The sequence below is a fragment of the Ixodes scapularis genome, unplaced genomic scaffold (genome assembly GCF_016920785.2).
Source record: "Ixodes scapularis isolate PalLabHiFi unplaced genomic scaffold, ASM1692078v2 PGA_scaffold0__279_contigs__length_252992795, whole genome shotgun sequence".
Lineage (NCBI taxonomy): Eukaryota > Metazoa > Arthropoda > Arachnida > Ixodida > Ixodidae > Ixodes > Ixodes scapularis.
Window position 1 is genome coordinate 109,455,567 of NW_024609835.1, and position 144,179 is coordinate 109,599,745.

Here is a 144,179-nt window from a genome sequence, read left to right on the forward strand (position 1 = left end):
AAAGCATTTTCTTTTTTTTAGTTGTGCAAGAACTATGAAGCCCTAAATTATGAAGCTTCATATTTCAAACGGACCGATCACTTATCCTTTTACCCCAGCGTGTTCTTTCTGTATTAACATTTCATTTGCCCACCAAGCATGTAGACACCTAATTCGACATAAATTGGTATGGTTAAGAATTATTTGCCCAGTATTTCTCGAATATTTTTTTGTTCGTTGAGAATTAGACGCTACCCAAAGACATCGGTCACGAATGCAAATGACAGACTTCCCAATGTGCGCTACCACGGGGGTATTTTGCCGCTACTTTATATGGCACTTAAAGTATGCCAATATTGTAACACTACATACGAGAGGCAGTGCATACTAACATGTTCATTACTTTATATGCGCTCATAAATCTGACACTCGTCAACTTTAAAATTCCAGTTTTATGGCCCCTCATTTCGGACACCGATTTTCCACATCTAAAATGAGGCCGCAATTTAGATTACGGTTTATTTGTCTAAATATGACTAAAGCTTCTAGGTTAGAAAAGGTGACGGGCCTAGATTAACAGCCGTAGTCGCCCTTTTGCCATCCACCATATTGAAGATAACAATTGTCAGTTAACCTTTATCACTAAAATTCTATAACGCATTGAATGCATTATTGAAGAGCGATTGTTTACATTTGTTTAGAAGACACTAAAGTGTTGTTTCGCGGAGTGAAGAAGAACGTAGTATTTACTCGTTTCCATAGCCTCTTCTTTAACATCACCTGTACTGCAAGGAATACTCATGTAACTCTGGTAGTATGGTGCTGGGCAATTGATCGATTAACTTACCGATTAATCGATTAATGTTTTAATCGCACCTAATTTGTTAACCGTGTAGTCGGTAAAACTGTGACGAACAAAAGTAGGTACAAATTAAACACTTTCACCACTCAGGCCTGGACGGGTGTGTCTAGTCTACATGAAAGGCAAATGTTAGGTAAAACTTCAATTCAAAGTAAACAGCAAGAGCGAGATTTATAACTCGAAACAAGTCGAAATGGTTAGACACACCCCAGTCACTTCAACGCCGTGTGAATGTTAGTTTGGCGCCGTGGAGACTACTGCGAACACTCAAAGGAAGTAACTCCTGTTGCAGAATATCAACGAATTACTTTCTCGCATGCAGCTGTGAAGTAACAATCTGTTAGTGCGAATGCATTTCCTTTTAACTGTTCTCAAATATACATCGAGGTTGATTCATCATCGAACGTTTCTATACGGCGCCTTTTTCACATATTCAGCAGATGCAAAAAAAAAAAAAAAGACATAAAAAAAAAACTTTTGCGTCGAAATGAACGAACCGAATAATCGATAAATTAATCAATTAAAGGGTGGCGATAAATGGGGTTAAAATGCTTAATCAACGCCCCGCACTACCGGCCGTAGTAGAGTGTTTTATCCGGTGCGCGTTCAAAGTCGCCCAGCTGGTGCGTCGGAGTTGGAGAAAATTGGGCTGCGGACCGAGTGGTTCTGGATTTGATTTCTTTTGGGGGATGAGTGTTATTGGCTTAATTTCGAAAAGTTGCGTTTGTGATTTTTCTTTTTTATGTCGCCAACCAAACCGGTCGTGTTGGCATGCCTTGCCATGTAATATGCACTAACGGACGAGCTTGAAAAAAAAAAAAAAAAAAAAGCACTATCAAGATTTTAGTCTGTTTTGTCCAGGATTTCCAGAAAATGTTTTGTCCTCTCAGAAAAATACCACAAAACGTGTGTTCTGAAAAAAAAAAAAAAAAAAAAAAAAAAGACATCTGCCGTAGAGGCTGAACATCTAAGCGAAACGTCGGCTGTCCTTTTCGGAGTTTCTTGGATACCTTCCACCAAATTCCGTTTCATTCCTGTTCTTGCTTGAACCCAATTAGGATCTTATATTGCTTTTCACGTGCATATATTTTTTTTATTTATTTACAGAAAAAAAAACTGCTTCGCCGTGAGGCATTATTGCAGGGGGTGGGTTTCATACAAACACTTTTGTTTTAGAACACAATGTAAGGTATGTAAGATATCCACGGCATTATATCCACCAGAATCGAGATTTGACATTTGTGTTGACATCTTCCAATTTATTGAAAACCTGTTTTTGAGCGTCGTGAGAGGTTTTGCCGTATCCGCCGAAGTCCCCGTGACCGAAACCTCCGAATCCACCGTATCCAAAAAAATCAGCCGTAGAGCAACTGTGGTGCAGACCGAAGCCTCTGTAACCTTCGTGTTAAAAGATGCCTCCAAACCCGTGCCCGGAGCCTACGATTACAAAACTGTGACCTTCGTAGCCACCGTAGCCACCGTAGCCGCCAAATCCGCATAGTGCACTCGCAATGAAGGCAGAGAGAACAACCAGGGAAAGAAAAGTGACTTTTAGAGGAATGTGAACACACGACTGCTGCCGAGTGCTTGGGGGAGGGGGGGGGGGGGGGGTTATTGGCCTAAAAAGTGACCCCGCCCTATAATGGAATTCATCTGAACAAGGAAAGGATTGTCGAACAAAGACAAAAAGGGGGGTAGGGGGGAGGGTACAAAGTGCAACCGAAAAATAAATAGTGTTTTATTATTTTTTTTACTGCAAAATAAACTACGCATCGCTGAACGCTTACCGCCGAATTCAGAAACCTCACTCAAACTACACTCAAACTGAAGGGCCCCTCCAGTTCCTCGAGGAAGGCGCGAGGGCCGGCGCTGGCCAATCGCGACGGCGGATCCGTCCTCGCGATTAGCCAGCGCCGGCCCTCGCGCCTTCCTCGAGGAAGTGGAGGGGCCCTTCAGTTTGAGTGTAGTTTGAGTGAGGTTTCTGAATTCGGCGGTTAGTCTCCGTCCAGGGAGATCGGTGGCCAAGTGGGCTAGCGCACTCCAGCTCGGGGCACATGGAGCGAAAGCTCGCGCTGCGGAACCCATGGATCCTGGGTTCGATCTCTACCCCTGCCCGCTTCGATGTGGTTGAGCGTCGTACCGGCGTGCGGTCGTCTATCACCCTGCGTGGCTAGCGGTTGTACTGCACTGGCTAAATTGCTCATCTACAGCTGAGAGACAAGTTGTCCGTTGAGGCGGACTAAGTTTAGGCTGCATAAACATACCGTCAAACCAATTTTTTCAGACTCCATCAGAATGTAGCGCTAGCGGTCCGAACCGGATGCCAAAGTTTCAGAACTTTTCGTTATCATAGTCAGAAGTTATAAGAGATTCTCTGTAAGTTTCAATGTGAAAAACCTGACGCCAGTCGTCGCCTTGTATTCGTAGGCTTCGCCGGCTGCCATTTTTTCATTGAAAACCGATAAAATTCGGTTATAATATCCGAGTTTGACAGTGGCAAGCTCTGAAACTTTGGCACCATGCCCGTACCGCTAGCGCTACATTCAGGCAAAAACTTGGCGGTGTTTTTTTGTGTTTTTTTTTTTTGGAGGGGGGGAGGCTGGGGGAGCGATTGTGGATAACCGAAAGGAAGAACGCATGTATGCGTGACTACTAACTAACATTGTCACACGTACCGTACTGCTTTTCTTTTTTTTTTTTTTTTAAGGAGCAATTGTAAATTTGTTTTTCTAGGTAGTTAAAAGCTTTATCTCTGAAGAATTTCTGCAACGCGAGTTCGTGTAACTGAGATTTAAGAATGAAAAATGAAACAGGTAATGTTTAAACAATTAATTGTGGTGTGTGTATGTTTATACAAACGGAAGTTAGTGACCAGCCCCAATGGGCGTCGGGTGTCTCAGCTGTAGATGAGAAATTTAGCCAGTGCAGTACAACCGCTAGCCTGGGGGGGTTCTTTAACGTGCATCACGCAGTAGTGATACACGACCGCACGCCGGTACGATGCACATCCACAGATATGTTTGAAAGATTGAAAAACACAAGAAGGACGGATAGGCAAAACTGATCCCGAGAGTACTTGCGACGTTGGAAAACGGCTCTGTTGATTTGTTCCTCGGTGTATTTTGCCTATAATTAATTAATGTCTTTAATAAATAATATTTACTTTCAAAATCATCCAAAACTTTTTTTCATGCGCAAGTAAAGAGAGCGTACAGAAGAAAATGAAGAAATAAGGACAAGAAAGGGCGTCACGTCAATGATATATCAAACATTGGCCAACGTTCCAACTTCCGACAGAGAATGATAGATATTATTACGATTATAATTTTACGATTATATATAAATAAATAAATATATATAGATATATATATATATATATATATATATATATATACCATAAAAAGGCATTAATCTTTTTTTTTTGTCTTATCATACGGATCGATAACAATCGATCCCGTAAAAAGGGCGGCTTCAAACGAGATATTATAGACCAGGGGTGGCCAAGCTGCGGCTCTTCGCGTGTTAAAGTGCGGCTCGCGGCTCCCTCACCTTCACCGTAGTCTCCTTAGCTTAGGAATGAACGGAGTATTAGCCCCGAGAAGTTCGCGTGGCGCCCCCTTACGGCAAACCGGGGTGACGTCACGGCGAGAATTTTTCCCCGACTCGCCCCGCTCGCCCTGTGGAGGCTGTGACGACGCTAGCTGCCGGCGCGCTCCTTTCTATTATTTTTTTTTTTTTTTTTGTGGCGTGTTTTTTGTAGGAAATGTAAATTTTTATATGTGCCTTTATTGAGGTATGGCCTGTAGCTACAGGCGATCGAATTTCAACCCACATTTTAAGCATGGTTGACAGGGCAGGCAACGCATGAATCGGAGCTGGTATGTGAAAATAAAGAAATACGGCCACAATTGCAGGAGCATCACTATATATTTACATCTCGCACAATAAATGCTGCTGATGGTCTGAATGAATTGGCAGGTTATGTATACTATTTTTTTGTATCTTTGTTTTTAAACAAGATCGCCGAAGCAGAAAAGCTGCATACTGCTCGTGCAACATGCTAAATACAGCCTGGGCCATGGGAAGCGAATCACAAGTAAGACAGCCCAAGTGCAGAGGCAAAGTAAAAAAAAAAAAAAAGGAACATTTATTATATACATTGCTCGCATTTGACCTTTCCCTATTGGAAAAACGTACAAGAAACTAACCTGTTGCTTGTACAGTTCTGGTATGACACCACCATAATTTCTTTGTGTTATGCATGCAGCTAGTTTGGTTTGGCGTTCTGCATAACTGGAGATACCGGCACCGCTATGGCTCCGGGTCTGTCTATACTGGCAGCCACTTTGCTTGCCGATATGATTCGGTGTGGCTGGTATGCTTTTGCGTCCGATGACGTAGGCGACTGCCGTCTTTCCAACAAAACGCTTATACCACAGGACCACCGGTATAACCAAATCATAGATGCAGAAAGACGACCGCCATCTTCCAACAAAAACGTCCATCGTTCACCACCGCTATCGTTACATACACCATACATGTCGAAAAAGAACAGAAACCACGTTTACACGAATGCGACTTAGTCGCATTGAATCCAGTTGCCGCATTCAATATGCGGTCACGTAAACGGCATAATGCTAGATTCGGATAGTATATCAATGGACTACTCGGGTGGTATCTGTGGACTTGTTTATATCAACCCTCAAGTAATGTATAATAAACGTAAGCGAAGGTGTATAGCTCGTTATTAGTTCCTTAAGCCCTAAAATTGAGATTTTACTTAAATTGAATTGTCCTGAAGCTAAAATACCAAAATGTCGCCCTTCACAGGTTCCACATTTTCTGCTACTAGTGCTGCATCTACCACTGGACAGACGTTCGAATGCTTGCTTTTATTCCTGTTTTCCTCTGTTGTCAGAGAGTCCGGCTGTAGGGGGTTTGGAGGCTGAGGAATCTTTTGGGGACCTGCATCAGTGTCTATTTTATTTGGAAATGACAATTGAAACTAAATGGTGTATTTTCTGAATACCCAAGGCTGGAATAAAGAAAGAATGTCAGGAAAAAGTATAAACATTCCAAATTAAAGTCCTATTGCTGTGCCTATTTTGGGCAGGCAGCTGGAGGCAATTCGGCCGTTTTTCCTGCTGCCATACAAACTAATTTCGAGTAATTGTGCATCTTCTAAAAAATATGCCTGCATACGTGTATGAACAATCTAATTAATTAACGAAGGAGCTACATTTATGTAAAACAACCCTGTTTCACGTGCACTTCAAATGCCTTCAGACCCAGTGCCTTTAAAACACCTGCAAACCAGCGCATGCAGATTGGCACGCGCAGAGTCAAGGTCGCGAGCTAATTTGCCGACCACCCAAAGGCCCTTGATATAAACGCCATTTGAAATGCCTGCAGAGCGGGATGTAATATTCTCCCCAACCATCGACATGCAAGGACCCGAATTCCAACGTCTGAAACACTTACGACACCGCTTCACCGACCCCTCGCAACATCTTCTTGTGTCGTGTGGACGGACGGGGAGGTTCATCGGCGGAATTGCCTCCGTCGATAGCTTTCGGGATTTGTAACCCAATTTTAAAGGTAAAAGGGACAAACAGGCTTATAAAATGTACGGAAGCACGTCAATACCGGCCTAACTCAACGTCTTGTACACCGGGTATACGAAGTCCAGCTCCTCGAAGAGCTTGCGGCATACAACGCCAAACCAGGAAACCGATGCTGGGACGCGAGCCGATGCGAGATCGCGGAGCGGAGTCATCCCCCTGACGTCACGGTACACCTCACCCAATCAGGGCGCAGCGACCGCAGCGACGCTTGTGTTCGCTCTCGGGGCTAATAGTCGGGTACAAACGCTATCATCGCACAGTGATACAATTTCGGTTTCGCCCACAAATAAAAAAATGCATAATGCAGCATAAATATTTGGAAAACGTTTTTCTTCTCGACATACATTTTGAAACATGCCTGTCCTAACCAGGTAGAAGCAAAATATGCTTTTCCCTAGATTCAGTGTTCTTTTTACTTAAATCAATTTTGCATAAACAAGTCTTGGAAAAAATCCAGTCGAAATCATTAAGGTTATTCCCAAGTTTACATTTTCTTCTCCAGCTAATTTAGATTTAATTTGATCCGGTCGTTGTGCCATCGCGCAAATGGAACCTATGTAGGCGATAACTAAACAAGAAAGTTGACCTGAACATATAAGCCGATAGAGCAGTCCATATAAACCTTCCCACAATACACAAATGTCCTTGCTAAATCTCGTATTAGACTATTGCAGTCTTACCACATATACTAGCTGCAGCCTTATCCAAAACACTTTACTGCAGGGTAGTAGTTATATCGGAAATTGTTTGTTTTCCCTTCGTTTATACTTGATGTTTGTGTCGAACGCGCTGCGCTGGAGTGCTTTCCTCTTAGAACGCAGCTGCGCTGTGGCAAAGCAAGATACGCAAAATTGCAATGCCCACTCCGCGGTTTAGTGCGTAGTGAGCACACTCAACAAAGCTACCTAACCCACCAGAACAGACCACGAGCACAAGAAATATGCGACTTCCGAGCACCGTCTGCGTTTGATAGAGATCAAAGAGTAGTCGAGTTATAGGCGATGATCTAAAGCAGTGGTTCTCAAAAGGGGGGTCCGCGAAGGCACTCAGGGGTCCGCGTTCATCAGTGAAGCCCGGCAATAAAAGTTTTTTTTTTCCAGGTCGAGAGGAAATTTTTCAGTTTTTGGGCGAGTTTCCTCATATGCATGTCAGTAAGAAAGGTCTACTTTACACTATACTTCGTTTCAGCTTCGGTCTGAGCGCGGCCGATGTTATGAGCCGAAGGGCCAATCAGAGAGCGCAAAAAGCGCAGCGTCATGGCGTGCTCTCTGCTCTTGATAGGACTATCCGGCGGAGAAGATACCGGCTGGTCCTATCAACTGCAGAGAGCACGCCATGACGTTTGGCTTTCTGCGCTGTTTGATTGGCCCTTCTGCTCGTAACATCGGCCGCGCTCGGACCGAAGCTGAAACGAAGTATAGCCCTTACTTAAATCCATTTATTCAATTATTATATTTACCCGCCTATACCTCCCCTCCCGAACGAGGTCCTCCATCATTTTGGCGATCCACAAGGGGTCCGCGAAACATCGATGGTGGAGAACCACTGATCTGAAGTCCTGGAATTTCGGACAAGCGGCGCAGAATCAGGTTCTGCCGCGCCCTACCTCCTATATCCTGTTACCGCCAAGGTTGCAAGGCTGATCTGTTCGCAAAGTTGCTTCATTTACGTCGCAGAGACGAAGACGCTATATGCCGGCTATAGACCGTTTTACTGAAAGAGGGCGAGAGAGAAAAGGGGAAAGGGCTACCGGCGGTTTCCCCCTTTCTGATTGTGTAGAAAGAGTGAAAGTCCCGGATGAGAGGCTTGGCCGGTGTTGGGTGTCTGCTGTGCCCTAACTTCGTTCGCGCTTTCTTTTCTGTTTTGAACTCGCAAACCTAATTAGAGCCACGGGCTTCGATGGCAACAGTTTCCCGGTCATCGGGACACCATTGCTCGGCCATAGGGTGCAGGAATAACGACAGAAAGCGTCGAATACTGTCCGAGGACCTATGTAGCTTGCAATGAATCCGGCAAGGCGAGAGCGGCTGCAATGTCTTTAAGCTCCATCGCTTTCCACATGACCCCGGTCTTGGTGGCAGTGGATTGCGTTCGTAAACCGAAAAGACATTTCCTCAACACCATCTTCTCGACTGTGCTCGGAACGGCTTGTGAATGGAGCCCGCACCGAACGCTGCGCCGCCGATGAACATGGGGTACGCTCGCAAGGTGCGTGCCAGTTTTCTCGAGATAATTGCTGTTTCAGCTTGTAAAATTTTGTAACTGAATTTATCTTAATATTGATAATTTGCAGTGGTGACTGACTCGATATCATCATTTACAACACTTAGTTGAAGGCTTATTTCCGCCGCCGGGTGAGGCTAGAAATTGTTGAAAAGGTACTTCTATCGGGTTTCCTGAATAACGATCCCCTGTGCGATACCAGAGAGCCGGCAAAAGCGCTCCTTGGAGTGCCGCTGGTGGGTTGTTTCCGTTGATTGGGCGCTTTGAAACGCTGGATAGTTGCTCCAGGGTACGACTAGTGTGTTGCGATCTGCGTCTTCGAGCCCAGTGTGTACGTTTCTTTGTTCGAGTCATGGCATCCGCCAGTGCGGCAACGGGGGGAACAGCGGCAGCGAACGTGTCAGTGATAGAAATTGGAGGTTAGTACTCAAAATATTGCATCAAATAGTAAAATAGTTCGTGGCTGCTTTAACACTTTCTGCGGTTTGATATAAGCACATCTAGAACGTCTTCGTCGTTCATCCACAATGAAATATGAGAACACGGACACGCAAGATAAAAGCAGCGCAGCAAAACGATATGTAGCAGCTCCGGGTCTTTACAAAAATTAATTGAGGTTCCCGTTTCATGTATCACTTATTCATTACTAAAAACGGCGGCGTTGAAATGGGCCTATTGCAAGCAAAAATTTATGAATGGTTCATCATTTCCAGTCACGCGGAAAGCGGTGGAGCTTCAAAACATTGCAGCCGCACGTGCCTTGCCGAATTCCATGCAAGCTACAAGGTCCTTAGGCGGTATTCGACGCTTTCTGTCATTATTTGTGCACCCTATGACCGAGCAATGGTGTCCCAATGACCGGGGGACTGTTGCCATCAAAGCCCGTGGCTTTAAGTTTGCGAGTTCAAAACAGAAAAGAAAGCGGGAAAGAAGTTGGGGCACAGCAGACACCCAACACCGGCCAAGCCTCTCATCCGGGACTATCACTCTTTCTACACAATCAGAAAGGGGGAAAGCGACGGTAGCCCTTTCCCTTTTCTCTCTCGCTCTCAAAATGGCGCTACCCACGATAAAACGGTCTATTGAAACAGGCACCGCGAAGCATGCTGCAGGGTGGCGCAGCTCGATCGCTCCGGCCCATGGGCATTTTTGGGTCGGTTGTACGAAAATGTACTAGGAATTTTCCCTTCAAAACTACCGTCCACCTCTGTGCTGTCAATTTGTCTTTTCCTGACCACCCCGTATCACTTTTACGCTTTTTAATTATAGGGAGTTTTCGTAAACCGTTTTTCCACCCCCGCTACGCTCACCGGAACGAAGACTCCATTACTGCGCATGCGCGGCGCTAGCTTTGCCTGCAGAGTCCCGGATCTCGTAGCGAAACAGCACAAACAATCTACGAAAACTCCCTATTATTGAAATTGCGAAGAACGGGTACGTGCACGCCCCATTTACGGCAACCGCATTACTATCAATTTTGCCATACTTCTCGCTTTATGATTTCTAAGCCACACAAATACTGCAGTATGCTTTTGCAGACTCTGTTAGTGTGTATTATAAACCTTAAATTCAGTTTGAAGAACATTAAAGATGGCCTTTTTTTAACGAGTTTCAAAATAATGCATATTTAATTAAAATGCCCATGTGTGAGCAATGCTTGTAAATTTCTCCCGCTAATTACGACAGTGATGCACTAAATAAAGGGCAACACACTGGCAAAGTTTGAAGACGTTAGCTTTTTATAGATACGGAGAAAGCAAATCTTTAACCCAGAGCGTCATTGCGCAATGTGCCGTGTTTACGATTTTTTTTTCTCTCAAAATAACGACCCTAATATTTTATGACGAATACTTTGACAATACTTCTTATGCCTAATTTGTCAGTGAATATTGCTAGACCCGCAGCCAGAAGTTTTTTAGGGGAAGCCGCCCGAAATGTCAACATAGCGCGATGCAAAACGCGCACGTGACCGAGATGAGACGGTGCTTACAATTTGTTTTCGCAAATTCCTTTTTCTAGAAATCAAGGATTGGTTTTATTCTTCGGGGCATGGAATTAGCAAAATATTCTTTCATCAAAATTAAAAATGGTCACCAGACATAGTTGTTCGATTGTATCTGAAAACACCCTGCTAACAAACCTAAACCCAACCTATTAAGGGGGGGACACTGGCTAGAGGTCGAAGTTCTGTACTCAAGCGATTGGAATAAAATTTGGAGATTTAACTTCAGCGTAGGTGTACTGTGCAAACTTTCAGATCTCTAGGACTAATTCACATAGCTCCACAAGTTGACGCGTCACTCTTCAGGAAGTTATATCCCCAAAATGAGATGCTATCTGTCCTATGTATATTTTTGAAAAGTTTTCCTTAATGAGGACTTCAGCTTAAAACAATATAAACTAGGTAGCCTGATTCCCCAGTAATTTCAGTTCAGAAACATGGTGATTGTGGTATCAGGATACTTCCACCTTCAAACAAGATTCCTTCATATGAAATTTCCAGCAATAAGTGGAACTGCGAAAAATGCACTGAAACATTGAACTCCTTTACTTCGTTACTGCCTCACAATATGTCGAAAATTTTTTATATCAACGGTAACTATTATGCATATGCTTATCAAATTTAGTGTAAGGGTGTACAATTCCTAAAACCAAAAACCTCAAAATTAAAAAATGAATTTAAAAAATTCGAAATTTAGGCTTATGCTTTCTTGGGAAAGCATGCCTATGAGCACAGAAAGTCAGCCACTTGTGGCAAAAAACCTCTTTGGGTTCATCGCCGAAAAAATCCAGAGATGCAGCAAAAAAAGTCTTTTTTTAACACTTGGGTAAAGGTAGCGCTGCTACCTCATAAGTAAAATGCATGCTTCTACAGGAGAACCGAAAGAAAAGGCAACCACAGCAAGAACTCCAATTGATTTATTAGAAAAAACGAGGAAAGAATGTTAGCTGCAAATCAATCCGAATAGTGAATATTTAAAAAGGCTAAGGTTTGTTTAGAAGAACAAAACAGAGATAAGAGAGTCTAAGCTTCGGGCTGTGCCAGCTCCTCCTCGTCCTCGAACTCGCCCTCGTCGTCGGCAGTGGCCTCCTGATACTGCTGGTATTCGGAGACCAGGTCATTCATGTTCGACTCTGCCTCTGTGAACTCCATCTCGTCCATGCCCTCCCCGGTGTACCAGTGCAGGAAGGCCTTGCGACGGAACATGGCTGCAAGGTGGAACACAAGGTGTGACCCTCGTTAAGGCATCGCATCTGAGAGGTACTGTTCCAAACACTGTGCTTAGTCTGGCCTCGTTTCTAGACTAAGTTCAACATTCTCATACACAGCGCACCCCGGTAAATGCCCACTTTCTTAGCACTGAAAGCACCGTACGTAAATTATCGTAAGCACACCGTCACTAAAAAAATCCGTTCTTGTCAATTGGCGACCTCGAAGAAATGAATTCTTGTATGTCCACACACATAGATATTAAACTTTTAAACCAGAAAATACAGTACACCTGGCACAATGTTGTTCACATATGAACTGAGCAAGACGTCTCCAACTTGGACATTTACGGTATACAGTGGAATCCACTTATAACTATCACATATAATGATGAGCTGCTTATAACCATCAGTTTATAGTTTCTAGACTAGAACCGATCAGTTTCTGGTCGAAATACAACGATAATCGGTTATAACGATTGCAGATTCGGGTTCTTATTATCTTTACAAGTGGATTGCACTTATGCCCCTGTTAGACATCCCCTGTCACTGACATTTGACTCAGCAAGAATTAACTGGAGTTGCATGGCAGAGCCAACTATCCCTGAGCCGCTACAACAGTTAAACTGAACCGAGCTTGCCTGTTTTAGGTGACCTAACAGAGTTCCCCAACTAAGTTCACGATGCATCCATGAGGTCATGGCTGCATTGCCAAAGAGGACCAGCATTAACAATGTACTTAGGACCACAGGAAGGTAACTAGACAAGTGTAGCGGCAAATATTTTAAGAGGTGCAGTGTTTAGGGTAGGAGCTGACATTATAACAATCCAAGCAAATCGCGGAAGCCAATGCCAAGCAATGCAGGACAACCGCGGGCACGGCCATCGGTAATGTAATGATGATGCGGCTTCTGCTACGTTTGCATTAGAAGCGTTTTGATTTGTTTCTTTGCTCAGAAAGAAAGGCATGCTATACCTCGTTTCAAAGATGCACAATAAAAAGTGTGTCCTTAATTAGTTTGCTTCACTATTTAGAGAGATCCCATGGAACTAGATTTGGTTCAGTTTCAACTGGGATCTGTAGAGTCGAATCGCATCTTGGGGTCGATAACTGCCATTGTTCTAATAGTTAAAATGGCACGTAATGACTGTGCATATGTTTAGACAGCTGGAATTTGGTCACCCTCAAAAGGAGTCTGGTGTCTCAGCTGTGGATGAGAAATCTAGTCAGTGCAGTATGATTGCTAGCCCGGGGGTCCTCAATGTGCATCACGCAGTGGTGATACACAACGGCACGCAGGTATGACGCTCATTCAGATCAAAATGGGCAGTGATGACATGTCAGGTATTAGGCTAATTTATTGAGGTGTCCAAGCTAGGTGTTTGTTACAGAACAAGTCCTACCCCAAGACACGTCTGTCATGAAGTCAACTGCCTTCCGAGATTCTCTATATCTGGCGTGTTCTAGTCTGCTTAAAGAAGCTGTGCAACGATTTTAGCGTTGAAAGAATTGGCATCTTCTGCTTTTGATATTGTTCACCTTGTCACAAATGACAGAAAACACACCTCCTTTCATCGAAATGTTGAGATTCCGCCGCGTAATAGCGAGGCAAAACTTTGAATATTCCCCGCCCTGCAGCCGCGAGCGGCGGCCATGAGAAACACACGGCATGACGTCGATGGGGAATCTTGTAGAAAGATTGCAAGTTGTGCGAATACCTGCTCGATAAAAGGCAACTTTTCTATAAATCATGTCGTTCCAACATATATATAAATGCGTCAAAAACCTGGTATCATCGACAAAACTTTTATTATATGGAGCTTTAGTGGCGCCATCTATCCTAGGTCCACAAAACCGTCAGCTCTCTCTGCTACCGCGAACAGCTGCCAGAAGCCGGAGGGGGAGGGGGACAGGGTCGGATGGGTATGGCCGGACCCGGATGAGACTTTCCTCCTTTCACCATATTGTTTGCGCAGCGCCCGCCAGCACGTGGTCACACGGTCGCGAGCGGACAAGTTCTTGCTGCTCACTGATGGCTCTAAAGAGAGAACTTTTCCGGAACCCCGTGCCCACCCCCTCAACGTCACTGCACACGTGACCCGGAAGACGACGTACGAGTTGAGGGGCAGCAAAAACCTGGATCTTTTTCATTTTTTTAAATAAAAACTAGGGTATCCCGGCAAAATCTGTTTTGTAGTTCACTTCAGAAGTGTCGAGCATCAACTTTCACAATAATTGAAGCAAAGCCCTGAAATTGTTGCACAGCTCCTTTAAGGACTGCCATGTAACTGAGCAGTAGACATGTGCGAGAAGTAGCTTTTGAGCTTCAAGCAGATAGTGGTTTCGGCCGATATTTAAAAATCAAATACTGAATAGTTTCTCCAAACCTTTCACTACTGTGCACAGTGCTTAAACGAAAATTCAGCTGAACTCGTGAAGACTGTTCCCAACCTTTCACTTGTCCACTTCTAGGTCGAGTTAATTTTAGTATAGCAATATTTATATATATATTAACTTTGGCCTGTAAAGAACAAAATTGTTGCAGCTATCCTAATAGAGGGAGTTTATAAATATGTGTGTTAAATGCAAGTATTCTTTTCTATAACTCAAATTTGACAAAAGGAAGAAAACCAAAAGCATGAATGATGAGTGTGGGTCGTTAGGCATTGCTGCCTTACTCTTCCATGACCGTGGCAGGTTAGCCTTGTTGGGTGCTCCTCTCACAAAGCACAAGTGCAGTGGCGAAACAATACCCATGTAGCCCACAAGCATTGCTTTCCCGCAGTGCACAGGTGCTCAATAGGGCCAACTCGCAGCGATCAACACATCGACAAGTATGAATCTCGCAGCTCATCTCTAATCAAATATTGAATACAGTGTAGACCGCATATAACCTATGTCGCGGGAGTCTCGAAAATCCGCACTATAAGCGGTACCGCGCGCTATAACCAAAACATCATTTTTTCAGGCCAAAATACATGCCATGAGACAACTTACCTTTGAAAAAGAATTTATTTTATGTTAGATGAAAAATGAAGCTTAGTTTGAAGAGTCTTTATTTCACCAAACTAGTACACTTCTCTCTCAAGTGTGTCACAAATTTTGAAAATGAGCGACTTTCGCCTGGCGCAGCCTTTTAACGGCGTCGCGGGTTGCGGACGGACGTTGCGAGAGTTCAGGATTGCTAACCCTAATCACTTTTCTCCAGCGATAAAAACGCGTGAAAATTCGCATCCTTTATACGGTACGTGCCAGTAATACCTTCAACTTGAGCGCAGGCATGAAATGCTCCAAATAAGAAATCTGGGCGATGTTCGAAAACACTAATGCTTAGAAATCACCACTGTAGTCGAAGTAAACAAACACGACGACACGGACGTTTCTGCCGTCTTGAGAGTGCCGCCACGACATCGCCGCACGAGTAGGTGGATTTTCCCTTCTAGTACGTGCTGGGTTATTCGCTCACACGACAAAAATTCACAGTCAGGGATAGCACTTTTACGCGGAACGATGAGCTTCCACCACGCCGTTTACGTCGACGATTACAACCGACGCCATGTTTGCAGATAGAAGCAGCCGGCCCGCGACCGGCATGCAACGCGCGCGAACACCTCCTCGACCTGCGATTGGTCTGTCGTTGCGGTTGTTTTCCAACGCAACGGAGGGACGCAACCACGTGAACGACACGTGCGTGCGTCCCTCCGTCGCTATGGTAACTGAAGCCTCTCTTTCGCTTCCCCCCACTTCTTCGAGCAACCTCCTTGCCCCGCGTCTTGCCCCGCGAGTGCCGCTTGCGGCTGACGCCGTTATCTAGTGTCTCACAGGGAAGCGTGCTCGCTGTGTAGGTTGGCCTGCGCGGTCGGCGGGCCGTTTCAAAAACCGCACTATCACCGGTATTTCCCTTCACGCGCCTGCATTTTAAGCGGTATGTAATTACACGAGTTCTATGGGAGGCGAACCAGTGGTTTAAAAAAGCCGTGTTATACCCGGTCCTGCACTATAAGCGGTTACGTTGTAAGTGATCTATACTGTAGTATATTGTTTGAAACTATTCGGAATATTTGCACATGCTGCTGAGCAGTATGCTTCATTGTTTATAACCACAGTTTATATATTAATTCGAAATGTATCGTTGAAAAGCTGTTAGAAAACTAGTAAAGGACATATGAAACACCAAACGGATCATACAACAGAGTTAGCATGGACTAGAATAGTAAACTGAAAGGACATGGTTCTTTTGTGGAACTAGCATTTAGCTATCGGTTATTGCCAAATGGCTTGCAGTTTGTCGCAAACCCCAAGAACAATTTAAGATGGTTGACTGCAGGTGGGAACTTCTAAGCAGACGGGATGCTACGAAACCCATGTTCAACTAAGCAAGATGGTCTGCACCTGCTCACTACCTCTATACTTTGTTAGTACAAGTTCCCCACAATAAAATAGGCTTTCTTCCATGGTTTCACACAGCCTACCTCCTTTCAATCACAACTATGGATATTTCATACTCTTGCAGCAAGTATGCAAGCAATATTTTCGTTTGGGAGGCATAGATAATAGGTAACTGTTTTGTGTGGCAAGTCTGTAGGACGTGCAGTGACCACAGGAAATTCTTGCAATTTGCCCGCAATAAGCCTTCGTCAGATTGCAGGCACCTCGGCTGGATTCGAACCCACCACCTGGGGATCCGTAGGCCAGTGCTTTGCCTCCGAGCCACCGAGATGGCTTTCCGACTGCTAGAACTGCCATCTCTAACCACACCATACCACCATATTTACTTGCACGCGTAGGGGACCAGATTCGGTTTGCTTGGCATTCTTTTAGATATCGTAGTATCCTTTAAGAACTGTCCTACAGGTAAAAACGCAAAAAACAAAAAAACAATTGTGCGCAAGACCCACCGGTGAACTGCTCCGAGATTCTCTTGAAAAGTTCCTGGATGGCGGTGCTGTTCCCAATGAAGGTGGCAGACATCTTGAGGCCCCGGGGAGGGATGTCGCACACGGCCGTCTTCACATTGTTAGGAATCCATTCCACAAAGTAGCTGGAGTTCTTGTTCTGTACGTTCAGCATCTGCTCGTCCACCTCCCGCATGCTCATGCGGCCCCTGAAGATGGCGGCCACTGTCAGGTAGCGGCCGTGGCGGGGGTCGCAGGCGGCCATCATGTTCTTGGCATCGAACATCTGCTGGGTCAGCTCCGGCACGGTCAGGGCCCTGTACTGCTGGCTGCCCCGGGACGTGAGGGGGGCAAAGCCGGGCATGAAGAAGTGGAGACGCGGGAAAGGCACCATGTTCACGGCAAGCTTGCGCAAGTCTGCGTTCAGCTGGCCGGGAAACCTGCAAATACGGGATGGGGCAGGGATTACAAATACGGGAATAAATTGACTTCCCCTTGAAATGAAGCACAACTATTGCCCTTGAGGAGACTGGTTGCCGCCAAAAAAGTCCACCTGGTCCTGGATAAGATCCCGGGACCTCTTTCAAGACTAGCAGAGCTCTCTACCAAGCTAACCGGGAGCTAGCAGTCGGTAATAGAGCCAACAGATGTTAACAGTTCCCGCTAGTCTCGATCAGACATTGAAGATTGATATACGGGTTCAAACACCGGCATTTACTAATATACGCAGTGTTATGACTAAACGTGATGATCTAAGTGCTTTCATTTGTGACAATAACTCTAGCACTGCCATTCTAACGGAATCCTAGCTGAAACCCGAGATAAACGACAGCGAAATTTTTCCTGATGAACTGCAGTTTGACGTTTATCGATGCGATAGGATTTCGAAACGAGGAGGGGGAGTGCTCATCGCGATAAAAAAATGTGTCTCCTTATTTTGTGTTCGAGCTTGTCCTGACCTAGAGACTGTGTTCGTCTGCATTACATCGGCATTTTGGCAAACCATAATCGGCGCATGTTATCGGGCGCCAAGTCGGGATAGTGATTATTGTGACAATCTGCACTCTGTTTTGCTTAACATTCAGGGCCTTTACCCGAAAGCGCAATTCCTAATCTTTGGCGACTTCAACTTTCCAGACCTAGACTGGGTTAATTATACCACAAGCGGGTCGAATGATGCTAAAAAATTTCTCGATAACTGCTTGAACTTCAACCTCATCCAAGTTGTTAATCAGCCCACTCGTGGTGATAACATTCTTGATCCTGTCCTTACTAGCTCTCCGGAACTTATAGAAAATGTTGACTCTGTTCTAGGTTTAAGTGACCACAATATCTTGCTCATTAAGTTATCAATTCCCGTCCTCACGAGGAACCCCACAATCAAAACAATCCGCGACTTCAACAAAGCTGATTACGTGGCAATAAATCAGCACTTATCTTCCTTTTATCAAACATACGCCGAAAACTTTTTTTCAAGGTCTGTTGAAGAAAACTGGTTACTTTTTAAAAATAAAATAAACAGTCTCACTGAGCAGTTCGTTCCCACTGTCACTGTGCGGAGCGACAGGAATAACCCCTGGTATAACAAAACACTGCGTTCATTGAACAATAAAAAGAAACGTTTGTATAAAAGAGCGAAACGGCTGAACGTTAACTCTGTTTGGAATGAATACTTTGCGTGCCTCAAAACTTATACAAAAAGTATTAGATCGTCAAAACAGAAATTCTTCTCTTTAGATTTACCAAGAATTTTGCACTCTAATCCCCAGAAGTTTTGGAAAATATTTTCGCCTAGAGGCACTCATTCGATTCATCTTCAGGACGAAAATGGAGTCGCTGTATCTGAGCTTCATTGCGCTACTGTATTAAATAATTATTTCTCCTCTGTGTTCACCTATGAAAATACCACTGATATTCCATGTTTACCCTTGTCCGACTTTGTACCTATGACTTCCATTGACATTTCAGCCGATGGAATACTTCACCTCATAGAAAGATTATAACTAGCGTCTTCTTGTGGTCCCGATAATATAAAGCCGAAAATTCTGAGCAATATTGAAGTTACATCTAGTGAGTGTCTTAAATTGATCTTTTTTCAGTCACTGGAGCTAGGTTGCTTACCCTTGGGACTGGAAGCTGGGCAAGGTCGTTCCAGTCTTTAAAAGCGGCGATCGTAAGCTGCCCTCGAACTACCGTCCCATTTTATTAACCTGCATTGCGTCCAAACTTCTTGAGCATGTAATATTTTCTCACGTTATTTCCCACCTAGAAGAAAATAACTTTTTTTATAATCGCCAGCATGGTTTTCGGAGGGGCTTCTCGTGCGAAACGCAACTTGTAGAGTTCACTCATGAACTTTTCACTACTAATACTGACTCATTAAGCGAAACAGATGCCTTGTTCCTCGATTTCTCGAAGGCGTTCGACAGGGTTCCTCATCATCGCCTAATCGATAAACTTTCTTGTCTTGGCATTGACCCTCTTGTTGTCTCCTGGATACGCAACTTTTTTTTTTCTCGTACCCAGTTCACTGTTGCTAACAACCATAAATCAAACTGCAGTCGCATCACTTCTGGGGTTCCTCAGGGATCCGTGCTTGGACCTTTACTGTTTCTAATATTTATTAACGATTTACCAATAGCCCAAGGGTGGCCAAACTGCGACTTGCCAGTAAGCATAGGCTTTTTCAATCCCAGCTTAATCAGAAAAGATGTATTATAAATAAAAATTGTGCCTTTTGGTGACCTTGTGTCACCATGCACACATCGAACTAACACGATAAGTGACACAAGGGTCAGTGGCATGAGCCACCACTTTTTCCTTTATGACTAAATTATTTTTATAAAGTGCCACACCCTTTTTATTCTGACTAGCTGAAATGGCTCTATACACAAACTCATCTCTGTTATGTCACGCCGCGGTGGTGGCGCGTCGGACGCACTTCCGGTCCGGGGCTGTGCCCATTGTAGACGTGTATTCCCGCGTTGTTTTGAAAGGAACCAGACAAAAACCTGCCTTCTCGTCAAAATGCTGCGACTGGGGCTGTACCAAAAGTGCCGAGAAAGATTTGAAGGTCAGTTTTCATGAGCTCTGTTCGTCCGAGAACGTGGATATGTGCAGTGAAAAGGACAACCAGACGCCGTCGGACCCCGATTGCTTGGGGGGGAAGCATTTTGGGTTGAATTCACGGATACTTCTGGTCATCCAATTTATTTGTTTTGTTCCAAAATGAGCGCTGGAAGTTCAAACGGCCGCCTGATCGTTCGAACTATCGTCTGCTCTTCCAAACGTTTCTGCTTGTCGTCTGCTCTTTCAGAGGACACCGGCCCTTAGACCAAACGTGGGCCCAGTACTTGCGATAAGAAGTAAGTGCAGGCCTCAAAAGTTTGAAGTTTGAAGGTTGGTAAACAGACTGGACGTAAACAGTAGATACAAGGAGATGTTGATCATTGTTACCAGTGGCCATCACCGACTTGTTATGCCTGATTCACTTGGTTAGATTCTGCTTGCGATTTGCAGTATCGACGTCGACATCTCAGCTACGGTTCACGCTTTTGCAGCCCGAGCGACGTCGTGACTGAAAATTGTGAGCGAATCTCATCATGTGAATCAGGCTTTAGCGTACCTTCTGCGGCGTCCACGCAGAATGAATCGCCGCATGTCAGATGATTCACGCGAAGTTTTGCGGTGTAACGAGCCTCAGTAATTTCGCTGACACCGCTCAAGTAGTCAGACATCGTTAGGAGGACGTAGAATCAACAATTCCAACGCCAAAAAGAGCGCAAGGACTCACACCGACACCGACAACATCGCATTTCAATGGTTTGCTTATGGGCGACGGCGAGCTTTTTGCCCACACCCCCATCGCACAAGCGCGGCGCCGGTGGTGTTCGCTAGGGGCGCTCCGGTTTGTTTGTAAACATGAGTTGGTGTATATTATAGCTCTTTGCGCATGTCCGTCTGGCCATCCCTGCTATAGCCCTTCGTAACAAACAGGAAGATAACATCTGGCACATGTGTAAAGTTCATCTTTTATCTCTCGGGTTCCCAATCCCTTCACCCCCAAGGAACGCCCCACGTCCCGTTACGGATAGCCGAGGAACCAGCTTCGGCACCGATGCAAAGAGCAGTCGAGAAGCCTACTGACCTTGTAAATAATAATGCACATATTAGGGAACGTTTGGCTCATACTTATGATTCAATGGGTTGTCCAGATCCGCTAAAGTAGCGCTTAAACACAGTTTGGGAACCCATCTTCTATCTGCCATTATTTGCCCAAGCTTTGCACCTTAGATATTGAAGGAAAAGGTGCTCATAGTTACTGTCTGGCTCATCTGTCTTGACCTTCGTTACCACATTAAAAAAAACAAGCGTAACTTGCGACCTCACCTGAGGCAGGTGGTGACACCAGACATGGTGGCAGAGACCAGATGGTTCAGGTCGCCGTAGGTCGGGGTCGTGAGCTTCAGGGTGCGGAAGCAGATGTCGTACAGAGCCTCGTTGTCGATGCAAAATGTCTCGTCAGTGTTCTCGACCAGCTGGTGGACGGACAGGGTGGCATTGTAGGGCTCCACCACGGTGTCTGAAACCTGTGCAAAGGGAAAACAAAAAATGAGTCACATTTTGAATTCTATTAAAAACACCCCATTCTTTGTAACCACACTTCAAGCGTCATGAGTATCACAAAAAGTAAGCTATTTCATGCCCGCATTACCTAAAAAGACACCTTTGAACTTTCATTAGAACCACGCTCTTCTGCGGCAGTGGGAGAGGAGAGGAGGAGAGTAAAAGTAGAAGGGACACATTAAGTTAAGTCACGAAAGGACCCTCACGTGTGCTCCTCGGCTCGCAGAGCCAGCATTGTCGGTACTTGATGCGACAGCTCGTAGCTAAGCTAGTTGATTCACACTTACGAATGATGTCAGCTGGATATAGGAAGATACACCCAGAGAGAAAAAGGAAAAAAATAGAACACATTGCTGGACAAGCGACCATTTATTGAGGATCATCCACACCATTTGTTTCCTATTTCGGAACTAATGCGCATGAAAGAGGTTTCTTTAATATATGGTTGCTAGTCCAGCGGTGTGCTGGTTCCAGGCACCTCAGTGAATTAGAGGAGCATACGTGAAGCGGAGATGAAACGAAGCAAGAATTGCAAGTTGATTGTTCTGCAAAAGGCGCAATTTGAAACTAACCTGGTCATTCACATTTAGTGTTGTTTTGAGGACAAATGATATTTAGATTCTCCAGGAAAGACAACGCCGTAAAGAAGCGTTATCTTATCTTTTCTTTTAACAGTTTCAACTTCCCTTTCACGCCCAAAGCTTTACTTGGAATAGTAGAGACCTACAAACCCTAATATGGGTTTAAAGCACACAAAAGAACAAGAAATCTGGTCTGAAGAATAAAAAAATTATTTTTCGTAAGCATTCTCGTGAAATGTTGCTCGTGAGCAACATTGGGCAGTTCCGGCACTGCTTTATGTCGAACAAACGAAAGCAGTTACGACACTGGAGAAGGCCCAGGTGCATATAGAATTTCGCACAGGAGAGAAAGGTATGACCGAATTTGTAACATCTGAGCCAATCTTCTCCGATTTCCGAGGCCAGCGGTGCACGCCGTCATACCTCACATTAACTGTTGGCTTCGGTATTAAAGGACGAGTGACCCATTTCAAAGGTGCACTTTGACCCTCCACTGCTAAGCAGACATATCCTCGCCCTTGCGACAGAGGGCACTATATTTATTGAGGCACACATGGCACGGATAAAATAAATCATTCTTGAGTTGTTGCTCCCAGGCAGCGCTGGGCATCAAGGGGTTAAGGGCTGGGATCCTAGGGTAGGTGGCGCAAGCTGCTGCCCGTAACAAAGGGTGCAGCCATTAACATCCATTCATCCAACCATCACCGAGGAAAACGCGACACAGCGCCACGGAAACCGTGCCGAAATGCGTAACACACTTCAGGGAAATCTGTTAAAAAGAATAATACATTGAGAAGAAAGAAATATAGACTGATTGCGAGCTTGACATTCTACTGCCGTGCCAATTAGTGTGTAGACTCAAAGATAGCTCGCTTTATCTCTACCATGGTGGTATCTATGAACAGTTAAAACTCCGGCATGAGTGTTTGATATTCGGGTCAGAAGAGTTTATAGAAAGGAATGGAAAGAAAAGTTTATGGAAAGGAAGGAATGACATGCTACAATTAAACAATAGTATTAATTAAAAAACTGCAACGTCCACCACAAATCTAGACAAATCGCGCATTTTATAGCAAATATGGTACTTACAGAATTGAGTAAGATACAAGCTAAAGACACAAAAGAGTACAAACCGTGGTGTCTACCATAATTATGTTTCTAAAATTACACTAAGTGAGTTTCTGCCACTATACTTCGTTTCAGCTTCGGTCCGAGCGTGGCCGATGTTATGAGCCAAAAAGGGCCAATCAAACAGCGCAAAAAGCGTAGCGTCATGGTGTGCTCTCTGCGCTTGAAAGGACTAGCCGGCGGAGGAGCGCGCACAGACAGACGGTGAATACCGGCTGGTCCTATCAACTGCGGAGAGCACGCCATGACGCTGTGCCTCTTTCGCCGTTTGATTGGCCCTTCGGCTCATAACATCGGCCGCGCTCGGACCGAAGCTGAAACGAAGCATAGCTCGGAGTTGTGGTGGAGGTTTCCACTAACACAACATATTCACGCGTAAGGACCATTTTTTTTTTTTTTTTTTTGGAATTAGTTTTACGCAAGTCAATTAAAAAAAAAATAAAAAGGATGTACTATTTTTAGATGATTAGAGGCCTGTATTCCAGGCCTCTAATTGTCGCCCGTGGACCCCACGAAGCTCAAGTCAGCCTCTTCAAGGATATGCTCCCACACGAGTTCTATGGAACAAGACTGGGAGTGTCCTATTGTCTGATGTCGCAATCCCGATGGCTGGTCGATTAAATGCTGGTGAAAAGGCGCGCAGATGCATGGGCCGCTGTTTTCATGGCATTCTGTCTTGTGTATTCATTAGTTTCCTTCAGCTACCTGACAGCAAATGACCTGTAGCAGAAGAAGAGTCTCCTGCCTACACCTCCACTGCTGTGCCACCACCAGGATTGTGGCAGGATGCAAACCAGACGAACGTATTCTATAGTCAGTTACAGGTTAAGAAGGTAGCGGCAAATGCCCCTCAAAGGGAATCAGATATCGCTCCGCCACCTCCGCGTCCAATAGCGTCCCACCGTTTCCGTGACGTCGCGGCCAACACGCGAGGAGGGTCTTGCCTTTCTGTACATATTTGCTTTATCTTTTGACTTCGACTTAGCATTGTGGAAGCCACGAGAGGGAGATTAGAGTTCTCCCCCACCGACGGAAACAAATACGACTTTCGGGGATTAGCTTCCCCCCCGATGAATACAAAGGCTGCTTTCAGGGGCTCGGTTCCCTCTCCGATGAATACAAAGGTCGCTTTCTTAAAAAGTGGGATCGGAGACAAGTGGGAATCCATTGAAGCGGAACAAGGAGCGTTTCCAGTGAACTCTTCTTTCAACTGCGGAGAGATTTGAAACGGGCGCATCACACTTGTGGGAGGAGCTTCTCCTACCTTCTTGACTTGTAACCGACTATAGGCACTGTTAGCGTTGACGCCCCTCCCCCAGAGGTGCAGCACTCCTTTACCTTGGGCGAGGGCACCACGCTGAAGGTGTTCATGATGCGGTCGGGGTACTCCTCTCGGATCTTGGAGATGAGCAGGGTGCCCATGCCGGAGCCCGTGCCCCCTCCCAGCGAGTGGGTCAGCTGGAAGCCCTGCAGGCAGTCACAGCCCTCCGCCTCCTTGCGTACCACATCCAGCACAGAGTCCACCAGCTCTGCCCCTTCAGTGTAGTGGCCCTTGGCCCAGTTGTTGCCCGCACCACTCTGGCCTGCACCGCGGGGGCAAAAGGCAAATTCTAAGGTAATGCTTAGACAGCGTAAGGTTGGGTCTGCCTCTGGGGTATGGCAACACTGGTTTACGCTGTAGATGAAAAATTCGGCCAATGCACTGCAATGGCTAGCCTAGGGTCTTTGTACTGATACGCAACTGTACACTGATGCAATGCTCATTCAGACCAAGACGGACAATGGTGGAGATTGAATCCAGGATTCTGCAGCGCAAGCTCTATGTGCTTGCCACGTGCTTACACATTCCGCCACTGCACATCTATCCAATCACAAAGGGATCACGTGCAAGGGACACACTTCGCAGGTGAGCATAGAACCATGGATGGTCCACAGAGTACCAGCACTCCCAAGCTTCACCTCAGAACAGCGTTGTGGAGCTGCAATCGACGGCTTCGTAATGAGTCCTATGGATCTTAACCGGGGTGGGCAGAACTTTTGTGCAGGTTTGTCGAAGTTTTTTTGTGGACCAGATTATGGGAAACTTGATATATAAAGTCGTGGCACAAACACCACAGTTTTCGTAAGACTGGCTATATTATGGCAACCAAGTCTGTCTGCACCTTGCACAGAGGATTATTGCAATGTGACATTGTGCTCCGATTGAAGGATTGCATGGGCTATTGCTGGTAGGTTGTGGCGCTACTGTGCGGCAGCGAGTAAACAAATGCGGCAGCACCTGCTAGTCGTAGCAATGGTTTCCTTGCCTTTTCTACAGTTATTGGGAAGCCAGCGCTTCTTTACAAACGAGGACCCTACCTTTTGAGAATGTGGAAAGGAAAAACTCTGAAGGGTGCACAGTTTTTGTCAACTAACAAGTGGCAGGGGCATCAAGACTAATTAAAATTTGCCATATTTGCGTTTTTTGCGCTGTTTCTACATTATGATGGAGAAGATGTTGACTTGCTCAAGAGAATCAGTCAAAACTTTTTCGCAACTCCTTTCTTATGCACAAATAGATGGGTCTTGGTTGACCCACTTTCATAATGCACCAGCTGTTTCAAGCTTTCACATAAACATCACTCATACAGTCTCCTCTTGCCTCCCGGCTTCAAGATGGCCCACATCAGCCGATCAGAAAATGCAATTGGCAATTAGTTCCTACCACTTTAAGTGGATGCTATTGGATAGGATACTGTGGGAACATTCAGTGTTTCTAAGTAAACACATTGTTTCTAAGTAAACAATTTGAAGGCTGAGAGCAGGGGTGGAACTCATGAAATGTATTTGGGAGCAGCCACGGGAGCAGCTGAAACCGCTGTTTTGGAGCAGGTTGGGAGCAGCTAAAACTCCATTCTGGAGCAGGCTAAGAGCAGCCCAGATCAGTTTGCATTGCACTTCAGCTTGTGTTTTAGACGAGCACGGGAGTAATTTCAAATGTGCTTAGCAGCACAGATGAACATGAGTGGTTGGGGACCTATGTAGATGGGATAACAGTGTAACAGATGCGAAAACTTGAAACTTTGGGAGCCTTAATGAGAACCAAAAAGCAAGTACCATATGTTTCTGAAGATGGTGTCCTTGATATTTTCTGAGTGACTTTCAGTTGCTCGAAATGCAAACCAGCACTGCTTATCGCACAACTCAGACGTGCTGGACATAGTAATTATATGTGCGAAACTCTTGGCGTGCCTAAGCAGCGGACGTGCAGTTGCGCGGAGCAACAGGGCAACGAATTTCGAGTTTATCCTATTGTGCAACTCAATATCGAAGCAGCAGACTACGATTAACGGAGTTATCGTATTCAAAGCGATTAGCAGGAGCAAGGTTAAAGTGCGCCAAGCAGATCTACCGCTCGCGTGAGAGCTGCTGGCCGGCAAGGATTCGGATCGGACAGCGTTTCAGTTCAATCAAATCATGACTTATCTTGCAAGAATGCGGTTTTAACTTCCAACGATGAAGCACTAGAAGGAATCTTTCGCTGATGTGTTTTCAACTGGCTGATGTCCAGAACCCGGGCCGCAGACCCTCAGGCTATCCGACGCTTAACGACTCTGTCTCACCTCGGCAGACTTGCTTAACCGCTTATGGTTGAAGAATAACAATCCAGTCGCAGGCGAGTTTTTTCGCGTGCTTCCGACTCGGGATGCACAGGGAGAATAAAGAGAAGAAAGGATTGCAAGTCCGACCAAGCTAAACGCGCTCATTGTTGCCAATTGAGTCGATACATAATCCGAAACCAAAACAAAATACAATTCTTTTTTTTTTTTTTTTGGCGCACATTGTGCGATTTGGTGCATAATGGCGCAAGGTATTAGCTGTGGCGCAATTTCCGCAAAATGGCGCAGGATGGCGCAGACAAATGCGTCTGGCGCAAAATGGCGCAAATGGCGCAGCCGTTCCACCCCTGTGAGAGGGACTCTAAAATACTACAGCTTTCTATAACACTTCAGAGGAAGCGAAGAGTATGCGTGCACAGCTCCGATTGGCGCTCAAAATGTGCGAGCGCCCAGGCACCTATACCCTTGATTGCAGAAACACAGAAAATTGTCTGCGAGTATAGCCGATGCAGCATGTCGCACAGCTATCCGTATTGCTGTGCGTCAGTCCTAACCGAGCACTAGTATAAATATGAATTTGTACTGGAAAATTCGCTAATATTTATGATCACCTGATCATCTATAGGCATGCTTGGCTACAGTTATGTGGGTCCCAAGTCACGCGAGTGTCAATGGGTCCTTGTGAATGCCACTTGTGTCTGGCATTCACAAGGGAAACTGAAGCGGTTTTGTATTTGAGGAAACTCATCTAGATCATCTTTCATTTAGCCTCCAAAAACTCAAATATTGAATTATTATTATTTTTTTTTTTTGCATGGAGGTTGCAAAACGTTATTTTCAAAGTACCCTTGCAGGACCTCCCACCCAGAGCGCGACGTCATAAAAAGAGTCTTCGGAATCTCCGCTCTGGCATCTTCAACGCCTATCAAAGGCAGAAAAAAACGTTACGACTAGTACCAGTGCGGGGGAATATACCTGGCAAGCTTGCAATTGCATGCGCAGCCCTGGAACGACACTCGCTTGGCAGCCGAAAAATACTCTTACGACAAAACGACCGGTCTGAGGTTTATTTCAGTTTTCTCACATTTAGTTACATCTTCGGAGAAAACTAATGTGATATTCAGATTCACGGGATATAACTATGTTAGAATCAACCTCCGTCTCATTTCTTGAAAGAAGTGTTTCAGCTTCCTTTAAAGGGAAGCTACGGAGCTTCTTGAAAAAAATGAGTTAGAAGTGAATTCTAGTGTATTTTTACCTCGTGAACCCGAATACCAAAACCATTTTCCGCGCAAGTATTGTTAAACGCGAGAAAAACGCGAAAGACAGTCGCTGTCCGTGACGTCATCGACGGATCTTTTGGCTTGCCAAGGCTAGGGAGGCGGGGCTTCAGCCCTATTTTCAAATTGCTCTTATGGCTCTCCGGCGCATCGCATTGAAATACAATTGTGATATTTGTTATTCTAAAGGCAAGATGAACGCAATTCAAACGTTTTTTCTCAAATGTAGAAGTGCCCCATCTTCCCTTTAAAGGGAGTCAAAGACAGTGCAGTGTTAAAGTCTGCCGTTTGTAGCAGTTATGAAATGCTCATAAAAGGGATTGAAATCAAACCCTTCTCTCACATATGTTAAAGGCAGGACATGCTAGCGCGACCTAGCTAAAGTACCGAAAACCTCCAGTCTCACAGTTTGCTGATGTGTGCCGCCATACCACTAAAGAAACTAAAATTAAAATTTGGGGGTTGCACATGCCAAAACAAGCACGCCCCAGCAGGGAACTGAGGATTAATTCTGACTACCTGAGGACCTTTTTACCTGCAACCAAAAGCTTATTTATTGTGCCTTCTATGCAACGAGCCACTGTACAACTGCGGGCACCTTGGCCGGGATTTAAATCAGCCACCCGGGTATCTGCAGGCCAGCCATGGTGGCCACCATACCACAATAGCTGCTCTGTGGAAGCAATGAGCTCACCGAAAACAAAGTTGTCCGGTCGGAAGAGCTGTCCAAAGGGTCCCGAGCGTACAGAGTCCATGGTGCCAGGCTCCAGGTCCACTAAGATGGCTCGTGGGACATACTTGCATCCTAAAAAGGAAATCACTACATCAGCATTCTCTGGCAATGAACCATAACTTAAAGGTTAAACTGCAGCTTATTTCCCACACCTGAGTAGCCACAGTAGCTACCAGTTTAAGTTTAGAATGTTACATTTGAGAACCAACTGCCACTACACGGAAAGGGAGAATTTGGCACATCCAGGTAGAGAGCATGATACAGTGTGAACATCCATTTTATCACATTTCTCTCCTACAAGTTATACTCTGTTCAACCCTAAGCTGGCAGCACGGTGGAAGCTATGCGTTCGTTCGACCCACCATACATCTCGCCACATGATCACGCTCTCACCCATACCCACGTGCAGAGATTAAGGTCAGGTGATTAAAAGGAAGCAGCTGATTGGTCTGGCAAGCACATAGCTCCCATTGCGTGTCAGCTTAGGGGTGAATGGAGTATAGCGAAGAACATTAAAATCGGGCGATGCAGGTAAGTGCATTGAAATACCCAAGAAGCTTCAATAATGTTTCAGCTGCAATATAACCCCTAAGAAGCAGTAAGGTAAACCAAAAGAGTCTCCCCATGTGCATGAAAATTCTTTAACAGATTGTTACTGCATCAGTTGGCTTTATGCCAGGGCAAACTTTGCCAATTAAGTGGGCTTTCTCTATAGACCAGTTTTCAATATCCTAGCCCCCAGGGATAAAAATTAGAAATGATAACCTCAACTGCAGACTCATATGAGAGGGGCCAAGCATAAAACTAGATTTTTCCTTTTTAAAGCACTCTTGGCATTGGTGTTGTTCTTGGAGCTTTGTGACTAAACATTTCCGATGTTCTCTCACTACAGTAAGTGCAAAAGTATCTAAAAAAAACACAAGTCTTTCAAAAAATGCAGTCTCATTACTAAGCATGTCATCAGCATAAACATGACTGCACCCTTGCAACTGAGCAGACACTGGTCTATAGTCACCAAAAAAAAAACAAACAGATACCTTTTGGATTCTAAGTACCATGAAGTATCTTGCACCTAGCATGGAGGAACCATTTCCAATGTCTGCTCAGAGGGACATAGGTGATGTCACGCAACAATGCTAGTAGTCATGTGACATCATGACGTCACATGGCACTTTAACGTCACACAACACCCTGATGTCTATTGGGAGTTGTGCGACAATAGCTACAATGGACACCCTGCATCATTTCGAGTGGGGGGAAAGAGCCGCGCCGTAAAACGAAAAAGGAATGACCAATTTCTTTCCACAGCACCACGTCGCTAGTAAATGTTATAGAGAGGAGCAAAAAACAAGCGAGCAATGCTTTATTCCTTCTCCCCAAAACTTTTATGATCAGTTGCTAATGGTTCAGATCAATGATTATTAGAGTACCGGATATGTACCCCCTGGCCAACCGTGTGATCAAGAGAGCACAAAGGAAGCTGTCACATTGCTGAAAAATAGTGAATGCCAGCCAAAATACGCAAAAGAGGTTCATGTTTACGAAGAATTTAGAAAGCTACCCACCAGAGGCTTCATTGTAGTAGACGCTGATCCTCTCCAATTGCAGGTCAGAGTCTCCATGGTAACTGCCAGTGGGGTCAATGCCGTGCTCGTCCGAGATTACCTCCCAGAACTGCACAACGCATGGAGACAATCGAGACTCAAGTACATGAAAAAGAAGCAGGTTCTTCAGCCCTTAAGGCGTAATGCCAATGGAGAAAATGGAGATTGAAATCTTGCCACTTTCTGGGGATAAATAGTACCCCTGTCAGACTGGGTAATTTAGTGTCACTTCAAGTGACACTTGAAGTGACACAGTCGCTTCACCCTTAGTGTCACTGAAGAATATGTTTGTATACCTGTTAAGTTTGGAGAAACCAAACCCGGGAGAATGAGGAAGGGAGAGAGGGAGGGGGGGAGAGCATTTAAAAAAAATATGTATTGACAAATTTTTATAAAGATAATTTCATTACATTTATATTGCACTGCTCATGCTACCTAGATACAGGTGGGCCTCGCTATCATTGCAGCCATTTGTTGCGATGGCAACTCTCAAGTGTGGGGAAGGGAAGAGGGTGGTAATTTGCGTTTTCCAGGAGATTTTCCTGTCACTCGTACAAATTCCTCAAAATTCGGGAGTCTCCTGGGTAAAACGAGAGACTTGGCAGGTATGTGCTCGCCGTCGACTCAGAACCACAAACTTGCTATTCTATTCAGCAGACTGGTCGTGTAGCTTCGAGAGCTGTATTTTGCTAGGGAAGTATGTAGTAGAAAACAATGCTGCAAAAATTTTGATGTATTTTTTACAGAAGTACTGTTAGGGGGTACGCTCGTTTCATGCTCACAAAGAGTAATATGCAGAAGGACAAACTGAAGTACTAGCTCTCACCCTTTTCATTTGTGCAATGTTCAACAACAATTTTTTGCTTTTGGCCAGTGACACTTGCGTTCTTCACGAGTGAGGCATGCACAAGTGTGCTCGCCTTCTAAGGCGACAGATTTGCATGTGCCAAGGGAGATTGCATACTGGGCTCTGGATTTGTAAACATTGGAATGGTGCACACCAAGCAAGCGTCTGCTGCTCAGGGTTGCTAAATTCTCCCCGTGCTTCGAGACCGAGTTCTCGCTGGTGCTCGTTTGGACAACGCTGGGCCCTTGCACATATAGGAGCACTCCTACTACACCTTCCATCATTCAATATCGAGCGTTGTGTCCTGACACGATTCTCCAAGATGTTCTGTTGCGTGCTTCATGGTTCCGCCTGAACGTGAAAGCACTGTCACCAAGTAAAAACATAGGATGAAAGGGTAGATAGTCTCTAAAAAGTTCAGGAAAACATGATACGCACAGTTGATGATAAAACCTACACTGCCATAGAATGTAAAATTGTAAGTAATTCCCCACAATGGGCACAAAGTGCAACTTCTTCGTCACAGAGGAGGTACATATGTGTCCGACGTGAATGGCCGATTCTCAAGCGACAAAGCATAACCTTGAGACGACGGTTTCTGTGAAATGAACTTTCCCAGATGTCTATCATTGGTTTAATCACGTGGAGTGTTGTTGGTTTCAGTGTCCCATTTTAGCTGCCAAGTCTTGAAAAGAGATTTCTTTAAGAGTGGTTTAAAATCCTGATAGGGCAGGCCAAAAGATGCTATTGAATCTGTGGCAGATGCAGCCAAGCGATCCGTACTCTCATTCTCTGCAATTCCCACGTGACTTGGTACCCAGCAAAATTTGATATTACTTCCAAAGTGCAGAGCTCTGTTTACTTTAAAACGAAAATGTTGTGTAAGTACATTCTTTGTGGAAACTCTGGAAGAGATAGCAGCTAAGACGCATCGTGAATTGACAAAAATGACTGCACAACCAACGGAACATAAAGATTTCGACCCGTCGGTATAGTATTCGGCGCAACCACTAGATATTCTTTCTTGCAAAGATAGAAACTCTTCCTGAAGAAACTGTGGAGCCACGGTCTTCTTACTGTATTTGGTGAAAGACCAGTCACAACATGTGGGTAGCTCGTTCCAAGGGGCAAGTCTCTCCATAGATTTTAGCAAGTTAACACCACTTGTGGAAGGGACAGGGAGGTTGAGAGAGCTACAAATACTTTGAACTCGAAAACCTAGGGGGCGCACAATTGTTGGCTTGTTTTCAAATAAATTACAGAACTGAGGAATCTAAAATACTATAAGCAGGATTTTTTGGATCCAAAAGCACTTTGTAATAATAACAGAGGCTCAAGTACTGTCGGCGTTTTTCCAGAGACATTTGATTAGTATCCACATACAAGCTTAATACGGGTGACATGCGAAACGCCCCAGTGGCAAGCCAAAGTCCGAGGTGATAAACCGGATCCAACATCTTTAGAGTGGAAGGTCGTGCCGAACCATAAACAATAGCTCCATAATCCAGACGTGACCGAACTAAAGCATTGTACAGACGTAGGAGGCATCGTCTGTCAGACCCCCAAGATATATGTGACAGCACCTTAAAGGGGTCATGAAACGCTTTTCAACCTTTTTCCTGTTTAGCTTTCCTCCTCAACTCATAAATCGCGCATTCCACCAAACAGTTCAAGAAGACGAAAAGAGGGGAGGCCCCTCTTGCTCGGAATCTGGTTTATGTACCCGGACAGAGCCATTGTCCCCCTAGAAGATTAGCCCGTCGCTCAGAATTCAGACAAAAGTTGCTTTCCCCAGCCCGTTCACCCCGGAGCTGACAGTGCTGTGGAAGCTACGTGCTCGTTGGGACAGCCACACTTGCCACATGATCACGCTCCTCCGCGCATACCCACGCGCAGAGATTGAGGTCAGGGGATAAAGGGAGGCGGCTGGTTGGTTCGGCAAGCGCGTAGCTTCCACCACAATGTCAGCTTAGGGGTGAAGGGACTAAGTGAGGTCCGGTTTTGTGTGACGTCAGTTTGGACCCGACGACGCGCTTTTGGGACCGCGGATGTATCACAGTGAAAAGGCAGAGAGCTTACGAAGGGGAGGAGGTACGAAATAGTCCGCTGTGTTTTCAAATTTTCGCACTGAAAGTCAGGCTTTTGTCTTTCTACCTTTTTTCTTTTGGCCCACTGAACGATGTGCTATTAGTAAAATCCCAATCGAAAATGATTTATCCCAACACAAAATTCGTTTCATGGGCCCTTTAAGGATGTTAGAGGATCGCAAGCACTTTTGCTTTACTTCCTTTAAATGAAGCTTGAATGTAAGCTTTTTATCGAAGAACATGCCTAAAAATTTATGTTCCTGCTTCACCGCTATTTTTATGTTATTCAATTGAAAGATTGGGTTCAGAGTCAAACCTCGTCGCAGGGAAAACGGCACACACAGTTTTCTCTGGGGAAAACTTAAAACCATTTTCATTTGCCCACTTGGTCATCCTGTTTATTGTGGGCTGCAGTTGCCGTTCACAACTGGAGAGGTTGCAGGACGAAAAGGATATTTGCACATCACCCACGTAAAGCGAGTATGAAACAGATGACGGAATAACTTGAGCCAGACTGTTTATCTTAACTGCAAATAAGGTGGCACTTAAGACTCCGCCTTGGGGGACACCATTTTCTTGTAAGAAGACATTGGATAAAGTCGAGCCTAATCGAACTTGAAATGTACGCTCACTTAAAAAATTCTGCAAGCAATGAAGCATGCGGTCACGCACTCCACAGTTGTATAGATCTCGAAGGATATTATACCTCCACGTAGTGTCATATGCCTTCTCTAGGTAAAAAAACACCGACACGCAATGCTGCCGGTGTACAAAGGCCTCACGTATGACGGTCTGAAGTCGGACCAGATGGTCCATGGTCGACCGTCCAGCACGAAAGCCACACTGCTTAGTGTCAAAAAAGTTTCTCTTCCAAAAGGAACATAAGGCGGCGATTTATAAGCCTTTCATAAGTTTTCTTCAAGCAGCTTGTAAGTGCTATGGGGCAGTAGCTGGTAGCCAGAGAGGGATCTTTTCCAGGTTTCAGCAAAGGTGTAACATGGGCACTTCTCCAAGAATGGGAGAAAGCAGCAGCTTTCCATAGGTAATTGAAAAAAGACAACAAGTGGGACAAAGATTCACGAGACAGGTGCTTAAGCATCTCGTAGTGAATTCTGTCTGGCCCAGGTGCAGATTGCATTTTTAGGCTGAGAGCAACTTTCAGTTCACACTGTGAACGGTCTATTGTATGCAACAGAGTTGAAGCCTGATATAGTGATTTTCTGCTTTTCAGCGGTAGACTGGTACTTAAAAAACTCCGTACTGTAATTGGAAGAGCTGCAGACGCGGTGAAAATGTTCTGCTAGGAAGTCTGCTTGTCCTGTTAGAGATGCTGAGATTGAAGGAAAAGTGAAATCTTGAAAGCATGGTACTGCCCGCGAACTTTTTTGAGACGATCCCATACTTCTTTAGCAGTAACAAAACTATTTAAAGATGAAACATACTTTGTCCATGAAGTCCACTTGGCCCGTCTTCGCGTCCACCCGAGCTTGTGCTCTTTTTTCCCTAAACTATCAAATTACGGAAAGTTGGATAGCGACGAAAAGTTCCCCACGCCTTATTCTGGCTTTTCCGAGTGGAAGTACATTCCTCATTCCACCAGGGCTTGCACCTCCGGGGAAGATTTTCTGAGGTCTGTGGAATTGAAGCGGAAGCAGCATTTATAATGCATTCTGTAACGTAAAGTGTTGCATCCTCAGGAGTCATATGAAGAAACAAGGAGGGAGATCGAGTGTAGCTTCTAGACCAAAAATAGACCAGTCGGCCTTTTCCAACTTCCATCGCGGTAGTCGAGTTGGTATCGATGAAACTGGTAAAACACAAAATTATGGGTAGATGGTCGCTTCCAAAAGGATTGTCTAAAACATTCCATGAAAAGCATGAAAGTAGAGATGGTGATGATAGTGATAGGTCGATTACTGTAAAAGTGTTGTGGGCAGCACTAAAAAATGTTGGTTCTTATTGAGCAGGCAGATTCCAGTTGATAATAAAAGCCTTTCAATAACTCCACGTCGAGAGTCTTGACGAGAGCTTCCCCACAAAGAATGGTGGGCACTAAAATCACAAATTAAAAAAGGTTTGGGAAGTTGTTTGATTAGTGCTTGAAGTTCATGGAGATGCAGCGGAACATTAGGTGGTAAGTAGAGTGATACTAGAGTGATGAGGCGGTCAAGAAGGATGCGAACTGCAACTGCCTCGAGTGAGGTTTGCAAAGGAACTTCAGCACATGCCACTCCACTTTGAACCACCACTGCTACACCACCCGAAGGGTTTGAAGAATGGCGGTCCTTCCTAAAAACTTGGTGATGACTCAAAACCTGCGTGTGCGAATCAGTCCGATACGTCTCCTTAGGCAAATAGCAACAGGACGGAGCTCATCAAAAAATGAATTGATGTCATCATGCTACGAAGGCCACGACAGTTCCACTGCATAATGCCTATATGCTTAGCCAGTGCAAAAGTGAATATAAAAACTGGTAAAAAGTAAAATGAGGTGATCATGGCTTAAAATCTATTTTTTTGCGTGAGGCGTTTTTCTTCTTTACAGCCTCTTTCTGCTGGCCAGTAGAGTCACTGGTGGCAGAAAAAGAGGAGTCAGATCCAGAGAGGAAACTTTCCTCGTTGGACTTGGGTCCACCCTCGTCTATAGGCTCCTCAGGGGGAGCCGGAGGGAGACCCGGTGGGGTTGGCAGCCTTAACGGCTCACTATGTTTCTGCTGGGTGACCTGGGGAGTCACGTCACGTCACGTGACACCCCGAGGTCACGTGACCTGGGGAGTCGCGTGACCTCGGGGTGTCACGTAACCAAAATTTTTCCGCTAGATTTAGCGGGGAAAGTTTTCTGCTAGATTTAGCGGGGAAACTTTTTCCGCTAGATTTAGCGGGGAAATATTTTCCGCAAGATTTAGCGGGGAAATTTTTTCCGCTTTTTTTCCGCCAGATTTAGCGGGGAAATTTTTTCCGCTAGATTTAGCGGGGAAATTTTTTCCGCCAGATTTAGCGGGGAAATTTTTTCCGCTAGATTTAGCGGGGAAATTTTCCCGCTAGATTTAGCGGGGAAATTTTTCCGCTAGATTTAGCGGGGAAATTTTCCGCTAGATTTAGCGGGGAAATTTACCCATAATGCACCGCGCGGTTACGCCGACGGCGACGCCGCTCAAGCCGGAAACGGGAGCCTAAGAGCTGCGCTCTAAAAGCACGGGGCCAAATCTGGAGAATACGGTGGATTGGGCAGCAGTTCGTAGCCCACTCCACCAATTTGGCCGTGGCGAGAGCGGAGGTGTGAGCCGGTGCGTTGTCATGGTGGAAGAGCACTTTCTTCTTCGCCAAATGGGGCCGTTTGTTCTGCAATTCGGTGTCGAATCGGCCCAATAATTCGGCATAGTACAGCCCTGTGACCGTTTTGCCCTTCTACAGGTAGTCGATGTAGATCACACCTGTGAATCCCAGAAAACGGAGGCCATCAACTTTCCGGCCGATAGGACAGTCTTCGCCTTTTTCGGAGCACGTTCGCCGGGTGAAGTCCACCGTTTCAACTGTTCTTTGGTCTCTGGTGTGTACCAGTGAATCCATGTTTCATCGACGGTCATGAAACGACACAGAAACTCCTACAGATTGCGCTTAAACAGCGTCAACCACTGCTCTGAAGTGGTCTCACGGTTGCGCTTGTTGTCCGGAGTGAGCAAATGTGGCACCCATCGCGCCGAAAGCTTTCTCATGCCCAAAATTTCATGCAGGATATGACCCCCGCGGTGTTTTGAGATGCCTACTGCCTCAGCTATCTCGCGCACCTTCAATCGGCGGTCTGCCAATACGAGATCACGGATTTTTGTCACATTATCCTCCGTGGTAGCCGTTTTCGGGGCACCTGGGCGTGGTTCATCAAAAACCGACGTGCGACCACATTGAAACTCGTTAAACCAATTCTTGACAGTCGCCATCGAAGGAGAAGAGTCATTATACACAGCATCCAAGCGCTCTTTGATTTCACTGCGCGATTTCCCTTCCAAAAACAAGAATCGAATCACTGACCGATATTGCTCTTTTTCCATTTTTCTAAAATTTGCAGAAACTGCCGCTTCCACATGCGGCCAAAGCAAAACTACGAGTCCGATTCGGTTGAAATTTCGATAGTAGCCGTCTACGAGAATGTACTACATGATAGTAAATTTCCCTTGAATAGTGGCGCCATCGGGCGGTGAGGCTAAGTACTTATCGGACCGACCCCGCACGTTACTCGTTGCTTGCAAATAAAAGCAATGCATTGCTGACCTGTTACCTCAAAATAAAAGGAATGCATTACCGATACCGATAAAAAGCAATGCCAGATACTTTTTAGTTACTTTTTAAATTATGAATTAACATGTTTTCCTCTTGACGATACAGGTAAGCATAAGTGCCATATTTCAGGAAACACTATGTTCATGCAGAAACTGAACATGATTATCTTTATGGTTTCACCCTCCCCCCCCCCCCCCCTCGCTGGCCTCCCTCCTTCCCGAAAAGAGCTTTGTTGGCTTCATCGTTAGGGCACAGTAAGGTGAATTCCCCCTGCCGCAGTCGTGCCCATGGTCAAATAACTTATGAGAATCTGCCAGATTTAGCAAAGTTTCCTATTTTGTGATTGGCCATCCCTCGATGGGGCGGGGCGCCGGCGGTCCAGGTCTCCCGCCGGTGACGGGGACGTTGGACATCCTCGTTTGGCTTATTTCAGCTCCAGCGGCCCGATTTCGATCGAAAACCGGTCCCAACCCCCCCCCCCCCCCCCCCCTCCCCCACCCCTTGAAAGGACGGTTAGGCCTCATTCACACAGCCAGTGCCTCTCCCATCCTGGCACCGTCACGGGAGCACGCCGGGGCGGGGACGTGACAGCAGGGTGTCCGAACAGGCCACGCAAGCAAAGCGACAGAGGTCGCGACGGCAGGATTGGATTGCTTATTTATTCAACTTAAATTACAAAATAAAGAGATAATTGTGCCTCGTTGTGCACATTTCTTTGTTTTTTTTTGTAAATTAAGGACTTGTGTCTGCTATTAGCAATTCCTGCCAAAAAGGAACAAGAAAAACAGAACAAGTGTTGGCTCACTGTTGGCAACCGAATGATGAAAAATCTTCCAAACTTGGCAAAACTTTTCTATTTTGTGATTGGTCGGTTTTCGATGGGGCGGGACTCCGTCATCTGCCAGGGCACCGGTACCGTAGAGCAGTTCCCTACGTCGCCCGGCACGGCACAACTTTCCATCGAAAACCGGGCCGAAAATCCTCTCCCTTGACAAGAACGCCCCTCGCAACGGTGACGGGATAGGAGAAACGCCGGCTGTGTGAACGAGGCCTAAAGCCCGAACCACATAGGGCGTATTTTCGACATATATACAAGCTTTTTGGCGGGCGCAATCCCGACGTACAGCGGGTGTCGGGACAAGCGCTTCCTCGGTCGGCATAAATACGCGCATATTCCGCGATCGGACCGAGACAGACCTTGGCGCTTCAGCATATTTCGGCGTGGCCTATCCGGAAGCGTACGGCGCGGTGCGGGCCAATCAGCTCCCAAGTTGAGAGCCGGAAGTTGCTCGAGAATCTGCTTGCCTAGCTATGCGGCCGGGTGGCTGGCTTAACTCTGCCGCCGAAATGGGAGCTTACTTGTCGCGTTCGCCGGTTTATCGGCTAACTGTATGAAATCGCTATGTCTCTTTAGAACGAGCGATGAACGACTGAGACAGAAGAAAATGCCATATATGTTGCGGGCGATGAGAAAAAATTACAAAAGGAAGGGTTTTCAGCGGAGATCGCGGCCGTCCTCCTGCCGGGACCTTTTGACAACTTGACATTCGCAGCGAGCATTTATGCCGTTACTAAACCACTCGGTTGGGAAACTGCCAAAAAGGCTGCTCAGAAAAAGTGGCCCCGCTCTGTTTTCGAGAACCGAGCTAATGGCGAACACAACGCCGCCATTTCTCCCACAGCGGCCACTCGAGGAACTGCACGTTACTTCTATTTCAACGTTAATCGGCCATTCTGGCGCCGACACAGATACAGTGGAAGAGGTTACAGAGGTGCGACCCTCGTCTCCCCAGCAGATGCGCCGCGGCTTACTACTGAAGTTAAAATGCACCTAGGTCGGGATGCGCTACTTGAAAGCACCGCTGAGGCATGGTTTTATAAAAACAATATTAATTGTGCCACAAAACCTTGCAAACTAAAGATTTTAAAAACATAACACACCCATCATTTCATACTAAACTCCAATAAATTTCATACAAAAAGTCTTTTCCGTCTGTTTTTACGCAAAAACATGCTTTCTAAAAGCTCTAGGTGACCACAGCACAGACGAATGATAAAGAGTGGTGCTGTTGTATTTAGCTCGGTCTCGGTGGACGCCAGCGGCACAAGTTTCGACGGCGAGTTTCCCAACGGAGTGTTTTAGTAACGTTGATTTATGCGTTAGCAAATTAGGCTTGGGTTGCTGATTAAAGCTGTTATTTCTTTCCCATTACGGAACGTAATAATATAGCAGCCGATTTACATTTTGCTGTCTTTCATGAATGGCGCGAGTCGGGCCACACTGCACCAAACGCCGAGGAGACGTCGACGAAAGGCGTCGTGTGTGGTTTGGCGACCTTCCCCTCTTCCCTCTTGTGAAAAAAGCGACCGCCAAATCCCGTGATTACGCCCGCTGAAACGCGCGTGTAAATTCGTCGAGAATACGCCCTATGTGGGTCGGCCTTAAGTGGTCTATACGGGTTAACATTTTCGTAAGAGTAAAGCTATACGCACTCCGGAGTGCGCTTCGGACGGAAATGGCTATACGCACTCCGCTTTTCTCGTATAAAGAGAGTGGACACAACGAGTTTTCTAAGCGGTGCCATGGCGTAGGGGTTAGGGTGTCCGCTTCACACGCAAGTGGACGCGGGTTCGATCCGCGGTAGGCCTACTTTTTTTTTTTTTTTTTTTTTTTTCTCAAACATTTTGTTTTGTCGATGCATTTGGCGATATTTACGACATTTCCTTTTTTTGCGATGAACAGTAAAAAAAGAAAAAATCGAATGTTGTCGAGAAACTTTGCAGAACTAAATGGTATGGACTCCCTTTCCGGAGGTGCGATCGGGGACAGCGGGGCTTGGATTGCCGGCTGGACGCCGCGAAGCGGCGTGTACTGGTTACGCTTTGTAATTAGCAGCCGATACTGTCGCCGCGAAGCGGCGTGAACGCAGGCGGGGGGCTGTGTTAACGAGCGCCCCAGTGATTCACGCGCCGTTCGAATTGGTGGCCCGAGCGGCATGATCTCTCGGAGGAGTGCGTATAGCCATTTCCGCGCGAAGCGCACTCCGGAGTGCGTATAGCTTTACTCTTTTCGTAATAAGCCGCCGCAGACTGTCGCCGCGAAGCGCCGTGAACAAAGGGGAAGATTGGGTTAACATGACCCAGAGATTCACACGAAAATGACACCGCAAGATTTTGCCGGCAGTGTAGTCACGCGGTTACAGCCAGCCAATGGAGGAAACTGCCGGCATTTTTCCGCCCGAAGTACTGTGCCGGTTGCCGGCGAGATAGGCTCGCCCAAATTTTATCCGAACCGGGTACCAGAGTTACGCCACTCCCTAAAATAAACGAACATTTACAATTTATTGATTTTTGTAGAGTAGTCATTATAATAGTAATTACTGACCACATCTGGGCTACACAAAGGTAATTCAGATACATTTCAGAAGAAAATTACCAGACTATGCACGCTTCCACTACCGCAACGGTTTCTTTGAAGTGACAAGCGAGCCAGAACGTGCTCATTCCATAAAGCCTTTTGTGTGTTCAGTCTTGCTTTGTGCGAAAACTATGTGCACTTGTGGGCTTATATGCAGACAAATTCACCTGCTTTGTATGCTGAAGAGTCAATGAGGTGCTTTCAAACTTTTCGTCGTAACGAATCTCGAGATGTTCACAAAGACGTGGCAACTGTAGCAAAGAAAAACTCTCTAAGCCTAAGGCGTGGCGACCGGCAAAAGTGAGTAAGGCGAATCATAGGAAAGTCTTCCAAACCCAGTTCATGTGACCTCGAACAACGCTTACCTTAGCACCTATTTGGTTGCCGCACTGCCCGGCCTGGATGTGAACAATTTCTCGCATCTTGGAACTTTTGACGGCTGAAACAGCTCAAGCGGTGGAATCAATTCAAGTGACCGACTTCACCCCGTCTCCGTTGACAGGAAAACAAAAAACGACGTACACAATGAGTTGGTGCGGAAAACCAGACACTTTTCAATAAAGGGCATCATGGCTCTAGAGTCGGCCGCATGCAGCTTCCCACTAACAAAATGCTAGCGCCACCTATTACAGCGCCGCAGCGCAGCTCGCCGTTAAACGTTTTTAAACCGCGCAGCGAGAGCGCTGCTAGCCGCAGCGTGGTTATGGTGTCGCAGGCAGATTCTGTTTTGGGATCCTTTCATGCTTTCTTTACTCTCCCCAAACTTGACACTATTACTGATGACGTCATACATTGGCGGCATTTAGTTTTAGGTCTTTAAATAGTTTCGTATTATTAAATATAAAAGCATAGGACATTCACTTCCTAGAGAAGCCTGTAAATATTTATTATTATTTATAATAATCAGCATCTACCTAATCAATATTCGTTGTTATATACGAACATTTCCATCAAGAACGAAAGTAGCAGACAGCCGGTCCACAGTGGTAATGGCTGAAGTTGGAGTCTTGCTGGCAGTATGTTAAACGTTTCGCAGTAAACAGTGAAAACCGACTTGACCACTAACGCATTTCAGGATGATCAAAGCCATTTTAGTATTCAACAATCACGGGAAACCGAGATTGTCCAAGTTTTACCAGTTTTACGTGAGTATTCGCAGTTGAAACACGGCGGAGAGGGAGTGTCGTTGACCCCCCTTATAGGCTTAAAAGTTTTGTATCGGATGCCAGCTGGCGTACGAGACATCCTCTGTAACGACTGATTCATTTCAATTTCAGCCCGAAGAGTCTCAACAGCAGATCATACGGGAAACGTTCCAGCTTGTTTCCAAAAGGGACGACAATGTTTGTAATTTCCTGGAGGGAGGAACGTAAGTTCGACCATCTTGCTTTGTGACGTTGCGATCGCAAGTTAGCGGGCCGATCTTGGTGGCCAGTGCCGAGGTCTGTCATATTAGTGTTTTAGTTTTACATATTTCCAGAGCCTGCATTTAACTTAAGTTAAAGTAGAAGACGTAGACGAAACATCTACGTCTTTAACTGCAGCATCAACCCCTCACCCTTGTTCACAAGCTCTATTTGAACCACCATCACGTGCAACTGTACAATACCATCTCATCATCGTTGGATGCGGCGCCACGGGCTTCATCGTTCACGGTGGCAGGCTGTACTCCGTTCACCCTTAAAGGGATACTTCAACGAAATTTGAAATATAGACCCGTAGCTCTCAAGTTTTGAGCAGCACTCCAGGCGAGCAAAATCGAATATTTGGCTCGGGTTTCGAACACGCGTCAATACGCTTCCCTCACTAGAGTTTTTTTCTACTCCGTTCCATTCTAAGTTCCAGCGTAGCAGAGGCTACAAGAGCAAGCTGCGAACATTTCAGCGTCCCTGTCAAGCACAAGCGCTCGTGCAGTGCGAGCATCTTTCAGGAGGACATACTTTTGCGAGTAGCTTCGGCTTCGCTATCACGTAAAGTGAAACTTACGTGCTTGCGGAAGCTATGAAAGAAGGCAATGATGAAAGGAATGTTTAAAATTTAAAAAAGATTTATGGAGCTCGTGGCCGCAGTGTCCCGCGGCCACGAGCTCCATAAATCTTTTTTAAATTTTTATTTCTTTAGAGGTTTTGTTATCGCGCACCTTTAGATGCTTGCATTCGAACGTGGCACCTGCAAAATCAAACATTACAGAGCCACCTGGATGGTTCAGCCATCATAACATGGTCGCGTCTTGCGGATGCGCTCGCGCCCCCTGCCCCAGAGCAGCGGGTCTATACCCGTCATGTTCAAAAATGAGTAAAGCTATTGGGGAGGAGGAGCGACCGTGACGCCCCAACCGGTTAACTTTAGAACTACATGGATGGGGACAACAAATACAGTGACTCAGCGCTCGGCCAACATAACCGAACGCAGCATCAGCGTTCGGCTGGAGTTTGTGTTCTCCGGTGAGGGGGAGGAGGGGCTCTTTTCTTTCCACTCGGGCCTGGATGAACAATGCAGCATGCACGGTCCCAGCTCAGCACAAAAGCCGAAGTGGGTCAAGCTCGCATTCTCTAAGGATAGATCAGGCACTTAACGTCGCTTCGTTGATTGTTAGTATTTTTTACAATAAACTGTGCCCCGCGCTCTATTGTAGAAGATGACATGGACATGCCCATATGGCCTGTGAGCATTTGCACAGGCCTTGTGTTGAGTAAACACCGAGGTGTGGGGAAACAAACGGGTCAGAGCACCCCCTATAGTTCGGTCTCCTGCCCAATACGCACCCCGTAGTGCGGCTCAACCGGAAATGGCTATACGCACTTCACACCATATAGATGGATGGATGAATACGTCTTAAGCCTGAACCGGGCGGCGGCTTGCACTACCCAGCAGTTGCGCCAACTGGTTGCGCCAACTGAATGGACCAATTTTTATGGGCTTGCGCCATCTAGCGGTGGATTCTAAAACCGATGTTTAGTCGCACGACACGACACACACTTTGCTGCCAACTTTGTCATGTACTTCTACTCGATCGCCAACGGACGCCAAACTATACTCGACGTAAACTCTTTTGCGCTACGCTGGTAATGCTTACAGGGCCGAGTGGTGCGTGGCTATACTCCGTTTCACTTTAACTGTGAGCACCGCAGAAGTTGCAAGAGCGAGCTCCGTGATTTCAACAAGCGCGCTCGTGCAGTGCACGCGTCGTTCAGGGCAGCGGGCTCGCGCTTGTAGGTACGGTTGCGCTCGGACATATGCCCGCATATTACAACCGATTTTGGAGGAAGGGGAATGGGAGTCATCTGAGTACGAAAATGTTGACGCTGAGTATAAATTAAGCAACTCCAACGAACGGCAGCATTTAGAGGGCAGGCACGATCGCCCTCAAGTTTGAAACGTGCATGCTTCTTCTAGCGCGCCCGTTTGGATCTTTTCGTGTCATGTCTTTCTTTCCTTTTCTTAACAAGTATGTCAACATGCTCGTCTAAATTTCCATACAGACTCTGTGACTCTGAGCCAAGTCATTCCATCGGAGTTGCTATTCAGGCTAAGGACGGCCATGCCAAACTAAACAAGTCTTCTAAAATAGCAGCTAAGTCACAGGCGTGAGAGCATAACTGTACTATTGTAAAATTTCCGGGCCCCAGAGCACCGAAAGAGGGGGGGGGGGGGGGGGGGGGTTATGAGTTTGATCTGATAACGCCGGTTTGGTGTTCGTTTCGAGTGAAGAGCACCGGAAGTGTGCAGGGCCCGTTTCCTATGATATATTTTTGCATAATTAGTTTACGTATTTTGTACTTTAATCACACTAAAAAAAAAGATGCTAAAAATTTATATCCTTGGTGAATCCAAAACCAGTATAGTATGGCCTTTTAAAACATGAGGCGATGCAGGGACACATTACAACATTTATAGGGTTTATTAATTAAAGTTGGCTACTGCCAACAAGCCCGCAGGCTGCATTACGGACTGCCTTTACAGCCCTTCTTTGCACCGCAGACAGCACCTCTGCTTTTTGATATCTTGCCAGGTTACTGCAGTGCAAGACCTGCAATATAGGAGACTGAGTGCCCAGCGCAGTTTAATAAAATTGCAAATCAAGCAAAAAGGGGAACTAATTGTATTGCCTACAATAGCCTGGTGCATATATTTTTCCTCTCATGCTCATGCGACGGTGAGAAAGGTACTCCATAGTTGCTGTTTTAAAGGGTGTTTGAAACAGGCCAGCCTAAATAACCTTGTTGCAACTATATTTTATATCTCAACCCTTTCTGTAGTCAGTGACAGGTTAAGAAGCGAGGGCGACGGGAGAAAGGACGAGCACTAGGAGGGCTGAAGAGGAAAGGGGAAACCTCCTCTTCAGCCTTTCTACTACTTGTCCTCTCTCCCTTCGCTCTCTGTTCTTAACTTATGAGCAATTATAATGTAATAAAATAATTTGAAAGGAACATGTTCATCCTTGCTAAAAGAAAACTGCATAATTAAGGGGGTACACCTTTCCTAGGATCCAGAGGGATATGGTTAGGACAGCATGAAATACAGACTGCACACTAAAGAACCGTACCAGGTAAAGTGGAAAGTTAATAAAGATGCCCTCACCGGTGAAACCACTCTAAACATTGCTTACAGCAGACCATCTTCAGCTCTCCATCATCTTTTTCCTTGCAAAGACTACAAATCCACAGTTCATTGCTCTTTGCAGCAACTGTGAGAAAAGCAATTGCTGTTCAAAGCTCAAGCAGAACACAAAAGTGTTATACCATGGAAGAAATTATGACAATGCATACCTGAAGAAGTCTAGAGGGATTATGCATCTGGGGTAAAGTATTTCTTGAGCCTTGGTAGGGAAACCCTGCAGTCTAGCAGAGCACTGGGCAGGGTTTCCAGACGAACTTCCACATCAGTCTCCTCCAGGAGGTATTATGATCCATCCAGCACACATTTGAGAGAGGTGCTTGTCAATTAAGCCAGCCAAGAGCACTGGAAAGATAAAATGCAAAACAGAGTTCAGAAAAGATTATTACCACAATGTGGTTTTTTCTCTTACATTTCGCTTTTGCCTTTTCAGACAGATGCTTGAATGGCACAGGCCCGTCCTCATCCAGTTCCTTTGCTCGCTTCAGTCTGTTCTGTAGCACTCTCTTTGACGGACGTCCTCGGCTGTTCACCTCGGGGAGTTTGAACTGATAAGTGGCAGTGCACCCTTGGCTAGCACTGCTTGGTGTGTCACTATCTGAAACAGTTACATTGCCTCTGCTGCTAGCACATCCAGTGGCCACGTTGACTTGTTCCTGTTCGGTTTCCTCCTGTTGATTGATTTTAGACACGATGGCTGGACGGACATCTTGTGTGGTGACATTTTCCACTACTTCAACATCTTCATACTCTTCATGGGAAACTCTTGGTGTTACATCCTCTCTCCTCAACCAAGAGGCATTCAGAGACTCGAGGAACGCTAGGCGTGTTACAAAGACGTCTGGGTGGCAGTCAGCCAAGTTGTCTGCGACAGCTCTAAGTGTTCACATTCTATAGTTTAATCTCTGGTTCCGGTTCATCTTCTCAAGGGAGGACCCTGGCATAGAATGTATTCTTGGTTCTTTGGAACTGCCAGCTTCAGGGTTGCTTTTTGCAGAATTGCTGAGGAACTGCAGTTGGCACGACTTAAACCAGCACTTGTGAACTGCCTTTTCAAGGGGTGGTTTTAGATCGAACTTCACACAGACGGCGAGGAAATGTTGACAAAGTAGTCCCATTTGGCGTATGTGGTACAGCTGCACGACTGATCCTGAAACGAAACCTTATGGCTGACGTCGGAGCAACTGGATGAAGCTGCGTAGGTTTCCGGAGAGAGGATTTTAATCTGTAAAGAATCGTCTCGTCTCTTGGCCAGCTCGTCGCTTACCAACTTGCAGGCGTACGGTGTAAGTACTTTTGAGCACTGCTTTTGTACATCTTTGGATGCTTCGTAAGAATAAAACTCTGAAGTCTTTAAGAGCATGATCTTGTGACGAACCTCGTGAAGCATGCTACTTGACAACTTCCTTAGTCCACGCAGCGCTTCATGGAGTTTTGATGATGAGAACAGGACATGTTTTATCCGGGCGTTATGCGATTCAACGCGGTTTGTAGTGTTGTTGCCGCCCGTGAATTTTCAGTCGCAGAGGTGCCTAACGGACATTTTTGGGAATGCTGCCCCAGTTTTTAGCGAAATAGCTGGAAACATCTGCACTTGCAAACCTCTCAAACTCGGCCTTCGCTTCCTTGAACTTGTCTGAAGTAGGAGCGTGCAACATCTCACCAAAGCAGCTCAACAGACGTTCCCGCTCATCTGATGACTTGGCAAGTTGTCCAACTACAGCCCTGAACGCTTTGAACACATGACATTGACATAGCTGAATTGCTGGTGCACTCAGGAATGTCGTTCTGACGGCAGTGATTTCAGTGAAATCCTTGTCCACGACCACCACTGTTGTGTTTGCTGTTGCTTTGTTTCCTTGAACAAATAGCTCCAAAAGGCGCGTAACAACATGCTGCTGTTCAGACGAGACAAAAGCATATGCCACAACGTGGCTAAAGCCCGCACCATCTTGAACCATCAATACGAAGAGGGGCATTCGGAGTTTAACCATGTTGAATTGACCTGAGACTGGGGTAGAGAAGAAACATCAAAACGTAGAAGGGACAGAAAATAGACAGGACGACATCTCAAACTCAGCTAACTCATTTATTTAGTCCACCTCCTTTGTTACGTTTGTTAAGCTGATTGGCCTATAGGATGTAACCGAACGCAATTTGACAATATCTTCGGTCTTGGGTATTAACGCGGTGTGAGACCTCACAAAGGTAGTCTTTTTCCTTCATAGGCCTCGTTAAAGACATTGTGTAGCACTGGCGCAACTTTATCTCTAAAGGTCTTGTAGAAAGCTGCACTAGTTCCATCGAGTCCAGGTGTTTTTCCAGGGCTTAGTTCGTCTACCGCTTTCACTATTTCTGTCACGGTGATCGGCATCTCAAGAGATTCCTTAGTTTCCTCATTTAGCTTCAGCAAAAGCACTAAGAACTCCTCCATAAATTATGTCACTTTCACTGGGCTGTGCGCAAACAATTTTGAATAATACTCAAAAAACGCTTGTTCAATATCTGTTGGGTCCTTCATAATCTTTCTATCCTTTTCGATTTTGCTGATTGTGTTCTTTTGTGCATAACGTTTTTTTCATGCCCAACGTCTTTTTTGTTGGAAATTTCCCTACAGCAAACTTTTCTGCTCGTGCTCTGATAAGGGCTCCGTGATAACGCTCTTGATCAAGAACTTCCATTTTTTCCTTCAATTCACATATATCGTTTTTGAATTCACCCGGTGACTTACTTTCTTCTCTGATGAGCGTTTGAAAGTTTCTACGCATGATCGCCTCCTCGCGTCTTTGAAGTGCCTTTACAGCACAGACTTTTTCTATGGCTATCATTTGAAACTCTTGTTTAAAACCCTCCCATTCAGCTGCATAGTTGCTTGAAACTTCTTCTAACTTGTTTAAGAGGCCTCATACCAATTTTGTAAACCCTTCGTCGTCTAAGAGTCGACAGTTCAACTTTCATAGTTCCCAGGAAAACATTGGTTGCCTATGCATGCTTCCCAAAACAAAAGAAACTATGCAGTGGTCACTGAACGATACCGGAATTACTTGATATTCATTGCAAACTGGCACTTGTTCTAATGATATGTAAACTCTGTCTAACCGAGTGTGGCTGATTGCTTGGAAATGAGTGTACTGAACGGTTCCCACGTGACCGATCCATTCCGTCACGTCATAAAGACCTGCCTCGCTGACTATGTCGTTCAATACCAACGTGCCAGCATCTCTGTACGGGGTCACTCCGGTCTTATCTTTTGTTGAACAGACACAATTGAAATCTCCTAGCAAAATAACATTACGTTCGCACATACAGTAACCATGGACAAATTCACAGAAGATTTTGCGGTCCACTGCAGAATTCGACGCATACAGACAAATAACACGCCAGTGGGTCGAATAGTATGTGAAATCACAAATTGCAAGCTTACCCGTTAGACATGTGACAACATACCCTACAGTTATACCGATCAAATCTTTTAAGAACAAACAGCAACCTTTGGAAGTTCCTACTGCATGACTTACACAAACGTTGCACCGCAATGTAAAGGGTCGTAACATGCTCTCAGTGCGCTCGTCGCTCTCCATCTTTGTCTCTTGTATTGCAACTATGTCTAGCTCTTGGTCAATAAACAGGCGATTCAGCTGATACTGCTTACGCCTGTCACTTAGACCTCGAACATTCAACGTGCCTACACGCAGTGGCTTTTCAAGGACTGGTGTGGTCATTTGCGTGTACGCACAAAGAGCATATCATGCCTCAATGACAAACTGTTACTGGGGCGGCGGGCTGCCTTGAGACAAGGACGATGACTGCCTTGGAGACCCCCCCCCGACTTTTTTTGTTCTTGACATCATCCCCCTCTTGTTCCGAGCGCTGCTGAGGCTGCTCACCTGGTTCAGTAACAGCCACAGCTGCCCCTTCGGGTTTTCGCTTAATCATCGCCGGGTTGAAATCTATGTCGTTGCCATGTTTCTCATCCTCGGAGGTTTTAGTTGTATCGGATCCAGGCACAGTTCTGTCTTCGCTACTTTGCGTTGTCGAAGAAATCTCCTCAGCCTCCGACTTTCCTTGCCACTCTTCATCCTTGGTATTCGGTGCCTCAGTAGGTGTTAAAAATAGCGCAAAAGAGACGGGACAAAAAGACGAAGAAGCACACAGGACAAACGTTTGTCCTGTGTGCTTCTTCGTCTTTTTGTCCCGTCTCTTTTGCGCTATTTTTAATATGAATGTCCACTACCAACTTGCCCAGCAGACCAAGCTTTTACAATACTCAGTAGGTGCTTGAGTGTTGCTACCATGTGCACCTTCACTGTTTGCACCCCCGCCATGCTTGCAGCTTCCTCGGCCTCGACATCGTTCATCAGCTCCTCGTTGACGCCGCCATCATCGTTTTGCACTGCCGCAGCCTGGGCGTACGTGCGGGTGCAGTCCATGCTTTCGTGCCCGAAACCACGACACTCGGAGCACCAAGGCGCCCTACACTCGCGACGTATGTGCCCAATGCGTCGGCAACGTAGGCAAACAGGCGCACGCCCGGGAACCACTACCGGTACCGTGCTCCCGTAGAATCGGAGCTGGTGCGGCAGGCTCTCCAGTGTCAGGTCCTAGCGGAGAGTTAGGACGACTGACAGCTTTGTGGACTCGACGCCCACGAGTTCGTCCACCTTCCACATCTCACGGACGAGGCTCTTTACCTCGCCGTACGGTTCGAAGGTGCGGCGGACAGTGTCGACGGGCACGTCAAAGGTCACCCAATGCAGTTTCACCCTGACCTCTCTCCGGTATGGGTCAATCGCTAGGCAGCGACGCCCCTTCACCTGGATTTCACCGGCTTGCAGCAGCTTCTCCTTGGCCTGAGGTGTTTTCAACTTGAGGTGCCACACGTGACCCATCTGATGGGCTCTGAGACCCACCAACTCCGACAATACTCGAGCCTGTTGTAACGGTCGTACGAAATCTTTGGCCCGGTATAGGCGTCCGCCGGTGTCGTAGTGCAACACCACGCTGTTCTTCACCATTTTTCCTGTTGGCAAATGTGGCAGGATGGTCCAGTATTCTTCAGTCATAGTTCCCTTAGTACCGGCCGAAGCCTCAACAGTTCCCCGGCCTGTGGCCAGTGAGTTTTCCTTGGAGAACATTCGTTTTATACTATTCGTAACCATTCGTTTTATACTAGTTTCACATAGTGTGTATAATCATTTCCAGCCGAAGTGCACTACAAAGTGTGTATAGCTTTACTCTACCTGTAAATGACAATCGGACGTTTGTATTTTGAGCCTGGTGGCTGTATTTTTCATTATAAACAGCCCGCTCTGGCAAGCGCTCGGAGAACAGCCAGCGGAGAGCACGTGACATCCAATGCAATCGTGATGTAGTTCGTCTCGGGACAAGCAAAGCTACGGCGAGGCTGACGTCGAGAGGATGGCCTAGTCGTTCCAGCCACCGAAACCGGCTGCTTTTGTACGAATTTTGAGTGACGGGTTAATCTTTTATAATCCTGTGGAGGGACGATAGCGACTTCTGAGACACACAAAAGGGATTCTCGGGAAGAGGGGAGTGCCTCCCTCCGCTAATCTCTCGTGGTGGCCAGAGGCAAGACAGTTACCCTCACTACCTGTCAAGGTTTCTGACGGGCATTACAAACAAGGCATTAGCGACATCCACAAGGTGCGCTTTGCTAATTGTTTAATTCATTTTAAAATTCATTTTCGTGACTTTTTTAACAAGACATTGGTGTGTTTGATGTGATACTGCTCCTTTGAACACATATAGACCAAAAAATGATCGCCGAAATTTTGTTGTAGTATCCCTTTAAGCTGGGACTAGAGGCTCCACCTTCAGCTCGAGGTTTCTGCCCTTGCTAACACAAGTATTAGCGTGCAGGCACGTGCAACCAAAGCACTGCAGAAACCAGCGAGCTCGCACTGAAAGCGGAGCTTATAGTCTCAGCTTAAAGAGGGACCTGCAAAAATATTTTTCCACCTGGCAGAAATTCCTCCTCTCCCTCTCTTTTGCCCTTTCCCTCTTGTCCTCCCCATGCAGCACCAGAGAGCGTAGCGAAGGTGGAAAAACAGTCTACGAAGACTCCCATTAAAACCCTCATTGGGGAGTTTAGCATGTTGTGTTTTCTTTCAACCTTGCTTGTTTCGGTACAATTGGCGGCGAGATGTCTTGTTAGCGCCCCCCTATAGTTACCTCTTGTGACGTCATTACCATGCGAACATGTTTGATGGTGTCTGTAATTAGCATGGTGGAAGCTTGAAATCACTGCACTGTCAAAGCAGCACTGCCAACACCATCAAAATTGAAGTTCTTAGATTCCTCTTATTTCCGTCGATGAGAAATTTTTTGCTGATGTCATTGTCAGCATTCGGCCAATCGTGGCAGGCCTACCACAGCGACGCTTTCGATCGCACTTGTCGCCAATAGTGTAGAACATAGAACATAGTTTTATTTGAAAAAAATACATTTTTGAAAGTACAATAGCGAGCCGGTGAAAGCCTCAAGGGCTTGTGGACCTGGCTCGGCAGGTGGCGATACAAAAGAAAGACACATTGTAGTAAGGTACGTTCTAAAAAAAAGTTGAAAAAGTTTTCTGACTTTCAAAATTTACACGTTCTCGGAATCACAAGGTACACTTGTAGGGCTAGAAAACAAAAAAAAAAAAACTTTGATAACCATAAAAAAACAAAAAACAACAACAACAACAAAGCTTAACCTCACAGCTCTAAATTCCGTAACGCCTTCCTGAGCTTTTGCCTCGAAGTTATGGATAGAAAGGATTCCGGTAGGCTGTTAAATATTTGCGAAACGTAGTACACTCTCGTGCGCTCACCATACTTCGTTCTGATGCGCGGCATTTGGAAGCGGAGCGATGGCCTCATAGGTCGCTGCGCAATGTAGGCTGTAATAAAACTAGAATTCCAGAAATGACGGAGCACAACAGTTTCCCTAAAAAGACCCTCGAAGGATGGCAAACAGAGCTCTTGAAATATAAACGCGCTTGAGACATCTGGCCTGTCAAACGAAACACTTTTCAAAATACCTCTTAGCAAGGAGTCGATTCTGCCCTTCAAAGTATTCTTGCGAACCTTCAAGAAACTAAAGCAAAACAGCCCTTTTTTAACATGTCACGGGGCTGTAGTTTGACATTGTTAAAGCGTTATAGGTATACTCTGCCACGCACCTAGCACGAACAAACTATACTTCGTTTCAGCTTCCGTCCGAGCGCAGCCAAAGCTACGTGTGGCCGGAGCCAATCAGACGCCGGCAATAGGCCACGCGATCTCGCCTGCACCTTTGTATCACTCCGCTGCGCCGCTGGTCGTCCGCGCCGCCCGCGCTTGCCGAGTGTTTCGTCTGCTACGGGTGTATCAACGGTATCGTCTGCTACAGGTTTAAAAAATGCCCTTTCGCGTTCTGAAATTTAGTCACGGGGGATTTCAGTAAGTAGGCTGGCCGCTGCCATTTGCGCCCGAGCTTTCCACCTGTTCGGCATAGTTTCGTTATGTAAGTACACGTTGCAAGGTGCCCGATGACCCGGCCGTTGGTGTTTCCTTGTGTTGACTAAATATACCAGGGCTCGAGGCGCAGTCCTTTTCACCAGCTTCTCGGCGTTCAATGTGATCGGCAGGTAAAGGGGTGCCCTGAGTTCACCGCGTATCAGTGAATTGGAGTGGCCCGGACGCTTTTCTTGTTTACAACGCATTCGCGGTACGACGCGGCCGGAGTCTCCTGCCGAATTTCAAAGCAGACATTCATCACGACCTCTCGTGCCTGACGCCTTTCGTAAAGGCAAACGTGCCTTTACGAAAGGACGTTTTGAACCGATTCGAAGAGGAAAGCAGCAAGCACATGATTCAATCATTACGGGAACGGAATCACACAGAAAAACTGAGCGCTACAGCCGTGTTGCCAGCGGATGTACGTGTTTTCACCAAACCACATGCATTCACATATATTAATAAAACCATAAACTTCATATATTTAATTCCTTTAGTTGTAAATCTTTCTCAGCAGTACATATCTATAATATTGTGCAATGTTTACGCACAAAACAGTTATTTAAAATAAAAATACTTTTGCGGACTACTTTGTGGTGCGTAGGACTGCCCTTCTCGAAGTTGCGAGCCGTCCCTCAGCCTTTGGCTGCGCTCGGACGGAAGCTGAAACGAAGTATAGCACCGGTTTTTCCCGTTTTTGTTTTCTCCTTAGAAGTTAATAATGTTTAGAACACTGTTATATGCGAGAACACGAAATCGCAAATGTATGGTTGTGCTACTCAAAAAAATGTGTGGACAGGAAGGTATACACGACGTTTCGGGCAGACACCCTTCTTCAAGAAGGGTGTCCGCCCGAAACGTCGTGTATACCTTCCTGTCCACACATTTTTTCGAGTAGCACAACCATATATTTCCTCTTTTGTGTTGAAGCTCAATGTGCTGGGCTCATTGTGCTAGATAATACATTGCTGGGAAAAAATAGCAAAAAGCGCCGATGTGGTGTTCACGCTGACAGTGTTGCGTAATGTGTGCATACGTCTACATGATGAGAGTATATCAATAAGGTTATTCTAAAAAGAATATATTTTTTTTTTTTTATAGCTGGAAAGTTATTTTTATACAAGCAGTTTGGCAAAGAGTATCAGATCGCTTGACGTAGATAATACTCTAAACCAGCAGTGATAGAGCGTACTCGCAAAATGTCTATCTGGCGTTATGGAGGTTTTGTTAAAATGTTCGAGAAATGGACCTGTCTCTTACTCTGCGTGACAAAGCGCAAACACAAAATTGACATTTTAATGCAAGGGTCATGCAGATGTTAGTGTATGGGAACAAATTGATGCCATGTAAGTTGGTGCCCAATAGCAGCACTCTTTGCCAAATTGCTTGTATTGAAATGTCAAAATTTCAGCTATAAATAAAACACCAAAAACCTTTATTGGTTTATTAAATTTACTGGCTTACTCTGTTTGCACTGATTGTGTAGTGATATGTGTACATTACGCCACTTTGTTAGCGCAAACACATCATCGGCGCTCTTTTTTTTTTTCAGCTATGATTGTTTAGTTGTAAGGTCTACCGCTTAGGTCGTGTACTCGCATTGACAGTTTCCTTAATATCATTCATTTTTAACAAGAAAAAAGAAGAAAAAAAAATTGCCAATAGTTTGTTCACGCTAACTTCGTGGTGCAGTGTACCTATATTTGTAAAATGTTAAATTACAATCCTGTGTCACGTTACAAAAAATGAGCTGCTTTTGCTCTCGATTTTTGAAAACTCCAAAGAATTATTTGAAGTGGCAGCTTGTGCTATAGCACCAGTGCAAGCAACGTTGAACGATAACGCAACACGCTAAACTCCCCAATAGGGGATTAATATTGCGTTTTCTGCTCCGGTAGCCGTGCTCGATAAAGAATGCTCACAACAAGGCTAGCTTATATATTGTAGTGAAGTGTGGTTATCGGAGAGTTAAATATGATTTACTAAAACTTCCTAATATCGACACTCACCCTTGCTGCCCTTTCAACTCATGTGGTTGTTGGGATCTGTAAATATAAATTTCATCCACATTTCGTTGGCCATCATATCCTGCAAATTAGGCACACTATAATTTGTGTGAGCTATACGAAAACAGAGATTTGCTAAGATTTCTGCGCCTGGTACACATTTATCTTTTTCATCATTCCCAAATTTGAGGCAGGTTTGACCGTGATAGACTGGCTTTCTGGGGATGCTGAACATTTTGTGAACATGTAAATCATGCTCAAATATTGAAAACACCACATCTCACATACCGTAAAATACCGGGCAAGCGTCCTCAGTTGAAAATTCCCATTAGATTCCAATTGGAATTTCCAATTGGTACCAGCTAGGTTTTGGGACAACCAACTGGTCACTGCAATGGGAACCAATTGGAACCCATTAAAATTCCAACTGGAAAACTTTTTCCAATTGGTGAGACCCATTGGCCAGTGTGCTTCCAATTGGAACCCACTAAAACTAATTGGTTCCAATTAAAACCAGTTAGAATTCCAATTGGATCTAATCGGGATTTTCAGCTAGGCCCACTCAATATTTCAAGGCAATCATGAAAAAATGGGGGATGGGCACTTATCCGGTCATCAATTCCACACATAAATGTACTGTGCATATTTTCTCACATCTTACAAATTTGGGTATGGGCGCTTAATGTGGAATGGGCGGAAGCGCGGTATTCTACGGTATGCGTTCTGCACTCTTTATTTGGGAAGCCGAGAATAAGTATGAAAAGTATGTTCAATGAGCGTGGGAATGCATCATAGCTCTCCAGTAGGCATTTACTTTGCCACAGGCTGCAGCCAAACAACTTCGACACCTCAAGTGGGTGGGTGACTGCCAGGGAACTGCTCCGTAAAACATTCACCCGGAGGGCTAGGCTTTACGAGGGGTTAAAGAGCCTGCTGCTGATTATGGGCTTTTCTAGGCTTACCTTTTAGAAGAAGCCGGTACAAAAGGGGACCTTCCCCCCACCTCGCCCTGCAGCTAGACAAGAGGGAAAGGGCAAAAAAGAGAGCGAGGAGGACTTTCCATCAGGTGGAAGGATATTACTGCAGGTCCCCCTTTAAGGGTGAACAGGGTCGCAGGCGCACACGCGTAAGGGTTTTCACCTTTCTTTTTAGCCTAGCACGCCTCCGTGAATGCACCTGTTCTTGTGCAAATAAATTACAATTACATTCTTGTGGGACTCAGCATAAAAGCACCTGCGGATTGCTGGTTCCTGCAAACGTGCATTATGTGAAACACTTGCATTTGCTAGGATTTACCTCTGAACTAGGGCATTGCACATCACAAATTACTTTGTAGGAATCTATAAATGCATGTCATTGTCTTATTTCATTGACAGACTGATTGGTGGCTCTGACTACAAGATTATCTACCGTCATTATGCCACCTTGTACTTTGTGTTCTGCGTGGACTCCTCGGAGAGTGAGCTGGGGATTCTGGACCTAATTCAGGTTCGGCAACATCATCTCTTCAATGACCATGGAACAATTTTGTTCCAATCGGTTTAATCTATCCTTGCTAATCATTGCATACAAAAATGTGGTGAAGTTTCTTTCGTGCTGCCTTGTGTGGCAAAGTATAGGAGAACCAAATTGCATGAACGTCCTTAGCTTAAAACAAAAGTGAACAGCCATACATACTCTTTATTATAGATTTAACCCCCCCCCCCCCCCCCCCCCCCCGGTCATGTTTAGTAAAGTGAGATTAAATAGTTGTGAAGGAATTTCGGTTTTCTTTGTTTAGCGATGATGTGCGACTCCTTGGAATTCCTTTACCGCTCTTGTTCAGGCACTGCTTCTATGATATATTCGAAATTACATAAACTACTGTCCTTTGGCTATCATAAGCAGAACGGATAGTTCTGCTTTTGATAACATATGACAAGCATTACTCGAACATTACGCATCATGTCATGCATTATTTTACATAGCCATATGACCATCTAGTCGTGATCTAAATGAAGGTGAACGTGTGACTGTCAGCTGCTCCGTACCAGCAGTGCCATGGGGCAATTGTCGTAGTGGCTTACATGCCTTTTTGCGTGCATGCCTTACCATACTTGGTTCACAAAGTGGACAAGGTGCCACAGCCACCATTCTTGTGTTTTGCCCAAATGGCTAGTCAACAACTCTGCATTCATTTTATGCAGATCATGACCCTACAGCTTCAGATTTAAAGTTACCTGCCTTGTTTATTAGAACATGTCGCAAAAGAAAAATAGCCTTTTCTAGCCTTTCAGTGAAAAATTTTTCTGACTATTTACACCTCTAGGTTTTTTGTGTTTCATGTTTTATCTGCTTGGCTCCTCTTGGGAACATGTTTTGATTGTTGTATGCCACTTCTCTAACCCCTTTTCTGTGTTTGATGTCGCGTGTCAACTGTGCTAATGCCTTGTAGTCTTAAGGCACAAGACTTGTCTGAGGCAAAACGCCAGCCTGCATATCCCGAGGTGGCGGGTTAGAATCCAGGCCTAGGTGTCCGCAATATGATGGAAGCTTATTGCTGAGGACGCGCCGTGTAACCGAGCCTATTAAAAGATCCTCAGGTGGTCAAAATTAATCCTCAGTCCTCTGCTGGGGCGTGCCGATGCCCCATTGGTTTGGCACATAAAACCCCCAAATTTGACTTTTGACACAACACTTGTAGACAAATCAAGCATAGAACAGAAGTTGGGGAGCTGGCTTACAGCAATTGAAGTCAGTTGCCTAGAAACAAGCAGAACCAAGTGGCTAAAACATGATATAGAGGAGTGAGGATCAGAAAGGATATGGCCAAATTGGCAATTAAAGTGTGAGGCATTTTTTGCTCAAAGGCTATTTTTTTTGTAACATATAACACTAAAAAAACAAAGCAGGCAACTTCCAAATTTGAAGCTGTGAAGTGGTGATTCATGTCAAGGTGACATTGCTATTGTCAACCACTGGAGACCTAAAGCCAGTGGATATGTACATCGTCAAGATCAGAACCTGCCATCATTGCACAACATAGCTATGGTTTGATTTCATGATGCAAGTGCATGTCACGTAACATAGAGTTGAAAAGCTCTTCTAGTGCATTTCATCAGTGATGAAAAATATGCTGTTTTCTAATCTTCCTGTGTTTGTTACTTTTTTTAGGTGTTTGTGGAAACTTTGGACAAGTGCTTTGAAAATGTGTGTGAGCTGGATCTGATCTTTCACATGGACAAGGTATGAACCTTTCATCAATGTAAAGTGTGACATATTACCTGCAGGCCCCACAGTCAGCAAGAGAACCTTTAATTGGTGGTGTCCTGTGAGAAATGTGTCTATTCTAAGATTATTCCCATAGAATACTATTATTTGGTTCACCTTCAATTCCATACCTTAAGTTACCACTCACATGTGCACAGTAGCGTAGCTAGGCCATCCGGCACTTGGGGCCCTTATGTCCGTTGTAGCACTCCCTCCCCCCTCCAACCCTCCAATTCACTCCCAGAGATCGCAGCCAACCAGTAAAGAGGGCAGGGATGGGGGTTGCTGCTGTCAGAAGTAGCACCCCTTTTGGCGACTGGGACGCCTGGTACCCGCCCATGGCCCCCGGCCCCCTCCCGTTGCTAGCCACTGCATGTGCGTGCTTTGTCCTTCATTAATCAGCTTTTATGTTTCAAAAGCAACTGCTGCATAGGACTTCTTAAACAAAGTGTGGCCCTGATAACAACATTCATTTTGCATGTCTTATGCTTTTAACCATAACTATGTAAAATACCGGGCAAGCGCCCGCTCAAAATTTGCAGATAATTGCGAAAAAATGGGGGTTGGGCGCTTGTCCGGTCATCAGTTTTACATGTCAATGTACTGTGCATATTTTCTCAGATCTTACAAATTCGGGAGTGGGCGCTTATTGTGGGATGGGTGGATGCACACTATTCTACGGTAAGTGCCTAGCTGTGTTTGGTAGAATTAAGCTCTTTGCTGTACTATGAAAGCTAATCCGCCGAGAAATTTAGGGACAGGAGGAGACGAAAGCCTGCGGGACTGTCGGAACACTGAGCTCTGGTTGCAAACATTAATGGGTAGACCTAAAGCTAGCCTTTGTCTTTACCGAACCCGTCGAACACATTCGATTGCAAAAGCCAAATGCCGGACGCTAGCGTTCCGCATTTTAATGTGTTCGGCATGTTTAGTGGAGACAAAGGCTAGCTTTAGGTCTACTCATTAATCTTTCTGCCTAATCGTTGCCCAGTCTCTATTGGACAGCTTCCGTAGCGCTTGCTTTGTCTCTTGCACCATCTGCGCAACTTGGCTGTCTGAGGACGGGTGGTAACGTGCTACGATGATGTGTCGGGTCTGGTTCTTCGTTGGGAATTCTGCAATTTCTGCAGACGTGAATGCAGCTTCATTGTTTGACGCAAACACTTCTGGAATGTCATAGCGGGCAAACATGGCCCGCAGCTCTGCAAGCATTGCTGTAGTCGACATTGATTCTCTGATTGAAAATTCCAGCCACTTGGAATGCAGATCGGCGACTAACAAAAAAACTTTCCTCACAAAGGACCCGCAAAGTCAATCGCAGATTCATAGGCAAACGAGACCACGGGTTCTTGGCGAACTCCCATGGATGCACTGGCGCCTTGCTGGAGGCATGCCTATAGTCTCTTGGTCTATATAGTCTATAGTCACTCATCCACCTTGCGTTCCATGTGGCGGTCAATGCCAGGCTACAATATTGTGCTGCGTACCAGCCCCTTTATCCATGCTACTCCAGGGTGAGTGGTGTGCAGGATGTCGAGGACTTGAGACTGCGCGTGCTCTGGGATTACCACCAGAGAAGCCCACAGTACACAACCGTTCGTTCTCTCTGGCTACAAAGGAACAAAAGTTTTCCTGCAGTTTCCCCGACGGCCATCCTTGCAAATTCCAGCAGTGGACGCGACATAGGAGGGGGTCAATACGCGGTCAAAGCTATTATCTTGGCTGAATTCAATGGAACCTTGGGCGACGCTTTGATCAGAAGAATATCTCCCAATGGTGGTTTGTGCTTGTCCTTGATAGGAAGTAGGAGACGGCTGAGGCTATAAGCATGCGAAAGCTTCCAGCCTGGCACATACAACAGCTCATAGCTATACGCCGACAGTTGCAGACTTTAGCGCAGCATTTGAGGGGACATCACAGCAGGTACAAGCTTGCCTGATGCAAACAATCTAGAAGTAGCTTGTGGTCCGTCAAGAGCTGGAACTTTCTACCAAAAACTATACTGTGGAATTTTTGATGCCAAAGAGCAAGGCCAAAGCCTCTCGGTTAATTTGTGCGTAGTTGCGCTCTGTCTGCGACAAAGTTCTCGATGCAAAGGCCACAAGCCTTTCAATGCTGTCTTCTTTCACTTAGTTCGGTACGGCTCCTGGCCCGCACGGAAAGGCGTTGCAGGTCAGCACTATGGGACACGACACATTGTAGTATGCTGGAACAGTTGAGGTTTCTAGTAAACCCTTGGCACGCTTGTACGCCTCCGCTCCTGTCTTTGTCCAGGCCTACACCTTGTCCTTATCATAAAACTACCATAAAAGTTCAGAGCTCCAAAGAACGACTGCAGCTCTTATTTGTTCATTGGTTCCGGAGCTTTCTTAATGGCCTCCACCTCTTCAACCAAAAGATTGACACCGTCCTTGTTGATACGGTACTCCAGGTACGACACTTCCTTGACTCGGAAAGCGCACTTGTCAGCACTTAGATAACAGGCCATCATCCTGGATGTGCTGCAGCACGCTTTGCAGCCGATCGTCGTGTTCAGCTACCGTTTGTCCACCGATGAGAATGTCATCCAAAAGACTCCTTCGAGGCCGTTCAAAAGCTCTTTCACATAACGCTTGAAAATGGCCACGGCCATACCAAACTGTAATCGGGTCACCTTGAGAAGCCCCTTGTGCATCGTTACAGTCAACAACAGGGCAGTGTCCTCGTTGACGGTTGCTGATAAGTTTGATCTAGATCAAGCTGGGAAAACACTGAACAACCTCCCAGTCTTGCTTGCAGCTGTTCTAGGGTTGGTAGCGTGTAAGTCTCCCACTTGAGCACTTGGTTGAGTATTCCCTTGTAGTTACTGCAAATTCTCATCTTTCCATTTTTCTTTAGTATCGGGATGATAGGTGTCACCCAACAAGAGCGTTTGACCGGAACCCAGATACCTTGTTCTACCAACTTCTCAATAGTTTCGTCCACTTTCGGTAGGAGCGCGAACGGTACTCGACGTACCTTGTGAAATTTGGGTAGGACTTGGTCCTCCACTTCAAATAACACCGGGGGACCAACACTCTTTCCCAGCTCTGGCTTGAACACTCTTGAGAAGTCCTCGTGGACAGTTGCCACCTTCGTCCCTAATGTGTGCTGCTGACCTACAGCTGGACGGCTCTTCCCGCTGCAGTTTAAGGAAATGGACGCTCCATGAAGCTGATGAAGCCTAACGGTTGGAACCAGTCTTGTCCCCCAAATGCTGATTCCGGCCCCATTTGTGACGAGCAGGGGAAGCTGAGCTTCTCTCCTGGCATACTTGACCTGCACTTTCACCTCTCCCATGATATGCACAGGTTGCGGAGTGTAAGTTTGCACTCCTTGCGTGCACGGTCGAAGCGCATTCTTAGAGATTCCTAGCACACGAAACCAGAGTTCACCTCCATTGGTACAGTCGATCCCAGATGTATGGAATTCAAAGGGGATCGTAAAATAGTTTGAAATATCTATAATTTGATATAGAAAAATATGTTAAAGTAAGCTTGAGTTGAAATTTCCTGGCATCTCTGCTAATACCGAAGGTCGCGACAAACGGCAGCTTACCAAATAGAGCATCCAAGAGCTGCAAATACAGTAGAGCGTGGTTGGCGGAGACCCAGTATCGAACACTAACTCTCAATCATTATTAAAGATGAACTCATTCAGCGATGCAATCACTTTTTCATTTTCAAGTGATGGGCTAACAGATCTTGGCATCTGCTCCAGAAGGATCAGTGACTGCTCCAAACCAATGCGGAAACAAAGTCGTCTGCTTCTAGCCCAGGAGTTGCGGTGATGTTAAAACGACGTTGAGCTCTGATTGTCTTTGGTTGAAAGGGTAGTGGGTAGACCTTAATGCTAGATGCCTTGAGGTCTACCCACTATTTCTTTTCAATCGGCCAATAAGCGCTCGGCGTTCTGACATCATTGCAACCCCTGTGCAAGAAGTAGACAAACTTGCACTCTGCATGTTTTGCCTGCCACAGAGCCTGCTACAAAAGGTCACAATCTGCTCTTTATTCCTTCGTAATGAGTGCCTAATGTAGAGGAGTATCCTGTCTTTCTGAAGCACACATAGCAACAACGTTCAAAGTAAGCTGACAATTTAAACTTGCTGATAGATATCTTCCACTCTTTTGCAGAGGCTTTGCTCTCGCATGCAGCGACTGGCTATGGTGCCTGTGTACGAGAGAAGGCACCTTGTAACCCCAATTGGCTTGCATGCAGGTTCACTACATCCTCAACGAGCTTGTCATGGGAGGCATGGTGCTGGAGACCAACATGACCGAGATCATCACACGCATCGAGGACCAGAGCAAGATAGAGAAGCAGGAGGTATGCGAGATGCCTTTAGGGCTGAGGGTCGCGTCTGTGCAGACCTTGTACAGGAGCACATAATGTCTTTTCTTGAAGTTCACATACTTCCGCATCTTCGGTGCAGCAGGTCTTGCATTAGCCACGCACTGTCGAGGATCATGTAGATGCGAAGAGGTTTCTCCGATATCATAATGCTTTTTCGGGCCGAAGGTTGTAAAAAAAACGGAATTACGTACCTTTATGTCTGGGGACCGGTGCTCAAAAGGGAAACCCGATGCCCGTCCCACCGCACAGCCGACGGCTACCAGCAAGGGCGGTCGCCGCGCCGGGTCGTCCAACGCCATGCCAACAACGATGATCCCAATATCCAACAGTGTTCATTGAGTACCAGGGGTCCCCAACGACACTGCAGTCAAGCGAGTCTTGGACACAGAGTGCCCGCAGCGCCCGCCGACCTGAGAGCCAAAGGGGTCATTGCGAGCGGAGTCTTCGCCGGTGGGCAGAGCTCATGCCGCTATCCGTCGTCGTAGGAGTTCGGGCCAGGGCTCTTGGCAGACGGGCCTCCACTGGGAGGGGGGGCGCCGACTGTCAGAGCCAGGGGAACCGCTAGCGTTGAGTCATCGCCAGTCGGACGAGCTTACACCGCGACTCGACCTGCCGCCCAGAGTCCAATCCAGGACTTCTCGACCAGGCGGCCGTCCACTCGGAGGAGGGCAGGCTTGACTCTCCCGCACAATCTCGATGGTCCCCCGAAAATGGGCGACGTGCGGAGAAGTGCGAGAGAGTAGGTTAGCATGTTGGTATACTCTCCCCAACATGATACGAAGTAACCAGGCTCGAAGCCAAACGACTTCGCCCAGAACATGCGCGGCTTACGCCTTCTCGGTGGAGGGAAACCAGTGGCTCCCACAATCCCCCCTCCTTAAAACATTTGGCACCTTTTTCAGGGAAAGGGGTGCCAAATCTCAAACCCCTAAAATACAATACCTGCACACTGATAACACGGGTGCCAGTTGCGCTTACAAATACAGGATTTTGACTCGGGGGCCTCGGTAAGCCCGGGAACCGCTGCCGTAAATGTTCAACGTACCGGAGTTCACAACGCACTGGTGGGGCGATGCACTCCGGGTGCCGTGAACGAAGTTGAGAAAAGTTCCTCGATGTCGGACAATCAAAGGGGTCGACAGGTAGTGCATACAAAATACCAAGCGCCACTCACATACAGACGTGGATGTTCGACGGTGTTGCTTGGCTCACACTGCTTATCATCGACTCGTTGTGGGCCGACCTCCGTCGAAACGGACACGGAGACGCTTGTAGATGTCCGCCCGTGGTCACTCCGGGCGGACAGGAGACCGATGGTGAGTCAAACACCGGCCATCGAAGTCGAAAGCGCACCTCGGGGCCGGCATCAGGTGACGTCTGTGACCAAGCACGCATTGGGAACCCTGGTTCAGCTGTGGGCCTCAGTGAGGCCCGACGACAGAAGGACGGCAACGGCCATCTTGGACTTCACCGGAAGTCGGCCTCCCCCGTCTGCTGCTCCTGGTTGTCGTCGGGTGTGCAAACTCCCGGCAGCTTCAGCAATGACGCACATCCGGCAGGTCCCGCCCAGCTGCTCGGCATGTCCCCCGCCGTCGCACGTAGTGGGGGATGGCAGGGAACAGGGGGACGAACATCTTCCTGGACGACGGAAAGAAGAGCCCACGCAGCACCCCGCAAACATCTCTTCGCCCTTTCCAGACCCGCAGTACGACGAGGTCAATGTGAGAAATGATTGTTCTTGGTCGACACACTGCCACCGAGGGGAAGCAATGATCCCGGAGAACAGGTTTTGGCCGGGTCCTCATTATATTTGGACTCGGCTGCCTGCGTGCATTAACGGGCCTACTGCTGGGTGGGAGGCTCAAGTTGGAAGGCAGGCCACACGGTGCTATTAACAGAATTGGATGGCACCCTGCGTACGCAAACTGAAGTCGCCGGGAACTGAGCCCACGACTCTCCACTGCTAGCGGTGGCTGCACCAGGAGCCAGGCCGGGGACTGCGAAAACAACTAACTCCGTAGAGTCTTTGAGCTGCGCGCATCCCTAGCTAAGTGCACGGGACAAGGTAGCTAAAAAGCCGCCCCATCTCTAGTGCGTGGTGCCATTCTTATAACGCAAAAGCGTCACTTTCGGAAATCAGCAGAAGCTCGGAGGTGTCAGCAAAACATATCTATCCCGAAAAGAAAACCTTGTGACAACCACAATGTAAGTGGCGTATAGTGTGCGCGCCCGAAATATGAAAACTAGGGATGCCGCAAACTTTTTTCGAATCGAAGTTTCGATGATCGAATCAAGCGTTTGGAAAGGTTCGAAAGATTTCGATTTTTCGAATTGTCTATATCGTTAAATTCGACGGAGGTCGAATTTTCGAACTTGTTAAGCTAAGAAGGTCGACGCTTTCGAACCGTCAAACTTATTACGCTAAAAAATTCGATCTTTTTCGAACTTTCGAACTTATTGCGCTGCAAGGTTCGATGCTTGTCGAACTTACGAACTTGACTGACCAAAAAATTCGATGAATTTCGAACTTCCGAACTTATTTATCAAGAGAATTCGAAAAGTTTAGAACTTTCGATTTCTGAGAAGTCAGAAGTTCGACGAACCTCGAACTTTTAGGGTAAAGGTTCGACGTTCGTCGAACTTCGAAAGACCGGCGGACGGTTTCATTTGATTTCAAGTAGTGGGGTACATTCGTAATATTTTTTTCTCGAACTTTTACACGCGGTGCTGCGTATCTTACGAAAGACAATGTCGTTTATTTCAATGTTCTGGCATGCTTAGGTTTAAAGAAATAAATCCCCGAAGGGGCGAGGAAGGACGATGGGTTTTTGACGATTATCGTTTGTGCCAGATTTGAAGCACGCTGCAGCCGGAGCTGTTTATGGTAGATATGTTATTCTTTTTTAAGAATGATCTATGTATAGCCTAGGTAAGTGCCGTCTTAAGATGTAATTATTGTTATTCAATGTGAGTTTCGAAGAAATGTCCAAACATATATCTGCATGCAATTATGACCTAAACTTGATATTTATTTTCGTCTAAGTTGTTTGAGGTATCGCATTTAAATTAACACCGCAGACAGTACATATCATTGCCATCTGCAGAATACAAAATTATATATTTATTGTTTTTTCACGTTGAGGAATAAATTAACTCATGGGAAAAGATTTCTAATAGTGTTCAAGTTAAGCACGTCATTAAAAAAAAAAAAAATTTTTTTTCGCTTTGCGTTTTTGGGACGTGTTTCTTTTAGCCTGTACACATTTTGGTAAAAGAAACTTGTTTCGAAGTTCTGAACCTCTGAATACGCAAGAATAGAACACTTCCGACGAATTCTTGATAGTTTTTTTTTTCTCCCGCTTTTTATTCCCGCATTTACGCTTTTTTTTTTTTTGTTACTATCGGCACAGGTGTTTAGGTCGAAGAGACAGCTTTGAACTTCCGAACCACTAAGCATGTGACGAGCAGTGCCTTCTGACAACGAGTTTCTAACAATGACCATCTACGCAATCTTTTATACAGTGAAGAGCGACAGTAGCTATACATATACATAAATAATTTCAGATTAAAATAAGCTCGACCACGCCCTCTTTCCTCGTATTGTTTTCTTTAACAGTCTGAAATACCTGCAAGGGGAAGAAGGAAGCTGAAGCCCCCCCCCCCCGCTACCCTCTTTCCCTCGTTTTTCCTCTTCCGACGCCACTTGTATGGTAGAACGCTCCTCAACCTCGAGTTGTGTCGGCTTTTTGCGAGGCGATTGCTCCGTCCCAGAAAATAAACCTCCAGGACAATTATAAACTTCACCGGATCGGATTACTACCAGCGTGCAAGGGGTGGCGAGCTAGTTTGCCAGGTCGCTTCAAGGTTTTTCTGAGCCTCAACCTCCTGCTCGCCCCTGGCCGTTTCGAACTGGATGAGTCTCGTAAAACAGTGTGTTCGTGTGATCACTACTGCGTGATGCAGATTAAAGAACCCCCCCCCCCCCCCCCCGGGGCTGGCGGTCACAATTCTGCACTGGCAAATATTCTAGCACTTCCGGGACACTCGTCGTCTCATTTAATTGCCTGACCAAGTTCGCGCAGTCTAAATATCACACCCGAACTTTTCTAAACTTGATTTTGTGAAAACCAGTGAGTCGTGAAAACATTATTTGAAACTGAAACTGTGGAAAAACTTGAAAATCGGACTTTGAACTTTGAAAGCTTGGACTAAAAGGGAATTCAAAATCTTCAGATTTTTTTTTTTTTTAATTTAGCGTTAAAGGAGAATCGAAACCTTCGAACTTTTCGAACTTTATGCAGAAAGAATTTCGAAATCTTCGAATTTCTCGAACCTGACGTAAAAAAAATATTCGAATTCGAAATTTTAGAAACCGTGAAAGCTTCGAAATTTTCAAGTTCGAAACTCCGCTGTAGTGAAAAGTTGAGAATTTTTCGAAATCGACCCTCGGTCGGTACGAAAATATCGAAATTTTTCGAAATCGAACCTCAGTTCGCTTTGCAAATATTGAAACCTTTCGAAATCGAACCTAGGGTGGTTTGCGACATCCCCAATGAAAACTGCTTCTGGACGCCTGCGGATGCTTGGCCTATGGCTCACGGAGCCCGCAATAGCATTACGAGCTACTTGGCGACGTTAATGGCAGACGCACCGCCCGACTCTCCCGGAGAGTCCGACAACTCAGTGTCAAGGAAACGCGCATATTTACAAATCAAGATTGTCCCGCTCACCCGTAAGAAGCTCTTTGCTGCTAACTACATTCGTTGCGAGGCCCACGGAGGTCAACGCAACGCAATTCCCGTGGCAAGAAGGCTCTGAGGACGCCACCAGAGGCGACAGCCCTCTAACTAGGTGGGGCTTGGCAGCAAAATCAGCAACTGTCAGGTAGTAGGGTGACTTGCTAGCAATGCCCATCACTAGGGGCGACAGGTACGATTATGGGATTTGAGGAAAGGTGAGACTACCCTCCCAGTATCTGTTGTCAAAACGTCTCCTGTGGTAAGACACTAAAAGAGAATGAACGAATCATGACTCATTGAGGTTTACAGGCTGGCTTTTGGATGTGGTCCCCAAATCTGGGCACTGATGGGATTTGTATCATGGCAGCACACAAAGGAAGCCAGCCTCCCCAAGGAGGCTCCGCCATCTTCGCATGATGCGGCGGAGCGGTGCCACGACAACAATAGGTGACATGGCCCCACGTTGGGTGCCATTTTGTGGCGAAAAGGAAGAATGCACACCTTCACGTCTGGGGACCGGTGCTCAAAAGGGAAACCCGATGCCCGTCCCACCGCGCAGCCGACTGCTACCAGCAAGGGCAGTTACCGTGCCAGGTTTGTCCAACGTCATGCCAACAATGATGATCCCGGTATCCAACAGTGTTTATTGGGAAACAGAGCTGTCCAACAAGACATTGCGGTCTAGCGAGCCCTGGACACAGAGTGCACCCGCAGCGCCTGCCGTCCTAAGAGCCAAACGGAGTCATCGGCGGTGGGCTGAGCTCACGTTGCTACCCGTTGTTGCAGGAGTTCAAGCCAGGGCTCTTGGCAGACGGACGTCCACTAGGGGGAGGTGACACCAACTGTCAGAGTTAGGGGAACTGCTAGCGTTGAGTCATCGCCGGTCGGACGAGCTCACGCCGCAACTCGACCCGTCGCCTGGAGTCCAATCCAGCGCTCCTCGACCAGACAGCCGTCCCTTTGGAGGAGGGCAGGCCCGACTCTCCTGCACAATCTCATTGGTCCCCCAAAAACGGGCAACGTGCGGAGGAATTCGAGAGAGTAGGCCAGCATGTTGGCATACTCTCCTTGACACGATACGGAGTGACTGGGCTAGAAGCCAGAGGACTTTGCCCGGAATATCCGCGGCTTACGCCTTTTCGGGGGTGGGAAACCAGTGGTTCCCACAAGATTGGTTCACATATTTCCGTGTTGAGTGCAGTCGACTTTATGGCGGCGGCTTGTGACCACTTACAACACTGATGCACAGACCAGAAGTGTTTCCGGGTGGTCTGGGAAATGCTTCTGGTCTATGTATGGCTAGACTAAAGGTGGTGCTTTTGCTGCCAACAACTTATAGAGAATGACCAAAGAATTTTTTCAATAGCAACGGCAATCTCAGATAGGGAGACGCTGGCCAATAGCGATCCCACATCTTCGTGGCAATGTAGACGACTTTTAGGCCACATTACCGCGGGTTGGTTCGATATATACCTCCATCGGTGCCAGTGATCATCGCATCGTCTTTCTCTCGTATATTACAGAAAAGAAAACATGTGTACCAGAGTAAAGACAGTGTTCAAGAGCATTTATTGAACACTCTCCTAAAAGAACTCCAATGTCCCCATCTAAAATGCCCGCCGGCAAAGTAAGAAACAATCCTTACCTGCCAGGCACGCAGTTCCGAGAGCGGTCGAGGGCGGGAAAGCGTCTGAGAAGTTGCCGATAACGTGTTAAAACATTGTTGTGGCCGCCGGGCGAGTCCCCTTCCCCAAAGCGGGATAAGAAGAGGCAAAACCTCCTCGCCTGCTGGTCATTAGCGCGTCCGAGCAGGGGAACGAAGAAAGGTCCCCCCGAGGGAGAGAGCGAAGGGGATGGCCCCCTCGGACACCCTACGCTTCCCGAAACGGGTTGAACTCGCGGCAAGCAGGCCGAGCGTTCCGACCTGCGGCTGTCGGGGAAGGAAGACCAAGGGAGGCGCCTGCAAGATTTTGCAGTATTTGTGAGATCAAATCTATGTGTTGTCTACAAGAAATGGTCACTTATGATATTGTAAAAAATATTTAGAGTTCATGGTGGAAGAATGATGCGTAACAAAGAAAGAAAATATACACAAATTTGAAGTGTTCCACGGCTACTGGATAATAATAATAATAATAATAGTAATGGACGGTGCAGTAGGTTGTCTCATTGTAAGCTGTTGCAATGCAGTCATACGCAAATGTGTGACCCATTCTTCATTTTGCCACAGATGGGCTTGCTTCAGCTCCAGTCTTTTGGCAACTTCTGTGAAATTGACAGCATCTATAGCTAGAACACGAAGCTGTCGCAGCAGGTTTGCTTGCCAGCTGGCACGAGCAGATCAAATATTCTTTGTGCCCGACGATCTGAGCACGAAGCTGCAAAAGAAGGTTTGAAAACATGTAGTACTGAAAATCGCTGATGCGGCTGCCATTTCTGGGATACACTCAAAAGCGTTTGGTTCAGCTCAGTACAGGTGCCTCACAGCCTTGGTGCGTGTTTTCTTTGAAAACGGAAGAGAAGAATCATTGATCTTGCAGTTTTTTTTTTTTTGGTGTCACTACAAGTGCAGAAATGCCTAAAGGGTCATGTGCAGCAGATTGCAGACATGTACAGTATTCACCAAACTTAAATCGAATAAACTAACTATATTTGATCTTGTGGGAATACTATCCTGACTGCAGCTGAACCTGCAGCTTTCTGATGTAGCAAGCAATGAAACGGGGGAGACTGCTTGCTCAAAACCGAAATCCCGGCCGGACTGGGGACATTGCATTAATTTTGTTAGATCTATGTCTTTTACCGCCCCCTCTCTTGATTGTGCATAGATGACTTCCAAAGGCATCAGTACTAGATGGCCCATTTAGTAGGCATTTCAGCTTCCTTTCCTTAGCAGCACAAAGCACAAGCTGAAAGAGCACCACGAAACAAATGAACCATCCAATAATTGACGATTTCAGCGGTCACTTGTGAGCTATGAAACAATGGTGTGGCAATAAGCATAGACTGCCCGTTCAGCAAACTTGTTGCAGCGTCCCCAGTTCAGCCATCATTTTGGTCTTGCACGAGTGGCCTCTTCTGCATTGGCTGTCCCTTCACGTGCTGTGTTACGGAGTCGCTGTTTCAGCTGCTTCCAGGGGCCCTAAGCTGGACACTTGGCGAAAAGGTCGGCGAGAAATCTGGCGGCTGTGATTGGTCGACGCCGCACTTGACCTTGGCGCCGGCCAATCGTAGCCGCCGGATTTCTCGCCGTCTTTCTCGCCAAGTGTCCAGATTAGGGCCCCAGAACAGCGCTGCTGCAAGATGAAAAACGGTTTGTGTCTTCCGCCTAAGTTTGGTGCCCACTGTAGCCTTTCTCACCCTATTGCCCTCATTTTCACTCGGGGGGATTGTGTTTCTGAAAAAGAGATGTAGCGGAAAAGATATGTAACGGAAAAATTGTTCATTGTTTATGGCACGCCATGTGGGAGTGTTTCGAGGAGCACGTGCAAACTGATCGCCATCCTTATCCACGAAGCTTGTCTGTCTCCGCTCCTCCGGACCTTTTTCTGAATGCACAGATGCAATCTGGTTGCCGCACATGGTGGGAGTTGCACATCAAGCTGCAAAGGCTATGCAAACACCTAATATAGAACACAACCTCAGTCAAGCTGCTGCAAACAGGATTGGGAGCTCTCATCTCATGTCAGGTAGATATAACAGCCCCATGACCATCTGCAGTATTCAATTTTACAGCGAAGCTGTATACCTCTACCAGCCAAAAAAATTTTCGTGTCATCGTTGTCAGCAAAAAAACTCCCAGCGAACAAATGAAGACAAAACAGCATATCTCCTTTGAAATCAGGCATACAGCATATAGCTCAGTATCCGTTTCAATACAGAAAGCCACAAAGCAAGCATCATAACCGCATGATGCATGATGAGGCATGTGTGACCAATAGGAACACCCTCCCACGCGTTCCGATAAAGATTAGGTTTGCAGCTGCTTTGAAAAGGGTTGACGTTATTCGAAGCCCTCGTGTGAAGTGTGAACCGCATAATGGATGATAACAGCACCTACTGCCGTGGCGACAGCAGCCTGTGACGTGGGGAGTGACTTCATTAGCGTTTCATATATAAAAGAAGAACTCGCCTATGCCCCGTTTCACCTTACGTCCAGACGTAGCAGATGCTACGAGCTATCTTAGGCAGTCCCATTCTGGGGACGTGGCCTGTGATATGCTTTCTGCGCATCACTGTGCCTCCTCTCTAAGGTCACGTGACACTCACACGGCCTCCGATTGGCTCCGATGGCTCGTAACATCCGCTGCGCTTAAACTTAAGATGGAACAGAGTATAGCAACTGACTTCATTGTTGCTGCAGCACCACGATGAATAAGCCACTAATAGTTAGGATTCCCGAGGAGCAGCGTGAATACTAGGAGTGGCAAAGGAAAGAGAAATGGCAATATGACCAGCGGCGGTGTGCTGCGACCGGCGGCGGCATTTCGCATAGTGCAGTAGGCAATCGTTGCAAGTGATAGCACAGCTTTGCTGACCAACCACCTTCACAGCGTGGATTGGAGCCCCAACCTTTTTTTTTTGTTTATTGTCTGCAGTTGGAACCTTTTGAAATATCCAGTGCATCAGTGATTGTGTGTGAATGGCTGTTTTTTTTTATATGGACAGCCATAATTGAAATTAACTAAAGCAAATGCTAAGCATGCGTTTGACATATTTTGGTCTTTTTGTTTTTGTATAATTGTTCAAGCTGTCTCCCCACCATGAGCGACCATGTACCAACTAGCTCAACTCAAACCGACTATTCGTCATCTTCGTACTATCCCATTACAGCTATGTCTTTGGTTTAATTTCTTAAATATGCCCGAGTACTGTTGTGGTTTAGTTTTTTCTATGTTATTATTCGCTCCCATGCTTCAGTTTGGTGTGATTAGTTCTGTTTATGGAATGCTGGACCAAGACTTCACTATCAGAAAGCTTTAGGGTGCATGTTTTACTTCATTACTAAGTAGTATACCAGGCATTTCCGCAAACACTTAAAAAAATTCCTACAAATAGAATGGTTGAGAAAAAAATGGAACTCTTTTCGGAAACAAACTGCCAGCGATGATGGGACATCAAGGATTGCAAAGAGACACACTGCAATTTAAAAATTAATCATTTGAAATTTACTAGTTATCTTTATGATTAGTATAAATAAACATGGTTCCAATTAGAAACTTGCTTAGTGCCATGAATTACTTCCAGGTCAGTCAAATTTAGGAAGACTTGAAGCCACGTGGGAAGTGCCAGGGTGCATTAAAGTTCTTACTCGGGCAGCAAGCGGAAGACTGGCAATGCAAAAACATGGACAATAAGAAAGTCATCCTTCGTTTTTGCCTCCAATTCTCCACTATTAGGGATGTGCGGATAGTATATTTTGAGTTTGAGGTGAAGGGTGGTTTTGGCCTCGAATTGAATGTTCAATAGTATCTCTATATCTTTCACTACTGCACCATGCAGGAACCCAGCTGAGCTCATGAAGATTGTTACCAAGCTTCCACTTGTCCATTTCTAAGCTAATTTTCGTCTAACTGTATTTATCGACTGTGGCCTCTGAGAGTCCACTTCATTCACTGGGATGGCAAGCAAAAAATTAAATCTATCTAAAATTGAACCTATAGAGATGACCGGGTATACCTAATCAAGAGGATTTATAAATATTTGTGCTACACACAAATATCTTTTCTTCAGACATGAATAACTAATGCAGGTTGTCAGGACATCTCCACCTTACATGTACTGGTATATAATAGCTAGTATGATTTTAAAAATTTTACTGCAATGTAGATATTAACATTCACAAAGTTTCCATTGCTTTTTAAATACACCAGGCACGTGCGTGCACCATCCCGCTTGAAGAGTCTGCTTTCCTACTAAGCACGCAGCTGCAGCAAGATGACTTGGAATTAGCAGCCGGGACAGACACCGACATTGCGCCTTCATCGTTATTCTAAATTTGGCCATGTAACAATCAGTTAACTAAATAAAAAGTTAGTGTTCTTACCAGCCATTCGAGACTAGTTTTAACTTAGAGTCTGGAACAACCTTAGACGCTACAAGTGCTCTCTTACGAGAGAAATCCTATTGATTTATAATTGCTTTCACCGATATAATCGCGTCACGGCAAGCACACTGCACAAATCACGAACGCATCTCAAGGCATCCTCGGCCTTTTCTCTCCAAAGAAGTGCTCTACGACATCAGTAGAGATTTCGCATCAGCGATGCTCGGCACATAGTCGTCGCTTTGTTGCACCACACTAATCCCGCTCACTTCTTAAATTTCGCTGTCCATAAGTGAACGATGTTATTATACTGGTTGAACTAAACATCCTCGAGGGCTTCTTCCAACTTGCTACCACTTGCGAATTCCTCAGGCCTGGCGTTATCAGCCATCTGTGCCTCTCGGACCTGTGCGCCAGGCCGCGCTTAGCCGCACCGATTGCTCTCTCTTGTGTTGTGCTGTTGGCCGCTGTGGCACGACCAGCACAGTCACGGCAGTAGGTCAAAGCAGTGTACATGGGTGCACGGTTGGCATGGTCCCAGAGATTTCTCGTACTCCCAGAGTTTCCAAACTTCCGAGCGCACAAAACAGTTGCGTGAATTGTTTTTCCGCGCGATTTTTCCCACAATCCTGCGACCACACTCGCATTTCAGACTAGCCAAAACTTCGAACAAAGCAACTTCGAGCAACCAAGAGTCAACTGTAACAGGCCCCTTTGTCGCCCCCTGTTTGTGCAGGCCGGTCTGTCTGCTGCCCCAGCAAGAGCTGTGTCGGCCGTCAAGAACATGAACCTGCCCCAGCAGATCAAAGACATCAAACTACCCGACCTCCCCTCCATCGGGAACCTCAAGTTCTGAGTGCCGGTGGACCTTGCTACGTGAAGGTGCCGCACCTTCAACATATGAGAACGAGATGACTACACTCAACTCCGTTTCGTGCTCAGCGTACGGCACTGTCAAAGCTGCTGGCGTGGTCGTGCGGCTTAATCTTGCTATTCGTTTTCACATGCTCTCAGGGAAATGATACACTAGGTGAAGTCGTGCGCTTGCATGAGCAGCTTCCACAGCATTGTACACTAAGTATGATATAGGTTGTAGAAGTCCTCAAGTTGTGATTCTCAGAAAACTTCTATATAAAAGACCTATCTTATCAAATGAAATTTCGTGGTTTATGTTTCAAACTATAGGAGAGCAGCTGGTATGCTTCAGCAAAGGATTTCAAACATTTTAAAGTGCCTGAAAATTTTATGAGCAGCTGCAATTTGGGTAGCACAGTGTCAGCACTACAGTAAGCTTTTCTGCTATTGTGGGCACCTTCGGTGGGATTTGAGACTGTCAAGTGGTATTTTCCCTTGGTTTTATGTAAAATTCTATGTATATTCAGCTTCATTTAGGCAGTATTCTGTTCTAGATTATTTTTTGTAAGTTTATTGTTTTGTTATTCAAGGTTATTACTTGAGTGTACTCCCAATTTATATTTAAAATATATAAAACAAAGTTAAATTACACTGACTCCAAGCAGTAATTTTTTAGAAATAAGGTCAGAAAGGTGTCTCATATTTTTGATTTGGTTACTATACTTCGTTTCCGCTTTGGTTCGAGCGCGGCCTATGTTATGAGCCGAAGGGCCAATCAAACAGCGAAAGAGGCACAACGTCATGGCGTGCTCTCCGCAGTTGATAGGACCAGCCGGTATTCGCCGTCTCTCTGTGCGCGCTCCTCCTACCAAGCGCAGAGAGCACGCCATGACGCTGCGCTTTTTGCGCTGTTTGATTGGCCTTTCGGCTTATAACATCGGCCGCGCTCGGACCGAAGCTGAAACGAAGTATAGTTAATGGTTACCTTCATAATTTTGTTATTTTTGAGGTGCATCCTCCTCGAATTTATGGGTACCTTCTGATACTTGTGAGACACACAAATAATGATGCTTTAAATGGCCTTCTTTATGGATTTTTTATGTCACAGTTAATCCTGAAAAATAACTTCCCCTCCCCCCCCTCCCCCTGCACCCCCAAAAGAGCAAATAAGTTGAAACATGAAGTTTGAGAATGAAGATATCTGGTGAAAATGCTCCAATTGGATCCTTGCTTGCACTAGTGTCACTGTAATTCATAGCGAGCAAAGTATCAAGCTTATTTTCATCCAATGCGCGTTTAGTTACTATCAAACTATTTACTTTTAGGCTTTATCAACTTCGTTCGATCAAACTAGCTTTACAGCTGCATTATTTTTGTTTTGTTTTTCAGGAACCAGCTAGGATTGGGCAGGACATCTTCCAGTGGGCGTCTCCTGTTACATAAATCTATCTAGGGAAATGAGTTTCCCACCTCCGTATTGTGTGTTGTAAATAAAATGATTTGTTAACCTTTTGTTACTCCAGTTTCGCACAAGTTCAATTGTGCTGGCCATCTTACCGCCCTGCCGTCGCACTCCTGTCATAGTGCAGCTGTCTGATAACAAGTATAAGCTCTAATCGGAAAACATTTGAGATCATCTCATCTGTGCAGGTAATTGCACCAACTGTGACCTTTTGTGACGTAACCGTGGTTAAATACCTTTATGGGCCCTTCAGATTAAATGAAATATAAATAAAAAAAATTATCTTTTGTGTAAATTTGAATTATGGTTGCCGTTTAACCTCAAAGTTTGTTCAACATACCAGCAGAAATGGCTGAACTAGTAACTCAAATGTCAACATATTTTTTTTTTCTCATGAAGTTGTTGGATTTTGGTCCTCGCCTATTTCTCAAACTTAGTCTTCACTGTTAACACTGAAAAACACCATATATGTCGGTACACGTTTGCAATTCGGGCGTTAGAACTTTTTCCCACTGAATTACAAGATTGACGATGTAAAATATATGCTGCCTGCTCGACCTGCAAGTTTGCCAACATTAGGCTCATTCGATTTACCCGCGCCGGTACAGAAACGTGTAGGGCGGTTTACTTCCGGTCGTGTCTTGATGCACATACCAGAAGTACACTGCCATACTTTTCTTCACCGCTGCAGGTAAATCGAACGAGCCTATTGATGTAACACCACGAGGGGTGTCGCGAACTTTTGCCGAGCCTCAATTTTGACGTCGAAACTCAATGTCCGACCGGCTCGCCGAATCTTCCTAAGTTCAAAGAAGTTCGATTTATGGACAGTGTTGCCCGGCTTCTACGCAAATATTTCGTATATGGGGGGGGGGGGGGGGGGAAATAAGTTAGAATTTTTTTTTTTTTTTATATTTCATACAATGGTTACCAATGTTCACACCATATAAAAGTGAAAATGTGCGCTTTTAACGTTGGCGGCGTAGGATAGACACCAGGCCACGTGGCCGCTTGTTTTGGTTCCGAGTTGAGGTTGCCTAGAAGGAGAAACTGGGGCAAGTTTACGTAGTTATTAACGTTAGGGAATGATTATAAGTAGTATTTAGCGAAAGTAGAAACATCGTTAGAAAAACCACCTTTCAGCTTATGAACTGGAATCCCGGAGAAAAGCTCACCGGAGATAAGCTCACCAGAAAAAAGCTCACCCCCTTTTGTTCGAATCCGGATAAAAACTCACCAGTCTTTCGACTGACCCGGAGAAAAGCTCAACTTGAATCAATTTTGATACGAGGTGGTCCTTATCAATACAATGTTAATTTAATGAAGTGAACATTTTTTTTTTCCTATAGTTGACATTCACTTGACGTCACTCGCTAGGTTCGCTGCCATCGCCCACCACGGTCGCCATCTTCGAGGTGAAGCACATGGCGGGATTGGACGAGTGCGGTCGTGTTTTTGGGCGCTCCGTGTTTTCGACGTGGAAGACGCCTTGGCACGGACGGACTGCTGGGCCAGAATATCCTCTGAGCTTCTGGGTGAGAAACGCATGTCTCTTTGTAATATTCGGAGACGACGGGAAAGTTTATTGATTGATTTATATCGCACAAACGAGTGAAGAAACCGGTGGGAGCTAGGCCTAACGCTCAGGCTGAACGCGGCCATGCAGCCGCAACAGGACGAGGATATGGCTAGAGACGAAGATCGTTCTAGAATGCACGACGAGAATATTCGCCGGTATCTTGAGGACCTAGCGAAGCAAAAAAAGGAAGAAGTGGATGCGGACAACGCAGCTAAAGCGGCAAGATGGCAAACTGCCAGGAGTCGAAAGTACAACCGCAAGCTGAAGAAGGAGTTCCCCGCGGCGGCTAAAAAGGATAGCCGAACTCACATGATCATACTGAGGGTACGTGAACTAAACGTCAACGGCCTCTCGAGAGGACATCTTTTAGGCGAAATCGCTAAAGCTGCAGGAGTGCAGGTTGCGGAAGCTTTCGCGGAGGACAGCCTATATATAAACAGCGCAAGCAACACAATCTCCATTCGCACGGACAACTCTGAGCGAGCAGGCAGGTACGTCGAGATCAAGGAGATCATAAGCAACAACAAGAAGATAGAAGTCCATGGACATGGAGCCATCCCGGGCGAATTTCAGCGAATAGTACTGACTAACGTGTACTACCCGTCGGACGTAGTCGACGAAGTCGAACTGTTGAATCATATGGTCAACTGCAACAAGCACACGGTGATCGTAGACGTGAAACGGATGGGAAGATCGATCCTGATTACCTTGGGAACAAGCAAGCTCCCCGCGTACATTAAGTTCTTCGGAGGAGTGTTCCCCTTCCACATCTACCGAGAAACCAAGAGAGCATGCATGAAATGCTGGAGATTAGGACACAGAATGGACGTATGCCCCGAGAAGGACAACGGAAGGTGCCCCAATTGTGGGAAATTTCACGAACACCCGCCAAGAGTCAGAGGTGTAAGAACGGAATACACGTGCACTCCTCGCTGCCTCATATGTGATGGTCAGCATTACACTGCCTGCAGGGAATGCAAGCAAAGATACGTAGAATTTCAGACGCCACGGGAAGCGAGAGAAGGAACCTTACCGAAGAAGACAGACTTCACTGCAACTCTGCCAGGCCAAGAACCCATGGGAGAAACTGCGCCCAAACCCAAGGAGGGATATGCGCAAGCACTCCGAAAGCAAGAAACTGACAAGAAGGAAACGGAATTGGATAAGCTCCGCAAGGAGATGGAAAGGAAATTCGACGCCATGCGCATAGAGTATCAAACTCTAAAGAGGGAAAAGCTTGCTGCGGAGAGGGAGATCCAGGAACTTCGACAAAAGCTTCAAGAAGCCATGACCCCGCAGCGACAAGAAGCCGGACCATCTGAAATGCAGACGCAGCCAGTGACACGGGACCCGAGAAAGAAGGCGGCACCAGTGATGCAAATGGAAACCGAAGACGCACAATCCGAAGTACGTGTTGCCAAGAAACGAAGAAGCAGAGCCTACTCCGAAAGCACGGACGTGTCGGTATGCACGGATGCAGAGGATGGCTCGAACACACGCAAGAGGACGGACGAATTGTACGCAATGATGCGAGACGTGATCAAGGGAATGTCCGCTCTGAACGACAGTGTGAGCACTCTGCAGAACAACGTGAGCGCTCTAAAGAACACTGTGATCGCTCTACAGAACTCGTGCGAGGAAAGATTCCGCAAGATTGAGACGCACATAGGACTGATACCGTCAGCGTCACACGCCCAAAATGGAAGGTAGAGGCGGACTCAAGATCTGGCAGTGGAATGCGGGTGGTCTTGGTACCAAGATCAACTCGCTCAAGATGATACTGATGGACAGCAAACCACCACCCGATGTACTGGCACTTCAAGAAACGGATACGAACGGCAGTATACCCGGATACGACAGGTTTGATACGGAACAAGGCACAACGGGGAAAAACATTTGCACGTTCGTCAGGCGAGACTTGGCCGTCAAAAAGCACACAGTCTCGATGGACGGACCCACTAAACTCATAGTCACCGAAATTCTCCCCAAACGCAAAAAGCAACGAAGTCTGTTCATATGCAACATGTACTCCAGCCCGAAAGACGCATCTGCGGAATGCGCGCAAGTTTTCAAAGCACTCAATCTACTGCTAGTAGATAACGCCGCCATAGTGTTAGGGGACTTTAATGCGCACCACACAATATGGGGGTATGGGACGGACTCAGTCAAAGGCAAAGCAATCATAGATGCAGCAGACAGGTACAACGCAGTCCTACTCAACGACGTAACGTACCCCACAAGAATAGGCAACAGCGTGCAAAGAAATACTACGCCGGATCTTGCCTTCTCGGTCAACCTGGAAGATGTCGTCTGGAAGAACACGCAAGAGAATTCAGGGAGCGACCACTATATCATTGAAGTTCAGGCTACGCTTCCGGGCTACACTCCACGCAAGGCAAGAATACAACCCTGCGTAGACTGGGACAAGTTCCGACGAGAGCGCGAAAACAAGAGTCTTCACAAGCATCGAGGAATGGAGCGCCACGGTTGTAGAAGACGCGGCGAACGCAACGAGGCAAGTTGAAAACCCCACGCAAGCAGAAACCATCGACTCCAGACTCGGAAATATGTTAGAAGCGTATTATTCTTTATACAACAGATGGAAGAGCACTGGCAAACGCTACAGCAAGCTGAGGAAAAAAGCGTCAAGGTTATATAAAGACATTGAAGACTATGCCAAACAGCTAAACCACCAGAAATGGCAGCAAGTATGCGATGAAGCGCAGAACATGCTCCACACGAAGAGCCCGTGGCATCCGTTTCGCAAGATACTGGCCCCGGAAAACACCAAGCCGGAAACGCAAAAACTTCTCATCAAGTTAATGAGAGACTATGTGGGAAACACGGAAGACCTCATTGCCGACCTTTACGCCAGATACCTAGACGCTCGACCGGAAGCAGGGGCAAATGACGTAAGCTACTCAGGAAACAGCAACCCGTTATTAGACGCTCCAATCAAGGAACATGAAATAAGACGGGCACTAGCTAAACTCAAGGTTTCCTCTGCCCCTGGAGAAGACAAAGTCAACAACAGAATGCTAAAGAACCTGGACGACAATTCAGTGCGGTGCCTCACTAATTACTTTAACGAAATCTGGACATCAGGGGTCATTCCAAAGGCCTTCAAACACGTGACGGTGTGTTTCATCCCCAAGCCCGGCAAGCCTCTGACCATCGACAATCTAAGACCAATCTCACTCACCTCGTGCGTGGGTAAGGTACTAGAACGCATCATACAAACAAGGATTCAAGAGTACATGGAAGAACACAACCTATTCACGGAGCACATGTTTGGATTTAGAAAACAGCTATCCACGCAAGATGTGCTCCTCCAACTCAAGGAAGGTGTACACAAGCAGAAATGGACAGCACTAGCTGCACTCGACCTTAGAAAGGCCTTTGATCGAGTCTCTCACGTCGCAATCCTACGACAAGTGTCTGCACACAACCTGGGCGAGAGAACATTCAACTACATCAAGGATTTTTTACAGAACAGGACGGCCAAAATACAACTAGAAGGAGAGCTAACCGACGAACTAGAAGTCAACAAAGGAAGAGGAACACCCCAGGGATCGGTAATATCGCCGTTACTCTTTAATTTGATAATGATCCCCTTGTCAAGGAAGCTTCAAGAAGTTGAAGGACTCAAGCATGCAGTGTACGCCGATGATATAACACTCTGGACTGCTCTGCCGTCACCGTCTAGAAACAACGTTATAAACGCTGGCATAAAGATCGTACGACAAGAAGCGAAAGAGGCTGGACTCGAATGTGCCACCGATAAATCAGCGCTACTAGTCCGCACATCAAAGAATCGCAAGTTAAGGGAGAACGAAGAATTCTACATCGAACTACAGAAGATGGACATCCCACGAGCGGATCAAGTAAAGATTTTGGGGATGATAGTATCTATCGAGGATCGAAACAGAGAAGCGCTCACTAAATTAAGGAAGCAGGCGGATAATGTCGCGCGACTCATAAGGCGCACATCCAAAAGAAGTTACGGACTCAAAGAAAGTGGAACGTGTAGGCTGGTGCACGCCTTCACATTAAGTAGAATAATGTACGCTGCACCCTACATGAACTTAAAGAAGGCAGAGGAAGACTCCCTAGATGTCATTATAAGAAGATCTTTCAAGGCTGCGTTGGGGATTAGTCAGAAAACATCCAACGACGGCCTCGATCAAATGGGGATACACAACACTTTCGATGAAATGAGAAAGGCACAAAGACAGGTGCAAATCCAGCGATTATCACAAACCCGAACTGGAAGGCGGGTCCTACAGGACATAGGTGTTTTGCTAATGGACCAGGAAATGCAGGAGAAACACTCTATACGACAAGAATGGACTGACACAGTACGGAGTATTCCCCTTCCGAAGAATATGAGTTCGGCGCACAACTCAGGACGAAGGCTAGCTAGAGCCAAAGCTCTGAACAAGCTGCACGAAGGAAAGGTGCACATCTTCCACGCCGATGCTGGACCCTATCCAGGCAGGCCAGGAAAATTTGTAATAGCAGTACACAATGCGAGACAAGATTCAATGGCCACAATCAGCGCCAAGTCGATAGAGGAAGCCGAGGAAGCAGCCATCGCCCTTGCGAGAGTACAAGCAGCAAGAAGAGGAGAAATGTACGCCATCGTCACAAGCGACTCCAAGAAAGCCATCACCAATACAAGTTTGGGAAGAGTTGGACTAGCAGCATACAAGCTCTACGCCAGAACCCAGATCAGCAAAGAAGCAAACCATACGTTAACCTGGGTGCCCGGACACTCCGGGCACACAGGAAACGAAACGGCCCACATGCTGGTGGTACGCGGTCTTCATCTCCGTACCACTGGCAGAATGGGCCTCCCCACGACACATGGGGACCATAACTACAGCGCCTCGACAAACACAATAGGGCCTGCAGGTTATGGTGAAATCCTCGAGAGACTCCGGCTACGAAGACAGACGTTGGCAGCTCCACACAAGAAGCTCAGCCGACTCCAAGAAAGTGCCTGGAGAAGACTCCAACTTCGAAACAACACCACTCCCCACATACTAAAGAGGTCCTGGCCAGACCTCTTTAGTGGCAAGTGTGAAGACTGCGGCAACCAGGAAGAAGGAACCTGGCGGCACGTGTACTGGGAATGCCCTACAAACCCGCTACCTGCCACCCTCCGGGTAGAAGATGGCCTACCGGTATGGGAAACCTTACTGGTTGCCGAAGACATCGGCACGCAACTGGAAGTCATCTCCAGGGCGCAGAAGATCGAAGACAAGTGGAAGAAACGCCTATGCATGAGACAGTCCCATACCCCCAACCCTTCGAACCCGTAAACTAGACTTCGGTCTATTGTTTGGTTCTATAAACTTTTCAACAACAACAACAACAACCATCTTCGAGGTCTCTTGCTATCGCGAATGCCATCTGGCCGGACCTTTTGAGCGTGGTTTAGCAGTATTTTACAACTTTAAAGGGTCTTTTTGATCGAAACTAGGGGTTATTCTTTTACTTTGGTACTTTTGAAGCGCCGTGGGAGTATTTTTTGTGTGTTTTAGTTTGTTTTTGTCGCTATCGGACTCGTTTACCGCGGCCGCGTAGCTCCCTCGGCTCCATGAAGCACTCCGTGTCGCCCGCCGTGCCGACGGCGGTAGCTCTTGCAAGAACTAATTTTTCTACTTTGGTGCTTTTGTAGCACGGTGTGATTACTCTTTGTTTTGTTTTGCTAGTTTCTTTATTTTTTTTCTCTAGCGGATTTTCTGTACTACGGCCGTGTAACCGTGTTGCTCCATCGCCGCTGTGTCGTACATACGTCGGGTGTAGCACGATTGCCCCGCGTGCAGAACCCCTGTCGCAAAAGCCCCGTGTCATTAGCCCCGCGTCTCAAAAGCCCCGCGGTCAGTGGCCCCGTTTCATATTCCCCACGTGCCAAAAGCCCCGTCCCATATTTCCCTTCGCGCTTCGACCGTCATTGTTCTGTGTCTTCACCCCACGCACAGTCATATTGGCCTATAAATCGTAAACGTGCCAAAAGCCGCGTCTTCACTATCCTCGCACAACTTTCTGCCCGAATCAGGTCGGAACAATGACGGTGTTTCATTTGTCATTGTTGCGCGTCTTCACAGAGGGAAAATAAAACGAGGTCACTGTGCACGCGTGCACAGTGACCGTGTTTCATTTTCCCTCGGTGTGGAAAGCCTCGTCTTCACTGTCCCCGTTCCCCTCTGTGCTACGACTGCCGTTGTTTCGATCCTTGACCTCGACTCTTCCGAGGCTACTGCAGAGGGTGCATGAAGTGGAAAGGAACAGAAAGGAACAATAAGATTAGGATAACAGACCAGGAAAACCCTTGGGGGAATGACGAAGTAGACAATAGGGCTGTGCGGCTGAAGTTTCGCCGCGCGTACGCAGCGCCACTCCTCCCCCTGGCGAGGCGCGCCGATACTTGTTAGAAGTACGAGGAGCAGACGATGCAGGAGGCTGGTGCGCTTGTCGTGCTGGCCTCGCGCTTCGTAAAGTAATGTAACGAATGCAAAAGGCACCCAAATGTCACAGCATCGTATTATACAGAAAGGTATCCGCCTCCCGGAAAGTATTGTTTGGTTCCTGGGAGGTGATTCAAGAAAGATCGCCAGAAGCATGAATCGCCAGCTATGCGGAGGACGTTTCTCTCTCTTGTCGCGTGATTCAGTAATGCAGCTCCTCTTGCTTGTCACATTATAGGGAGTTTTCGTAGGTCACACGCGAGAGCATGCAGGTGTTTTGCGTTGGTTGGGGGCGGTATGAACTGGCGCCCGTGGGGCCCGCAATCCGACACTGACGTTCTCCGATAGTTCCTAATGTAATAGCTACAATGGTTCCCCATGGCTGTCTACAAACGAAACCCGAATATGCAGTTACCATTTTTTTATAAAATACTTTAAATTTGGGAACCAAGCTCACTTTGCTTACCCGCCAATTTTGTTCCCCGATGTTAACAAGAGAAAGCGGGTAAACGGCAACAGACTTGGGGAAAAATTAGGCAGATAATCGTAGCCCCTATTGCGTACTGACTTGGACGCATAATTGAAAACAAATTGACGGCTGTATTTTAGTTTTTCTATATAATATTAAAATGATGTAGTTAGCCCACAACAGGCATAATTACTTCCTAAGTACGTCACAAAATTAGACTATTTGGGCCACCGCGCGGCGCCACTGGTATCGCTCCAGCGCGCCCCCTGGCCCAGCCGAACGGTCCCATTGCAGGAGTTTGCAGTTCTTTCGAGGCTGATGGTATATAAGGCCACATTGGCCAGCAGTGGACTCACTTGCCAAAATGGAAGTGGTTAAGACGCAGAAGGGAAAGGATGCCCTCTACTTAGACGAGTACAAGTACTGTTTTCAACGTCGTAACAAGAATGAGACTGTTGTCTGGCGCTGTGACAGGTATCGTGCCATGAATTGCGGATTGACAGTGCTGACCGAAGACGGACGCGTGCTTCAGAATCCAGGTGAGCTTTTGCTCACTTCATCGCGTGCTCTTCGATAATAGCTGCGTATTATGACGTTGTAACCAGTGCACATGATGATATTTTATGCCTCTTTTAATTTGAAGGGGAGCACACACATGCGCCGCACGACGTGAGCGTTAACAGCGCACGTCTGAAGCGTACCTTGAAGGAAAGGGCCATCGCTGAACCCCACGCTGCTGCCCCAGATATGTATTACCAGCATGTGAGGAGCTTGGTTGGAAAGGCAAGTGATGTCGATCTAAGAATCATACAGCGAAAGAGTGTTCATAGTTAAGTGTAATATTTCTGAACCTATCTTTTCTTTCTCTCTCCCTGTTTTTTATCAGGTCGAGGAAGACGTCTTGGCTCAGCTTCCGACCTTTGAGAGTGTGCGCAGTACGATCTACCGAGCTAAAAGACAGAACCAACCTGCACTGCCCAAGACTACAGCTGACGTAAACTTAGCTGTAACATACACTGAAACCTTGGACGGAAGAAAGTTTCTTCTTTTTGACGTGTCAACCAGTGCTGGTCGCATCGTCTGTTTTAGCACAAGCGACGCGCTCACAGATTTTTCTGAGGCGAGCGAGGTTTTTGTCGATGGAACCTTTTTCTCGTGTCCATCTTTGTTTTATCAGATGTTGACCATAAGCGTCGTGAAAGAGCGGTGTAGCTTCAATGTCGCTTATTTTTTGCTACCTGGCAAATCCCGCGACGTTTACGTACAGGCCTTCGAACATTTTAGGACAGCTGTAACTGACCTTAACCTTTCCGTTTCGTTCGACCTTGTCCGAACGGACTTCGAACTGGCGCTGATTCAGGCCATCCTCTTCGTTTTTCCTGGCGCCCGTCACCGAGGCTGCCACTTCCACTTTTCCCAGGCAATCTGGCGGAAAGTTCAGGAGCTTGGACTCTCGAAGGCCTATCGCTTGGACACCTCCGTGGCCGGCTTCGTGAGAAAGATGATCAGTCTCGCTTTTGTCCCCCCGAACTTCGTGCGAGTAGCTTGGGGCAACCTGAAACTTACGGCGTTTACGGACGCGCGAATTCCACTTTTGATTCTTTATTTTGAGGACATTTGGATGATGGGAAACTTCGACACTCAGCAATGGAACCAGCATCAGAACCGTGGCGCCCGTACAAACAACCTGAAGGAGGCCTGGCACAGGTGAGCCCCCAGTATTTGTTCTAAAACCAATTCCATTGCTGCCTGTATAAATATAACCAAAGAATTCATTTAATAATTGCAGGAAAATAAACAACATGGTTGGAAAAGCCCATCCAAACCTGTTCGCCTTCGTGGATCTTCTAAAGAAGGATGAGGCCACGAGTCGAGTATCCCTGCTGCAGCTGTCCAAAAACAAGCTCGTAAGCGACTAAAGAAGTGGAACGAGAAGGACGACGCCATCAAGGAGCTGGAGGACGACTTGCGGGACGGCGCCCTAAACTTGAACGAGTTTCTTCAAAAGATCCAACGCTACTGCGGCATCGAAGCGTACCAACTCAGTTGCTATGCAAATGTTGTAAATATGTTTTGTGAATAAATAGGTTTCATGAAAGGCTAACAGCCATTTTGAAGCGTTGTTAGATATAGGATTAAGCAGAGTGCAGAGTGTATATAGCGTATATTGGCCTATACGCTATATAGGCCAATATAGAACTACGTTACTAAGACTGGTAAAAAGAGTTGAAAAACTTCGAGGGCAAGGAACAAAAAAACACGGGAACAACCTGGGATGTTGAGGACACGGGGCTGTTAACACGGGGGAATTGAGTCATGGGATTCTGAAACGGGGGCTTTTGCAAACGGGGCAGAAAGAACGGGGCGCTTGCCGCGGGGCTAATGACACGGGGCTTTTGACATCGTGGGCTTTCGTGCACCACCCCATACGTCGTGCCTTCGGTGTTCGTTCCTGTGCAGAAACATACCGTGCGGCTCACAGAGTGAGCAGCTTATGAAAAATGCGGCACATTTTTCATTAGCCCAAGCGATTTAAAAACCGCATGTAAGCGATTTGGGGAGCGGGAAGACAAGCGACGGCGACCCGCTTCGTTGCCGCTCGGTCACTCGCGCGACGAGGCAATCGCGTGAAAGCGACGGGAGCACACGACCAAGGCGATGAGCGGTAAGTTTTTTAGAAATCCCAAAACCGAGCTATGCGACGAGTGACAGCGAAGGGTGAACCGCATGTAAGCGATTTAGCGAGCGATGACGACAGCGACGGGAGTCGGCGACGAGCGACGGAGATTTCTCGCGGTCGGTCGTCGCGTCGCTCGGTTTTTAGATTTCTAGAAGGGGTCGCTTATCGCCTTGGTCGCATGGTCCCGTCGCTTTCATGCGGTTTGCCACGTCGCGCGAGTGACCGAGCGACAGCGAAGCGGGTCGTCGTCGCTTGTGTCGTCGCTGTCGCTCGTCTCGTCCCGTCGCTCGCCAGATTGCTTAGATGCGGTTCAGCCTTTACACACGGTACTCGGCGGCAACAAGGAAAACGGCAAGCCCCCGAGACCAACTTTTCTTCTCTCTTCTGTTCAACGAAGCTTCAACGATATGAAATTAGCACACACTAGCAGCGGACGACCGCGTAGCGTACCCAAGCCAGTCAAACCGAGACCTCGAAGATGGCGGATCGACGGGGGCGCTCCCTGGCAAAATCGAACCTGCAGGCTCAGTGAATACCACCTATTGGATCGTATATAACATTTTAGAGCAACTAAAAAGCTACTTGCGCGTACAGCCACATGGATGGATGGATGGATGAATACGGCTGAGCCCTTTGGATCGGGCGGTAGCTTACGCCACCTAGCCATTTTGTTTTACCATTTAAGCTTAGAATATTTAAATGTGAAATCTATATTCACTCCGCAGTGCAAAGAAAGTGAGGCTATGAAACCCCCTTGCCATCAGTGGATAAGAAAATACCTAGTTTTCTCTCGATTTCTGCCACCATTCACTTAATCTTTGCTTGGTAATCTCTACAGTCTTGAAATCCACTCTCCCTTCGCTGTCTCTAAAACCCAATGACTTTATTAAATCTATGTTGTCTTCGGTAGGCATAGGGTGAAGCCCTTTACAGTAGAGTATCAAGTGCTCAGCCGTCTCGTCCTCCTCTCCACAAGCAGTGCACACTGTATCAATTTCCTGGTACTTCACTCTGTATGTTCTGGTTCGCAGAACACCCGTTCTTGCCTCAAACAGCAATGAGCTTTTCCTAGAATTGTCATAAATGCTTTCTTTGGCAATAACTCTTTTGTTTAATCTATAGCTTTCCAGAGCCGTCTTTGTCTGCATTCCCTCTAGCCACCAATCTCTTTCTGTGGCCTTAACTTTCTTCTTAACTGAGACTTGCTCTTCGGTATCTTCGCTATAGCCCAAAAACTTTCCTCTTAATTTCCTAGTGCGCTGTCTCCACTTTGTGTCTACACTCCTCATGTATAAATAGCTGAAAACCTTTCGTGCCCATTGCTCCCCGTCCATTTGCCTCAACCTATCTTCAAATTCTACCTTGCTCACCGCTTCCCTGCTCTCAAATGATGCCCATCCCATGTCTCCTTGTACTCCCTGGTTTGGCGTTTTGCAATGTGCCCCCAAAGCCAGTCTACCTACTCCGCGCTGTTTTATTTCTAGTCTCGCATGCACTTCGGATTTCATGCATAGCACTGCGTTTCCAAAAGTCAAGCCAGGCACCATGACCCCCTTCCAAATCTCTCTCACCACCTCATACCTGTTGTAATTCCAAAGTGCTCTATTTTTCATTACAGCTGCATTTCTGTTGCCCTTACCTATTATATACTTTTCATGGTCTCTGAGATATTCTGCACCATCACATATCCATACTCCTAGATACTTGTATTTACTAGCTCTCTCAACTGTAATATTCTGTATCTTCAGCCTCTCAACTTCATCCTCGTTAAAAATCATGACTGCCGATTTTTCGCTACTGAATTCTAAACCTAATTCCTCTCCTTCCCTACCACAGATGCTCATTAATTCCTGCAACTCTGTCCTGTTGTTAGCCATTAGTACAATATCATCCGCATACATCAATCCCGGTAAGGATTGCTGAATTTTTTGGCATAGCTTACTGTAAGAAAGGTTGAACCCAAGCCCACTCTTCTCTAGTCTATCCTCCAATCCTCTCAGATACAACATAAACAGCAAAGGCGATAACGGGCACCCCTGCCTAAGGCCTCGTCTTATCTCTATTTTCCCTGTCGCCTTTCCTTCCCATGTTATAATCACCTTGTTATCTTTGTAAATGTTCCTTAATAGTGCTGTTAGTCCTTCATCTAGGTGTAAGTTCTCCATTATGTCCCACAGGTTTCTTTGGTTCACATTGTCATAGGTACCCTTGATATCCAGAAATGCCAGCCAGAGCTGTCTGTTTTCTTTTTGCGCTATTTCTATACACTGTGTTAGAGAAAATAAATTGTCCTCCAACCTTCTTTGTTTTCGAAACCCGTTCTGTAATTCGCCCAGTATGCCCTCGCAATCTACCCATTCCTCCAGTCTGTTCTTTATAATCTGCATTACCAACCTGTAAATAACCTGTGTCACGGTTATGGGACGATAATTCCTAATATCAGACTTATCTCCCTTTCCCTTATATATCATACTCATCCTACTAAGCCTCCATTCATCTGGAATATTTCCTTTTGTTATCATGGTACTCACTACCTCCCTTAGTTTTGCCTTAGATTTAGGACCCAAATTCTTCACCAGCTTGATAGGGATACCATCTGTGCCTGTCGACGTGCCACTAGGGACTCTTCGTTCCGCCTTTTCCCATTCTCTTTGTCCAAAATCCGCGATGTCACAAACTGGACTGCTACTTCCTTCGGTTCTCCTATCTTCCACATGTAACCGTTCCCGAAATTTCTCCTCCATCACTGCTCCTATATATTGTATCGCATCATCTCCCTCTAATTGATCTCCCTGATGCGAGAGTATGAACCTCTGTCTAGCTTGCGTTGTTTCACCGAGTGAGTTCAAGTGCTCCCAAAACTTCTTGGCAGCGTTTCTATCTTTCTTACTTACATTACTCATCCATTCCTCACCCTTTCTCTGAATTTTCGCATTGATCAAACTGGATTGTCCTCCAACCTTCTTTGTTTTCGAAACCCGTTCTGTAATTCGCCCAGTATGCCCTCGCAATCTACCCATTCCTCCAGTCTGTTCTTTATAATCTGCATTACCAACCTGTAAATAACCTGTGTCACGGTTATGGGACGATAATTCCTAATATCAGACTTATCTCCCTTTCCCTTATATATCATACTCATCCTACTAAGCCTCCATTCATCTGGAATATTTCCTTTTGTTATCATGGTACTCTCTACCTCCCTTAGTTTTGCCTTAGATTTAGGACCCAAATTCTTCACCAGCTTGATAGGGATACCATCTGTGCCTGTCGACGTGCCACTAGGGACTCTTCGTTCCGCCTTTTCCCATTCTCTTTGTCCAAAATCCGCGATGTCACAAACTGGACTGCTACTTCCTTCGGTTCTCCTATCTTCCACATGTAACCGTTCCCGAAATTTCTCCTCCATCACTGCTCCTATATATTGTATCGCATCATCTCCCTCTAATTGATCTCCCTGATGCGAGAGTATGAACCTCTGTCTAGCTTGCGTTGTTTCACCGAGTGAGTTCAAGTGCTCCCAAAACTTCTTGGCAGCGTTTCTATCTTTCTTACTTACATTACTCATCCATTCCTCACCCTTTCTCTGAATTTTCGCATTGATCAAACTGGATGCCTCTCGGCGACATGTTATAAAATTGTCCCATTTTCTTTTTACTTCCGTTTCGGACTCCCCACTACGCTTGGAATACCTGTGTTCTCTAGAGGCTTCCTGACGTTTTTGTATCGCTTGCTTCACTTCTTTGTCCCACCAGCTTTTTGGTCTATGTCCTTGCTTCCCCTTTCGTTTACTCTTAACTTTGTCTAGTTCTAGAGCAAAAAGCCTAGTTAGGCTCTCATAGGTCCAATCTGTATGCCGGTGCCCTGAAACTGCTGCCTCTATTCTTTCAACAACTATTTCCAACTCTTTGTCGCTGCAGAAAGTTTGCTTTGAATTATGTTGTCTAGTTTCAGGATTTACTTCTCTGGCAAAATTCAGCTTAATACGTTTGTGATCACTACCAAGACTTTTGGAACCTTCTTCATCTATTTTCATTACTTGTAACTTACCATATATTTTGTGTGACATGAGTACGTAATCTATAGTTGAATGCAGATTGCCAGTTTCCCAAGTTATGTGCCCGTCACACTTCTGACTGGTATTACATAAAACTAAGTCATGTTTTTCCACCAGTTCTAGTAATATGCTTCCAGTTGAGTCCGTATACCCATCCAGACCCTCAATATGGGCATTCATGTCTCCCATAATAATTATTTCGGAGCCTTCCCCTAGTTCACTAATGTCTCTTGATATGCAATCAATCATTTTTCTGTTTTCCTCTTTAGCACCTGTCCCTGTCCATAAGTAAACCACTCCAAGGACTGTTGATTCCCCAGCGACTTTTCCTTTCAGCCACAAATGTTCGGCGCACTCCTTTCTGATCCTTTGAAAGTTCATATTCTTCTTAATAAATGCTCCAATTCCACCTCCCTTCCTCGTTCCCTCCATTCTGTTGCATTCTTCCCACACATAGTCAGGGTTGCAAGGTGGCTGCTCCATGTCTCTGAGATGTGTTTCCACAAACCCATACACCATTAGATCCTCCTTTCTTAGTTGCTCCTCTACCTCTTCCCATTTTAACCTATTTCTACCACCCTGCATGTTAATATATCCAATGTCTGATTGTGCTGTTTTTTTATACCTGTTCTTACGTTTTCTCCTCTTTTTAGCCCTGGGTGCCTCTCCTGACTTCGTTGGGTTTTCAATTACTTCAGTGCCCCCAGGGCCCTCGGTCCCCCCAAAAAAGCAGTCACCGTGCGGCCCATCCTATCCCCCACCCTGTAACCCGTGGCCTCACTGTAGTGAATGCCATCTGCAAAAGGGCGGGAGCCAGCCTCGTACACCTCTCTGTTTACTTCCATTACGTCGTACCGAAGCTGTCGACTCATACCCTTAATTACTCCGTTGGCTTCGACAACCCTCCTCTCCGTTAACCCGGACTGCCCCCGAACTACTGGAATGGTGCACACAACCACACGCACATTCTCAGACACGTCCCTCAGCTTACGTATTCCCACGTTTAGCTGCTTTCCGAGGTTCTGGCTCCTACCCTTCAGCACATCATTAAGCCCCGCATGAACTATTACTAGGTTCCTTCCCTCCCGGTTATCCCACACCCCCTCACGTGCTGCGGTCATAGCATCCACCATACACTTCCCTGGCTGGACCTCTACGTTTACCCTCTGGTCTCCCTTCACCCTGTTATGTACACGCCTCCTAACCCGTGCTACGTTAGAGCTCCCCACTACCAGTACCCTAGATCCCCCTGGTGCCTGCGCGCCTTTGTCCTGCGACTTATCTCCTGTCACCTGACTGCCCGACGCCTGCTGCTCGAAGGCGCCATTGAGCTGAGGTTCAATCAGCTCTCCAGCGTCGTCGAGCCCGCCTGCCAACAGGCCGGACTCCCGACCACCAGGGACCCCAGCCTGCAGACTGGTGGTTCGTCCCGCTAGAACTGACACTTCCTCCTTTCTTCCCTCGCTACTCTCACTCGCTCGAATTACCCCTTCCAGGCGCTCTACCCTACTGTCACACTCCCTCTTACGCTCCTCTAAACCCGCCTTCCATACTTCCCCCAGCTCTTCCGCCTGCTTCTCGAGGCCAACCCGCTGCTCCCTCTCATGATTAAGCTGCCTAGTCAGCTCCTCTACCTGGGCCTCGAGACCCACCCGCTTCTCTCCTTCTGCCTTAAGCTGGGCCTCAATCTCCCGAAATCTACCCTCCCATTCCCCAGTTACCTGCTGAAGCTTCACACAAAGCCGACACTCGAAACTCACCTCCGCCGCCACCTCCAGGCTCCCGAAACCCGTCTCCTCCAGGTAACACCACCTCCCACACCCCTCGCACTGCACCAACTCGTCCCCACCCTTGTCATGCCGACCCAAATCTAGACCCATGTCTAGACCGGGAACAAACCGTCCCTTCCCGCCAAAAATTCTAACAGAGCCTACTTTGCGAAACTAACGTTAACTGCTGCTGTTCAAACCTAATACTGCTACCACATAGTCACTTCCAATCAACTCTCAAAAAAAGAGAGAGAAAAGAAGAAAAACTGGCACTTGGCTTCGGATGCTCGAGGAGAACCAGGAAACACGTCCGCTCACCGCAACTCAGTACGAGGGGCGCGCCGCCCATGACAAAATGCTGTATGAGGGGAAGGGGGAAGGGGAGGTCCCAGCAAAATGTAAGAATTCGGGGGGGGGGGGGGGGGGGGGGGACCCGGGCCCCATGGGCCCCCCGCCCCTGGCTACGTGCCTGGTATATAGGCAGAAGAAACAAAGACAACATTAAGTCGTACGTCATGGTACACTTCGCTGATTGCAGTAATGCAGAATTAATTAGATTTACGGCTGCTCCGGTGTCCACGAAAGCATTCACATGTCCCAACTCATCAAGATAAACTGAAGGACATGGTGTTGGCGAGGTGCGTAGTGACGTGGTCGCCAGAGGGACATGATGCACTACATGAGACTCAACCTTGCCAGGCTCACTGTCACTTGAAACGTTTGGCGTTGGTATAGGTTGCGTCTTGCACGAGGCTAAGTGATTTGCGCAGGATCGAGCTAAGTGCCCAATGTAAAGCAACGACGTTTACTTGAACGTACCGGAGAAGATCGTTGAGCCAGACCCGGAAACTGGATTCCAGATGTCGACACCATGTCCATTGCTTTGTTGGCTGCTTGAGCTCCGAGTGCGCGAGCTAGTGCTGCACGAGTCGTGATTGTGTGGGCGAGTCGCACAAAGAGCTGGATGTCGGTGTCTTCGATTACGTCGATGAAAGCAGTGGTTGCTGTCTGCTCCACGTCGACTCTTGTACATCCGACGAGCGCTCTTCTCACCATCCGCTGGATTATGTCAGCTAGCTCCTGGAGTGTGTCCGTGCCTTGGCGGTGGTGTTTCAAAGCAGTCAGGTGAAATTGCTGGAGATGTTCGTCACCAAATCGGGACTTTAGGGCTTCTATGAGTAGCTGATATGAGGAACGACTTGTTGCAGACATACTCTCCAAACATTCAGCAGCGTTCTCCCTCAACTTGGCCACCATTGCACGAGCCAGGGGTGCTATGTTGCGCTTTTTGCACTCCCAGGAGACTTGGAAGAAGGAAGTGACGTCAACGACTAGAGCAAACGCAGATTGGATGTTGACAGAAGAAAACAAAATCAACATCTAATCTGCATTTGCTGCGTTGTTGACGTCACTTCCTTCTCCCTAGTCTCCTGGGAGTTCAAAACGTGCAACATAGCCCCCCCCTGGACTTTGCGTCGAACCCCTAAAAGTCTGCAACCCTTTTCAAATTGGACGATGAAGGCTTGCCAAGACGACTGCCCATCGAATGTCGGCAGCTTGTGTGGCAATCCGTGGTGCACAGCCAGTCGTATCCGAAATTCCATGGACGAAAGGCCCTCAATGAGGCGTTGCCCTACATCGGCAACCTGACGTTCGACCGCAGTTTCTAGCAGAGACAGACGGGTTGCGAGGCAATCGTCGAGGTTTCCAAGCAGGTTCGCGATGTCCGTAGCACTCCTTTTAGCGAGCAGATTAGCTAACCGCTCCGTGATTTGCATCGCCACAGAAGCTGAGACCATGCCACTTGCCTCCGATTGGGTTGCTATTTCGTAATCTTACCACTGCCACCCAATGTTACGGTCGTGTCAGCTCATGGGCTTAACGGGCAACCCAGAATTCAGTTCTCCACACTATACCTCTTCTTCTTCCTCTCCTTTCCTTCATTTTTCTTGTCTCTTACAAGATATGGAGAATTTGGTAGCCTTGAAATGGCGCTGGCTAAGGATGCTATACAAAATAAAGAAAATTAATCAAAATACTCTGATAAACCTATTATAGAATGCCGGACACATACAAAGCACGGGCACATTTCGCTCTGCGTGTTGCACGACACCGCTCGTTTCTAGACTTTCGGAAATTCCTACCAATGGAGTGGTTGAGTGAAAGAGAAACCCTTTTCGGGAACGAACTGCCAGCCACGACAAACGTCAGAAATAATAATAAAAAAAAGCACTTAAGACATACTATATTTGCTAAATAATTGACTCAAATTTACTAATTAACTCTTTTATGAGTAAAAATAACACTAACGGCTCCAAATTAAAAAAAAAAAAAAAAAGCTTGCTGTGCGTTACGAAAGGCTTTCGTTTCGTCCAAAGCCCCTAAATCAGTCAATTTCAGGGAGACATAAAGCACGTGTGACGCGCGAGGGTGCGCTAAAGTTACACTCATGCAGCAGGCGGAAGGCTGGCGATGTGGAAACGCGGTTGATTTTCTTATTCGTGTTTTCGCATCGCCAGCACGAGTGGTAACTTCAGCGCACCCTCGCGCTTCACACGTGCTTTATGTCTCCCTGAAAATGACTGATTATGGGGCTTTCGACGACACTCCGAACATTTTTAAATATACGTTTGTTTTCACTGATCAAAAGGCTAATTGTAAAATTTTAAGAGTAATTATTTTGCTAATTTCTAACTGGATGTTTGTTTTCACAGATCAAAAGGCTACTTGTAAAATTTTAAGAGTAATTATTTTGCTAAATAATGCTTTTGTTGTGCAATTCATGACTTCAAACGCTGCTGAAAGTTTGCTCTCGAAGATAGATTTATATTTTCCTTATAACAACCCTATTTGTAGGGATTTTTGAAGGTATCCCCAAAACACCCAATCTCTACACATGTATATATCGGGCTCATCCGCTGTTGTTTTCTAATCAACGCTAGCACCGTGCCGGCGAATGATTGAACCGCAAGTAACGCGAGCAATATCCGCACCGCTTCCGATCGCGGAAGCTGAGCGCGACCTGAACGACATGGCAGCGGCTCAGCGAACCTCGCTAACGACTTCCGGCGTCGCCGACGGTTCGCAGAGGGACGTCGCCCACTGCCTCCGAGACCGTCGCGTGCCTCCGATTTCCGGGATTGCATGTGTCGGCAGCAGAGCTCCTTGGGGCGATCGATGGCCTCCGAACGGCCAGTCTCTAGACTTTGTTTTATTTTATGATGGACCGCAGAGGCCGTTACGAGCCACCGGAACCAATCCAGTGCCGCGTTAGTGTCACGTGCCCCTTCGAAAGGTGCGCAGGGACGCGTGAGGCGTAGAGTCACGTGACGCGTTCATAACGCTGTATTGGTTGGGATGGCTGGTAGCGTCTGCTGCAGTCCGTGGTAAGTAGAAACAGTGTACACATGCTCCGTTCTTTATTACGCTGACAGTGTGGTGATAGTTAAGCGCTCGCCGGTCCAGTCATACGATCATCTCTCTCCACCTGATCACCGTCCCACCCGTACCCACCGACACCCCGCAGAACAATCGAAGCCAGTACACTAGAAACTTGACGTCATAACAGCGAGGTCGAGCGCAGACAGAGATTGGACAGGAGTACTACGTCAGCGATCGGCCGTGTCTCGTGTCCAATCAACGTGTAGAAGGAGGGTCGGCATCAGGCTCGGGCCCAGTTGCTCCAGTCGTCGAGTCGTTTCGCCGTCCTCTACGTTCCATGGAAGTAAAGGAATCTATTCTCCCAGTCCTGTACTCACACAGGGAGAGTGGGGTCGGCTGATGAAAGGAAGGTGGGTGATTGGTCCGGCGAGCACGTAGCTCCCGCCGCACTGTCAGCTTGGGGTTGGGCTCGTTGCGGATTGCGGTGTATCGGTCGGAGCTCCCTGTCTTGACCTCGCCCTCCTCCGCGCCGTTCCCAAGTCGTTCCCGGGCGACTCTTTCACGGCTTTCACGAGTCGGGGGCGAGTTTCGGAGGCGTTAATCTTGCGGCGCGTACGCTTGGCTGCCCGAACCAGGCGCCCTCACCCGTGGCCGAGCCCGTGGCAGGGCGAGCGCACGCCGAAAGGGGCTCTTTTGGACGTTCGTGTGGAGTTCGCCGAGTCGCCTTCGCGCAGGGATGCTGCTTGGCTGGCATTGTTCGCGTCTGCTGGCGATTCTTAGCGTCGCTTGAGAGAGCACTAGGTAATTAGGATCGTGTCACCGACATAGCGGCCCAGAAAGCGGTCCCGTGTACTTCAGGAGTTTCTTGGAAGAATGTATACCTTAGCCGGAGGTGAATGCTAGTCGAACATTGCTTTCGGGCTGAACGCTTTGCTTACGTAAGAATGATTGTACAGTATGGTTTCTTGCTGTATTTTTTTTGTTTTTGGTTCTCGTTGTTGGTCACTGAGTTAACTTTGCCTTCTACCAACATATGTTTTTTTATGTAACGAGTGCAATCACGTTACAGGGTGATTTCAGAGAAGATCGACCAAAGGGTGGCTGATCGACATTTTTAAATCAACTGATGTTTTTATATGTCATTGTCTAGTGCCTGGTATAAGCAAATCCACACCTAGTTTTGACCAGAAAAAAAAAATGTGGGGGCAGGAAAAATCGTACGGCATGAGGAGGTGGACAGTTGCATTAACGCGCACTGATGGAGGGGGCACGTTTGAGAGTGAATAACTAGAACAATAAGATTAGGAGAATTCTAATACTTTTTGAAAATAAACTCTGGGTACAGCTTGTTTGTAATATAAAGTAATAATTTGTATTTATATTATATATTGTTTTCTACAAATTGGCAAACATGCCTGTTCGAACAACGAAAGGCAACTTTTGGAGGCCTGTATCTCGTGAAATAATTTAATCATTATCATATAATTTGCAGGTAATATTCTAAATACATATGGCTATTATTTAAAGAAATAAATAAGGCATTTGAGTTATATGATAGTCAAAATATATTTAGGCAAACACACTCAAAAAAGAAATCAAACAACGAAAATATCTGATGCAAATAAAAAAAAAAAAACACCACCATCGATTTTTTTTTTTAATTTGTCTACCCTGTCGTACTCTATTCTGGCAATCATTTATATTAAAACATATTGCATTATTTTATTGAGAAAAAAGAAACAGCTCTCCGGAGTAGGGTCCTTTTTCAAAGCCTACAACATTGTTGTGTGTATGCTTATACAGCCGGAAGTTAGTCTGCCTCAGTGGGCGTCTGGTGTCTCAGCTGTAGATGAGCAATTTAGCCAGTGCGGTGCAACCGCTAACCTGGGGTCTTTAACGTGAACCACGCAGCAGTAGTGATACACGACCGCACGCCTGTACGATGCTCATCCAGATCAATGCCTACACTTAGCACTGCCCTATACGAGAAGTGACTCTGAGTTCCAGTTTCAGAAAACTACCACGCATCTTTCATATATCTTTATTCAGATGAGGTCACTGATAACTAGTGCAATCGGTCACACATCAAAAGTGAGGAGAAACTATATAAAGCATTTTACATACAGCGTGCAAGGAGGTATATTAGAGACTAGTACGTGACTCCAGAAAAGATGCAGTGTGAAGTTTTACTTTCCGGTATATTTTATATTTAAAATAAAAGAAACAACTTTACTTCCACACACAAAAATAAAGATGGAATACTTAAATTGTTTAGGTTAGTTACGTATTTCCGGGGACAAACCATTTCAGGTGAGCGGTTATTGCGGAGAAGGCGCCGTGTAACCGAGCTTTCGGTTGCACGTCAAAAGATCCCCAGGTGGTCGAAATTATCCTCAATCCTCCGCTGGGGCGTGCCAGATGCCCGTCGTTGGTTTAAAACGAACCCCCCCCCCCCCCCCCCCCCCCACAAATTTTGATTTGATTTTCAGGTGAGCGGTACCACCACGCCGGTCTGTAAGAGCTTCGATACTCTCGGTGTACAAATAGATTGTGGACAGCCGAAATATTTTATCCTGCGCGAGGATAACGTTTCGTGATTCTCGTATGGTGATGAGATAAAGATTATAAGCTATCACCAAGTAAAATAGTAGGCTAAATACCCAGCAAAGAAAACTGTGATAAATAATTTGATGCCCAGTCTTTGGGCATCAAATTCGGCATTTTACACGAAGACTTTCCTTTATGTACTCATTTAATAAAGTTTCTTCTAACCAGATTCGACTGCCCGTGCTACATATATGTCACAGGTTCCTTCTGTTGATGACTTACACAGCCGCCACGCATGCCAAGACGGAATGCCAGGAAAGGCGCGCACCGTCAGCCACTTTTCTTCTTTTTTTGACGATACCAAACAAGCTTGTTTTCTCCCAGATACGCAAGATGCACCCAGTTTATCCAGTAAAACACTCACCATTGTCCTGGCCGTCTGAATTGCGTTTATTGAACGTTCTCTCGGGCTGTTCAGCGTGGCCTGGTGCGTCACGAGTCCGCCAACTCCGTCGCATGCATTTTCCCCACGCACAGATGTATAAAAGAACCATTGGGCCTGTGGTCAATCATTCTGTGCAAACTGGTCAAGCATGGTTGTGATTCTTAAAATGACTGGCGGCCCCGTCACTTACGTACGTCACGTGCGAGTATACTGCAACGTTGTATTCAACCCACTAGCTCTTTCACTTTTTCTACAGTCAAGCACGTGAGAGCGACGTCGTCACACAGGTCCTCACTGATAATAGCAACGCTCTTTGTAGATTATTTTGTCGTCACTACACATGTAAATATCGTAGCTTTTGTTTCTTCAGTGATATGCTTTAACTTTGTCAGGAAGCACGATAGTCTAGCTTTCAACAGTCAAAATGAAAGACAATTGTTGTGTTCTGCTTTTATGTTGGCAACACTGTACATACCATAACGTGATCTGGCAACCTATGACTCGCATTAAAAACGCTTTTTCGTTCAACGTTCGAATAGACTAGTCGACCCTTCCTTCGTGTCCTCAGGACACTACATAATGGCGACGAGGGAAGACCGTTGAAGAACCCTGCCGGGCCTGCTACTGTCTGCTGCCGGTGAGCGGACGCCATGCTCAGTTACAGTCCGTCACCACCCCCGTTCCTCGCTACGCCGGGACCAGCGTGCGTGCCATGGCGGCAGTGGAAGTTAGCTTTCCTGAACTACTTGGAAGCCGTTGGCGGCGACGACTTCGCGCCAAAACGCAGGAGGGCCATTTTGCTCAATGCGCTGGGCCTGGAAGGACAGCGGATCTACAATAGTGTCGCACCGACTACTCCGGCATCGGTCATCAAAGAAAAAGGAAAGGAAGGAGTCACCGAAGGGCATGACGACAAGAACGTATTCGACGAAGCACTGGACGTGTTGGACAACCACTTCTCGACTGCGACGAACGGGCGGCGGAGAAAAGCTCACCGGAGAAAAGCTCACCGGAGAAAAGCTCACCGGAGATAAGCTCACCGGAGAAAAGCTCACCGCAAAACCGGCAGATGCGGAGAAAAGCTCACCGGCCTTTGAGCAGACGGAGAAAAGCTTATCAATTTTTTTTTAACTTGAAAGATTTGGTATCAAACATCGCAATTTAACACAATTCGCATTCGTCACTTCATTAAAAATATGTCCTCTTTTTTTGTAATATTCTTGAAGTTCATTGGGCATATTTACTAATTCATCAGAAATTTGTAATCACCCATTTTGTATATCAATGAAGCCGCAAATTTAAAATCAGAGAACATCATACACCGGTAAAAAAAGACAACGCTTTATAGACAGCTGAGAGTGCGCCGTCGGTAGCCCTGTAAAATAAAGAGGTTTGTTCTTTGCGAGCTAGTATGAATAGCGGTGTGTGAACCATTTCAGCTCCAAATATTGTGCAGTGCCTAATAGATGAGCAGGTGTTTGTTGATGTAATCAGTGTCGGCTACGCTGCTTTCTTTCTCTTAATTTCACTAACAAAACTTTAGTTGCTAGAACAGCTTCGTCCTGTCGTGTTTGTTGTCTTCACTCCGTACTCGTCGCTTGAGCGGTTTTCATCATGTATAACGTTTACCAACTCGCCCTATTCGCTGTTTTACAGACGACCGCTTCTTATATAGGTCACGAGCAGGGATGGGCAGTATTTCAAATACTTTGTGTATTTTGCATTTCTATTTAATTACAAATTGGGTAATGTATTTGACGTGTGTATTTAAATTCTAAAACATAGGTATTTCAAATACAATTGTAATTAAAGACAATTTTGTGGGCGAAAATACATCCCTCAAATTTATTGTAACTGTCCAGAGCAGGAAGAAAACTACGTTCTGCACCGAATGCAGCGTCTCTCAATCAAGCACAAGCGTTCAGTGACTTTGTGATTACGGTGCTAGTCCAGGGCAAGAATAGTGACGAAATCGACGTTCACAGGCAGACTGGCTAAATAAGTGCCTGTGACAACTTGAGATGCTTTCCAGCCTGATTTCCATCCATATTTTTGCCTGGAACATTCTAAATACGCAGATCGTTGAGATTTTCGTAACTGGTGCGAGTTGCAACAATAAAAAATTCTCTAGCTAGTGCTGCGCGTCTTGGTCGTCTCGGTTCTTTGTTGGCCTGTACCAAAATGTAATCGACAAAAAAGGCTGCTTGAAGCTCTGTACTTTTTTCACCTATTACGTCCAAACTAATTACATTTTTTTTGTGATTATATTTCTATTACGTTACTAGAGCCTCGCACACTAACACCCGAGTGTGCGATGCAAAATTAAAATGAGATACCCAGAAACCCGTTGCAGGTGTCCAGAATTCGCTGGTGCAAATTTTTAGGAATGTATTTGGAAAAGTATTTGGTGGAGACCAAATACATTTGGTTGTATTTGTATCTTGTACTTAAATGATTTTTTGGAAATGTAATTAGATTTGTCATTAAATACATTTTTGACGAAGTATTTTGTATTTCTATTTCGATACATATTTGCATGTATTTTGCCCATCCCTGGTCACGAGTAACAACGGTGCCAGTGCGTAGCTCTGAAGGTCATGGCTGGCTCGCCGTAGAAGGGCACTATCACACAACGGCAACGCGTGGAAACACCAGCACGAACGCGAGAAAACGTGCATGTCCGTGGAAGAAAGAAGCATCGATATCCTACTGACTGTTTTATCCTGCTTTCAAAGATTAACAAAGGCCTCAGAAAGAATTTCAGGTACTGCGTTGTTGCGCATGCACTTTCGCATTTTGGGCATTTACAGTTCAGATTTTAAGGTTCTAGGCAGACATTATTAACTTTTCGAACTTTTTCCTGTTCTTCAAGTTCATAAAGTTTCCAGTTAGGCATTCGACGCTTAGAGAGTAAGCCACAGAAAACACTCACCCGCAATTATTGATTTGGGAGCAATATAACCAATAAGCTTAACAAATATTACAAAAAAGGACATTTTATTTTTTACAAAGCCGGCGATTTTTAATGATAATAAATTGACATATGTTACGCGTGATCCAACAGCCTGTACATAAAAAGAAGAAAACAAATAGGTGAGCTTTTCTCCGCATCCGCCGGTTTTGCGGTGAGCTTTTCTCCGGTGAGCTTCTCTCCGGTGAGCTTTTCTCCGGTGAGCTTTTCTCCGGTGAGCTTTTCTCCGGGATTCGCGACGAACGAACTGATGGAAAGACATCGTTTCCGTCAGCGCCGTCAACTGCCGGGAGAAGCCTTCGAAGCCTACGCCGCCGCACTTCGTGAGTTGTCGTCGGACTGCAACTTTGGAGAGGCAGCTGATAAGACTATATGCGATCAGCTCTTGGAGGGAACAGCGTCGCAGCAGATACGCGAGCGCCTGCTCTTCGAGGGAACGAGTCTGACACTAAATCGCGCGGTCGACCTCGGCAGGCACATCGAACAGACTCAGCGAGAGCTGAAGGAGTTTGCTGGAGACCCCGTCGTCCAGCGAGTTGTCGACAAGCCGACGAGTGGGAGCACCGGAAAGGCGTCGACTGCGTCGTGCTACCGTTGCGGCTCGACTGCGCACCGCGCGAATGCGAAGGAATGCCCGGCCAAAGACAAGACATGTCGCAACTGCAACAAGCGGGGGCACTTTGCTGCGGTGTGCAAGACGAAGCGGAGGCAAGAAGGTCGGCAGGAAAATCACGCCGCGAAAGAATCGTCGGCGGCCACGAACTCTGTCACGATTTTGAACCTGGACCCTGACAACATGCGAGAGAAAGGGATCTACGTCGACATCGACGTTGACAGCGTGACATTACGGTTTCTGGTCGACACCGGCTCGTCTGTTTCACTTCTGAGTGAAGATATCTTCCACAAGCACTTCGCTGGCCGCTCGCTGACTGACGCGACGGTGACGCTGCTGGATATTCCAAAAAGCGCATCCCAGTGAAAGGCTCTTTTTTAACTGACGTGGCCTACAAACACACACGCACGTGTGTTCTGTTTCATGTTGTACAGCGTGGCAAGTCACTTCTTGGACTGGATGCCATTCAGAACCTGCAACTGAACATCCACGGCGACACGCTCAGTTGTCTACAAACTGTCGCGCACTCAGCGGAATTGCTGCCAGTGAATTTACGCGGTGAATTCTCACATCTTTTTTCGGGCGAGCTTGGCCTGGCCAAGGGCTTCGTTCATCAAGTCAAGGTGCGTGCATCGGTGAAGCCAGTCGCTGCGAAGCTACGCAGATTGCCCATTACGTTGCGCGAACAGGTGTCTGAAGAGTTGCAACGGTTGGAACGTCTCGACATCATCGAGCGGGTGGATGTAGCGGAATGGACCTCACCCATTGTCGTGGTTCGGAAGAAAGACGGCACAATCCGGTTGTGCGTCGACTTGAGGGAACCGAACAAAGCCATCATCGTGGATGGGTTCCCACTTCCCCATACTGAGGAGCTGCTGCACCAGATGGTGGGTGCTACCAGGTTTTCAAAGCTCGACTTGGCATCTGCGTACCACCAGGTCGAACTGACGCCCGACAGCCGCGAGTTAACAACTTTCGTCACCCACGATGGTCTGTTTAGGTTCAAGCGTGTCTGTTTCGGACTTGCATCAGCGCCGGCTGCCTTCCAAAAGATGATGTCGCTCATCCTGAAAGGATGCAGTGGGGTTCTCTGTTACATTGACGATGTCATTGTGTGGGGGAGGACGACCAGCGAGCACCAAGAAAACCTGAGACGTGTCCTGAGGCGCATTTCCGAGGCTGGACTCCAACTGAATGACAAGGGCGTGTTCGACGTAGACCACCTTTCTTTCCTCGGACACGTGGTGGGCAAGGAGGGCCTCGCTCCTCTGCATTCGAAGGTGGAGGCCATCGTTCAAGCACCAGTACCGAAGGACGTCTCGGCGTTGCGGTCATTTCTGGGACTCGCAGGCTACTACTCCCGTTTTGTCCCACACTATTCTGATGTGGTCGAGCCTCTCAGGAAACTTCTGCGTCAGAGCCAGGCATTCACTTGGGATGACGCATCGCAGAGAAGCTTTGAGAAGATCAAAGAGGTTCTGTCGTCGGGTCCCGTCATCAAGATGTTCGACCCTAACCTTCCAGTAGTTGTGACTACCGATGCATCAGACACTGGCCTTGGAGCTGTCCTTCAGCAACAAGCTGGGCAAGAGCTACACACTGTGGCCTTTGCATCCAGGTCACTGACTTCTACCGAGCGGAGGTACTCTGCTGGGGAAAAGGAGGCGTTGGCGTGTTTGTTTGCTTGTGAACATTGGCACATCTACCTCTGGGGCCGAAGGTTCCTACTTAGAACGGATCACCAGGCGCTTGTGACTCTGTTATCGTCCAGAGGTTCCGGCAGGAGGCCACTACGAATTGCAAGGTGGTCAGCGAGACTTCTTTACTACAATTTCGACATTGTCTATCAGAGAGGCAGCGACAATGCTGTCGCAGATGCGCTGTCCCGACTACCTTTGGTGGCAGCAGCAGAGCCAGAGATGGAGGAAGAAGTTGTGTCTTTAGTGTCATCTTGCATCACCAAGGATCAAGTACAAGTCGCAACGGCCAAGGATTCTACCCTACAGCTAGTGACCAAGTACCTTGAGAAGGGATGGCCGGCAAAGAGGATGCTCACTCAGGAGCTGATGCCTTTCTTCCAGCTTAGGGAAGAATTGTCTATGGTGGATGGCATAGTCTTCAGGGAAGACAAAGTTGTTGTGCCGGATTCGCTGACCTCGGACTTGGTTTCTTTTGCACACGAGGCACACCCTGGCATCGTGAAAACCAAACAAAGACTTCGAGACAAGTTCTGGTGGCCCCGGATGGACAGGCAGGTGGAGTGTGCCGTGCGAAGTTGTCACGTGTGCCAATCAGCCGACAAGTCAGCCAAACCGGTCGTGGCACCACTACGTCCAGTTACTCTCCCGGAAAAGCCCTGGCAGAAGCTGGCTATGGACATCGTGGGCCCGCTGAACCTGACCACCGCAGGTCCTAAGTTTGTCGTCACCCTTGTGGACTACCATTCCAAGTGGCCGGAAGTTTGTTTTGCAAATACAGTTACGTCACAAGCGGTGATAGATTTCTTACGAGGCGTGTTCAGTCGGGAGGGCTATCCGGAAGAACTCGTAACAGACAACGGGCCACAGTTCAAGTCAAAGCTTTTTGAAGACTTCCTGAACCAAAGAGGAATCAAGCACTGTGTCTCGTCGGTATACTACCCACAGGCCAATGGGTTGGTCGAACGATTCAACAGGAGTCTGAAGGACTTTATTCAAGTTGCAGTTTTGGAAGGACGACCGCTTAAAGAAGCCGTCGTGGACTACTTGGGCGTATATCGGTCTACCCCACACTCAACCACAGGAGTGTCTCCTGCTCAGCTCCTCCACGGTCGTCAACCAAGGACCCGACTTGACATCATGGGCCTTCCGTCAAAGAACTTCTTCCAGGAGCCAGCCACGGCAATGGAACAGTTACGAGCTCGTGTCCAAAGCAAGCAGCGCTCGACGAAGGAGTACACAGATGCAAAAAGAAGTGCCAAAACTCCAAAATTCAAAGAGGGAGATTTCGTACGGGTTCGTAAACCCACAAATGGCGGTAAGGGTGAGCTATCATATTCCCGACCACTGAAAATACAAAAACAGGTGGGTCCAGGCACTTTCCGCTTGGAAGACGGACGCAGCTGGAATGCCTCCAAGCTGGTGGCTGTGCCTGAGGAGTGCGTCACGGAAAGAAGTAAACGGTTGCTACACTTGCTACCCGTTCCTGGAGATCAAGAGCAGTCAGCCAGGAGAACCGTCTCGGACAACCAAGGCGAATACTCCGTTGGGGAGAATCGCGAAGCTTTGGCAACACCATGTCAAGTTTCTGGAGGCGCAGACTTGGTTGACGAACATCGCCTAGCAGTTTCGGAGACGCCAATACAAATTACGATTGGACCAGATTCCATTGAAGAACAACGTCGGGAAGTTTTGACATCGCCGGTACAAGTGTCACAAGATGAATGTCCTGTTGTTGGACTTCGACTGGAAGATTCTGCGGCGCCTACACAGGCTCGAGGAACGACGTGGTCGGACGGACCTTGCAGAGGACCGTCGACAAGAGAACGACGGCGTCCCTCCCGTCTGCAGGACTTTCATATAAATTAGCCATTTTTTGCTTAGTTGTTTCGTTTTTCAGGGGGGGATGATGTTGTGTTCTGCTTTTATGTTGGCAACACTGTACATACCATAACGTGATCTGGCAACCTATGACTCGCATTAAAAACGCTTTTTCGTTCAACGTTCGAATGGACTAGTCGACCCTTCCTTCGTGTCCTCAGGACACTACAACAATGCTCTCGCGTTGCATGCAGCTGCTTTTCACCGTAGATCGCTTTGTCTTGCGTGGGTCGGATAGGGATGTGAAATATCCAACCTTCAACCGTTACTTGAACGACTTTCAAAAATATCTCAAGATCCAATGTTGTTGTCGTTTTGTTTTTGGTTTTTTTTTTTGTTTCACTGGAGGTCGCTGGACTCCCATGTTGTAAGCACAATCTCTTCATCCTCTGGGGTATGAAGTTCCTCGAGTGTAAGCGACTGGCCTTTTGGGGCAGTGATCACACTGTTTGACTTGTTAGTGGGTTGCACGCAAATGCTGAGTTAATTTCACCAGTGTTCAATGTTGAGCCTGTAACGTTCTCTACAGCGGCAATACAAAGGTAATAATTGGCGCAGCGCACACAAACGCACACTTCCTGGCGTGGGATACATTTGACCCATCTAGGCCGCAAGGAATAAAATTTCGTTAGCCCAACGCCGGAATCAGGATGCTTGTCTTTGTATACACGAAAGGCCTCTCGGATTGAGCGTGTCAGGAAGCGCTTTGGCACGAACGTTTTCGAGCATGAGAGAGATTACGTCCTTCTGGATGGGGCCTTGGCGCGAACATTGTAGCTCGTCTTTCGTGAAGTACTCTAGGGCACCAGACAGGTTCTTAGAGTTCACCTTGCACCTCGTGTAAGGATCCGGCTCTTACCACAGGCTATGCTTTTCCTTGCCTAAAACGTAAATACTGCCGCCATGTTAACCTTTTCTAGGTTAACATGGCGACAGTGTTTACGCTCTATTGTATTTAGGCGGGGCTCGAGTGTTTGGGGGTTCTGCTCTTTGTCGGTGTGCCTCTTTATGCTTGATATTATCGCCCGCGAAGCCAGCGAGTGGGATGGCGACAGGCACGACTGCTCATCGGCGGCCATATTTTGCTAGTTGAAGCGAGCCCCCTCATCCTTGACAGCGAGTGGGGAAATGCGAAAAAAAGATTGTATCGGCCGTTTTTCCAGAACTAGTGACGAGTGTCGTAGACTGTCAACAATCGCGCCATAATCGTGATCTTCGCGAGGAAATGATTGTTGCTAGTCACAGAACACTATCGTACGCAGAAAGGGAATGCTTGAATATGTTTTTGTTCTAGATATAAGTCGGGATATATATAAGAGAGAGAGAAAGAGGTGGAGATAGGGGGGAAGAGAGAGAGGAAAATAAAGTAAACAAAGTTCTCAGTGGCCGATGGCTGCAGGATCTTTTCTCGGATCAATAGTTCGTAATATGATAGCTCTTTGTACACTAGTTTCTCCTCAATTTTAGTTTGTGAACGATTTCTATAGTTATCAATGGCCTCATCTGAATAAAAATATATGGCCTCACCTGAATACAAATATATAGTATAGGGCACCGCTAAGTGTAGGCTTTCAAAAAGGATCCTACTTAGGGGAGTTGTTTCTTCTTTCTCAATAAAATAATGCAACATGTTTTAATAGAAATGAATACCAAAATAAAATACAACAGCGTGCCCAAATTAAAAAAAAAAATCGCAGGAGTTTTTTTTTTTTTTTTTTTTGTTCCCATCGGAATTTTTTGTTGTTTGATTTTTACCCCATGTTTGCTTAAATATATCCCGACTATAGTTTTACTCAGAAACCTTATTTATTTTTTTAATTAATAGCTATATATAAGTAAAATATTATTTGCAAGTTATGAGATAACGAATAACTTATTTCATGAGGTAAAGGCCTCCAAATTTTGCCATTTGTCGTTCGAGCAGGCACGCTTGGCAATTTTTAGAAAAATAAATCAAGTTTAAATAAATAATATTACTTTATATTACAAGCACGCTGTACACATAGTTTGAGTCTAAAAAGTATTAGAATTCTCCTAATGTTATCGTTTTAGTTATTCACTCCCAAACGTGCCTCCTCCATCAGTGCGCGTTAATGCAACTGTCCACCTCTTCATGCCTTACGATTTTTCCTGTCCCCAAATATTTTTTCTGGTCAAAACTAAGTTTGGATTCGTTTATACCAGACACTAGAGTGACTAGACAATAGGATATAAAAACATCAGTTGATTTAAAAATGTCGACCAGCCACCCTTTGGTCGATCTTATCTGAAATCACCCTACAAGCTATTACTCCAGTAAAGTATGTTGTCAGTGTAATTCAGTAGAAATAAAATAGCGCAAATAGGAAATGCAAGTAAGACGTAAAAATACTACTCTCCAAATTCGCTTTTTTCTTTCTGTTTTCTTCTTTTTTTTTTGGGGGGGGGTATGTTTTTTTTTTTGTGTTTGTATGTGTCACCAATTCTTCAAGTACAGGGTTTTGACGGGTGCTTCTATAATAAGCCGAATATAATCGCAGCACTAATCACAGCCTTCGCAGCCGAGAAAAGGGAATCTCTTTATTTTGCCTAACATAATTATAGCTACTGCACAAATAAAGCAACAGTGCGACGTTTCTCCAACCCTAATATCCGAAGTTGTGTGCTGTACTGTGGAAGCAATAGGTCCCCACTCAGTGAAATTGCGTATTTGTTCGATCGGTCACAGACGGAAAGGCATTATATATGTACGTAATGATGCTCTCGTATCCGTGCTTTTGGTAACGTACACTCTCAACTTGTGAGATGGTTCACACTGCGCCGCGATAAAGGTGCTGTTGAAGGGCGAGGGTGCAGTAACACCAATGATAATATTCAAGAATGCGAGAAAGCAGGGAGTCGTTTGATTAGGTGCCATTGTATCTTAGAAGAAAGAAAAAAAAATGAAGAGAAATAAAAACGCCACTTAAAAAGTTCTTAAAAACAAAATCATTGAAAGGAGAACTTGGAAGGAGGAGTTTACAAACGCAGCTGTTCTTGCGGGGTGTAGGACAAAATGGTCCCGGTCAAAATGGTCCCGGAAAAAATGGTCCCGGACAAAATGGTCCCAGACAAAGTGGTCCCAAGTACCAACCCGGACAAAATGGTCCCAAGTGAATTTATCAATACTTTGAGAGCTAGGACAAAATGGTTTGGTACTTTGAAATTCATTACGACACACGTTCAAGGATAATATTAACGTTTTCATTATAATCAATTGAAACAAATTTTTAATCCCTTCTATCTATACAATGTAGCCCCATTTCTCAAAGGTTCTTGATTTCTACCGATACATTCCACGTGTGTAATAAATATCTTTCTATCGCCAAAACTAGTTTTCAAATTAGCGCTATCGTGCTTGAAAACGATATCCGGAATGAAAATTATTATCATACACGTACTACAGGTTCTTGACGTGGTTTTCTGAATTGAACCTGTCGTACCACCGTCTTCTGTTTTTCAGAGACAACATCGCTATATCTGAACAATGTATATTTAAAGAAATCAAAAATTGATTTCCCAAGTATGAGCGTATTTATTCGATGGACCACTTAAGAGACAAGAAGTCGACACTGCTGAAGCGGAGGCCTCATACAAAAATGTATTGATATAACCCACACCCCTCAAAAAGTCGTTCAGGGAACGGAGCCCATGCACGTACTATGTGCACAGAGTTACAAGCCGCTGCTGCATCTCTTTGTAGATTCTTTTTGTCCTCTTCTTTGGTAGATGTCTGACCATTTCCCATGTCATAACCGTAGTGACAGAGGATTGTTGAGACTGCGAAGCGTCGATCGCCCTCCAAATAGCGGGATGGCAGTGCCGGATCATGCTTGAAAATTTCCTGTTCCAAGCTTCCGCTAGGTTGTTAGTCCTGTGGTCGCCGAAATCGTTGCAACGTGCATGTTCCACATCCTCGGAGGAAATTTAGATGCACATCTTCGGAGTCTCACCGTTCCATTCCTAGTGAGAACTCTGCGAAACGTACCGGTGACACAGCTGGGTGCTGTCGGAGTTCGTATCAAGCAAATCTCCCGCTTCTGGAGGAGCTGTATTGCGCAAAAACTCAATGCCACGTGCGATGTTGTCCAAAGGGAGGAATGCCAGTCCATTCATCATGTCAACAAACAGGCGAAAGACGTCACTCTCCTTATGAAGAAACACTAGAGACAGCTTTTGAATTTTTCGCCACGTGCTTCGGCGAAAATGAAAATAGCATCCTCTTGTGGTGACGTCTTCTTCGAACACAGCACGTGCAGAGTTCATAGAAGGAGTCTCGAAATCGGTGATGACAAGACCTGAATTTAGTGATGTTCCGGCGGTTGCTTCCGCAGCTGCAACCACGGCGTTCAGTAGTTCCTCGTATGGGGAAAAAAGCGCAAAAAATGAGGTCCTACAAGGGGGGGGGGGGGGGGGGGGGGGGGGATACAGAGCCTTGTTTATTATTCGACTATGCCAACGATGTGTCTCTGTATCCTTCGTGCTTGTTCCACGTTTTTTGTCGTGCCGTTTTTCATTGGATGCAAGTATTGATTTATTGCACATTGACCCAACCACTTGACTGCAATTTAGTTAAAATAAAAAAAGGTTAGCGTTGTGTTTCACGAGTATTTCCCAAACTACTTTCTAAGTCTTTAATATCCATCAAGAGTGGAAAATATAAAAACCTGCACACAGCAAATAAATAATGCTACGCTGGGACCATTTTGTCCAGTTTGGCAGTCGGGACCATTCTGTCCGGGACCATTTTGTCCGGGACCATTTTGTCCTTGACCATTTTGACCGGGACCATTTTGACCGGGACCATTTTGATCAGATCCCGTTCTTGCGATTTAAAGATAAGAAACAAAACTGGCCGTGACGTATCACGCCCCCCGTTAGCCGAGAGTCGTACGTGCCCATTTTGTAGCCGATTCTATCGCCGCCATTGATTGGGCGCTTTACAAGGAACACTTCTAGGGTTCTCTCCCGATCTGGAAGCGTTAACGATATTCCATATCGATGGCTTTTCTCCCGGTACGTGCGCGGCATCGCTTTAAAATATATGCAGACACGCGCTCCGAGAGTTATCGGGTTTCTTTAGGCACGCCTCGTTTGGGGCTCCACGCGTGGCCACGGTCTTTCCATCCCTATATTTCTCTCCGCCTTTTCCACTCCCACTCAAAAAAAAAAAAAAAAAAAAGAAAACATGTGAATATGCAGAAAGAACACAGCACAATGGCATCGATCGAACATGGGGAGGGTTACGTGTTTTCACGGGCGCCTTTCGATAAAGTGGTTCGGGCGGAGGTGTGATGAAAGAGTGTCGTTATTAGTACAGCGAGCGAGTCATTTGCACGGGCGCTTGCTTAAATTATCGAAGGACGCGGAGGACGCTCTTAAGTGGGTATGTTTTTAAACCTTAAACTAAGAAAATATACATGTCTTGCACACTCACCGCAAAGAAATATTTGGCGTTGCTTAAGGAAAACTGCGTATTTTAAGCTCCGGGAATCGTATCAGTCAACCGTCTTTATCCCTTGATAAGGGAACGAGAAAGTTTCTAGATTAGTAGTGGTGCCGTGTTCACAGTCTGCCCTTGCCAAATGCAAAATTTTCTCGTAATGCTCTCTCTCTCTCTCTCTTTATATGTCCTCTTGTGTTTGGGTTGGTGTTCTTATGTGGCTGGGGGCTTGTATGCTTTTGTGATTAGGGTTTGTGTGCGGTTGCCTGTATAGGTTGAAAGTTAGGGTACACTGTGTAGTGGGCGAGGAGGTCGTTTGAATTGTGAAAGCGGTCTCGGTTATGTATATAGGCGATGGTTGTTCGGTAAATTTCAAGCTGTGTTAGAAACTTCGTTGTTCTGTCCGTTTTTTTATTGTTTCTACGTCTCACGGTTACTATGAATATGTAATTTATTTCACAGGAGCTAGGCGGCTGTGCACGCGCAGGGCTCCAGCGAGGTTGTCGCACGTGCAGAAAGACTCTCTCCCTGGATACTCTGTGGCCGCGGTGGCGCAGTCAAACAAGTATCCTAATCTGGAAACTTGGCGAAAAAGTTGGCGAGAAATCCGGCGGGTGTGATTGGCCAGAGCCAAGGTTACGTGTGGAGCCGGCCAATCACAGCCACCGGATTTCTCGCCGACTTTTTCTACAACTGCCCGGATTAGGGTCCCTGAATGGTAAGCCACCGAACACCAGGTTTGAGAATTAAACAGTCTCCACTATGACTCTTCCCCTTTCTCCGGACAAGGGGTGAGCGAGAATACCATATTTTTCATAAAAATAGTCCGAATGCAGTCGAGCTGGTGTAAGTTGAACATGATAGTAAACCTGAGACTGGGGTAGAAAAAAGGAAAACGCAAAGGAAGACAGAAAAAGAACGGGCAACGTCTCAAGCTCAGCTGCAAAGTTTATTTCGTACGCGCCTTATATACCTCGTCTCCAACGCCGTCACTACAATTATCAGAAGAAACCAAACCCCACGACAAGAGGACACAATATTCTGTCATCGTTTCGTAGGGTTTCGCCTTGCGCCGTTATCTAATAATTATCTGTTTTTGCCTGGTTCTTCATTGGTGGTCCACTGTAAGACTTTTCGAAGTTTAGCTTCACTGTTGAGAACGCGAATGTTGAAAACGGGGACGAACCGGAGTTCACCCTTAAGTTTTGCAATATATCAAGCAAAAGCAAGCACCATAACAAGAGATCATGTCACATAGGTAGCACCAGCAACTTGTAGCCCCCAAGCTGAATGCAATAAACAACACATACAAAAAAGCTTCCAATTGCAAACGTTGAAGTCTCGATAATACCAAGAGCAGCAGGAGGACATGAAGATGGCGATGGTCACGTGCAGCATTTACCTGTTCATTTTGATATACAACTGTCCGGTGGTTTCGCCTCTCTCCTGTTGTACCGTTTGCGGCGCGTCGGTCTGGGACTTTCCAGAGTGCCTTCATACACACGCGCACTTTTGCTTGAGTGGTGACATCTCAGCCATTTTCCCGCCCCATCGTTTTTTTATGCATTTTGAAGTGCGCACAATCCTTTGTCACTCAGCTAGAGCGCGTAGCTTTGGCTAATGCATAGACGCCATTTTACCGCCTAAGTCACGCACCGAGTGCGCCAGAACGTCACGCGCTGGCACATTCAGGACAACAATGGATGTCTTCACCCTGAGACGGACAGACATGTAAGCACCCTAGGACTTTCCCGGGGGAGCAGGTTGGAGCACACGCATTATCATTAGTGTTTAATCTTTTTTTAAAGAGAAAGCATGCCGGCTGTTATTATCGTTTTTTTTTTCGTCACATGAGCGCATGTGGCGCAAGCTGGAAGACTTCAAAAGTTAGCGGCGCTATTGACGATGTTCTCTTTGTTGGAGAGAGGGAGAGACCGGTGGGAAGGCGGGAAAATCTCTTGTTATTGTTTTTACCTTGTTGGACGTTTTTAAGATTCCATTATCAGCTCGGCTACGTTTATGTTTCTTGTGGGGTTTTACATCTCCTTAAAAATGGTTGGCGGCGTTTGTGAGATATAAACAATTTAAGGTCTTTTTTTTTTTTTTTTAGTGCTAGCTTTTTTGCCTGGCGAGTGTGGTAGGTCTTCGCAGTGACACGGAAATCGTGTTTACAAGGCCGTGGTATTCCAATGCGGAGTTTGGTGCAAACAGCCCTTTACGAAGGCTATCTGTTGATTTAGTAAAACACGAACACAGTAGAAGGGAGAGGAAGACGAAGGGATTCGTACACGTAGATAACATGGGCAAAGATGCAGCGGCCGCACGGGTCACCGGAGAAAAGCTCACCGCAAAACCGGCAAAACCAGCGGCCGCACAGCTCACCGGAGAAAAGCTCACCGCAAAACCGGCGGATGCGGAGAAAAGCTCACCAGCCATGTAGCGTATGCAAAAAAAAGCTCACCGGTTTTTTTTTTTTTTTTTTTTTTATGTGGAGATTGCTGGATCATGTGTAACATATATCAATTTATTATCATTAAAATTCGTCAGCTTTGTAGAAAAGAAAATGTCCTTTTTTGAAATATTTGTTAAGCTTATTGGATATATTGCTTCCAAATTAATAATTGCGGGCGAGTGTTTTCTGTGGCTTACTTTCTAGGCAACGAAAGCCTAACTGAAAACTTTATGAACTTGAAGAACAGGAAAATGTTCGAAAACCTAATAATGTCTGCCTAAAACCTAAAACCGCTTCTTTTCTCGTCGGGTTTGAAAACCATGTTTCGGGTCCTCGCCGCTGCAGAAGCTGTGCGCTGACTACAGGCTCCCCGAGAAATGCTTTGTACTACCAGATCCTCGCGCTCCAAATCTGCTACCGGGCACTCTATGGCGCCGCCATCGAACTTTGCGAGTATAGAGGAGGCTATGCCCTTGTAAACAAACAAGACAGCTCAGCCATGGCGGCGTAGGCCGCCGAACACAAGCCTCGAGAATTAAACAGTGTCCACCATGAATCGGCCCCTTTCTCCGGACAAGCGGTGAGCGAGAATACCATATAGCAGCTACAAATAAATCGTGCATTTCGAAGTAGTGCGCCAAATAGGGGTGCTGAAAGCGCGTAGTATTGGGTGCAAATCGTCGCAGCACCCTTTGAACGAGGGTGTAAACAAGCAAGATTATTTAAATCATAATTTAAGTCACAATTTTTAAGTCATGACTAAATGTTTCTATTTTTATTTAAATAAGACCTTTCCTGAAAACAAATTTTATCAAGATATGGAGTCCGCAATTCGGTACTTTCGATGCGTTATATTGCTGGTAGCTATCCATATCCGGTTGAGAGCGTATCGTGGCGCAAGCTGGGAGACTTCAAAAGTTAGCGGCGCTATTGTCGATTGGACACCAGTACCAGCCGAACCTCTCCCTCGAGTGCCTTTGTGTAACCCCCGACGGGGGAATACATCACGGGTTCACACATACAGCGGCGCTCTGCGTCGTGAAATGAGTGCGCTCCGTGCTTCCCCAAAAAGAGCGCAAAGAAGAGCGGCAGCAAAGAAGAAGAAAAAAAAAAAGGAAAAAAGCAGACGTTCACTTTCAGTGTGGCACAATGGGAGGGGATCTGGGGCTCAGCTTCAGTTCGCATAAATCTGGGCTGATGGCCTTTGGGGGAACAGAGGAAAATTGGGCCGTCAATGTGTCCATTCAGGCCAACCCTGTACCGCGAGTGGACCGCTACAAATATCTGGGTATAGACCTGCAGACGGGACACCGCTACCTTCTAGAGCACGAGCGAAGGTCAAGGCGAAGAGCAGGAGGAACACGGGCATAGCAACGGCCAGGGACCTCTGGGGATATAACCGATATGAGGTCACCCGAGAAGATGATGGAGGTGCCGGGGCTCACGTTCAGCAACGCGGTGTTGTGCCTGTCATCAGGTACCCGCCGATACCTCGAGGTGCACCAGAGGGAAGTGGGAAGGTCGGCACTAGGAGCAAGCCGAACAGCACCGAACGAGGCCGTCCAAGAAGACATGAGCTGGTCCAGTTTTAAGGCCAGGGAGCCCCGAGCCAAGCCGGATGAGCAAAGAGCGCTGGGCCAGACAAACTTTCAAGTATGTGCATCTTTGGTCGGTCCCGACCCAGTGGGTGCGACGGACGCGCCAACTGGCACAGCGGTACGACGCCAGCAGCCCGCTCCTCTACCCAGCCTCGGAGCAGCCGAAACTCCACGCAAGGGTTATCAAGCAGCACGTCGGAAACCAGTGCACTGGCCCTGTATACCACAGAGAAACAGGAGGTGAAGCGAATATCATTCGAATATCTTTTATGGACAACAGCAGGAGCAGTGCATTGCTTTCAGACGCCCGAAGCGGCCTGTTGCGGACCCGCGTGTTCCGAGCGAAGTGCAGGGACGTGGACGTGAGGTGCGTCATGTGCGCGTAGTTAGGAGCAGACGAGACAGTGGAGCATGTTATACTAGAATGCACAGGCCTGAAGCCGGATGTTACGTGTGAACCATATATAGCGGTGGCGGTGGGCTTCCGGGGCGTTGACGATCAATACGCCGCCGATAGTTGGCCACCAGTGGAGGTAACGAAGAGGAGACTGGAGTGCTGGTGTAGGAGGACAAGAGAACACGACTACGACATTGGCTAGTGTAGCTACTAGGCACGATACATCCAGCGCTGCTGAGATCCCCCGATACAAAAGGGCTAGCCCCAAATCCAACCCAGTCCGATACTTTTCCGCAATACGTTTTTAATGCTTTAAGATTAGTTCGCAACGCTACCACGGGATAGCTCCACAGCCCTAGCAACCGACGATCGCCGGCGACTTCTCCCTTCACCGATTTCGGAGACGCGCAGTAGGGGACGCGGCGGACGTGTATCACTCGGGTGCGGTCAACACCCCCCCCCCCCCCCCCCCCCCCTTTTCCGTTCACGGTGACAATATGCAGATGGCTCATTACAAAATATTAACCTGCCTTGGGCCACCCGTACCTGCCGTCTCGCGGCGCCCCGACGGCTACCCAAGTACGCCCTACCCGGCTGCACCCAATGCACCTCGGTTGCTAGCTGTTACGTTATGTGGCCGGGATGCGGGTGTGCGTTTTGGACGCCAGGCCCCTGCCATCGGCTTTGGAGACCTTTGATAGCACACGGACCGCGGTTCCGTTCTTCGGCCTGCCACGCCGTTCTTGACGCGCACTTGTCTTACCATGTCACCGGGCCGTAAGGGCGCTGTGTCGGTGCCGCTCCTGTATGCACAACATATATGCACAACAACGAAGTGGCTGTCGTTTTTCGCGCATTGCGCGCACGTCCTTCGTGCAAGCGCTAAGTGACCTGGGGTGCTATGTTGCACGTTTTGGGCTCCCAGGCGACTAGGGAGAAGGAAGTGACGTCAACAATGCTCTTTCGATGTTGATTGGTGGAATCGCTGATGACGCGATGCATGGTGCTGCTAAGATAAGTTCATTCACACCTACGTCACTTCCTTCTCCCTAGTCGCCTGGCAGTCCAAAACGTGCAACATAGCCCCCCTGATCTTCCTGCACCAGGGAAAGGAGGGGTTTCAGGGATCTCTCCTCCCCCTATAGAGGCTACAACCAACAAATTGCGGACAGAAGGGGCATACACACGAGGACACACATATGTACATATATATACACATAAGCACTAAAAGGAGTCACTCTGTGAACCTCTTTGGCTTTTTGATAATCCGACCGGACCTTGTTCGTACTTCGGCAAAAATACTCCAGAAGCCGGGCGAAGACATGATAAGTGTAATAACGAAAACGGCTTGACATAACAAAAATAACAATTTAATTAAACGTTTCGCCTCCCATGCGGGAGGCATCTTCAGTAGCGCACAGAGCGAGTGAGAGTCGCACAAAAAAGTTCGGCTATTTAGGCATAAAGTTTGCGTACACCTCCGGCAGGGGGCCACGGTTCTTGTTTACCAGCGATGAATCACTTCCGCGTTTGTCGTTCTGGATAAACCAAGATTCCAGCAGGAATCTTGGTTTATCCAGAACGACAAACGCGGAAGTGATTCATCGCTGGTAAACAAGAACCGTGGCCCCCTGCCGGAGGTGTACGCAAACTTTATGCCTAAATAGCCGAACTTTTTTGTGCGACTCTCACTCGCTCTGTGCGCTACTGAAGATGCCTCCCGCACGGGAGGCGAAACGTTTAATTAAATTGTTATTTTTGTTATGTCAAGCCGTTTTCGTTATTACACTTATCGTACTTCGGCGCCCTTGGAAGCCGGGTCTGGCAGCGTAGTTCTTGACTCCGAGACCAGTGAGTGAGGTGTCTGCTCACTTATGTCTTTCGGCAGCGGAGCGAGATGGCATTTGTTTCTCACCAGAAGTCCTTTCGGGATCTCTACGACGTACGACCTTGGTTCTGTCCTCTCTCCGACAACTTTACCAGTTGTCGTAGCGTTTTTCACCCAGACCGTGCTATCAAGAGGTTCGTTCAAGCGTTCACACACTGCATGTCGGCTATCCTAGTTTCTCACTTGTTTCTGTTTTTCTTCCTTGTCTTTTTTTCTAAATTCCTCGTGATTGGGAAGCTTATTAATTAACGTTGAGGGAAGAGTTGGTAGCGTTGTCCTTAATTGGCGGCCCATTAGCAGCTCTGCAGGACTGTAGCCACAGCTTCCCGGCGTTGTCCGGTAAGATAGCAACCTTGGTCTTTGTGGGCCATCCAGTGGTGGTATACTCCCTCAGTTTTCTTCCGACCGGGTCTTCCCGTTGCAGTGTACGAATATTGTCTAAGTACTCAGTTGAAACTGGCAAGGAACCGCAGTTGGCTTGTACGTACGCTTCCAGTTCTTCTCCCATAGTTCTTCCCAACAAGTCTACCGGCGATCTGGACAGAGCATCGGCCGCACACAGCCCTTTATTAGGAACATTAGAGACCGTGAAGGAAAACCTCATGAGGCGAAATTTAAACCTCTGTATTCGCGCCGGAATAAGGTTCAGCTCTTTTGATCCAAAGAGAGGTACCAGCGGACGATGATCCGTCTGAACATGGAACGTACTTCCCAAGAGAAACTTCTCAAAACGCTCGCACGCCCATGTTACGGCGTACGCCTCCTTTCCAATTTGTGCGTACCTGACCTCTGTGTCATTCAATCCTTCGGACGCGAATGCTACGGGTCGCACATGTCCTTGTTTATCCCGTTGTAGCACTACAGCTCCGACGCCATACGACGAAGCGTCTGCCGAAACGATGAGGTGTTGTCCTGAATCATACAAAGTCAGGGTTGCGGCGTCTTGGATGTCTCTCTTTATTGCTTCCCAAAGCACGCTGCTTCTGAACATCCCAGGCCCACTCTATGTCCCTTTTCAGCAGGTCTCGTAGGGGTTTTAGTTTTTCCGACATGTGTGGGATAAATTTACCGAATTGGTTGGCCATCCCGATGAATTGCCTTATCTCATGAACTGTGGTGGGTGGACGCATTTTAATGATGGCATCAACCCGTTCTGGATCCGACAGAAGTCCTTGGCTGCTGATTATGTTGCCAAGAAACTTGACAGAGGTCTTCTCAAATTCACACTTCTCATTTAGTGTGACACCTGCTGTTTTCAGCCTTTGAAGAACTTCTTCGTGCCTGGAGTCATGTTCCTTCTCGTTCGACCCCGTCACCAGGATGTCGTCCATATGACACAGCACCCCCGGAAGGCCCTCCAAGATTTGGTTCATCTTCCTTTGGAAGTGCTCAGGTGCAGATGAAATTCCAAACGGAAGCCTTTGAAAGCAAAACCGACCAAATGGGGTGATGAAAGTTGTCAAGAGCTGTGACTCCGCCGCCAGCTTGATTTGCCAGAAGCCTGCCTTGGCGTCCAGTTTTGAATACAAAGATGTATTTGGAAGACGGCCCAAGGTTTCTTCCACTGATGGCAAGACCAGTTTCTCGCGCGCAATGTTCTTGTTGAGCTGTGCCAGATCTGCACATATTCTGACATCTCCATTCGACTTAGGAACCACCACCATTCCAGAGCACCACGCGGTGGGTTCTTCTACTCGCTTTATGATCCCATCCTTTAACATTTTTCTCAAGTGCTCCTCAACTTTTGATATCAGAGCCAAGGGTACACGACGGGACGTGTTTACTGAAATTGGTGTGGCATTATGATCTTGTATTCCCCCTTCATTATTCCAATACCACTGAAAAGTTCCGGATATTTCTGGTGATAAATGGCAGTAGTGGGGTCGGTGACTGAATGCATGAATTTGACAAGTCTAAGTTCTGTGTTAGCTTCACGTCCCAAAAGCGGTTCGTCAAGGTTCGTGACAACATAGATGTCCTCATGTATCAGCTGTTGACCATGTTGAATCGTGGCCCGGAACTTCCCAATGACTGTTAACATCTGCCTTCCGGGTCCGAAAAGTTTGGCCACAGTAGGCTGGAGGTTTTGAAGCTCGATGCCGCATCCTCCGATATGGCAATGACGTCGGCGCCTGTATCAATCTTGAACTGGACGACCTTGCCATTGACCTTGAGCGGGACTCTCCAAGCCAGGACAGCAGAAGATTTAACACTTCCGAGCAGCCATTCTTCTTGATCTGTCTCTGGGTTTACTTCCTGTATAGACTTTCTCCTGCATACCTTTGTCCAATATGTCCTCGTCTGCCACAGTTTAGGCACTTGGAATTGATTGCAGGACACTCGGAGTTTGTGTGCGCCAACTTGCCACATTTTCCGCAGGTAGGAGCTTTCGTGCCATTTCTTGGCTCTGAATTGCGCGGAGCCTTCCATTTTTCTTGTCTTTTACCAAGGACATCGACGACCATCTCCACTTTTTCTGTTTGCCTGTGCCCTCGGACCACTGCTTGTTGCTTGTGCACGGCTTCTTTCTGTCGGGCTCGTGTGACTGCAGCTTCTAGTGTGAGGTTGGGGTCTCTCTGCAGGCTTTCAGAAAGGGAGTCATCTGACAGTCCGACTACGAAGCGATCTCGAACCAGTTCGTCCTTCAGAACGCCGTAGTCACAATGTTTTACCAGGTGATGTAGGCTGGTTATAAACGATTCCACCGACTCTCCAGTTCCTTGCTTTCTTTGATGAAATTTCGCTCGTTCGTAGATGACGTTTCGCTTTTTCACGAAGTGATTATGAAACAAGTCCGACACTTTCTCGAAGTTTTGTTTGTCGTCGTCCGAGAGGGACGATGCCTCGAGAACATCTTCGGCGTCATCTCCGAGGAAATATACAAGAGCATCTACCTGTTCGCCCTCATCGGCGTTGACGAGCTTGGATGCCTTTCGATAGCGGTTGAATCTGTTGTACCACTTTGGCCAGTCGCCTGGGTTGTGGAAATCGAACGTTGACGGTGGGGTGATGGTGTGAGCGTACATCGTTGTCCGAGATGCCGCTACCGCCTCTTCCCCTGGCTCGTCCCAGCGGAGGACTCTCGTGAACTGCTTGGCGTGTTCATGGTGAAACTCTGTTCTACCACCCAGCCACTTCTGACACCATGTAGCAATATCTAGAAAGGACGAGACGAGGCCATGTCCGCTGGGCTCCAGACATGAAGCTCGTGTGTCACTGGCGCTTCGTTCCTCTTTATTCCATGCCTCTTGCTACGTTCACTCCGCGGAAAAGTACTGAGAGACTGCATTCACAATGCTTTGTTATATACAACCGCTGTGCGAAATCCTAACGCATCTATTTAAGGGGGTCATGAAACGATTTTCCTACTTCTTCCTCCTTAGCTTTAATCCTCAACTCAAATGCGAATTGTGAAATCACGTGGTCGTGACATTCCTTCGGCACCGGTGCAATGACTCCTAGCTTCCACCGTGCTTTTTATGCACACCATAGAACTTGTCATTCCCCAGTGACAAGAAGTTCCGTCAGGGCACTCATTGGCCACGAACGCGAATCCAAATATTCGTCGACGGATTGATTGTTGACGAGCGCATACGTCCGAGTGACGCAGTTCTCGTGTCCAATGCGTGAGCCGGGCTCTGCTGACGTCAGTTTGGCCCCGGTGACGCGCTTTTGGAACCGCGGGTGTATCGTAGTGAAAAGGCGGAGAGCTTTCAAAGGCAAGAAGGTACAAAATAGTCCGCTATATTTTCAAATGTTCGAACCGAAAAGCTGGCTTTTGACTTTCTAGTTTCTTTCTTTTGGCCATTAGTAAAGTCCCAATTTAAAATCATTCATGCCAACTCAAAATTTGTTTCATGGCCCCTTTAAGAATCAGCGTGCCGGCAACAGCGATTTCGGCACTTCATTTTTTTTTTTCGCTTTTGCTGTGAGCTGGCTCCAGGCCCCTGCTCGGCTCTGCCACGTTGAAATTGTTCTGTTTTTGTACTCTCCGTCTATTGAGTCTAACCTTCCAACAGGCTCTGAGAAAGTCGCGCTTACACTGCAACCGCAGAAGATGGCAGCCACAAGTAAAACATCCGCGGAGAGGTGACGTGCTTACCTTGCACGACGCAGGGCCGCTTCACGCCATGCAGTCTCCACGTGGTTACACATTTTCTCCGCACGAATGCCTGATTTACCTGGTGCAATATCTTACTTGCGATTTCTCAGTTGCAACGTGAATCGTGCGGCAAAGAGCGTAGTGGAAGTTGCAGTGATTTGTTAACAAGAGGTTCGGTCGAGTTGGTTGCTCAAGATGTACAGGGAGAACAGCGCACCCGGAAAACAGTCACTCGAGTCAACATAGACACAAAAGAAAGAGACACTTACGCAGCGCTGACTGGCAACTTTCGGTATATTTACACTTTCTCTTCTTCTATTTATACTATAGGCTAGGGCTTATAGTACATACTCCACTAACTCTACATAGGTCAGACCGGAACGTGTCTTAACGATCGCCTTCGTGAGCATAAGACCACATTCACCAACAAAAACTCCGGTCATTTAGGGATTCACTGTCGGGACTGTGGCTGCCCAGTGCTGCTGAGTGACTGCGCCGTGCTTGGCAAGCACCACAACCAGCTCACAAGAGAAGTTATCGAGGCAGAGAACATTGCAAAACATAACGGCAGATGTGCTAGTATTCCATCTTTAACCTGGTCAGAAAAAGAACTAGACTACCTAGCCTTACATTGATTTCAATTTAGTTCGCTTTAAATTTAGCTTCATATCGAAAGAAAAGAAAAAAAGACCAGTTATTCTCCCTGGCCCTAGCCTATAGTACAAATAGAAGAAGGGGAGGAACTGTAAATATACCAAGAGTTGTCAGTCAGCGCTGCGTAAGTGTCTCTTTCTTTTTTGTGTATGTTGACTCGAGTGACTATTTTCCGGGTGCGCTGTTCCCCCTGTACTGCAGTGATTGATGTCGCAAATGCGAAATCGCACGAAAGTTCGCACCCACATGGTGCGAATTTGCCTGCGATTTCGCAATTGCGACGTCGTTCTTGCGGCACAACGCAGGTGCGGTGCGAATTCACCTAAATCGCAACTCCGTATTTTGCCAAACTTTCCTTGCGAACGGCCGCTCTTGCGAAGGGGACGGGCAGCCAATCAAACGCGGCTCGTGAAAGACGTCACGGTGGTCATAGCAACGTGGGAATCAAAAATACGAGAAATACGTCACCTACGTCGTCGTCTTCAAAATTCGCTGCGGGGGTGGGGCGGCGGATGTGCTTCTTCCAAGTGAATATTTTTCGCCGGGGGATGTAAGCTTGAGTTCGGCATTAAAACGAACTTGCGTTTGCGTACACGCGAGGGTTGTGGTTGCTTCCTTTGTAAAATTGCAGGCGATAACAATTGACGCTTCTGTTCGATCGCTTTGCGTAAGGGACTCGTTGCATAGTAGAAAGATCCTTTCTTGAAATCTGCTTGCAGATGACGCGAAGGTCTGTCTAGAAACCGAGAAACGCTGAACAGCACCTTGTTATTAAAGCCATTTGGTAAAAATCGAGCTTCACGTTTTTACGAAGTGCCAACAACTATTGATATGTAAACGCGCTAGACGCGTGCTACGCGAGTGACACGCGTGTAAAATGGCTTTAATTACAAGGTGCCAATCAGCGATTTTCGGTTTCTGGACAGACCTTCGTGTCAGATCTGCAAAGAGATTTCAAGAAAGGGTCTTTCTACTATTCAATGAGTCCCTTACGCATATGTCACACGTGCCACGCGTGACATTTGTCATAGAAATCCTGTGACAATTTGGTTTCGTGCATAGTTTGCGATTATTTCACCAACATTATTGTTTTGGCTTTTTTTTTTTGCATCTAGAAACCTGTGTTTTTTTAATTTATGTAATTTCCTTTATCTTCAGTGTTTTTGTCATGTTCGCCATCGCTAATATTGTTTTGAATTAAAAAAAAGCAAAGCATTTACGTAAGCTTGTTCATGCTGACCTACACTGAGAAGTACAGAATGTGTTTTGCACGTTCACACACACACACGTTGTGTGTGTGGTCCAGCGTGTCGTTCATTTCATGAAAATTGGCCGATAAAACGCATTCTGTGTTAAGTAAACACCCGATTAGGCAGCGTAGGTTTAACGAAAACAGTAAAACAGCACCTCACCCTGTGGGGAATCAGCCGGTACTGTGTCGATCTACTTTGGGCTATACCTGCCACAAAAAGTGTCCGCCAGTTTGTCCGTAAAAGAGGCAAAGACCACAACCCATTTTCTACAAAAAAAAAAAAAAAAAAACTGACTGATTTGCAGGCAACAGGACCGTGGTGGAAATGAACTAGAGAGGTGACATGAGGCAGGGGTAATCCAGGAATAAATTTTTTATTACTTACTTTAAATGTTGAAAGATAACTAACAAAAGACAAAAAAAGTTGCAATTACAAAAGAAAAAAAAAATCAAGTACAGGCTCACCTTTTTGGCAGACATGAAATATGAATAAAGAGGAACATAACACGTTTCTGGAGTCATGGGGTGCACCGGCGCCAAAAGGCAAATATTTGCATTGTGCGCCGGTGCTGCAAGGCCGCCCACTCATCTACACACGCAGCCAACGATCCGAGTACCCCTTGTCAATGGCCAGATGAAATCGACTCCTACGTGACCCGAAAGCTACAACGCAAGGCACGCCGAGAAGGGAACTCGCCTTGCCTTGTGTTAAAGTTTCGTCGTAACCACATAACCCCCTACAGCCCACCCCCCACTGCAGAGAGGGCAGATGCTACGCTTCTTCGGCGTGTACAAACACACTCCCTCTCAACACTATACTACCTCCAGCACGTTGCAGTTCTACCTGAACCACCTAAATGAACATACTTCGGAGACTACTCAAATAACTTTCACACACCAAGTTAAAGGGAAGCTGAAGCGGTTTTGTATTTGAGGAAACACACTTAAGTCGTTTTCATCTCACCTCCAGGATCTCGAATATCAAAATTATTTCTTTTATAATTTGGTGCATGGAGGTTGCAGAAAATCATTTTCAAAGTACCGCCGAAGGCCCTCCTTCCAGGAGCGTGACGTCACAAAAGGCGTTTTCGGAATCTTCCTTCCAGCAGCGTCCATCAAAGCTATGCACGCGTACTCTTGCTATTTTTTTAAGAAGGGCAGAAAAAGATGTTAACACTTGTGCCAGTACGGGGGAATGCACCTGGCAAGCTAGGGATTGCATGCGTGGCCCTCGAGCGATACGAGCTTTGCGGCCGAAAGGCCCTCTTATGACGCCACGACGGGTCGGGTGTTTTTCGTGTTTTCTCGCGTTTAGTTACATATTCGGGGAAAACGAACGCGATATTCATATCCATGGGATAGAACTATACGCTAGAATCAAGCTCTATCTCATTTTTTTTTAAAGAAGTGTTCCGGTTTCCCTTTAAGGACTGCGCGTCAGTTCAGGATCTTGCAGAACGTGCACTGAAAACACTCGTCCCACTTATCCAACCAAGGATCTGAAAAGACTGGGTCACTCCTCCACGGGCGGCAGAGTATAAATTACGTCCACTCCTAGTTAAGCACATTAAGAGCGTACATGAACAGGGAGAGTCCCTAATTTCATCTCCCTTTAGTAGCACCGGTCTTGGTACAATACAGATGTTTCACTTTCTCTGTTCAAAGTCGTAGTGGGCCTCACACGGAAACCGTCTCACACCAGAGCGCCCGTTCAAAGGTAGCTAACTCGCAGCGGCAGAATATTGTTGTAATGGTGGCCTCAGCTTCCTGTTCCACCGGAAATAGGTCAGACGATCTTCACACACAGGAACTTGAAAACTTCGTGATTTGTCACCATACCACTGACACTACTTAGGATTTCAGTTCAGCGCGGTTCCTTTGCCATGACACTGCAGCTTCCTTTAATAAGTACCTGCAGTACAGGTCTCTCACTGCGGTGGACATTGTGTTGCATTTTCGGGCAGATTGGTCGAAGTGCCGCGATCTCAGCCTCAGTAGGTGGAGCAACGCGTTTGTCTGTTGAGAGACCTCCTTGCGCCACTGGCCATCAACGATGTTGCCGAAGTGGTCGACTTCAATCAGCATAGGCATTTAGCATGTGCAACTTGTCGTCTTGTTGGTAGTTGTGCAGTACACAAGCTGCGCGGACGGCACCAGTGGCGTGGTCTGGGAGGAGGTCGATTGGCCTGCGGAAGATGCAAATTCTTGTAGCCAAAATTTCGAATGCGTTCTCGACGCGCCTTCTGGAAATGGGACAAAGACAACACTGTGATTTTTTGTTATTATAATGCAAGTGCAACAATTCTAAAGGTTACCTCGCTCTACACAGTCGATATTTGAATATTTTTAGATAATCGCTGAGGTATCAACCAGGACAGGCCCTCAGAAAGTCCGGCCTCAGTTGAAATGCCTCGACTCCAACGAAGACGTACGCGGCGATAACATGGGAAGATGGCAGCAGATTTGGTGGTGGACAATTCAAGGCACCTTGACTGAGGCACTGTCCTATCCTTGATGCCTTGAAGATGCCACCATCACTTTGGCGGCCATACGCTCCAGAGTCTGTGGCCACAAACCTCGACTTGCTGTCCACGACGGCCATCAGCACTATAGAGTAGGTTACCCTGAAAAGCCGAGTGTTACGTCACTTCATGCGCTCTTGCAAAACATGATATATGTTAAGTAAATTTGTAGACCCATATACAGCACCTTGTAGTTATAGTACAGGCTTCCAGAATCGACAAGGGCTTCGATATGTACGTGTTTTCCGTCAACGGCCCCCATGCACACAATGAGGAAAATTCCGCCCTGTCTCAAAGCCCTCGGCAATTTCCCCCATTCTGTGATTCTTGATAAGAGCTAGAAGTACAGTACAAAGTTCACACATGGTTATATGAGAAATACTTGTTGACGCTTAACAATTGCGAATACTTTTGTAACTGAATCTAAAAAGCTGTGTGTCTGTTTTTTTTGTTTTTTTTTTCTCTCGCTCAGTTTTTTCTACGTTCAGCTGGAAACTTTCAGAAGCATGTTTAACCAACTAGCCCAGCTCCAGGCACTCACAACTTACCTTTGTAAGCTATCATATTATGCCCAAGTCAGGCCGGTGTCAGACTGCTTATAGAGAAGACAAAAACCAGTCTGCAGACATCGATCGGACGCGACTCACTGACTCATCTGTGTTTCATAAGCCGCGTGCCAGGCTGCTCTTCTCATTGGTTGCCGTGCGACATACAAAACAGGGGTGCTGGGGTGCCTCAAATTCCTATTTGTCTGCAAACTGTATTCGTAGGATGCGTAATGTGTGACCCCGTCTTTCGAAGGTGGCACAGTAATAGCATTGGGGCCCTCAACATCCTCAGGTCTGCAGCCCTCCCTTCCCAAGTTCGTCCCTATGATCATAAATCAATGGCTCTCTGTTGTGTAAACTTTTTGAGACACCATTTTTGACTGTACAGCTTTCAACATGATTCATTTAGATATTTCGGCTGAGAAACCCATGGATGGAACCGCAGAATTTGCCTCAATGTTTGCGATCCCGTCTAGTTAGGAGCAGCTGCAAAGGACGAGTTTGCTGCAGTGATTTGTACACCCGACTCCCATAATTATCTCAAGGTTGAGTGTGACACCCCCCGCCTCCCCCCTCCCCCCCCCCCCCCCCCCCCCCAGGATGTCTTAAGCAATGTATATAAACCTACGGCCAGCCCCTTCCAACACCCCCTATTTATCTCCAGGTTGGGGGCGACACCCCCAGAATTTCTTGACCAATGCATCTAGAGCTAAGCCCACCCCCCTCCCAACAGCCCCCCCCCCCCCCCCGAATAATTGCAACACCCCCTGATTTAGAATTCTGGATGATTCCATAATTTAATAGTGTGTGGAAAGAGTACACCGGGGCAGGGGGGGGGGGGGGGGAAGGGGAGGGGAACTTGAATTCATCACTTTCCCAACACCACCACTGTGAGTCTTGGTGTTCTTAATGATCTACATCTTTAAAGGCGGTATTTAGCGGACGCCGTATTGGCGCGCATTGTTCGCAGCTAGAGCTCAAAAAGAACTACTACGCACTGCTGGCAAAGATAAACAATCTTGACGGTGTGAAATATATGTTGCAGAAGCGTTGTGCAAATTCACTAACAGCACGTGCTCTCAGCAGAAACCGGCGCAAGCTATGGCCCCCAGTGAATACCACACGACCAGAATACCACCTCTATTTGAAGCATTTTTTTTTCATTACGAGACACTAGCGACTCTTTCACAGCATGCATGCGACATTAAGGATACGGTTGGTTTTAGATGAGCTGCGTTTTTAGTGGCTGTCTTTCCGTACCGTCGCAGCGGCGCTGGAGGCGTCACGAAAGATGTTTGACAATTGACGCAGCTCCGATTATTTCATAATCGCATTGAACCTGCCTGTTTGCCGCAACAGCGCCGTCGCAACTGCGAAATCGCAACTAAAATCGCTCCATGTGAAACCATGCTCTTTTCCACAAGTTACCAAAAACGAAATCAAATTTCTTTGCTTACCTTCATGTGTTTTGGGCGAAGCACCTTCCATATATGCGGACATCTCTCATGCACGATGGATGCCACTGTTGACTCTCCAACCGTGAATTGCAGTGCAAGGTCCTGCATTGAAGTTGCCGATGACAGGTACCTGAATAAATACAAAACTTTGCTGTATATATTAATGTCTGGAAGCCGAGAAACTAGTAATGGGTTCGCCATATAAACCAGTTTAATTGCACCTCGTATTCACTCCAAACAGTGCAGTTTAAAGAGAATAACATTTTACCTTAAAGTAATAGCAAGCCGCACCCGCGACGAAATGGGCTCTCGAACGACGTATTGCTTCGTAAGCTTTGTTTCCAGGCAAGCGTGGAGTCTTTCAAAGGTGTTCGGCATTATCCGGTAATATCTTCGAAACTGCTCTGGGTCCCTGTGCAGCATAAAGAGGGTCTGCAAAGAAAAAGTATTCCAGAAACCCGCTCGCAAAAAAGCACAAGTCGACTGTTGTAATTGAGTTTATGAATCGCCACCAGGGTGCCCCTTTCCCTTTAATCGCCCTTGTGCGCGTGAATAAAGAAGAAGTGTAGCAGCGTTCGTCGGGGCTGGACGTGTCCTTTTTCCTTCGGCTTGTCCGCTTGGCCGCGGGCCGCCGCTGCCCTCCACGCCATCGTCGTCGTACCGTAAGCCTTCCTACGCATATATCCTAATGCAGTATAGCCCCTCAAACACTACATTCTGGCGACGAGGATGGGATGTGTTGTAAATAGTTTGGTTCCGAGATTTATTTCGTTCTTCATGTTCTCTCTTTTTTTATTTTACGGAAGGAAGAAAATGATATGTTGTAAATACATTTCGTAGCCTGATAGATTTCGTTTCTTCTTGCTCTCCTTTTGCTTTATTTTATGAAGGGAGAAATGTTGTAATTGAGTTTATGAATCACCACCAGGGTGCCCCTTTCCCTTTAATCGCCCTTGTGCGCGTGAATAAAGAAGAAGTGTAGCAGCGTTCGTCGGGGCTGGACGTGTCCTTTTTCCTTCGGCGTGTCCGCTTGGCCGCGGGCCGCCGCTGCCCTCCACGCCATCGTCGTCGTACCGTAAGCCTTCCTGCGCATATATCCTAATGCAGCCCCTCAAACACTACATCGACTTACCGATGAGTAAAACTCCGATTCTTTGGCTCTGTTGTGCCAGCACGGCCCGACCCACCATCACCGCGGGCTTCCGTATAGGAGCAGCAGTTCTTTTTCCGCATAAGTATTCCTTTTTACAGAGCAGTCTGAACTCGTCGTCATCTAGAGTAGCGGACATCATGCTCTATGAAAGTCAAGACGCGCTGCTATACTTGCCCTCTTTCAATATGGAACATCGTCCACGTGACGAAGCCACCGGGACAACTGTTCGCCTTGCGCGACATGCCAAGCAATGCAACAACTAGCTTGCTCAAGCAGTTATGAGCTGTGGCTCTCCCGGTGTCCTTGTTGCATTCGCCGTACTCGTTGTTTTTGTTGTTTCCGTTGATGCGAATGCAGTAGGTGCAAACGTCTAAATCGGCCCTAAATATAAGTATACCGCGTACTTTTTACCAGAAGCTAATAAATAAATCTGAAAAGTTTATCATTTTGTTAAATATCGAAATTAGTATCCTCAAACGAATTCAAGGGTTCCAACCATGTGCTTCGCAAGTGCAGAAAATCGCATATGTTCTCAATCAATGTGAAAGGAAACGCGAAATTTCGCAAGTGCGGTTCATCACTTCACCGATTTCGCAGAAGAAAATCGCACCATGTGAATCAGGCTTAACACATCTGTGTTGATGTGACTCAGTGTGCAAATGAAGAAGTGCAAGTCAACCATGGACCGGCTCAGAGGAACAGGGAAGATGACGAAGAAGAGAAGAGATTTGTAGGGCGTGCACAGAGAGCGTAGAAAGGACTGGCCGGGGAGAACGTGCTGGGGTAGAACGGCACCATCGGCCAGGGCAAAGGGCGGCCTCCTACTGCCTGACCAGCGGCCTATTCCAGCGAGGGCAGCGCATAGAAACCTACAGTGCCCGGCTTCCTTCTGCGCGAGCACTGGTTGCGGTGACTCTTGGGTCATCGACGGAAGCCAACGGCTCCCGCTCCTGACTGCCTGCCACAACCGTGGGCCGACAACGACAGCTCCAGACTCAAGACCCGCGCCTGCGCATGGTGATTCAAAGACATGGTGCCTGTTGCGTTTTCTTTTCTTCCATTTTTTTAACTAAGTTTTCTTGTTTTCTTTTAGTATAAGCGAATGAACTCTTTGATTTCTTTTGTAAATACATGTTTCAAGAAAAACGAAGGACATTGTATCTTGTCAATTATTAACCCCAAAGAACCTCACAACAACATCACATTTTGTGTTACCACTGCTTTTGCCACGCTAATACGGCAAAGGGACGACTTTTTATCACTTTTCATTACATCACAATTTTTTTAAAATTCATCTGTACAATATGGTTTTTCCATCGTTGGACCCGGCGGCGCAGGCCTTCATGCACGGTATGGGCGACTCGCCTTTCTGCGGCGCCGCGGCTTTTCTGAGCCGAAATAAATATTATAACTATTTAAAGCTGATGTTGACGCTGCTGTTGGTACTGATGTTGATGTTTATCGCGTGTCCAAAAGCGTCAAAAAGGCTTTGACATTGGTGCACGGCAAAAGTCAGTTCAAAAATTACAGGACGATTCATTGGTGGACTCTTAGGGAATGTGTTATCATTACTCTTGAGAAACGTTTTAGCTTTCTCTTTTGCTTCCTCTATTTTTTGCTGCCTTTTTTTGGAGTCGTTACGAAGTCAGTGTTAGCGTTTCCCAAAGGGGCACGTGTGTGGCGTTTCCCAGAGCGTTCCCTAAAAATCCACCAATGGAGCTTCCTGTAATCTTTTTTGTCCATTTTCTGTACTCTGCCTGTCAGAATATGCCGACGCCCCTTGGATACTTTCATACATATTACTCGTGAAAATAACCGCATTTACACCACTCGCGGAAGGATGTGGAGTGATTCGGACCACTTCACGAGTGATCCAAATCACTCGTGGAGGAAACCGCATTCTTTGTTTTAACTACACATATACACCACTGTCCACGAACCGCTACTACGGAAACCCAGAGGAAAGAATAATCGACGACGGCAAAGCGGCAACTGAGCGCGCCCGACCAACACCGCCTAGAAGACTAGGCCGTAGTGCTGCCTGCGTCATCCGCGAAGACCGACACTAAGCACATATTGGAGACGACAGTACTCGGCTTCGAGTCAAGTTTGAGCCGAACGTTGACGCAATCGTCGTGTCCAATCTGTGCCCAGCGTTGTTCTTCGCTGATAACGACATCTCTCTCAGCACTACGGCTTTGTTATCTTGGAGGTGTTGGCCCACATTCCACCGCCCGCGGCGCGTCCTCCTCTTTGGATCCATGCCAGCTGTGAGCGTGGCCTCGTTTTCACGAAAACCCGGTGGTGTCTGTCCGTTCGTCAGCGCTAATGAGAGAGGGAGAGGTTGACGCGTGCAGACGTCAGTGCTTCGAACCAGTAGGAGCGTCGCCCGTGTCACCCTCTCCCCGCCCCCTTCTCCCTCTCTCCTCGGCGCTGACAAACGAAACACACCACCTGGTTTTCGTCAAAACGAACGTTGTAATGCTAACGCATGAAAATAAAATTATACCATCTTCCCGAGGCCGAGGGGAACCATGGGGTGATGCGGAGCATCGCGGATCGTTATTAACGGTGTTATTAACGGTGTTAGTAACGTTGTTAGTAACGTTGTTAACTTGCGTGTTATTACGTTGTTAACTTGCGTTGGTTACCACACATCGCGCACGAACCAACGCGGCTTCCCGTTCTCGAAGGTCGGGTTCCGCCGCTCGCTTCGTACGTTTACGTTGAACTTCACGGTCCCGAACCTCAGGTTCTGCTGCTCGACATTCTCGAACCGCCGCTGCTCCACGTTGTCGTAGTTCAGCATCCGCCGCTCGACGTTGACGAATGGACGCCGCTTCTCGTTGCCGTAGTTCAGGGTCTGCCGCTCGCTTCAAGCGTTTGCGCTCAGCGTCGCGTGCCCTTCGCTGCGCAGCTTTGTCTTCAGTGGACGTAGCGTTGCTGTTAGTTTGTGGGGTGGTGCTGACGCTTGCTTGCGCCAACCCACTAACTGACGGGACTGTTGCTTCCATCGCACTTCATCGGAAGAACGGAGTGAAGTGGAATCAACAGCGGTGAACTGAACGCGCGCAGCGCGCTACCGCTGCTTATATTCACACTTGAAGGAGAGGAGACTAGAGGAGGAGAGTTGCGCTTGCGCGCGCGGTGTGAGTAGAAGCGAACGCACGCGAAGTGCACGCAGCTGGGGACCTATGTTGGACTTCCGAGAAACTAGAAACAGAAGTGACGTACCGGCAGGAGGAGGGCAACCAAGCAACGGCGCGCACCGCGAAACCGCCCTCTTTGACGCCGTGACATGGAAAGATTGGCGTCTGTCACTCACTTGAGAGGCGTCAAGAGCCAACCCCCGCAGAGCGGAAGTAGCTACGCTGTCCCCCTGCCGTACCTACGCTTTCTCCGCGGTACCTATCTGGAACCTAGTCCCTACGCAAGCGTCCGTTTCTCTGGCAACCGGAGGAGCATTTTCTGCTTTTAGTCAAGTGATGGCAGCCAATCCCTTGCGGCGGCGACCTTCACATCGGCTCTATTTTAAAGAAACTTGTCAAACTAAAAAAATACACGTGTTCTATTGAAATAAACAACTGATTTTGTAGTGGTTCCAGAAAATATTAGATAGAGTAAACTCGCATAAAAGGCTAGAACAACATGCGGAATGCGGATGTGCGCCTAGTTCAAATTACTGGCGCTAATGACTGCTCAAGAAACAGGAGGATGTGGCCTCTCTGGTACGCGGCGCAACTAAGCTGAGCCCGGCGCTGTCCAGAGACGACAAAGTTCGTCTCTGGAACGAGCTAACCTCCCGGCTCAACTTCCTCGGGCCTCCGTGGAAGCCTCCAAGAAAGGAGCCGGAAGGTTGGAAACGCTACTGGGCCATGCGGGTGTCGAAGGCGCGGGCGCGGGCTACGGGGCTGGCGAAACAGGCGAGGTAATTTCCGTAGTTTACTCATAGTGTGGACCAAGCTATTGAATTACTTCCTTTACCCGCAGGCAAACAGGGGGCGGAGGCACCCAGGTGCGCTCGCTGGCGTCATCATACTCACGTATTTTGGCGCTGGTGGGCGAGGACTCGGCCCTGGGCGCCCCCGGGTTTTCTTTGTTTGAAACCAAGAGGTCTGCACTCTAGCCACAACTTGCCACCCGCCTGAAACTGGCCTCCGGGTTTTCCATTTTTCTTTTATCGAAATAAAGTGGAGATTTGGGCCAGTTCGTCAATTGCAAACAGAAAAAGCGCCGAAAAAAACACAGGGACGCAGCCGACGGGAAACAGGACAAGGTGCACTCTCAACTGAAGTTAAATTTTCAATAAACTTCAGTTAAGAGGGCATTTTGTCCTGTTTCCTTCGTCTGTGTCCCTGTGTTTTTCGTTTGTTTGTTTTCTTATATCATTGTTGATCTCAACATTCCTCTAATATGGAATCTGTCATGCTTCCATGTGTGACAAAACACACACGAAATGGCAGTGTGCTGAATTAAGTGAAGTGTAGTATGAAATAATGTCTGTGATATATCCTGAATAATGACAAGGAATTTATACGGTGTTTAATAGTCCATGCTCAATTTTAAAGAAAGTATTGGAATTTGTGCTTTCAAACATGTTTATTTTTCATGTTACGGCATTGTTGTAAAAAAAAAAAAGAAAGCACTTTCAAAGACACTGCTTGTTGTCTTCTTTATACATTCAAACTGACACAAATCCAATATGCGATTATTGAGTAATACACCTGGCCCTGTGGTAACCATAATAGATTGTAAAATGGAACAGGCCAATGGAAGTGTAGAGAAAATGAATCGATGTCCAAGCCCGATACGAACAATATATTGCAGTAAAAGAAGCAAAACGGGTCTCACCAGTAGCCTCATTGAGTTATATGTTTCCTGCAAGGGCGAGCCAGATGCCCTGTTGGCTAGCTACATAACCCACAAAACATTCTGTTATTGTTCCAGGCATTTTATGCACCCTGCTTGCAAATTAGAAAAACTCTATCAACATCACCGTGATGCACCGAATAGCATTTCGGAGGCGGTACTACATGTCCGTAAAGGTAACACGGTGGTTGTGCGACGAACTGCGCAAGGCATTGGAGTTGACACTGTGGAGCTTATGGACGGCCTTGACTGTGGAGCAACACGTGAGGCACATACTGCCACGGGGGGCTTCTCTGGTGGCGAGGGCGTCAGTCGAGGTGAGGACGACGAGGGGTGCGCTGTCGCCGGTGGCGTCCCTGGTGTGCGGGAGTGCCACCGTGGCGAGGACAATGAGGGGCTCCCTGTCGCCGATGGTGTCCCTGATGGGCGGGACCTCCATTGTGGCGACGGACTCCTTGGCACTGGTGGTGTCCCTGGTGGGCGCGACTGCCATCGTGGCGTGCGTGGGGCTCCGGGGAGGCACGGCTGTGGCGGGTTCGGAACTGGGCAACAAGGCGCTGCCTCAGAGCCCTCCCCCTGTCCGAGAGGCTGACCCGAGGGTGGGCAGGAGCTAGCCTCTCGTCATCCGCCACTGACCCCTCCGAGCTCGGCCCAGACTCCAACCCTGGCTCGTGAGGGTCCGGTTCTGCCTCCCTCGATGAAAGGCATTTATTGTGGAGCACTGCACAAGACGATATAATGACGGTGGCTGTTGTTGGATGATAATACAGAGTCCGGTGTCTTTGCAGACACTGGAATCTGCTTTTCAACAGCCCAATGCAGCGCTCCACAATGGACCTTATCGAAGAATGTGCCTTATTAAACCGGCCGCAAGCGGTGGAGGTCGCGTGGAATCCAGGGACAGGGGTGATGAGCCAAGGTTCCAAAGCATAGCCGCTGTCACCTGCAAAGGCGGAGAAGGAAATGTATGATATTAATGCTGTCTTTTTTTTTTAAAGAATACTTCAAGGACAGTCGAAATATACCCGTCGTGTTCAGAAATAGGCTGAATATGATCCACAATACCCGTAAATGACAATTGCACATTTGTATTTTGAGCTTGATGGCTGTATTGTTCGTTATAAACAGCCCACAGTGGCAAGCGCTCGGAGAGCAGCCAGCTGAGAGCACGTCACGTCCAGTGCAATTGTGATGTAGTTTATCTTGGGATGAGCAAAGCTGCGGCGAGGCAGACGTCGTCAGGATGCCCTAGCTGTTCCAGCAAGCAAAGCGGTCGAATTACGTTAGCGATCGGGCCACCGCAACTAACCCCAAAGCTGCTTTTGTGTGAATTTTGAGTGACGGGTTAATCTTCTATCATCTTGGGACACACAAAAGAAAGTCCCGTTGAGTGTGGAGTTCCTCCCTCCCCTTTTCTCTTCTGCTGGCCGTAGAGCTGTCGGGATGACGTCAGGTTCAAAGCATGTATAGTTCTACGTAAGAGAGTTATCATCCCTACCTGTCAAGGTTCCTAGACGGGCATTACAGCTTTAGCGAGATCTAGAAAATGCTCCTTGCTAATTGCCTAATTTATTTAAATGCCTTTTAGTGCCTTTTTTAACAAGATATTGATGAGTTCGATGTGATACTGCTCTTTTGAACACGTACAGACCAAAAAATAAGCACCGAAATTTCGTTGTAGTATCCCTTTAAAATTGCTCACAACTACGCAGGTAAAACTGTTGTTTGCAATCTCTCCCCCCTGTAGTTGACAGCTGCGTCGGAGTGTTTCCAAGGAGACGTTTCACAGGTATGGCCAGAGCGCATGCCAGTTATTCATGTTCGGAACAATATGTGTGATATTGTAGCTTATAAGTGGTGCAGAACCATCATGTACAGAACCAACAAATGGAGTATGCTTACCGAGCAGGAGCCTGCCATCGTCCTTGCTCGAAGTTGCTCCGAAGCCACGAGTAGCACCACGCGAAGGAGTTGTGCACCGACCCAGGATACCGTGGGACGATGCTCATCACCCGGCAGTCGGCGTTACACACCTGCAATAGTGAGACATATGTAGACATTAATTCAACTGAATCCACAAGCAGTTGATTGCACTCATTGTCATGGGGCCCTGTCAAACACTATTTACATGTAGAACGACACACCACCATATATTATGTGGTTTACAAACTTAAAATATTAAGACAGCGCAAAAAAACGACGGAATATTGGATGAAGGAGGACACAGACAGAGCGCTGCCTGTGTTACAAAGATTAAAATTATATGATAAATAGCCACTACCTTTGATCCACGTAATAGTTTAGGCAAATTTGTTTTTTTCTTCAAAGGAGAGTTTACACTTTATCATGCAGGACAGGGACTAATGCTTAAAAGCCTAACACGACATGAAAACAAACAGAGATCGAAAGATTTTCAGCTAACAAACCCTCCCTTCCTTCGTCGAACAAACGCTTGTGCGGAGGATAAACGAGTACTAACAATTCATAACTCTCTAAAATGGCATATCCACACCGTACTAGCGTAACGCTCTTTTTCAAACCCATTCAGAACGGGCATTGACCTATAACTAAAAGCGCGAGCTAGCTGCTTTGAATAAAGCCCCGGCGGCTGCACGAGCGCTCGTGCAGCGAGTGCTCCAGTCAAGCCGTTCGTGCTTGCAGTCTTCTTAGTTAGTTCATGCTAAGTTGAGACGTAGTATATATGTGATCATACGTACCTCCATCGCGTTCAGAGCGTAGAATTGTTTGCGGCACCAATACGCCACCTTCGTGACGGTGGGGTCGTTCTGTGACGGACCGACGATGGCGATCATAGTCCCGTCAACGCAACAGATGACACCGGGTATCCTGCCGAGCCGTTGGAAGCCCCTCTCGACGTCTTGCCTCTTGCCGGTTGTCTGGGAAAAGTCGATCCAGCCCCGCCGGATCCCCAGAGGCTGCACAATAGCGAGGGACACAGCCCGCACAATGCCGACTGTAGCCTGATTCCTCGCTATGTGCTCGTCGCTCGCCACCCATGCTCTGAAAGCTCCCCGCACAGTTTGCTCCCCGTGGCTAAAAGCGAAGTGCGCACAACACTTCCTGTTCCACAGACATCACCGTCCACGAACCTCGCAGCCTCAACTCTGGCTCCTCGCGCAGTTCGTCGCACAATCAGCGGACCACATTCTTGATGAGACGGTACTGCTTCCGAAAAGCTTCCTCCGGTAGTTCAAAGGAATCGCGGTGTCGCGGTGCTGCCGGTGGAGCCTTTCCGGAGGGAAAAACAAAGTTGAACAATAGAAAGACTGTCGCTCTGCCTCCGAGACGCCGTGTTTCCAATTTCGCTACCGCGAAGAGACCATCGACAGACTCGTTCCCTTTTCAGACGAAGCACCGAGGAAACGATACGTCAAAGTGTTGTCACTTCCGGAAGGGGCGGTTCGCCGTCTCCGCCCACATTTTCGTAAGGAACTTTCGTCATTCGAGCCTCAACCAATCAGACGCGATGTCGTCACTTCCGTTTCTTTTAGGAGAAACGAAACATTTGTCCAACATAGGTCCCCTGGTAGAGAGAGAGAGAGCGGAGAGAGTAACGCGCAGCTGTTGGAGAGAGGGAAGGAGGAGAGTTGCGCATGCGTAGTGTGAGTGCGGACTACGACGCCGCGGGACATGGACCCGAGCAAGAGATGCTCCGCATCTAAAAAAGGAAATTTAGCATGCGACGACATAAAACACGTAAGTAGCACATCAGGGAGCATAGAACATCACAAATCATATTTCAGACACATTCCGGTATTGCAAAATAGGGCGTTGAAAAGGAATTGTGTTGAACGGGGCCATTGGAAAAATAAAATTTGATATATTGGTGATTCCTCAATTAGCTTGTTGGGATAAAACGTGTTGCAATGTCGCGAGCATTTAAAAGGGTACTGCGGTGCTTTTTTTTTTTTTTTTTTTACCCCAGCTAATTATATTTTTCTAGTCCCCGGGCTTTACCTTTTCCGGTATACTATTTAATGTTGTGAACTTTAGAGTAGTTAGTGTGAAATAATCAAATGAAAATTATGCCAAAACCAATATTCAGATATATCCACGCTTTTCAGTGCCGTGACGTCAGTGGCAAGCAGTCGAGAAATGGAATATGTTGACCATTTGTGTCGTGCTGGTGTGTGAAAGTGCTGGAGCAAACTTTCACAACAGTCATTCGACACCATGAAACTTATTGTAATCAGTTGGTGAAAACTTCTACAATCCAAAGAGTGAACCCCTACCTGCCACTGGCGTTCCTTTTTTTTACTGTTGCCAGTATAGACTTTTAGTTTGAAAAACACAATCAGGACAAAAAATGTAAGTGCAATAACTTCGCGGAAAAATATTATGTCGGTCTTAAATTTGGGATGCTATCTCAGCGATGTTTGTTGGTGTGTCTAGCAACATTCGGGCAAATCGGTGACCATGAAGAAAACGCCGGAGTACCCCTTTAACTTGGACATGTAACTCTATATACTTACCAAAAGTTCAGGGGCATTGATATTGTCATGAATGACAATTGACAAGGCGACAGAGGACTGAAGGAAACTAAATAATGGGGCGAACTCAGTGTTGGACAAAATAGTCAATAAAAGTGTTTAAGTTAAGTTACTAAATACCTGCTTGATAAAGTATTTAAAATACTACTCAAGTTACTTTCACTGGAAAGTATCTTGAGTAGAGTACAGTTACTTAGAAATGTAATTAAATTACTTTTGAAAATACTTCCACACTGCGTAGTTTGTGTCTACGTCAGTGACAACGACAATCATACAGTTGCGCAAATCTGCTTTACCAGAAAAAAAAAAAGAAAGAAAAGAAAACATCGTAGCGCTATTATATGCAGTCCAACTATAAGAAGCAGGATATTGTTCCGAATGAATGATGAAGCTGATAATACTGGAGAAACTAAACGTTTAATGGGACGAACTTGTGCCCAAAACAAAATAGAGAAAGGCTAGCGTCGCAGGCGTCGATGTCGGAGACATAGCAGGATCGAGCGCTGGGGCAAGACTGACTCCGGACCGCCACGCGGAGCACCTTTCGTACCTGCGTGTGTTTCTGGAACATTTGGCGTAAAACGTTCGGTGCGTAGGACATTCGGAACTCGATCACACGACAAGGTTTTCAAACTTACGAAAACGTCAAGTTGAAAGAATAAACATGAGAGGAGTCCGCTCCCTGGAATCGAACCCGGAGGCTCTGCGCGAGAGCCAAGCGCGGTAACCATTCGGTCACGCGCTCGCTCGGCAACACGCGTGTTACAAAACATTTTTGGGACATAAATAAAGAGGTCGTTTTAGCTATAGTGACATCGCGGAATATCACTTCTGCGGCGCACCTTAGGCGCATCGTTTAACTACAATCCATACTCCCTATATGGGGAGTTCACTATAAACGAACTTAAGATACGGATATTAGTGAAGGGATAAGAAAGAGAACCCAGCCACGGCAGTGGCCGCACCTCCTTCAAGTACGTTGCGTTCAGAAAGGCACTCAACGTTGGGAGACGCTTTGCTGGGATTTTGAGAAGTCATCCAGCTTTTAGTTTGCTCCCTGTCCTGTTCTCTGTTCATCAATGTTCGCTTACAGATAGTGTTCGCGAGAGCAAAAAGTGAGGGACTGACGACAAGGAAAATAAACAAGAACACCTCGACGTTTTGCCGTAGCGGCGTTAAATATAAAACAAGCAAAACAAAAATGTATTCTTTTTGTGTGTGTCCACTTCTCATTTTTCTTTTATTTGTTATTTTCTCTACACTTAAGTCTGCATTGTTGTCGTAGGTCCTTTCCCGGTCTGCGTTGCGCCTCAGTGTGGCAATCTTTACTTCCGTTAAACCGCCCGTTTTGTTAAAAGATTTTTTGGGGGAAACTCCAGGAAACAAAAGGGCGCCTTTGGTAAGGGGAGGGGAAAACTTTGTTGTACGACCTATGGGCTGAAATATAAGTCACAATCGGCCAAAAAGCGATATATTTTTAACGAGCTCTATCAACGTCACCGTAGCTAATTATAGCTAACAACAGGATTTGCATGCTCGAAAGAATGTTCACGTTTGCTCGTCCCTTAGCGAAAAGTCGTTCAAAATCAGTACACTCGAAGTGTACTGAAGTATACTAAAAGTATACTTTCAGTGCGGTCTTTGTACTGATTGTATACTTTAAGTGTACTTAAAGTATACTTCCAGTAAAAAATGTCGGCGGACTGAAAGTATACTCGTCCGTACAAAACTAGTACATGTAGTAGAATCGTAGTGCCCGCGGTAAAAAGTAGTTCAAAATCAGTATACCCAAAGTGCACTTAAGTATACTAAAGGTCTATTTTCAGTGCTTGCAGTCGGTGTACTCAAATTATAATAACCGGGTATATATATATATATATAGTGCGATTTTTAACATCAACACACTAAAATCGCGATAGATAGGCCGATGCTGTTTTCACAGAATACTTGTGGGGCTCGGTGGACAATAGATGAGTGAATAAACGACACAGTACGTTGTCTAATTAGCTTTTTTAATTGACAGTGTAATTGACCATGTTGAATTTTTAATTTTAAAAGGGGCTATGAATAAACTCTAGCCCAACTGAAGCAATTTGCGAAAAGGTGACGAGTTTTGGGTTATTCATAGCTAAAACTCTGCCTTTCGTCGCCTGATCAAAAACAGCGCACTGGACAGAGCGCCAAATGCTATTCTTACGTATTCTCTTCAATCGAACCGTTGGAAGTATGATGCTGGAGCATCCACCAAAGGCACGCTGTCAAAAGAGTGCAACTTCGTTCATGCTGAATGCGACAGCACTTTATGAGGGTTGTAACTTCACTAGAAAATTAAATAACGCATAGAACTCCAGTATGAGAAGTTCTCGCTAACAGAAACAAACATGCCATCACCGATATGCCATGTCAAAACCGCTAAGTCACTCTCCACTTTGCCCGCCCCTGCCACGCGTGGTTCTTGAATCGAGGGAAAAAGTGGGAAATTTGATAAATAAATATCTTAAAGCCCCTTGCTGTTTCGTGAATAGTTTTGATTGTGTAAGGCTCTAATAACGACTGCCTCTAAAAGAGAAATAATAAAAAAGTAAATTTACGGATTTTAATTACTTAAAAAAAAAGTTGCCACGGTTATTCACCCATGTAATGTCCGCCGAGTCGCACGACACACATGAAGAGTGCATCAACATGACATGAGCCCCCAATTTTCCTGAAACCAGTTGATTAAAAAATAGCTGACATAATGTGACAAAGGGATGCTTCATTTCTCATTTCACTGCAGACCACGTGGTCCAAAAGTTCCTTGGGGAAACGACCGGCACTGTCAGAGCATACTTTCGTCGCAAATGCAACATGGACTTACGCCTAAAAAAAGCACACAAAAAAAAAAAGCTACATTGTACACCACGGAAAGTAGCGTTATCTAACTTCTCAATAATTATTTTAGCTAGTCATTTCTACTATATTTATCAATTGAACAGTCTACTTTTATTGCAAAGATAGCTTTTATTTTCCCTGAGCTGTATTTGTTACCTTTATTGAAGAATAAAAGTTTACTGTAAAAAACCTGTTAGCACTATTCGGAAGCTAGGCGATTGAGGGCAATCGCACCAAGTGTTTAATGCTGCTGATGAAAAAGCATGCACATGACTTTGTTTTCAAAGTGCACCGCCACTTGCGTGCTGCCTCATAGGCTAGTAGACAAATTCCGTTTGCAGGATAATCCGGTGTTTTTGTAATGCAGGTCTCAGCGCACTATACGCTGCTTCAGATATCTGCATCCACAGCAATCAAAAGGACAGGAGGCAAAAGAAACCACGGCTAATAATGGGGACATAAGATGCTCCACCTTGCATGGTCGCATGCAGCGCAAATCAACTTCTGAACCGCGTAAGCGAAGTGGTGTTATGAATGGAAGCTCGCTCTGAAATTGGCTGGAGAAATTGGCGCCTTTATGTAACAACCTCAAGCTTTCACCGAAAGTGTTGCATGGTGTAGACTTATCTTGCAAAACTCCAAGACATCTCAATTCACGTGAAAAGAGATTGACAATTGCAACAACGAACAACACCGTCGATCGAGAGTTCCACACTGTAAAAAATCGACGTAAATTTAACGTGTCTTTCCCTCGTCAAAAAAGACGGGCACGCTCATTGTTTAAAAACGCGAGGTTGTCCTCAATATTTATGTGCAGCGAGAGCCGATCCTTCCAGAAAAGCCGAAATACCAGCGGTGCAAGCATGCGCTAATGAATCAAAATAGCCTTGGCGACAAGGGAGAAATTGCTTGAGATAGTTTCGGTTTTACTCTGAAAAAGAAAACCGAAAGTTTAGATAAAACCTAAGATAGACTAATCGTTTTGTTAATCTTTTACGAATATAATAAAATTGACATTATTATTATTAATACATTAATTTGCTTAGTTTTGTCTTCAAAAAAAAAAAAAAAAAAAAAGGTTCAAAAAGAAGAGACTTTTGAAAACTGCGTAAGACCAATGCTATGCAATCAGCTTCCGTTCGGCCGCCGTTGGAGTTCCGGAGGTTTCGAGCATCGCTTCCTTTTTACGTTTTAGCCGTTTTAGCGGATATTTTAGATATCTTACTTACGAATACCGTGTTCAATAATAGCAAGCGATTACTGAGAGCTGTGAGACGCAGCGTCGCAAGTGGCGGACAGTCATGGCCGACTGGTGCAAGCGAAGGTGAGGAAGTTCCTTTTGTTTCTGCGAAGTGCGCCGCTGTTTCAAACTTTGTCTTGTACCGTGTGCTTGCTAAGCTATGCTTGACTCTCACTATGCTCTACCCGGTTTTATTTCGTTATTTGAAAAGAGTGTATCTTCAAAATTTATGGCTCTCTCCGCAGAGTGAGAAAGATTCGCGTGCGGCGGATCCGAGGTCCAGCCGAGGGCCTGCCCTTGGCGCCGTCCCTACGACGGTCGCCCGACGACGCTTTTGCGGAGCGTTCAAATAGTCTGACGGCAGTTCAAGCAATCACGGGTCATGCTAGTTATGAGGTGTGGTTCCAACAGTCTCTCGTCAACGATTTGTTTCATAAATCGGGAGCGTGAAAAACGTTACAAGAGCGAGCAGCATGATTTCTTGCCCGTGCTGATGCCTGCGCCGTAGAGACGGACGATCTCTTTGCTTATGCTGAGCGGCACGCTTTCCAAGTTTCCGATTGTCTGTTGTGAATAAAGTGAGTTTGGATGTCACGTTTTTTAGTGGCGGCGAAAGCCGCTACAAAAGGCAGGGCAGTTAGAAAAAGCAAAAGCATGAAAAAATGTTAAAAGGACCTGAATATTCGATGGAGTTGAAAGACTACCAACGTACCAACTCGCCCAGTTATTCTTTGTCAAAGGACAACAGCCAATAGTAATAAATTAAATAAATGCCAACTTTTAATTGGTTAGAAATTTATAATTAATGTAGTACAGCCCTACC

The 144,179-nt window shown here is 46.6% G+C and overlaps 3 protein-coding genes and 1 pseudogene across 4 annotated transcripts; 3 read left to right on the forward strand and 1 right to left on the reverse strand.

The window, feature by feature from the left end:
- Positions 1 to 11,589: 11,589 nt before the first annotated feature.
- LOC8033653 (tubulin beta chain) lies at positions 11,590 to 41,598 on the reverse strand. The gene is made up of 7 exons (XM_029990667.3): positions 41,341 to 41,598; positions 30,307 to 30,415; positions 28,703 to 28,813; positions 24,468 to 24,712; positions 21,184 to 21,383; positions 16,798 to 17,234; positions 11,590 to 11,898 (listed from the first exon to the last, which is right to left on the reverse strand). The coding sequence occupies exons 1-7, from the start codon at positions 41,395 to 41,397 to the stop codon at positions 11,714 to 11,716; spliced, it is 1,344 nt and encodes a 447-aa protein (XP_029846527.1). The 5' UTR covers positions 41,398 to 41,598; the 3' UTR covers positions 11,590 to 11,713.
- Positions 41,599 to 41,915: 317 nt separating this feature from the next.
- LOC8027272 (AP-3 complex subunit sigma-2) lies at positions 41,916 to 75,877 on the forward strand. 2 transcript variants are annotated; one of them, XM_029990669.4, is made up of 8 exons: positions 41,916 to 41,991; positions 42,051 to 42,120; positions 42,253 to 42,344; positions 56,474 to 56,585; positions 58,251 to 58,322; positions 62,586 to 62,693; positions 74,242 to 74,387; positions 75,750 to 75,877. In XM_029990669.4, the coding sequence occupies exons 2-7, from the start codon at positions 42,052 to 42,054 to the stop codon at positions 74,359 to 74,361; spliced, it is 573 nt and encodes a 190-aa protein (XP_029846529.1). In that variant the 5' UTR covers positions 41,916 to 41,991; position 42,051; the 3' UTR covers positions 74,362 to 74,387; positions 75,750 to 75,877. The 2 variants fall into 2 exon arrangements, with proteins under 2 accessions (XP_029846529.1, XP_029846528.1); XM_029990668.3 differs by having other exon boundaries at positions 41,939 to 42,120.
- A 1,605-nt stretch (positions 75,878 to 77,482) lies between these two features.
- On the forward strand, positions 77,483 to 78,833 carry LOC120846509 (annotated as a pseudogene).
- Positions 78,834 to 103,120: 24,287 nt separating this feature from the next.
- Positions 103,121 to 106,552, forward strand: LOC120846508 (uncharacterized protein K02A2.6-like). Its single transcript, XM_040503812.2, has one exon. The coding sequence runs from the start codon at positions 103,688 to 103,690 to the stop codon at positions 106,367 to 106,369; it is 2,682 nt and encodes an 893-aa protein (XP_040359746.1). The 5' UTR covers positions 103,121 to 103,687; the 3' UTR covers positions 106,370 to 106,552.
- Positions 106,553 to 144,179: the final 37,627 nt, after the last annotated feature.

Coding starts and splice junctions, on each gene's coding strand:
- LOC8033653 (XM_029990667.3), bottom strand. CDS start 41,397: ATGCGAGAAATTGTTCACATCCAGGCCGGGCAGTGCGGCAACCAAATA. Junction 17,235..21,183: donor GGTGTCACCACCTGCCTCAG/GTGAGGTCGCAA, acceptor CCGTATTTGCAG/GTTTCCCGGCCAGCTGAACG. Junction 11,899..16,797: donor AATCTCGGAGCAGTTCACCG/GTGGGTCTTGCG, acceptor TCCACCTTGCAG/CCATGTTCCGTCGCAAGGCC.
- LOC8027272 (XM_029990669.4), top strand. CDS start 42,052: ATGATCAAAGCCATTTTAGTATTCAACAATCACGGGAAACCGAGATTG. Junction 56,586..58,250: donor GGATTCTGGACCTAATTCAG/GTTCGGCAACAT, acceptor TACTTTTTTTAG/GTGTTTGTGGAAACTTTGGA. Junction 62,694..74,241: donor GCAAGATAGAGAAGCAGGAG/GTATGCGAGATG, acceptor CTGTTTGTGCAG/GCCGGTCTGTCTGCTGCCCC.
- LOC120846508 (XM_040503812.2), top strand. CDS start 103,688: ATGGTGGGTGCTACCAGGTTTTCAAAGCTCGACTTGGCATCTGCGTAC.